Consider the following 102751-nt stretch of genomic DNA (forward strand, 5'->3'; position numbering starts at 1 on the left):
AAAAATCATATGCAGTGATATACCCCAGGTTCGTTATCATGAGGGCAATTCTGACAAAGAACACAACTTTAAAGAAAATATAGAATTATGATCAGTTTGTATTGAACATTGAAAAACAAAATGTCCAGAAATAAATTTGTAATGAGAAACAAATAAATAAAATATTAAAGGTATAAATCTAAATAAAAATAACATTTTAATTCTCTCCACAATTATCTCTATAACAACATTCACTATTATCTATATAACAATATCATTTTCTATCTGCCATCTATCTATACGAAAAAGATAAAAACAATTTAAAGCTTTCAAATCTGTCACGATAAACAAAATCTTTGTATTTTATGGATGAATCTTGTATATGTACGGATATGACCAGATTACCCTAGTTCTTGCTGAAAAATATCTTTACAACATTATATAAATATAATGAGAAAGAGTTTCTCATCACCCACCCTTGATTAACCCAGATTTCTCCCATTCCATATGAAAACAGTAGATTCCTGACTTTATTTACCCACCAATCACAGTGTTTGTTGCATGTCATTTGTAGGTCATTAATTAGCCTTGTTTTGGGACTCGATCATCAGTCATCTTTAACAATTTAAACCAGTACTTAAGAATTCTTATATATTTCACTACTTGCATTTGCATTCAACCCAATTCATTATAGATAAAATCATTTGGTGTGTTTTTAATATCAATAATTTATTTACAAAATGATGTATGTACACCTTCAATGTTAATTGCTTTGTACAAAACAAAGACATTTAGACTTCTGATCCATAATTCAAAATTGGTTTTTGTAGCCAGTTTACTAAACCATCATCAAGTCTTGTCTTCAGACTATAAAGTGACATTGCTGGTTGGGTTGCTCGTGTTGTTTTACATGTACCATGCATTTTTAGCCAAGATATCAACAATATAATAACATTAACCACAGTAATGCAGTAGTAGGTTGTTCCAAAGTTTTAATCTGATATTCTCCTTCTTCTTCTTCTTCTTCTTAAACATGTTGCAAATCATCGGCATATATCAATTAAAAAAAATCAAACATTTCTCCCACAAGCTATGCAGATCACTTAGAGTAATAGCGACTGAAACATAAAGATGACTATTTATCAGGGCAATAGGTATAATTAGTTATGAACACAGGTGTTCATACTTCAAATAATTAATGGATTAAACAGTTGCTCAAACTCACTGGGCTCAAAAGACAGCAGACAGTACGCTTTTGTTTGTGACCTTTTATGATTAAGTAATGCAAAGAAGCTTCCTGGGACTATTGCTAGTAGCACCTGCACTGTTAGTCCAAATTGCCTCTGACCCTTCCACACCATTTTGACATTTTTATGTTGGAGTTTAGGGTTAGAGTCAATCGCCTATAGAAAAGTTGGAATTCTCTATCAGCATGTGGCATAGTATAGAATAGCCATGTACAAGCTGGCTTAGCAAACTTATACGAGAGTAACATTGAGTCACACCTGTATTGAAATTGATTATTTTCTGATAAATTAAAAATATTATAATTGTTATGTATTTAATTTGCTGACAGACAAGATGCATCTAGTGTTGATGAAATTTGACCCGGTACTCACCATGAGCATAACTTGTCACATGACTACATAGATCTCACAACCGACATGTTAATGCCATCAGAAGTTGATTAGTCATGTGATATCAACAATAAACCCCTTTCCAATGCTGTTACACATAACTACCTACGATAATATTAAATTAATGTCACAAACAGTTAGTAAAAGAACAAATAGACACCTAATTCTCAATTTATTATTCTGAGAAGAACAACCAGAAACCTATCACCGTTAGAGTAACTTGGAGAAAGTCAGATTCATCAAAAATAGAGCCTGTCAACTATGGTTTTGTTGTATCACGTGACTACAACATTGATGTGCTCTCTGCATGATGAATCTGGATTTGTCAGACCCCTTTGAGTTTCATTGGCTCATAGTTAGTACAATCGATTATGAAAGGTTTAAACATTAATTAATGTTATATATAAAAATATACCTTTATGTTTTCGGGGCCCCAAGTGGCCGAGTGGTCTAAAGCGCTCACCGTTTCGGATCACTGCCATCTCACCTCTGCCTGCGTGGGTTCGAGTCCAAGGCTCAGCTAGCGTGGATACGTGGGAAAGCCTGCCAGTAGCTTCACGTGGGTCAGTGGTTCTTCCCTGGAATTTCCAGGGTTCGTCTTTCACCAGTTATACTGGCCGCCATGTATAGCCTATCTTGTGCTCAAAAATGGCGTTAAATCCTAGAACAACAACAGTAACCTTTATGTATACCATGCCTTGCTCATCATACAAAAGATGTTGAATTTGCATACTTGGAGCAGTCATTTTAATGACCATGGAAGGCAGTGTTAATCCACTGCTTGATTAAGAGACAACTGGCCACGGGCTGTGGAAGGCAGGTGACTGCTGATTACATGGCATTTATATATAGGTTCGCCATGGGAAATTAGAAAGACCTTTATGATTCGGTGACCACTGAACCCAGTTCACATTAAAACAGGTTTGACTATATATTCAGTACAGCTAAAAATGTACTTAAGTGAATTCTGATCTGATTAATCTGAATATTTTGAGTACTATAATAACAACAAATGATTAAATGAAATAAATGAGATCCTTTCCAATTAACTCTTACAAGACTGTGGCTACTACTAAAATTCATAATTCCACATAATAATTCGCTTATGTAGATTATTAAGCCATAATACAGTTAAGAGACGCATACAGTATTCATTCCAGAATGATTTGAATTGGTCATGTTGGTTACACCAGGTAATCAAGAATTAGGTCAGCCTAGTCTTTTAAAAAACATCCACGGCCTCCATTCACATCACATGATGTTTACTCAAACGTTTGTGCAACTCAGCCTTATTGCTATTAATGAATCTATGCATTTGATGCATGACTCATCTTTAAAGTGTGAACTTATAATTGATAAGAAACGTTTCAAAATATTTTTTACTGATTAACACTTACAAACTAAATGTATGAATGATAATACACATAATATAGGTATACACAACAGAAGAAAGTGCCCACACCTTGTTTAAGTTTCCATTGATTGGGTCTGTCATTGTCCACTCTTGACCATTCACTAGAAAGGCAGTTCTGCTTCCTGAAGTATTTTTAATCATTTGTGTACTTTATCTTTTACAATTTCCAATTCTTTCATGCATTTCAAGTAATGTTTCCAAAATAATGTTTACTTTTGATATATTTATAGTTATTTTAACACTTGTGTCATCAACATATTTGCCTTGTGTGACCCACGGAATGACATTTCTTCAGTGAGATTATGGGCCTAATGAAAAACATATGTATATATATATATATATATATATATATATATATATATATATATATATATATATATATATATATATATATATATATATATATATATACATACATATACGCATGCTTAGTAAATATATTCTAAATATGTACATAAGAAAAAAACGTAATCAAAATTGATTCAATATATAAATCAATATACAATAGATCAAATGAAATCGGAAAAATATCGAGTAACAAGTACGTTAAGGATTTTTAAAAAACATTTTTACGATGCACTAGAAAAATGTATGTAGAATTCATTAATCTTTATCAGTATTATTTCTTCTTCTTCTTCTTCGTATTATTATTTTTATTATTATTACTATTATTATTATTAGTAGTAGTAGTTGCAGTAGTATGCGTCCTGTATACAACCTTCGATAAAATATGGCTTTTTGATATTCTTGTCCTAAATTCGGAATTCTTACCACATTGATAGCTATCGAATACTCTCTATAATATCCATGTTAGGCTTTCCTTACCAGTGACGTATTGTAGAGATGGTCGAGTGATAACTATGTCAGGTATCCTTAGAATAGGCCTCGATTTATGGGATATTAAAACCAGTGCACACACTACTGTTGGTATGATCTGTATCTTTGCTTTGCAGACTTTATCAAGTTCTCTTTGCATACGTTATCATGTTCTCTTTGCAGACTTTATCATGTTCTTTTGCATATTTTATCATGTTCTCTTTGCAGACTTTATTATGTTGTCTTTGCAGACTTTATCATGTTCTTTTTGCAGACTTTATCATGTTCTCTTTGCAGACTTTATCATGTTCTCTTTGCAGACTTTATCATGTTCTCTTGCTTGAGCTCTGCAACTGACCGTTTTCTTCTGCTTTGATTTTGTTTCTTTATTTGGGAATTACATAGCAAGATAGTGTATTCCATTGGCAGAATATTTCCTGATAGGCGCAAAATAGCGCATTTGGTATAAAAGTGCTTGTTATTGTCTCTGTTGGGAGTTGTTTGGGTTCCCGAGAGTCATATCCTGGTATTTTTTGTACGCAGACGGTCCATGGGAAAATTGTTGCTATTATCTTTCTATAGAGTTCCATATAAGGTAGTGAGCAAACAAATGGTGAAGGAAAACATTAAGTTTAAAATTGTGAATTTAGATAAAATACAGTTTTTATGATATTTCTTAGTTCAGTTTGATATTTAAAACTCAGCCATTTCAGTTTTAAAAATTTGACTAAGCAGCTAATTTGCTAGCGTATATGTCGTTTGATGATCATGTGAAGTCAGGTCAAGTGTTGCTTGTAGACGTTGTTACAATAATAAGAACTATTCTGGTTCAATCAAAACAAAGAAATCATTGAACACTAATGATTACAAGTTTGATTGTGAAAACACCTAGTACTTCTCAGGCTATGTTAAGAATTTCTTTGTACTGAAAAGCTGATTTAGCCTATCATTTGGCCATACTCTGACCTTGCGAAGAATAGGGGAGATAAATCCTGCAAAACTGTTACTTCTACCACAACATACATACATACATACATACATACAAATTTGAAAACTGCAAACATTTGTACAGATGAATCTCAGCTGCCGTCTATATTGTCTATTCAATTTTGACCAGCTTCCATTCTATATGTATGTATGTATGTATGTATGTATGTGTGTGTGTGTGTGTGTGTGTGTGTGTGTGTGTGTGTGTGTACGTTGTGGTAGAAGTAACAATTTCGCAGGATTTGTCTCCCATTCTATTCGCAAAGTCAGATTATGGTCTGATGTAAAGCTCATATATATTCACGCATGCATATTAAATCCGTTCCAGAAATGATAATAGAATAGAAAGGGTTATCAAAATTTATTCAATACATAAATCAGTATGCGATAGATAAAATGACATCAGAAAAATAGCGAGTAGCATTTACATTGGAGATTTTTCAAAATATTTGTTTGGTGTACTTGCTTAAAAGTATGTAGAATTAATGAATCTTCATTTTGTGGGACATTAGATTTAGTGCACACACATATGATGATATGATCTGTATCTCTGCTTTGCAGACTTTATCATGCTCTCTAACAGACTTTATCGTGTTAACTTGTGCAGACTTGCTCAAGTTCTCTTGCTTTATCTGTGCAATTCGAAGGTTTTCGGTAAATTTGATTTTTTTTTGCATTCTTTATACGGGGGTCTCGTGGCAAGGAAATGTCTTCCATGTGCATTAGGTTTGTCGCCTTCATAGCTATCTCTTACTTACACGCAAACCTACCTATCTTATATTCTTAAATTTTTGAAGAATGTTATTTGGACACACCAGGGAATGGATATAAATTCCCAAACACTGCTTACATCATCGGTCCAACGACAATCATATGTAAATGTTTGATATCAGTGGCGTCACTATGGGGTGCGGGGGATGCGGACCGCACCGGGTGACACCATCAGAGGGGGTGACACCAAAATGATTGTCTATACCATTTTTGAATTTTTGTGCAGGAAGGATGTCCATGTGGTGACACCATAAGATAACGCGCGTGACTGTCTATAAAATGTTTGAATTTTTGTGCAGGAAGGAGGTCCATGGGGGTGATACCATGAGTTACCGCGCTCGGTGACACCAACCCTAGAGACGCCACTGTTTGATATCATTATCGAAAAGCTAACCAATATTACATAAACACGCGCGTCCGGACAGCAGGATAATCTTCTATTTGAAAAACGTGGGGAATACAAGTATGTACTTACGAAATAACCAGAAGACAAAACATCCTATATATGTATTCAGAAAGTAAAAACAGTGTTTGATATCTAATATAGTATCAGTACAATAGTGTATAACAGTAGTGTCTGAAGAGCTTCTTCGTATTATGAAGTTTAGAGCAAGTATTTATAGAAAATGTCATTATTATTATTGTCAAACTGCACATTATTCAATGGAATACGGTTAGCCTATGCATTTCCTCCAGAATTTGGGTCAGGTTTTCACAGCCTTATGTCTCAGCGACGCTAATTCACATCCTAACTGTCCTGCTGAGTAATGATTTTTGACATACGTGTTGATATATCACTCGAATTCGGATGGTTGTAAAACCAGTGGATTACGTTTTGTTCATTCTGAAATATTTTTCATTTTGTTTCAGATCGGTTGAAGATTTATAGCATGCGCTAGTCAATAGGTATCTTTCTTTTTCCCTATCTCTGTCTCTCTTTCTCTCTTGTTTTCACCCTATGCGGAGATCTCCTGGTCATTATTACGTTTTTACTTACGTTACATTTCGCGTTCTCTTAACCTTTATTTCCTTGTCAATGCACATATTAATTTATACATTTCAACTTCTTATTTGCACGCTCTGCTCACACTGTAAAAAAAAGTAATGGAATTCCTCTCCATTCCCCAAAGAAAATTCTGACCTGGTTTAACTTGTTGGATAACGGTATTCTTTGAATTACAAGTCACCATTAGAGGTTAATGTATTAGCATATATCTAGAGATTTTACAGAAACTATTATTATGACCAATTTGGTTTTATTGTAGCTGAATGTGACGGTGATTGTGACTGTCACTGGAATTGTGACTGTGACTATGACTAGAGCTGACTAGAGTTTACTATAGATGTCTAGAGCTATCTGAAGCTGTTTTAGATCTGTCTGGAGTTACCAGAGTATTTAAGGCTGCGTGCAGTCGATACGTATGTATGTGTGTACGTATGTCTGTGCCACGGACGTAGACGTAGCAAATTCAAAAGGGTGCTGTATGCTGTCTGTACGTGTATACGTATGACTGTACATGTGGTGGATCCATAAAGGGTGCGAGCGGCCGAGAAGAGTGTGGGCCAATCTAGGGAATCGTGCGACTGTACAAGGGGTCTAGAAGCATACGTTTGGTTCAATTATTGTTCCAACTGTACTTTTATGTTCATAAGATTATTTTGAATATTAGTTGTGTTCACAAGATTATTTTGAATCTTAGTTGTGTTCATAAGATAAATTTGAATCTTAATCGAAGTTCATAGTGGAGATTATGTGAATCGCTCTTTTAGTGTAGAATATTGTTTGAAGCGTATCTGCAGTCCATGAAGTTTCGTGGATCTGTACTTCATATTGATTTAAACATTTTTGTTTATTTTCAATGTGTGAATGTTGTGTAGAGTGATTGGGTCAATCGTATGTTGAGAGCGTGAGAGAATCATTGTATTTTACATTATCTTTTCTCTTTATTAATTCATTTCATAAATTTCCATCTTTCACACATTGTATTTGTCTTATTCATTTAATCCAAAATCCCACTCGGTTTCTATTCTGCGACAATTATTATTGTGTTCTTTTTGTTTGTGTTGATGACAGATGATGATATTGTACAGTTAAATCTTTGAATGACTATTGCTGAGGTCCTTGTTATTGGTATTGATGTTTTATTTTCGGTAAGGAAAGTTTATCCTTTAATTGCTGTCGTTTATTTCGTCTTCATCCTCCTCTTTCTCCACTGGGGTAATATTGCGACCAATTATGTCTGTAAAAATAGAAACACCAGCATAACCTGGAAAACTCTTTATATTTTGAAATCACATGACATATTTTCAGCAGTTTCTTAATCATTTTTCTTCGGTGTGTTTTACATCGCGAATGTACAGCATCAGTGCAAAATATTACTTAAAATGAAAGTAATTTTGGTCACAAGCTTTCAGGTCTGTCATTATCAATTTAATTGTTTGAATAAAGCAACCAATTGCAGTCTCAACATAATAGTACGTGCAATACAACACATACAACAATACAAAAGGTCGTCTCATGCGAACACATGCAATGGTATATTAAATGACGTGCAATACAACACATACAGCGCTATACTAAAGGACATGCCATACGAACACATACAATAGTATACTAAATGATGAGCAATACGACACATATAAAGCTATTCTAAAGGATGTGTAATACTACACATTCAACGGTATACTACAGGAAGTGTAATACAACACATACATCGGTATACTACATGAAGTGTAATACAACACATTCAGCGGTATACTACAGGAAGTGTAATACAACACATTCAGCGGTATACTACAGGAAGTGTAATACAACACATACATCGGTATACTACAGGATGTGTAATACAACACATTCAGCGGTATAATTAAGGACGTGCAATACAACACATACAAATATATACTAAAGGACATGCAACACAACACATACAAATATATACTAAAGGACATGCAACACAACACATACAAATATATACTAAAGGACATGCAATCCAACACATACAAATATATACTAAAGGACATGCAATCCAACACATACAAATATATACTAAAGGACATGCAACACAACACATACAAATATATACTAAAGGACATGCAATCCAACACATACAAATATATACTAAAGGACATGCAATACAACACATTCAATGGTATAAGTGAGGGCGTGCAATACAACACATACAACGCTATACTAAAGGAAGTATAATGCAACATTTTCAACGTAATACAATGAGAATGTGTCATACTAACACATACAATGGTATACTAATGGACGTGCAAAAGAAAACATTAAATGGTATACGAAAGGAAATGAAATACAACACATACAGTGGTATACTAAAGGACTCGCCATACAAACAAATTCATCTTGAACGCCAGATTGTATGACATTTCGCAAACTGAACTTTAAAAATGCATTTCTCTTTGTATGCTAATGTTTGCATGTTATAAATTTACCTTCTTTGCTTGTGCATTTCTGCATGTATTTTGCATTTTATTTACATGACACACACACACACACCACACACACACACACACACACACACACACACACACACACACATATATATATATATATATATATATATATATATATATATATATATATATATATATATATAAAATGTTCCCTGATATAATGTGTATCGGTCTTTATATCTTAATGCAGAATAAAACAAATCAATACCTGATGTTCAAGTATCGTGCGGTGTGTATAGTTCTTTGTTTAATGCGTATTTCGTGTTTGCTGTGTATGTTTTATGATTTTGAATATAATCGGACGTATCTATTGGTGCACTGTATCTGACGCTATGATAGATTAATATGGATAATGTCAAGCTTTCGTACGATTATCTTGTGGTATATACTCATTCAGGGAGGGTAAAGGAAGATACATTCTGTGTTTGTAAATACATTACAGGCAACAAACAGGTAAAGCAACGGCTCGAAACAATTAACAATCAAATGCGGTTCAATGTAATCTTGAGAAAACATGCCTGTTACAAAAAGGCAATTAGAAAACAGAATAACTGAAACGAATAGTTGAGTTAAAGAGAAGGAAATTAAACTGGTCCTGATTCATACATTCTTGCTCTATTACTCCATACTGCCATGTCAAATTCGCATATACTTCATTGATTTCACTTTACTGTATCTACTGTATCATGACATAATACACCAAAGGAAAAAGGACGTAAAATAATATCCTGCAAGTACTGTACTTGTGTTCTTCCTACTTTTGTCTGATCATTTTGCGATTACGTTGTTTGGCCTTTGTTTTCATTGTTATTATTAGTCATATTTCTGAATAGTGACATAGACGATTATTGTCAAACTAAACGTTGACTCATTTATCATAGGCTTGTTAATATATCAAAACACCATTTTGATGGTTGATTAATTGCTATTTTGTTCAAAACCTTATGAAATATTACTATTGTTTCATACATTGATAAATGCAATGTGATAATCCAAGCTTATTAAATAAATGATCACTGCAGCATTTGCCTAGGTGCCATGCATTGGGGATGTAGGAAATCGCACGGCTGAAACGTTGAAATCAAAATGATGTTTAAAGTGTGTTAGGACTAGTACACAAAGGTATAATGCCCCAATTAAATGTCTTATTTACAACTACAATGGTGGCTATATGCTTTATTGTCTTGTGTATACATTATAAGAATACCTCATCAGAGAACGTAAGAGAGGCAATAAATGAAGGTGATGAAATGTACTTGAGCCAGGTTATATGAAACAATATAGGACAATTTTAGACCCTTTTCAAAACTATGTATGTATGTATGTATGTATGTATGTATGTATGTATGTATGTATGTATGTTTATTTGTTTGTTGCGGTAGAAGTAACGATCTTGCTGGGTTTACCTTCCCTTCTATTCGCACAGTGAGATTATGGGCTTAATGAAAAACTTAGTAAATCTATTCCAGATATGAATATTATCCTTTATACAACCTTCGATAAAATATGGCCTTTTGATATTCTTGTGCTAAATTCGGAATTCTTACCACATTGTTAGCGATTGAATACTCTCTTTAATATCCATGTTTGGCTTTCCTTACCTGTGACGTATTTTAGAGATGGTCGGGTGCTAGCTATGTCAGTTATCCTTAGAATATACCTCGATTTATGGGATGTTAAAACCAGTTCACACACTACTGTATTTATGATCTGTACCTATGCTTTGCAGACTTTATCAAGTTCTCTTTACAGTCTTTATCAAGTTCTCTTTGCAGACTTTCTCATGTTCTCTTGCTTGAGCTCTGCAACTGACCGTTTTCTTCTGCTTTGATTTTGTTTCTTTATATGGGAATTACAGAGCAAGATAGTGTCTTCCATTGGCGGTAGGTTTGTCACCTTCGTAGCCATCACTTATTATCGCCAACCCATGTATATTATATTCTTACTCATTTAAGAATGTTATCTGTAACAAACTTAGCCACACCAGAGAATATCTATAACTTACATAACCAATGTATATATCTTCCGTCTATCTCAAATCAATCTCAAAGTTTTGTTATCAGTGTCGGAAGAGCTAATCAATATTTTAACGCAGCTTTAACAATTTTTCAGTCATATCACTACGATGTCGGCAGTGTGGCAGTTTATAGTGATGTCTAGCACTTGGGCATCACCCAGCAGACACGAGGCATCATGTCACACCCAGTCACATTATCCTGACACCAGGCAGACCAGTCCTAACACTATATTCTTAATGCTGGGCGTCAAGCGAGGGAGCTGTAATACCATTTCTATTAGTCTTTGGTATCACTCGGTCGTGGTTCGAACCCGCAAACTCCCGCATCCGTGGCGGACGTTCTAACCACTTAGACCACCTGAGCCGTGTCTCTTTTTGTAAATACACAATATACAACAACCAGGTAACGCAACAGATCCAAACAATCAATGTGATCTTGAGAAAACTTGTCTGTTACAAGTCAGTTCCAAATAGAATAACTGAAACTAATGGTCGAGTTAAAGATATGGAAATTAAACTGATCGTGACTCAAACACTCTTGCTCTATTATCTTATCTTGACATTTAGAATTTAAACAATGCATATGTTTCCTTGCTTTCATTATAATATATTTTGTCACAATACACTAAAGGATAAAGTACGTAAAAGAAAAGAATATCCTGCGATTATAGTACTTGTATTCTTGTTTTATCTGATCATTTATACGATTACATTGTTTGGCTCCTATTTTCCTCGTGATTATTACTCGTATTTCTGATATGGTATGACACCATTATTAAAGTGGGTTAATTGTTATTTTGTTAAAAAGCATTTTAATTTTTCTCGATTATGTTTTATTGTGTATATATTACATATTACTGGTGTTCCATAACTTGCTAAATAAAATACGATAATCCAAGCACATTAAACGATCTCGAGCATTTGTAATAGATACTATGAACTGGGGTTGTGAGAAATTGCAAGGTACTAACGTCGAAGTCAAAATGATGTTAACACATTAACATCGTTTTTCGTTGGCTATTAGACTCGCGCATGAGCAGAAGGGTAAAAGTTGGACTTTTTCTTTTTTTTTGTCCTAAACGGAGCCATTATTTTCGTATGGAGACCACTCTTTATTCCAAATGCCCATCTTATCCTACTTTTTGCAAAGCCTCATCTGTCTGCCTGCAGTTGATACCGGTTTGCCTTACATCTGAAACCAAAAAGTCTACAATCCGGACACAAAATGGGATTCCGACCACGGGTGAATTTTGCGTAAAAAAAAGTCGGGTCCAAAAAATGAGGTTTTTATATCTGTATTTTGTAGTGCAACTAGATATTCCAGATTATTTGATATCGTTGTAGAGCTACATCTGTCTACCTTTCTATAATACCATCCACGTTAGTGTATCATGCATGCAGGCTACTACCTCCAGCCCTATAAAGTCGTCGCTAGGGGTTAATGTGTTAATGAAGGTAATTAAAACCCGAATAGTGACTATATGTTTTATTGTCTATCGTAGTAATTTAAAGAATTTTTCATCAGATGAATTAAGAGAGGCAATAAATAATGGTGATGGAACTTGTTCTTGAGCCAGATTGTGTAAAAGAATATTTGACTACGTAGATAGCAAAACAAATACTTATGTTATATTCAGTGTACTAAAGTAAAAATAACACTTGATCATAAATATCATTTTTAAATTTTGAGATAAGAAACAAACAAATATATAAATAAAAATAAATAAAAAGATACATAGAAAAAAGTCAATGAATAAATATGTATAACTGTTAAACTTGAATTAGGGTACAATTAATGATCCTTTCTTACGTTTCATACTCTTTTTTTTCTCCTCGCTTTAACTATCTTTTTACATAAAAGTATTGACTCACTCAGTTTGTGGTTTTAAATACCAATGCTTCGTCGGACTCAGGCGGCTAATTTAAAATATTATATGTCCAAATAAAAATGACCTGGAACCAGGACCAGTTTGTCTAGCCCGTCTTACGAATGATGTTATACATTAGCAATATGTATTGAAATAGTTCTTTCCTATGAGTGTTTCATGAACTATTTGATATCCAAAATCTTCCAAAATGTATTAGCAAGCTTTGCGAAAGGTACACGGGTGTCTTAAAATAAGAGTTCATCAAGTCCGAAGCTCGTGAAGGTCACATAATTGAAAATGAATTCTTTATAACAAGTAAAATTTTGAGATAACATAAAGTTTAATTATAATAAAAATCTTGACAGTAGCAGCGGTGGTAATGGCTAATGAATACGATAAAGATGATTAAGACAATGACGACGTAGATGATTATAATTATGAAGATCGAGCCCAACCTTTGTTTTAAAAGACGAACTTTAGAATGACCTTCTCACATCTCCAGGAGCTTATAGGGTTTCCTGAAAAAGGCACTGACATTATCTTTTGCTGCGTATTAATATGACAAGGCGATCTTCTCAGTGAAAACGGCATCATTCGAATCTTTAATACAGTGGAGGAAGAAGCAGGGAAAAGTTTGGTATGAACCACCGAGACTTGAACCCACGCAGACAGAGGTGAGATGGCAGTGTTCTTTAAATGTCAGCGCTTTATGCCATTTGGCCATACTGGGTTCTGTGAAGCAGCAAATGTAGTTTTACACACATATAATAATTAACTGCCCTTCCGATCGATTTTTAACGTCCAAAAAGTTCAGTGTGAATTGTGTTTAAGTTTAAAACGTTCCAGTATGCTATAAAGATCAGTGTGGTTGGCTCTAAGATATATTCATAATGTTAATATATGTAAATACAATTCATAGATCGCTTCGAAAAACCGTTTCTGATATATCGTATGAAATCCTTGATAGCGATATTAGGAACGATGATATGAATACGCTTAAGAAGAGTTGTCTAAAAATGGGCCCTGATTCATGTTCTGAAATATAACAGGACCTTGATTAATTCTCGCATTCATAGAAACATTGCATTAAAATGCCTAGTAGCCAATCATCTCATTAATTAAATAAGTTTCGTGTTGTATTAAAATTCCATATCAATGTTTTGACAAAATACGTTATATGAAAAGGTTATTTAAATCATGGCTGATAAATTTAAAAACAAATTAGAAAAGCATGCAACCTAATTTATGACACTGAAAATATAAATATGAAGACAGTATGTTAAGGATTTTAAAAACTTAATGAGAGTTGTGGTGGCGGTTTATTTACATGATATCGATTGTTTTTGGTGTCATATTTTGTACAGTTGCTTTGCATCTCAGTTCTGATCTTTGGAATGAACGTTTGGTTCATGAATAACATGTGTTCTCTAAACAAATATGATAATTGATAATTCAGGTTAAAACGATTTTTACGCTCATTTGAGATGATATAATCCTTTATTGTCCAAGTAATTCGATTATACTGATGATCTTCAAAAAGTTGGGGTTATATAAGAATGATCGGTTTCAAGCACTTCAATTTTCTCAACCTGACAAAGATGTGCTTCATTCAGACAAAAGAACTCGTTTGTTTTGATTATAGTTGTTTGATCTGTTCCCGACTCGTTGGTTTCTCCGTTCTTGCGTATGTCTGTAGGACGAGGAAGATCGCATAGTGGGCTTATATAGTCTTCATAGTCCTCATTTTTTACATGCACATCAGTTTTTCCAGTAGGACACATTTCCATTGAAGTAGTACAGTTGTTGCATCCGTGTCCAGTACTACCTCCAGTTTCATTCAAATTTCTCTCCAAAACCTTGTCTCTTGCATAACAATAGACCGACTCGGCAGACTGAAAAGAAGACAGTGTGAATATATTTCAGTCAGTTTACCTCTGTTAACTTCTAAAGGTAATAACAGAGACCATTATATTTATATGCGCCGGGGCTGGACGAAATATTAAAAGGAAGATAAAGTACACTTTACCAAAATATTTAGAAATCGAATACTTTTGGCCACTGAGAAGTTGTTCAAGAAATTAAACCAATTAATCACCAAAGCGACCCAGAGGTATGTATTTTAATAGGTGAATTATATGCATATTGCACTTTAGACCATTTTCAAAAATAAAATGAAAATGTTTCATGATAATGTAACAAAAACTGATGCGCAGTATTATTCTTATAATGGTGAATTATCATAAGTTTTTGAGACAAATTAAACATATACCAGTGTCACGTGGTTTGGACCAGTAGCATCTAAATATTCTCACACAGTTTAAAAACTGTTCCTTTGGTTTAATATATTAAGGCAAGTAGCCCATCTCTCACCTGTCATACATTGGTTTAAATGGCAAATGAGGCAGGTGCCTTGAATAATTTCCTGCTATTTGGTATAAATTTGTTATATTTGACATTCCATTTAACTGTTTTAACTTCGTCTTTGCCAGATGGCACAGTGGTGCAATGGCTTATGTTTCAACCATGCTTAATGGGATATGAGCATAATTTGTGTTTTCCACCTTGTTCTTATGGAAGCCATAACTTTGCAATGGGAAGCCATTAGGGACCAAATTTTGATGGAGCATGCCAAACGAATTGTTTATACCATGTTTGCTTAGAATTGTCAAAACCAGTATAAAGACGTATTTGACAAAAGGTTTTCCATTTGGTTGATATGCAAGTCACACCATTCCTAGGCGAACAACTCCAGACATATTTTAATAGACCATCTCTTAAGAAACAGTCATACTCAGCTTGATCAAAATCCGAGCTCTTCCGTTTCAGAGAAAGAATCGAAAATATGTTTCCAACCATTTACTAATGAAACCACGTCGTTACTAGCCAGATACACAGGGCATAATTTCGACTGACCATCTCCTAACAAACATGCCTACCAAAGTTGATTAAATTTGTTCAGCCGTTCTGGAATAACCGAATATACTTTCACCATTTTATCTATTAATAAAGTCACTCCGTTAATAGAAAGGCGAACCTGAACATAATTTTAGTAGAATAAACAATCTAAGGAAGTTTTGAACCGAATCAGCTCAAAGATTTTTCAGATCTTGAAAAATAGCTTTGTTGACACGCTACGAACGAGTTACGGTGGACGATATACGCAAGACCGACGATTTACGAAGACATGACGTAGGATCAACAACAGTTTTATTCAACGGTGGTGGTGTACAGATGGATGAACACACCTCTTTTCTCTCTGATTGTATTTTAGTTTTCGCTAGTCTGTTAATTAGTGGCTTTTCCAAGATAAATAATCTGGACATTGATAGCATTATAAGCCAAGAATTGCACATGCCACGTTGTCAATATCTTGGTGCAGTGGTAGCATATCAACGCAAGAGAACCACATTCAAATCCCACTTAGTTTTATTATTTTTTTCTTTTCTTCCTAAAGACGTGTTTTCTTACCTAATTTAGAAAAGATGATTTACTATTTATATTTTCTATGCGAATGACGTAAAACACAACCTAACATAATTTAAACATAGGACATGATATTACCGTAATAAATCCGCTACTTCAGTGTCTGTTAAACTCTCGAGCTAGCCAACACGTTTGAGAATAAAATGGAACTATATATATATACTAAAGTGCCTGGAAAATAGAGTGAAGATAGCCAAAACGTGAATCTATACAGCATTTTGAAGCAATATTGGGCCATAAATGGTTATACCGTCTTGTTTTGGGCATATAATACGGGTGCGCTATGAAAGCCACTTTCAGCCGCACTGGCTTCTCTGTGTTCCCACGTTCCATCACAGGACACTTTAATTGTTGTAACGGTGGTCGGTCGTCTACATTATTCTTCGACGTTTTCTCAGGTTCTGTCCACATACTCAACTATTTATTACCAATCAACGGCACCAAAAAACATCCGATAAAGATCCAAACTGTCATTGCTTTAACATTTACAGCAATATAATTAAAGTTAACGGTACGAAAAGACATAAAATGTGATCAAATGGGGCCATTGACAGAGACACTTTTCCAACGATTCACATATATATTGCGAACGACCTCAGAAGCGATTGGCTTAGCGTAAAATCGATATAATATTTTAAAATAATTTCAAGTGGTTTTTAATATTTTCCTCCACCTTATAATAATACATTCGAGCATGTGTTATAGTCACAGTAGTAAAGAAACGGGTCATTTTAGTAAACAATGAAAAGTTGAACTCCAGAGAGAGAGAGAGAGAGAGAGACAACAGAGAGAGAGAGAGAGAGAGATTTGAAAATATTTTAACGTAGCTTATACAAATTTTCAATCATATCTCTACGATGTTTACAGTCTGAAAGTTTATAGTTATGTTTACCATAGGGGCATCATGCCGCAGACATGTGACATCATGTCACACCCAGTCATTTTATCCTCACACCTGGCCGACCAGCCCTAACACTAACATCTCAATGCTGAGCGGATAGCGACACAGCTGTTAGTGCCATATTCATACGTCTTTGGTATGATTCGGCGGGGTTCGAAGCCGCGATTTCCTGCATCCGAGGCGGACGTTCTACCCAATGGACCACCGGAGCGGTCCATATATATATATATATATATATATATATATATATATATATATATATATATATATATATATATATATATATATATAGAGAGAGAGAGAGAGAGAGAGAGAGAGAGAGAGAGAGAGAGAGAGAGAGAGAGTCGTTGTTTGATAGTACCTCATTAATGGTATTATACATGTCTTCCTGAAATTTCTGACCACAATTATCATGTCTTAACTTGATTAGGTCCTGCGACTGTATGCCAGTATCAGGATGATCAGCAGCAATATTGTTTTCTCTATTTCCCGTTGCACACAGCGGTACAGGTCTTCTGCCTACAAATCATATTTGCAAGATTGAAAAATATATATTGAACAGACTTAAGAAATAACCCAGTGCAAAATGGGTCCTTGCATCCAAGCAAAGTCAAGAAAAGCACACACATACATATTTGTATGCATACTTGACATGTGCAAGTTTATAAGTGATAGAACATATATGGCATCTTTTTTATCCTGAAATATCAAGAATGTCTAATGAACATAATAGTTCTTTCGAACATTTAGTTCACAGATGTAGCTTATCGAATTATAACTTAGATACGAGATAGTTCGTCTTACAAAACGTTGTTATAACCTAAACGTATCATTGGTAGTTTCGTATGTCCTCATTTTCGGATACTTTAAGCTATTCCGCATTCTTTTAAGTTTTTGGAAGGAATATTCTTTTCGGTAAGTACTCATGCGTAATTGTAAGTAGCAACATTTCTGCTACACATTTTTTCTACGCTGTGGAAATAATAGAATATGTTTGATTCAAGAGCACAATACACATCATACCGATTCCTCTGCCTGCATGTTTACGCCAACACATGAAGAATATGATGAATCCAGCAGTGAGGAGAAAGCCGGAAACAGTAACTGAAACTAACCAATATTGTTCTGGTCGGGGACCTGAAAGAGAAAATAAAGACTATATTTGTTAATAATGATGTAAAGAAGGGACGAAAGGATGGTCATTGTTAAATAGAAAGTGAATCAATAAATGGGGACTGCAAGAGAAATGTACCCAATTTAAAATAAGACAATAGTAATAGCGCATATTGTTTCAGCTTAACGTAATATGCAATCTGATAAATCAACGATATGGACTTATCTTGCTTTAGCATAACATCTGTGAACAAATATGCAATTAATTTTACGAATGGCAAAACCGAATTGTATCATTGTGTTAAATAGATTTTGTTCGACATGCATATATTCAAAACATGCATGGTTCATATTTCGTTGATTTTATTAAAAAGTTTTTTTTTAAAGTTGTTTTCTACGAAATCTACCAATGGAATCTAATCGATCTGTGCACTAGAATGAAGACAAGTTGCATGATTTATAGTGTTGAGTTAGCATTTTCAACATATCTATTGCAATTTAATTACTCTGCCTGACTTGTGTTCTATGCAGAACAGATTTTTTGTGGCGACAATAGTATTTGATATGTTCACCTTGATTTTCTCCGGGTGGGGAAGAAAATATGGTAACATCTGAAAAGAAACGAAAACAAAGAAATAATAATAACAACAATAACAAAAGGCTATAGGGCAACACACACACACACACATTAAGTTTTTATCATGAAACATCAACAAAACCGTCTTCGGAGACGGAATATTTTGAGTATGAATGAGTGAATGAGTGGATGGCTTGATGGTTGTACTGATGGCTGGATATATAGATAGGTAGATAGATAGACAGATTTGATGTTATATATGCAATGTGTGTGAATATCTTTTTTACAAAAATATCTCTGGTGAGCAATTTTGGGGTTAAATATTAATAAAACCCCGCACATTTTATATTTATACAAGGTCAACAATTTTAAGCTCGAAGTAGTTAGTACTGCCCTGTTTCAAGTTACGTGGAAAACCAATCCCACTGGAGACATAGACTTGAAGAAGGAACACTCAGTATCAGTTTGAGAAACAGGTTCATTATTGTCCAGATAATTTTTTTACTGTAGGAGAGCTAAGATGAAAGAGGTGCGACCTATAAAAGGTCTACATACAATGTTAACATAGCATGCACTTTATGATACGTATTGAATACGATCTTACCCTTTGTATACCTTTGCAAGTACTTTATTGTGAGAAATCCTAAACGCTTATAAATTTTCGTATGAAGTAAGCTTACCCTTTGTATACCTTTGCAAGTACTTTATTGTGAGAAATCATAAACGCTTATAAATTTTAGTATGAAGTAAGCATATAATTAAGACGATAATCATCTTGTGACAAAAAAAAAAAAATCGTTGAAACAGATATTTTAATAAAGAACAATTTTCATCTAGACATGTCCTTGGATTTTAATAAAATTGCATTTTTCCTTTTGTGCCTTCATACAACGAACTGACCTTGCATAACGTTATAACGTTATCTTGTTACATTTCGTGGATTAATTATAATACATATATGAGCATGAATCACTATCAAGATTTATTACCATTTACGTAGTGCAGAAAAAAGGGGTTTGATTCCACTGTCGCATCTGTTTTTCGATTTCTTACAATACAAGCGTATCCTCCAGACATTCTTGAAACAAAGCTGCTGATTTTGAGTTCTTCCTCCTCGACATTGATATAATAACTTTTCCACCGAAAAGTGCACTTCGGAAAACAGTCGGCAGAACACTTGACTGTAAATGTTTGGTTTTCCCTCAGATAAATATCGCTTTCATTAATATTCAAGGAAACGTTGATGGGTCCATCTGAATTTCAGTTTTTAAAAAGAACAAAAAGTAGAAAAGGAATGTAAATACAAATCGCAATTGCAACTTGATGCTTAGTTCAGCACCTTAAAATTTCTCCTATGTATACGATATCGTATGCAGCAATGACCCATGGGTCTCTTGTTTGATTAACGGTAGAGAAAATCTTTATACACGTTCATCAACTCACATGTTTACGTCTATTATCTGAACGTCGATTATTAAGAAAGCCCATTGTATTTCTTAATAAGATATTGAAATGTATCTGTGTGAAACAAACGCTATCGCCAGAATGTTGATACGGCATTTGGCGGAATCACTTTTGGAACTACTTTTTCCCATTTAGGAATTATATCTGCCCCTGTGTATGTTATTCCAACCAGTATTTCCATATTTGAGCCTACTGTCATTTATTATTTTAGTTTGGTTCTTCTCTTTCGCTCTTCCTCCACGCCAACCCCCATGAACATAGAACAGATCTTAAGATATATTAATTATGTACACGCTCTAGTGTAGGTTCATACAATCAATGAAGAGGCGCCATCAAGAAAGCAGCCCCCCCCATACAACAACAGGTAGTCTTCAGATATTAACTTCTTTTAATGATTACTTTTTCACAGGAATCATGCAAACTTGAAAGTGACTTAACTTAAATGACATGGTGCAGCTATTCGATATTCTTTGCCAGCTGTACAGTATCGTATAACTTTCCACACTACAAGAAACGGTACACATTTTCGAGAAAAAGGAAACGTCTTGACAACATATAGCAACAAAATTGCTCCAGTAGAGTTTCTAACACTTACAAGAACCATATTTTAACACGACTGAGAAATTGAATATAGATGAGTGTTGCTTCCAAACTAAAATTAAGTCACGATCAAATTTTGTGTTCGGTGTCTGTTATGAGACCCAATGCGTAAGCTTACCAAGGCCAAGTCATTCACATCTGAATGCAGAAATGAACACAATAAAGAATCAACATTCTTATAAGTTTACTCCAGTCATTAGAATCGCTTGCTTAAGGATGTTACGCTCCGAAGTCTATCGGATAATGTCGATATGTGATATTTGTACAGTACCAAACTCCAACTATGTTTACGGTATCAATCATAGCGAACAATGCGTTAACAAAAATGAAAATATTCTTCATTTTTGTATGAAAGGAGTAATTTTGATTAAACATGTTTTATTGTTGCAATATGATAAAGTCGAATAGGGCACATATTATAACAACTTAATTAAACCACTCCCTGCATGATAACATTATTTCAACATATTTCAACAGTGTGGCCAAAAGTAATAATGACAAATAATTGGGGGGGGGGGGAACTAGGCTTTTTACATTATTCGGCTTTAGGACATAAACAATTTTTCAAAGCACTGTAAGACATGCTGCATCTGGTATTCTATTTAAAAAATTTCCACAAGACCCTGTTAAGGGTATAAAAGATGAATTTGTAGAATTTGGCTTGAGATGGTAAACGCCTCTATCATTTGAACGTTGAATGTTATAATGTATGTGTTCGGACACACGGGGGGGGGGGATATATAAATGAGATGATCCGGAGATTACTTCTTTTTAATTTTATAGTGTTAATAATTTTTGTCTCGCAAGACTAGATTTTAGATTATCCTACATAATCTCAAAATGGAGAGCGTTCCTACTCGTGCATTTTGGCAGTCATGTAGCTACTGTCTCCGCTTCAAGCTGTAGCTTCTCTTCCGTCCTAGACTACACAGACATATTTCAAAATGGGCCTGTACAAGTTATGCATTGTTTTATTTAAAACACACAATTTGAAGCATTACATGTTTGAGCTAAATTTGTAAAATGTTGTCCTAAAATTAGTGTAAATTTCGGAATTTCTTTTTAGCGATGTAGTAATGAAGTCCTTAAACGCATTGACAGCTTCTAGAGAAATATATTTATGCAAATCGATGATTTTGCCTTAAATTATATAATTTAAGAAAAGCCTACTTTTTAAAGAAGTTATAAAGAGTATTTCACTCGCAGAGTGGAAACATTTTATATTGTCACTCTTGACTTCCCCCTTCGAGACGATACAATATTTCCACTTCAATCGTGAAATATATATTTATAAAAATAACGTAGATAACCCGTATATCTCATTAGTTTTAAAACATATCATGTGGTTTATAATACACTAATTTTGGAATGAGATATATAAGTCTAGCCAAGATATAAATGGTATATATAATGAATGTCCTTTTCCATACAAAATGATTCATACAAAAGGATTCAGCAAACACTTTTTTTAACTCAATCTTACGAAATACAGATGCGTCATCCATGCCTATATATTTATCTGGATATAAAAAGCATGCACCCTTAACCTTGTCAACAAATACTTGGTATAATTTTCAAATTTACATCCAATTCTTGCATCACTGATAATTATATATCACTTTGTAAATCTTGCCCTGCTGCAATGTCATAATTTAGATGCGTGAAAAGGAATTTATGTGGACTACCTTCGGAGACTATTCCCAAATATATCCCAAATTCAGGATTCAGGTACAAATAGCTTCATATAAGGGACAAGAGATTAACTGTTGAAACTACTTCCATTTTATTACGTGAGACCTTTGAAAGTTTTTAATTTTTGATACTTAAATCAAGATATTCTCCCTGCTCAAAAAAATACCAATATCAATTTTTTTTAGAAGTAGTATAAATTTGAATAGTTTAGTACACTGAGCTGCAGTACGTTTGCCAATTTTGTTCAAAGTTCTAATGAAACTCACGAATTGGCCATCTGTGCAAGTGTAGACATCCTATTTCTTAAGAAACTAAGAAGGGATTATTAACTTTTTTTTAAATTTACCACATGCCATGTAAGTAAATATTTAGTGTTTTTAAAGTAAGAAGGGACTAAACAATCATATATGCAGTACATGTGAATAGTAGATATTGTCAGCGAAGTATTGCTTTCATTTGCCCAACTGAAATGAAAATAATTCAGTCAACAGCAGACTTAGTATATATATATATATATATATATATATATATATATATATATATATATATATAAAGGGTATTGATCATCATATGGAATAAAATGACAACGATAGTTGTACAGTAAAAAAAGAATACTTTTTATCACTCCCATTATAATACAATTCTGAGATATAATTATTATAATAACAAGCTGATTTCATCTACAACACATATTGTAATACAGTTAGCTCTTTTGCATGCAAGGTTTGCGACAGAGTGTTATATCACTAACATATTTATTTTATGGAATATATCAATTCATCACTTATTAATATAAATATCAGTTCAACAGCTAATCATAGCCAATACAAGGAGACATAAGACCAAGTTCATTTGTAGTCTCACTGCAATATTTTATTACAAAATGGGTTGTGACAGCATGCAGTTTTATAATGCATTTTATAATACAGTCTTCTGTGTTTGAAATAGAGGTTGCGACTGCATGCAATTTAAACCCCAGCTGAAATAAAATATTTTTTTAAAAGTGTGTGTGTGTGTGATTTGGATTTTTAACGTAGCTTTAACAAGTTTTCAGTCATATCGCTACGATGTATGCAGTGTGACAGTTTATAGTGATGTCTAGCACTGGGGCATCATGCCGCAGATATGTAGCATCATGTCCCACCCAGTCACATTATCCTGACACCAGGCCGACCAGTCCTAACACTGACCTCTTAATGCTGAACGCCAAGTGAGGCAGCTGTTAGTACATTTTTGTAAGTCTTTGGTATGACTCGACCGGGGATCGAACCCACGACCTCCCGCATCCGAAGCGGACGCTCTAACCACTAGGACACCGGAGCGTTTTATTTTTAAAAAAAAGAATCAATCAAACATAACACTTATCAATATTAATGTCAGGGTCAACGACCAAACAGAGCTAACAAAACGAGGGCTAATCGATATTTAGTGCCGTTTATCAGACCGGAAACACCTATTTTGAAATGTGAATACAACTGAACGTTTCGAATGACCGTAAATGGAAGTAAATGGAAAAATAACATCTACCTAAATAACATTATTATGGTCGAATAGATATGGGTGCAATAGACAAATGAAGAAATATTCATAAAGGTACAACTGCATTCTATATGAAATTCGTAATTATAGACTTGATACAACCTTGCCAGATAATCACTATGTTTCTGGAATATGTCCATATTGCAAGTTTGTCCACAACATATATTGTTGACTACGTGCCAGATATCTGCCACACGAAATTTGGTTTTGTTGCATTTGCTGCTTAAATGAACCATCTGTGTATGTTTATTTGCATTAAAAGAGTTAATACAAGGTAATACAAACGCCATTTTTTACATGCAATATATTCTATAACTTGTCCGCTGTTTCTCATTCGTCTTATTTATCATAAATAGATTCTTAGACTTAGAATTATAGAGAACTGTTCGAAGCTAAATTATGGTGAAATCTGGCGCTCGGTTCGAATTTTTACATGGCGCTTAATCGTAAACTTACAATGCGATTGATTGAAACGTGCCAAAATACCAACATTAAAACGTTTAGCTAATGGTTGACTAATTATCTGTGATGATATTTTTATAAAAAAAAAATTATTACTTATCAAAATAAATATCAGATTTAAAGATCAAATATGGAGGTTTATTGTTGACTTTTTTATTCATGAAAATCACATCTGTTATTATCATTAAATGATATCTCATAATTTATGAATACTTTAAGCTTAAAATGTTACTTTTGCTAAAGAAGAGGGGAATATGCATTACATCCCCTGATACCGAAGAACGACAAATTCACTAAAATATAGAGCACAATACAGGAGATTTAAGGCATAATATAATAAACCGTGATCTTAAGGTAATTTATGAAATTAAAATGACTAATGTTTCACAATATAGCTCGTTTACAGATTCTATAGCCATCGATTAATTCTATTAAATTAAAGAGAACATCACAATATTTAGATCATGGAAGTTAAATTGCACAAAGGAAGCAGTGGTAGCTGAGTTGGTAGAGTGTCAGTCTCATAATCAAAGGATAACGGGTTCGATACTCGCCCTAGTCATCACGGGTCGGCTACCATGGTGTGTCATTAGCTCCTATTTCCTCTGCATTATATTACTATTAATGCGTTTAAAGTGAAGCTACAACAAACAAAAATCTAACAAAATTGGTCACAAGCCTGGAATCACAACGCATTTGTAAAAAAAAAATGTCTGCTTTATTTACATAGAGGCAGTAACCATGCTAAGCTTCATATTATATTGTGTTAGCAGCTTTCTTGCAGAAACGTTCGTCGAATAGTTTATTATTTTAAATGTTAGAATCAACATTGATTGATTTCAAATAGATATAACATTTTAATGTTTAGTTCATGGTGGCTTGATTGCCCGAAGATCTATTACGAAATGGGTAACATTGATACTGCATTAATAGCGCATGTTGTGCAAAGTATGCATGCAATTACAACTCCTACTGAAACAACTTTATTTCAATCGCCCCACTTAATAAAAATCAGGGTTAGTAACGATTCAGATCAAAACCAAACCATACCAGACCCACCCACCCCCCACAACATTCACTACTTTAGATGAATACGATAATACATAAAGTTCAGTTTATTACAATCGGAGTTACATCTTGTGTTGCATGTAACAACACATATTGTAATATATTTCTAAAGTATAATAATTGTTACAAAATTGGTTATAGTTACATGTAATGACGACGCAGTTGGTAACAAAGTTCATTTTATTAACATTAGGGTTGATACGATATAAAAAGAAAATTATGGAAATAAGAAAGCTTTGAAATTGCACTACATTACTTACAATATGGAAGAACTATGTAAAGGTCACTTTCTTTAAAACTACAGTTGCGGTCTGAAAAGTCCACATCAGTACACTTTTCTATCCCCACTTGGCACTTTAACTTGCTCGAATTATCCATCATGGTTATGTTTGCAAATGTCAATGTGGAATAATCTCCTTGGACACTGGCTGTATGATTTTGATACACATCGTTTTTTCTCCAGCGGTAGGATAGACAGTCTAATTCATAGGAGGCGTTACAGGTTATGGCTAATGGTTCATGAAGAACTGGCTTTTTATTTTCCACTATCTGTGGCTTATCTGATTTGGAATTAAAACAAATTTGTTATAATATTATATGCCCCAAGTTTTCAGTATCTTTATCTTAAGATAAAGTTTCGTATTTATTTTGCCAAAGCATTGGTTTTCTAACACCTAACAAGATATGTATATCTTCATAAGAATGAGCGACACATTTCAATTCCCGTAGCGCACTCACTCCTGTCCTTTTAAGTTACCTTACGTCCAAATGAAATTTTTTTATCTTAAAATCAACCATGGTGCAAATACAAAACAAGCAAGAACTTGACAGAGCTGTAAATTTATTATTTTCAGCTGCAATATACTAGTCTCAGAGATACTTTTATTTTGTATACCGGTTGTATGCCAAGATGTTTGATGTTGTGGTATGGGGGGGGGGGGATTCCATTTGCTTGAAGGGGCATGATCGAGATTTTAAGTACTAATTGCCAATACACATGCATATGTTACCCATGTTTTGTTCTCGAAAGTTATGTTTTCTTATTATAAACGGAGGAACTTGTGAGTGGAAGGCCATGGTATTTATTAAAATCATAAGTAGTATATGTGGACGATTCAGCCTCAATGGGACTTATCATTAAAAAACACCCTGGGACCGTTTAGCCTCAATGGGAAATTTAACATTACGGAAACCCCTAGGACGATTCAGCCTCAAGGGGAATTAGCATTACAGGACCCCCTGGGACTGTTTAGCTTCAATGAAAATTTAACATTGAAAAAAATCGTGGGACTGTTTAGCCTCAAGGGAATTTAACATGGGAATATATTTTGGGTCTGTTTAGCGTCAAGGGAAATTTAACATGGGAATAAATCGTGGGCCTGAATAGCGTCAAGGGAAAATGGAATAGGGTCGGGACCCTATTTTAATACGGTCCCGACCTGATAGGTCTATGGAAAGGGAACAGGGGAGAGGGATATAAAACACACACACACACACACACACACACACACACACACACATATAAAATAAAAAATGGGCTAGGCAATTGAAAGTCAAGGTCTTTTCGAGACCTATGAGTGACCCTCAAAAGGGCCTTTGGGTTTTATGTTAATATTAAGATATACTAACATAAAGGGCAACGCATTGGTATTCTTCTTGTCCTTAGGCTGCGCCTGACTGCAGGACCGTAAATCTTGACTCTTTTGAGGCATCCTTGATTTTCTACATAGACTCTACGCATCCACAGACTGGTGTCTGTCCTGTGGACAACTGTCCAGTTGGATCGGACATACATTAGCATGTCCGTCCTGAACATCATCGAAGAAACAAGGGTTGATGATTCGACTGTGGTCCACATCTTGAGGCGCCGAGAACAGGTGAATCAATGCAGTGAACTGCGCTTATTTATAGGTAGAGGAAGGATTGAAACGGATTGAGTTCACTGACCAATCCAAACACGCGTTACAAAATTCAGTCAGCCCGCATCCAATCCGAAGAGAACAGTCTGTGACGTCACGTGGTCTATATAGATTCGCTAGCGCCTGTGCGCAGTCAATCTAAGCAACAGTTTTTCAACATGACGGAAACTCAGAAAACGATCAACTGGGGTGCACCAGCAGTGGAGACCACCCAAGGGAACCCGGACTTACTTTCAGAAGAGGTAAATTGGGATTTTGTGGATCTTCTTACCTCGCAAGAATTTGTTCCGGAACCTTCGTCACCTTCTTCATTACCGCACGTGGAGAATTTTAGACAGAGACAGAAAGAAGAATTGGAGAAATTTATACAACAGCAAAAGGTAGCGGAACAAGCTTTTCTTCTACAGCAACAACAGCAAGAAGAAGAGGTAAGAAAAAAAAACAACAAGAAGAAGAAGCAGCAGCAAAGAAACAAGGGTGTGAAAATCAAACGGTCACGGTACTGTTAGACGTTTTAGCGGAGTTAAAAAGTCTGAAACAAATGTATCAGACTTCTTTATCACGACCGAAGAGAATACGACCTTCCCGAGCTAAACACTCCAACCCTGTGACTAAGCCTACCATACCACCCTTAGTGATTTCAACCAAATCATCATCATCAACATTACGCAGTCCAGAAGTAGGCCTCGGCCGTGGCAAAGGCTTAAGACAGTTAAAGTTGATTGCTTAAACTCACCCCTACACCAAAAAAGGTCCTTTTCAGGGCCACCCACGTCTCTCGAAAAGAGATACACTTTCAATTGCCAATAACTAAAAAAAACCCATTTTACCGCTATAGTACGTGTCTGTGTATGAGTGTGTGAGTGTATGTTCTTATTTTAAAATCAAAACCCAAAGACACTTACCTTTATATCTAATTTATTCTTTTATCAATATTTACAATCCAATTCACAATTCACAATTCTCAACAGAACACCTTAAAAAGTTCATACACTTCTTCTGTCTCATTGTTTAGTCTCTCTGTTTTTTCAATTTCTTCACAGTCTTTTCCTCCTCTTCCTCCTCACTTTCTTCCCTTCTTCTTTTCTTCTCCTGTTTCTTTTTCTTCACCTGTCTGCTTTCTTCCTCCTCTTCTTCCTCTGAAGAATTCCTCTCTTCGGACTCATGTTGTTTCTTTTTTGGGCAATCTGGAGACCAATGTCCTTTTTCTTGACAATAATAACAGGTATCTTGACTTTTGTCTTTTCTAACCCCTTTTTTTCTTTTTTAACGGTATGAACACTCTGAAGACCAATGCCCTTTCTTCTGACATATAGCAAGTACCTTGACTTTTATCTCGCAAGGAAAGAGAGTAGTCCGTCGGCTGGTCTGAAGAGAATTTTCTAATGACCCCTCGCAAAGCTCTGATGAAACGTTCGATTTGCGTAGTCTCTTCCATCGTTGTGCTCGGTTTGAGAGTGAAATGAATAGTGAAAGGACAAGACACACACCCTTTTGTATACACTGGTCTGCTAGGACTATAAATTAGTCCATGGTGTTTAAACTGTAGTCATTTGATGTTTTGCTATCAAGATGAAACGATCCAATTCATTTGAGAAGAAAGAAGAAGAAAGTAAGAGGCAGAAACGTGATCTATCGCCTCTTATCAGAGCTGAAGTTTTGGCACAAATTCATGCCAGTGATTTTGAAGAGGACATGAGTGAACCAGAATCCAAACCCTCTAAACAAAGTTCACCACCCTTAGTTAACCCTGAAAAGTACTATGACATTCGAGAGATAGAAAAGCGTTCCTCTAGAAAATTTAGAACCACGGCTTACAAATACACGGTGAAGTTTAAAGATTTCAAGTCCGAAGTACCGTTGGAGAAAGCAGAAGGGTTCATCACCGGGGTGTGGGATTCTTTACTCACCACACTCAAGCGACAATGTCAACCCAAAGAAGACGATCGCTTGAGACTTTCCATACAACACGACGGTTTGAAATCCCCTGTTTGGATCGAGTTTAGCAGCCCTGCAGAATTGACCGCTTCCAAAGTCATGGACAAGATTCAACACGTGCCACAATCCAATGACCAGTTTGACATCACCGATGGAAAAGCCACACTGGACATGACCCACGTCTCTCCTCCTCAAGGGACCGGACAAAGCAATAAGGTGTTATTGGTGAACGACCTTCGCAGCACCAAATAGAGCCTCGTCCAAATTCACAACCCTCAAGATCAGATGTGTTTAGCCAGGGCTATCGTGGTGGGACGAACCTATGCCAACAAGAACGACACGGCAGAATGGAAAAGAGCCTGGAAAACTATTCGACAATCGGACCGAGCCAAACAACGAAGTGAAGCAGAACTCCTGTTACAACAAGCCGGCCTGTCCACAGACACACCCTGCGGCATTCCTGAAATGCAAAAATTGCAAGATGTCCTAGCTCCACGCTACACCTTGAAAGTGCACCCTCAAGAAGTGCGCGGGCCTCTGTTGTTTCGAAGGAAAGACTTTAAGGATGGAAAATACATTCACCTTTATCATCACGATGACCATTTCGATACCATTACCAGTATCACTGCATTCCTGGGATACGGTTATTACTGTGAGAAATGTGACCATGGTTATAACAATCGAGAGCAACACAAGCATTGCGGATCGAAATGCTCAGGATGTTTGGCCTCTCCACCCTGTCTGAGCGAAGGGCAAGAACCAGTGCATTGTCCTGCTTGTCTGCGCACGTTTGTCAGCCCTGCCTGTTACCAACAACATCTGAAGACGCAAGGTTCACAGCAGAAATGTGCTTGTCAACTCCTGAGATTGTGCCCTACGTGTGGACAAGGCATACGTACCAACAGTGCCAAGGCACACGTATGTTCAGGAAAGAAAAAATGTCACATTCGTCACCACATCGTGGACTTGGAACACGAATGCTACGTGCAAAAATACCATCCCCAACCAGAGAAAGACGATGGTCACAAGAAGAAAGGCAATTTCATCTTTTTCGATTTCGAATGCATGCAAGAGACCGGCATTCACATTCCTAATTTCTGCGTGGCTCATCGAACGTGCGAAAAGTGCATTCAAGAACCTATCTTCAGTCATTGCCCTCACTGCAGTAAGATTCCTGGAGGGCGTGAAAAAATCTTTCGAGGGCCGAACACGCTAGCCGATTTCGCTCGATGGGTCTTAGACCCCATCGACAAGACGTGGAGCCAAGAGGACATCGAACGTTACGGAGATTGTCATCGTCATGCCACGGTGATGGCTCACAATTTCTCCGGATACGATGGACAGTTACTTCTCAGATACTATACGGAACAAGGCACTGAGCGTCCTAAAGTCACTTTGAACGGAGTCAAAATCATTTTCATGCAAGTGGGACAAGTACAGTTTAAAGATTCGATGAGCTACTTGGCCATGCCTTTGAGCCGAATGCCTAAAACGTTTGGAATGACAGAAATGGCTAAAGGATATTTTCCTCACTTTTTCAATACCGAAGTCAATCAACACGCCGTTCTACCCCATTTACCTGAGGCTCACTATTACGACCCGGCAACATGGGTACCGAACAACGACAAGCTTTCTACGCTTGGTACCAGGCTCACGCCTCCGACCCTTTCGACTTTCAGGAAGAAATGTTAAAGTATTGTCGTTCCGACGTGGACATTTTACGACGATGCTGTGGAAAATTTCGAGAACTGTTCATGGAACACGGAGGGGTCGATCCTTTGAAAGAATCTTGCACCATTGCCAAAGCGTGTTCCTTAGTGTACAAACAACGATTCATGCCTGAAAACACCGTGCCTGTCATCAGTCCTCAAACGATCAACTATGTCAAACGTCAATACTCGGTCAAAGCCCTACGCTGGTTACATTACTTGTGCGACAAGGAAGACAAATGGATTCAGCATGCCCGCAACGGAGGGGGCGAAAAGACCATCGGAACGCATTCGGTCGATGGCTGGGGCTTAGAAAACCCCAAGATCGTGTACGAGTTTAACGGTTGCTTATTTCACGGATGTCCCGTCTGTTACCCTGACCGTGGCACTAAAACTCAGTTTTTACAACGAACCATGGAAGACTTGTACCAGGCCACTTGTCAGCGACGCCTAAAGTTAGAACAGCAAGGATACCAAGTGGTGGAAATGTGGGAACACGAGTACGATCACCGTTTGAAAACCGATCCCGAATTTAAACGCCTCTTGGAAAGTTACCAGTTCATGGACCCGCTGAACCCGAAGGATAGTTTGTACGGAGGAAGGACCAATGCCAACTGTTTGCTGTACCAAGCCAACGAAGAGAAAGGAGAAGAAATCAAATACTTGGACGTGTGTTCGCTGTATCCCTACGTATGCAAATATTGTCGCTTTCCTGCAGGGCACCCACAATTGCTGACGGAACACATCGACCTGAAAAACATTCGACAATACGAAGGCTTGATCAAGTGCAAAGTTTTGCCTCCCACGAACCTATACCACCCCGTCTTACCTCACCATTGCCAAGGCAAACTGATGTTTCCTTTGTGCCTTACTTGTGCCGAAACGTGCAACCAAGATCAACCTTGCCAGCACACCCAGGAAGAACGCGCCTTGACGGGGACATGGGTCAGCGTAGAATTGTTCAAATCTGTGGACATGGGATACCAACTGTTAGAAGTGTACGAAATTTGTCACTTTCCCAAGACACAACAATACCACAAGGGTGACCCCACTCAGAAAGGCATTTTCGCAGACTACGTGGATGCCTTTTTGAAATAAAGCAAGAAGCCAGCGGCTATCCGTCCTGGTGTCACTCTCCCGAAGATCAAAAGACATTCAAAGAGAAATACTTGGAACAAGAAGGCATCACTTTAGATCACATCGAGAAAAACGAAGGCAGGCGATCGTTTGCCAAAGTGATGTTAAATTGCTTGTGGGGCAAAATGGCACAACGACCGTGTTTACCCAAGACGGAATATTTGACCGAACCTTCCCGCTATTTCCAGATGATTCACGACAAAACCAAATTCATGAAACACGTGGACGTCGTTCGGGAGACTTTGATCTTGGTCAATTACGAAGAAGATCTGGACTTTGTACAAGACGACCCCTTTGGAAATGTCATCATTGCGGCTTACGTGACAGCTCATGCTCGCTTAAAATTGTACGAAGCTTTAGAACTGTTAGGGGAACGTGTCCTGTACTTTGACACGGATAGCTGCATTTACATCCATCACCCGAGTCAACAGCACCCTGACATCGAAGGAGACCGTTTAGGAGCCTGGATAGACCAGCACCCCGACGACAAGATTCTAAGTTTCGCCAGTGGCGGTCCTAAAAATTACTGTTACGAATACCGGGACAAACAAGGAGAAGTGCACACGCAGTGCAAAGTGAAAGGATTGACTCTGAATTATCGTACCAGTCGAGAGGTGAACTTTGGGGTATTGAAAGAAGCCTTGCAGTCTAGAGAAGATGAACACTTTAAAGTGACCACCTATCAGCCCAACGTTTGCCCACTCACCACATCGTCAGTCGACCCTTGGAAAAAGTTTATAAAATCGTGTACCAGAAGCGAGTGCGACTGCCCAACCACTTTACTTTGCCTTATGGACATGTTGGTATAAAACATTGATTGTAAGAGGATAGCCACCCACCAGAAGGATGACTTCGCCACAGCAAGAATCGAGTGAGAAACCCGATGAGAACTCCAAATTCAAATACTACCATTATCCGGTTTTCTTGCCTGACTATTGTGATTGTGCCCGTCGATTGGACACGTTTCAAGCATGGCCTACGGATAGGGTTAGGGATAGGAAAGGATTACCTACTTCGCATATTTTAGCTAGAACAGGATTTGTCTATTTGGGACCTGAGTCAGGATTGGGATACGAAGTACAGTGTTTCGCTTGCGGACTGAAGTTACGAATGGATCTATGTATCTATAAAGATTCAGCTATTTTGGAACATACTCGATGGTCTCCGCACTGCCCTTACCTTTCTATGGTCTTTCCTCCCATGACATTACGGTACAATGATGACGGCACCTTAGAAACGGTACCTTCCAAAACTAAACATAAAAAAGGAACGATGTACAAGCTTGAGACTGCATTGCGTCTAGTATAAAAAGGGGCTATGGTCAAGATCGATAGTTCATTGTGACTACCAAGACCAAGCGAACAAGATGAATACTTTCAGAGAAACACAAAACAAGTTCAGACAGACACAATTCAAGTTTGGGGCTTCTGAAGTGGAATGCGATTGTGAGCCTTGCGATGGGAACGATGCTGTGCGTTGTGACCTTAGCGATGCCGTAAAGCATCATGGGAAATTCGTTCTCACTTCCCCTATCATGGAAAGTGATGCTGTGCGTGTCAAACCTGAGGGATGCGAAAGCGATGCCACTCGTCCTCTTGGACACTTTACTGGGTTTCGTTTTAAAGGTGAATGTCTACCTTCACGTCTACCTCCCTACGGATGTCATCCAGCCCTGAGCAAACTCCTGTCCATGTCACCCAACCCTCATCAAAACGAACCTGTGAAAGACGAATATTCGTTTTCTGTGCGTTTGTCGGAATACTGCGACTTTGAAAATCGTCTTCAATCGTTCAAAGGATAATGGCCTAAGTATCTGGGAGGACCGACCCCCGAAGAATTAGCCAGAGCCGGATTTTTCTACTTGGGCGAAGGGGATAAAGTCAAGTGCTTCAGTTGCGGTGTGTCACTTCACCACTGGGAACCACAAGATTCGGCCTACCTAGAACATGCTCGTTGGTCACCGAATTGTCATTACTTACCCTTAGTGGGACCGAGTAATTAAAGTAACTTACCATGTCGTTGAAGAAGAAACAAGATTGGCTAGGAGTCAAATGTTGGACATCACCGAGGCCAGTATTTAAACTTCATTTCAAAAACGATATTGAATCATTACCCAAAGAACTGCAAGAGAAGATTTACAAGGAAGTTTGGCAGGGATTTGCCAGAGTGAAATCTCAATGGGTGACTGTAGAACTTTTGTGCCGAGAAATTCACAAGAGGAAAGTTAAAAAAGTCAACCAGTGTGTTAGATTTCTCTGGGTCAAGTGTGCATTCGTCCTATTATATCATTCTAGACCGTTTACATCAAAAGAGTTCAATGAGATTCTTGGACGTTACCCTGAATGGCAGTGGTCAGAAATTACTCACTATGTGGATTACTTTTGCTCTAGGAAAAGATTCTGAATTGTACGGACTGACCTATTCATGGATACTTTACAAGAGAACATTCGTGCTTTGCCTGTGGAGTTGAGAGAACGCATTTACCGAGCGCTGGTCAAAATGCAAGTCAAACGTAAAGAACAGTTGCATCCGTTACGTCACCGGTGTTTGAACCACTGGTAACTGAATGCTATACAAGAACTGATTGAGTTGAAAGTGTTCCATTGGACAGACATTGATCAACGACCTCCTGGTTTTAAAAAGAATTGGTTTGGTATTGATAATTCTATCTACTACATTGTAAAATTACTGGATCCAATTCCAGAGGAAGAGTTAACGAACTACCAACATCTTTTACGCAATGTCGACTTAGTCAAAGAGGAAACTTCTGAACGAATTGTAATGTGTAAATTAGTGATTGAACGATTTAGATTCGACAATGAATTAAAACCATGTCTGTGCAAACAGTACATTTATTGTGTCAGACAAAAGAGGATTTAGTATGACCTATTCATGGATACTTTACAAGAGAACATTCGTGCTTTGCCTGTGGAGTTGAGAGAACGCATTTACCGAGAGCTGGTCAAAATACAAGTCAAACGTAAAGAACAATTGCATCCGTCACGTTACCAGATCTTTAACCACTGGTACCTGAATGCTATACGAGGACTGATTCGTCAGAAATTGTTTCAGTGGTCAGACCTTGTTCATCACTTTCAGTTAGTGAATGAACTAAATGCTCGTAATTTTGGTTACTTCGAGATTCACCTAGAGCAACGTATTGAGGAAGACGAGTTAAAGGATTACCAACATATTTTACGTGGAATCTGCTTAGCGGAAGATGAAACATCTAGACAAACTCTGAAGTGTAGGTTACAGTATGCAAGATTTAGATTTCGTACTGGAGAACGAAGATGTCTAGTTAGAAAGTACCTTTATTGCTTCCGAAATAAAGAGACTATAAAATCAGGAATCCATGCCACGGCTTATGTCACAAGTGATTGAACAGATTCCGTGGAAGGAACTCAATGACCATATTCAAACCGTGGATCATTACCATCTATTATTACAAGAACTGTATCCATTCAATTTGGGACGACGCATAGCGTGTGTCTGAGTGACTTGTTTTCTGGGATTTCGTTTACCAGCCGATTCCTTGTGGACTTTTTACGATCAGTACTTACCACCCCAATGGCCTTAAATGGTCACGAAAGACTCCTTTTGCTCAAAGCCTTGCGTTTTCATCTGGATACTTGTCGACCTCAACAGGAAAAAAAGATTCGTCAACTTTTAGCTACCGAAGACGTGTATGACGATGTGTGTGTAGCTTGTGACTTACACCCCCATTGGACAGATATTCGTGACTGGAAAAAGGGGGGTTTTGAGGCTTGGACCCAAGAAGTGGCCCAGTATGCACAAGAGTTGTTCAAGGAAAAAAGTTACTTTTCAACCTGTGTTAGTGACAGTGCCAGAAGAACCCGTCACCGAGAACAACCACTCGCTTCAGGACAGGACTGTCATGGACATTCCTGAAAGGTCATTCCGGGAGGACACTTGTATGACAATGCCTCATGTAGAGACTGTAAGAACATTACACACTGTCCCTAGGTCATCTTGGTTACCCAAAACATGTTGTACAGAGACTTGTTTATATTCAACTTTGATTGTTTTGATGTGTTTTTTATTCCTGTACATAACTATTTGGCTTTTATATATTTTTGTCTTTCGTGTTGTTCATATTTGAAACATTCAATAAACGTGTCCTGAAAAAAGTGTATAAACTCTCGTCTTGTCTGTTTTCGTGTCACAAGTGACATTCCTAACACTATGGCTACCTCTGCTGTCTCTGCTCCCTCTTCTTCCACTGTCAAAGTCATCGACGAACACTTAGATCGTGCCAGTTGGGAGGCTTTGTATCTTCGCCATCCCTTTAACATGCTCATTGCTGGACCTAGCGGTTCAGGCAAAACCGAATTCGTCAAACGTTTGATCGAACATAAACGTCATTTGATCGATCGTCCACCTCAACGCATCGTGTGGTGTTACAAGGAGTGGCAATCGGCGTACAGCCTCTTGCGAGAAAGTCAAGGCGATTCCATCGTGTTTGTGGAAGGCATTCCTAAAGAAGACGACGGCATCGTCTCTGACTCCCGTCAAACCCATTTGGTCATTTTCGACATGTTAGGAGAAGACGAAGAAGAAATTAAGCTGTGGTTCACGCGCAAAGGGCATCACCGTAATGTCAGTGTCGTTTACATCACTCAAAATTTGTTTCAACAAAGTAAAGCCCATCGCACCATCAGTCTCAATGCGCATTACGTGGTCTTGTTTAAAAGCCCTCGAGATAAATCGCAAGTGCAAGTCTTAGCCAAACAGTTAGGGACGCCTTGGCTGACTCAGGCGTACGACGATGCCACTCAAACTCCACACGCCTATTTACTCGTCGATTTGAAACCTACGACCCCGATGATTTGCGATTTCGTACCCACTTGTTTCACCACAGGTTCCAAGACGGAGGGCCTGTCTTGTACACGTCTCCGTCCTCGACTTAATTTCACTCAACAAAAAATCTATAAAAACCTCAGACACTTTTCGTCTGTCTCACACACAATTTGAACATGACGTCCCTTCAATCGCATCTTCCCGTCAAATTGATTCGTGCCTTGTATGGCATCAGTCGAGAAAAAAATCCACAAATACGGGCTCGTGTCTTAGAAGCTAGTCTCAAAGAAGTCTTACGATGGTTTACGGTGACAGCACGTCAGTTACTACAAGGGATCATTCAGATTCCTCATCAAACCAAACGCTTTTTTGATCGAAACAAAGTCGCTTTGACCAAACTGGCCGATCCCCGCATCGACCCTCAAACCAAAAAACAAATCATTTTGAAACCTGGAGGGAGCGGTACTCTAGGAGGGGTCATCATTCGCTTTCTCTTAAGATGGGATCCTAATGCCCCCCAAGGTTCTCCCCAAGAAAAAAGTCAAACGAAGCTCCAAGAAGAAGAAAAAGACCAGGCCCCCAAGGAGACCCGTGTCTCCAAGAACTTCTCCAGTGGAGGGACCTTCCTCTTACCGGGCACCACCCCGGAAAAAGAAAAGCCCCCAGAAAAAGAAACAGAGAAAAAATCCCCAGAAAAAAAAAAGTCCACAGAAGAAAACTAGTCGCAAGAGAGGCACTTCAGCCAGGACGCAACCTTACACTCGCAAACCACGACCTGCAACGGCGGTGACCACGTCTCCGGCAGCCTCAAGTTCATCCACTTCCCTGTTGATGACACCAAGAACTGAAGAGTACATGGAGACGTTGATCACACCAAGAACTTCTCCGTTGATGACCCCAAGAACTTCCCCAGTGGCAGGACCCTCCAATTTAGTGGCAGTTGCTGCTGCTCACAAAGTACCTGCTCCCAAAATCAAAGTTCACGAAAGATCGGGCATGTTACAAAGTTTACTGGATTTGTCCAAGCAAGAACTGGCTCGATTTAGTACGTTACGTACCCCTGCACGACGTGTCATGCTTGTCCTCAAGTTAATACGACGTAAAGACAATCAGTGGCGACGGCTTCCAGTATAAACAAGGTATGTGACCAAGTAGGGGTATCAGTGTTTTTTGGTGTTGAAGACTCAAAGATGTCACCCTCCAGAAAACATCCCTCTTCTAAACAACCCCAAGGAAAGAAAAGGAAAGGACTGCCTCCTCATTTAGTCAAACATGGGGACATGTTATCTGTCTTGTCCAAAGCTTCTCAACCCCTACGAAAAAAACTCATTCAATGAGCTTCCAAAGAGGTCATCGATACCGTGTGCGAATGTTGTTTGAACGTCTTGAAAGGCATGATCCCTTTGTCCAAACACCAGAAACAATGCTTAGGCAAACATCGTCACGTTCTTCGCCAAATGGTTCAAAAGAAAATTCCCATTCGTCAAAAAAAGATGTTGGTCCAACGTGGAGGCATTTTACCCCTCTTGTTAGGCCCATTGCTGAAAGGAGTCTTGGGAACCATGTTGGGATGACTGGTGTGAGCAAGATAAAAAGGCCCTCTGAAGTCCCAAGATCTCAGAATCGACCCTTGACAACCCCATGGAAGGATAAAAACTAGCTTTAGTGTCTTACAAACGATGGATGGAATACCATCGTTGGCAAGAACAACGCACCCCGCATTTACCTCCCAATCCCAATTTGAGCGAGATGTCCCAGTTACAACACGAATTGCAGTCCTTGATGGATCGCCAAGATTTGTCCGAAACAGAAAAATCGCAAAAGTACGGTCAACTCTTGCAACGATTGCAACTCTTTCACCAGAAAGCCTCAGACGAAACAGCTCTTTCCACTCTGAAAGATTTTAAGACCTTGATGAAAAGTCCAGCACCATCACCAGTACCACCACTACCAGTGACGAAGACAGAAAAAGGAGGAGAAGAAGAAGAAGAAGAAGGGTTTCAAACTCCACTAGAAAAAGTACGCAAGTTAACAACACCACCTACCTCCAGAATTGGATGGACTAAAAAGATGATGACCACCCCTTCTTCATCACAAGAGAAAAAGAAAGTGAAGACAGAAGTGAAGACAGAAGTGAAACAAGAACCGATATCCCCTGTTCAGACATCCTCCTCCTCTTCGACACCTATTGTCGATCGCACACGCAAAGCATTGCAATCCAAGAAAGTACCCCAACAGAAAAAGAGTAGCATCTTCCATGAGTGGGTGCCTTATTAACACACAAACCAACAAATGGAAAAAGTCTTAGCCAGCATTTACTACGATCCCTACCATCCTGCAGGTTACGCAGGAGTTCAAAAATTGTGCTGCCAAAACTCGACTGAAAAGTCTCCGTTTACCTCAAGTGCAACGATGGTTACAAGAACAAGCTACCTACACTTTACACAAACCCATTCGACGCAAGTTTGCCAGAAGTCGCACCCGAGTGGAAGGCATCGATCATCAATGATAAGCCGATTTAGCCGATGTCTCTCATTTGACCAGCTACAATCGTGGCTACAAATATTTGTTTTGTGTCATCGACGTCTTTTCCAAATTTGCCTGGGTCGTACCCTTGACTTCCAAATCGAGCAGCGAGTTAGTGCGAGCCCTGCAACGAGTGTTGAAACAAAGCGGTCGTCACCCTCTTCGATGGCAAACGGACAAAGGCACCGAATTTCTAAACCAAGCTTTCCAAAAAGAATTAAAGAAACGTGACATTCATTTTTTTACCACCGAGAATCCCGAAACCAAAGCCAGCATCGTGGAACGTTTTCAACGCACTTTGAAAGAACGCATGTGGAAATATTTTACGCATCACCACACTCTGAAGTACATCGACATCTTACCGCACCTGGTGCAAGCGTACAACCAATCTTACCATCGAAGCATCGGACGTGCCCCGCAAGAAGTGACTCCCGAGAACGAAGTGTTTGTGTTTGAGCGCCTGTTTGGTACGTCGCCGACGAGGGCTGTCCCCAAGAAATGTGGAGTGTTGGCCATAGGAAATTGGGTGCGCATTGGCAAAACCAAATGCACTTTCGACAAAGGTTACTTACCTAACTGGACTACCGAATTGTTTCTTGTCACTGGACGAGTGCATGGCCGTCATCCTGCCGTCTATAAATTGGAAGACATGAACGGAGAAGTGCTCAAAGGAACGTTTTACTTACCCGAGTTACAACGTGTCACCAAAAAAAAGAAGACATGTACGACATCGAAAGCATTCTCGAACGCAGAACCCGTAAAGTGGGCAAACGATGTGTCAAAGAAGTCAAAGTACGTTGGAAAGGATATCCGCCCAGTTTTGATTCTTGGATCGACGCTTCGCAAGTCATCGACTATAAAAAGAAGTGACCATCATGCCCTTTCACACAGACGCAGCTACGTCGACCACTCCTTCACCTAGTTCTTCTCTGCAAGATTTACAAAAACAACCTTTGTGGGTGTGGTGTGGAGAACGTGTGCCTAAAAAGCAAATCGTCTTTTTCTGCCAAATCTTCGTGGTGTGTTGTGTCATCGGGGCAGCCATCGTCAATTTAAGTTTGCAACAAGGAGACAAACAACTGTGGACCATTCTTTTTAGCAGCTGCATCGGTTACCTGCTTCCCAATCCCTCCCTGAAATTCTCCTCGAACGGGAACAACGGGAACCTTGTGTCCAGTGCCAGTGTCAGTCACCACTCCAATAACAACAACAACAACCCTATTTTGGGCGGAGACACGCCTCTGACGTCCAGTAACCCCACGGACAGCCACAGAACTCTGGAATTATGAGTCACCAAAACCAATTTTACTTAACCTTACCCAGTGACAGTTCCATGGAGGTGTTTCCCAAGAACACGTTGTGCTGTTACATGGCCAAATTACCTCAGACCATTATATGAAATCAAGAAGCCCATTGGGAAGTGGCTTTAGTAGAAATCATTCACCCGACCCAAGTCCTCAATGTCCTTCCCAATCAAAACTTTTTTGATGTGGAAGTTCATGACGAGCAAATGCGACTGTACTTGGATACCCATGGCAAATATAACATAAAAACCCTTGGCACACAAAATCAAAAGTACACCACCTATCACTTGTTCGTTCCCCCAGGCTATTATTTTAGTGGTCAACATTTGGTGAGCACCATTACCTCCAGATTTAATGTCGTGTTTCTGAAAGCTTTGGAAAGTGTCAAAAAAGTGTCACCCTGGAGTGCCACAAAGCAGCTCGTCGCTTCTTGATGAAATTTGACGGGAGTAAAATCGTGTCCATTTTATTTTGTCCTGAATTGTTTGACATGTTGGGCGGAGACATGGACATGAGAATGGCCATGCTCAAGAAAAAAGAATTGCCAGTCATTTACGACAACGAGTCTTTTAGCAAGTTATTTCGTGCCCCGGTAGAACTGAACCAATGACTGAATTTGATGTTTGTGTACTCCGATGTGGTGGAGTATAACGTGGTGGGACACACCTCTGTGCCGTTACTGCGTGTCATTCCTTTCAAAGTGGATTCTGCCACGAACACTGACGAGGAAGGTGGAAACACTTACCACGTTCACCGCGAATTTGTACATCCTCACTATTTACCTGTCAGCAAGTCGTATTTGGACACGGTCAACATTGCTATAAAAGGAGATCTGGGACAAAATATTTCATTCACCAAAGGAAAAGTCACGGTGAAACTCCATTTTCGAAAACGGTTCTCTCACGACTCGTAAGTCATGTATCCAGTGTACCGAGGGGTTGCTCGACAGCGAGGACACGGTTTAGGAGATATCTTAAAATCGGCCTTTCGTTCAGTGGCCCCGGTGTTGAAACCGATGGTGACACGCGGATTGCACGCCTTGAAAGATGCGGCACTGACGCAAGGCAAAGAATTTCTCCAAAATGTCATCATCGACAAACAAAACCCAAAAGAAGCCTTCATGAGGGCAGGCAAAAATATCTTGCTGCAAACGGGCAAAGACCTTTTGGGCCGACGAGAAACACCTATAAATGCCCTGCACGCTACCGAGTCAGGCATTCAGCAAGGACAAGGTAGAAAGAGACGACGAAGAAAACACCCTTTCACCAGACTTCACACTTCTAAAGCTAGAAAGGCCAAGAAAAGAAGAACCGTTCGAGACTTAGACGTTTTCGATTATTGAGAAAGAGAAAAATGATGCACCGAGAGTCTTGCGCCTGTTCCAAGTCGGAACTGGATCTGTTTGCCATGCCCCCCACGATGATGACGACGCAAGAATCCCAATGGGTGTAATTTCACCCCGTCTCCTCTCTGACGGATTCCGCTCCCATCGAGTTTGAAATCAAAGGACAGCCCGAAGGTTACATCGATCTGAATAACAGTTACCTGTACTTGAAAGTGAAAGTGATCAAAACGGACAACACGAATCCAGGAGGCGATGCTAGAGTAGCTGCTGTCAACAATGTCATGCATTCCTTGTTCAGCGAAGTGGACTTGTACTTGAATAACAAATTGGTCAGCAGCAGCATGGATACTTACCCATATCGTGCCTACCTGGAAAATCTCTTGACGTACGGAAAAGAAGCCAAGAATACTCATCTGGATGCTTGCGTGGTATGGAAACCGACACGGCAGGTGTAGCCACGTTTAGCGACACAGTCCTGACAGAAGATGACAATCCTCACAATGTGGGGTTTAACGACCGTCGTAAGAAAATTCTGCAAGGGCGAAGTTTAGAACTGATGGATCGTTTGCATTTGGACATGTGGTTACAAGAAAAGTATTTGCTGAACGGGGTGGATATCCGTCTGAGACTGAATCGTAGCAGTGCCGCTTTCCATTTGATGGCCCATGCCAATGAATACAAAACTATCATTCAAGAAGCCCGACTTTACGTACGTCGTGTGGAAGTGTTACCTAAAGTGGGAAACGACGTCAGTCAGTCGTTGAGCAGAACGACCGCCAAGTATCCGATACGACGCGTAGAAGTGAAAACGTTCACTATTCACACTGGACAGCGATCTATGATCGAAGATCATCTGTTCCAAGGACAGTTACCCAAACGTTTGATTGTTGGTTTCGTCAGGAATTCAGCCTTCAACGGAACCCACGATCAAAATCCTTTTGAGTTTCAACATTACAATGTGTCCAAGATCGAAGTCAGTCGCGACGGCAAGACCTTGTGTACCCGACCCTTTCAGCCTAAAGTTGGTGTTGCGAAGAATTATTTGAGATCGTACTTGTCCCTGTACGAAGCCACGGGACAGTTAGGAACCAACACCAGTCACGGTATTTCGTACGACGATTATGCAGGAGTCTATGCTTTGTGGGGTTTTGATTTCACTCCAGACCAAGGCAGCGAAGAGGGACATTTCCACCCTATAAAATCGGGTCAGATTCGTGTGGAACTTCAGTTTGCAAATCCACCTCCAGATCACACAGCGAACGTCCTTCTGTACGCAGAATTTGACAATGCGATATAAATCAACAGTTTGAGAGAAGTCATTCTAGATTATTAGAAGCTATGGAAGACTGTTATCCATCTTTACCTAGTGGAGAAACTTTGAAGATGGAATGTGAGGAGACCGTGGAAGAAGAAGAAGAATCCCAAGACGAAGAAGTTATCATGATGAAGTCAAGATGGCCAGAACAAGAAGCCCATTTAGTCTCCTGTTTTGCTACAGTCCTGGCAGATATAATGAAAGAATTGATCAAGGAAGAGTGCTATGGATGTCACAACGATCATCCCAGTCAAATTCAACACGACAAATGTCTGATGTTAAGTCAAGAAGAAAAATTGGACGAATATCTGGACAAAGCTTGGGATCACATCGAAATAGAATTCGTGTTGAACGAGTGGTATAAAGGCTTGGATAAACATTCTTCTCCTCCATTAACGTCTCTGGAGTGCCGTCGCATCGAATCTCTCTTTGACCAGAGTAAGAAGTCGGATCTAAACGCCTTTTACTTGTCAGACATTTTCAAGCAAAAAGTCAGGATCGAATTGATGACTTATTATTACCTGTGAAGAAGAAGAAAAAAACCACACAAAACATGGATACCTGGGAACTTTATTACCTTTTGAACCACAGTTCGTACACTGATTATTGGAATCCTGTCGTTTGTGCGAAAGATGAACTCCCTCATCGCAAACCTCAAGACCATCAAGCTTATGTGATCAACACGGACGACAGTCATCTCCCAGGAACCCACTGTGTAGCCGTCTACTTTTCTCAAGAAGGATGTGTGGAATATTTCGATTCGTATGGATTGCCTCCTTTGGAAGACGATATCATTGACTTTATGAGAAGAAATGCTCAGACCACCCGATTCAATAATGTGAAATTACAAGGCACAGATTCCTTGGTGTGTAGACAATATTGTGTGTATTTTCTGCATCATCGCAGCCTGGGTTATTCCTTAGAACATTTAGTGACTCATTTCGATCCTCGTTCTTCTTATAGAAACGATGTGAAAGTAGATCAATGGTTTTGTGACCATTATGCTTATCTTTTGTCTCAAGCTAGGAAACGTAGTATACATCAATGGCTTAATGACTTCCAACAGTGGAAATCACAATTTCATTCACAACGTTGTCAGCCTTGTCCAAAATAATGTGTTAGTTGGAAAAAAATGTTTGTGTTTTGAGAAAAAAAAAATGTTTGATGTTACATTGTTAAAAATGTTATAGTTGTTTGTTAGTGTTAAGTGATTTTGAATAAAAAAAATGTTGTATTTTGAAGAAAAAAAAATGCTTTTGTGGTTTGTTTGGCTATAGGAATCTTGAGTCATGCTCTTTGACTTCTTACTATCCCTCTCATGACACTCATTGAACGGTCCGACTCGAAAACCGTGTGGGGATGTTTTCCTTCACGTCCGCGCTTTGACTTTAAAAACCGGGGTAGTTTCCAGTCTAAGCATCCACTGCCGACTCATCCTCCTACGAAGATGTGCTCCAAACTATCTAAGCTAAACGAAGCCTACGCGAATTTGCATAGGGTCAGACACAGTCTGATACCGAAGCCTGAAGAGACAGAGAATGTGAGAATCTTAAAAGTCACTGAAGACCTGATAGAAGAGCTCTTCAGAGAAGAAGTGAACAGGGAGAAAGAAGAATGGACGGAGAAGTACAGACTTCAAAAACAGCAGAGACAGCAGCAACAGCAGCAGCAGCAACCTGAACCTGACAGAGGCTTTGTCGATTGTCGTATCGACACCAATGAGTTCTTCTTCTCTTTCCGAAGAAGCAGACCTATCGTCAGAAAGTCTATCGTCAGAGGACCTCGCATTCTTAGAAACTAAAACATTGCCATAGCAAACAAAAAAAACCCCAGCCCTTTTCAGGGCTACCCAATACTCTAGAAAAGAAATAACAATCGATTTGCCAATGTGTGTATGTAGTGTGAATATAAACACTGACTCTTTTTTATAGTGTGAGTGTATGTGTTTGTGTATAGGATTGTGTGTTTGTAGGTGCTCACGTACGTTTGTGTGGATAGTAGATTATGATCATGTTTTGTTTTTTTGCTGTTTGACGTGTGGGGAGAGTAGATTTGGGGTTTGTTTTGATTGTTTTGCGTATGTTGATAGCATATTTTGAACATATATATATAAATGAACATTTTTAGAATAGTAATAGGTAGTATGAAAAAGTCAGTGAGTGTTTCTTTTAGGTCCGCGCGTTGTTTGGTCATGATCTAGGTAAGATAAATTTTGTTTTAGGGGATTTTTTCCTTCACGTCAGCGCTTTAACTATAAATTGAAAATCGCTTGGCAGTCTAGCTACCCTGTTCATTCGTTAACAAGACAATGAATACCAGAATAAGCAACTTCTTGAACTCCAGATACATCTGGAATATGTCAGGCGCCTGTTAAATGAACTGGCAGCGGAGGCCATAGTAGAAGAGGGAAGAATAAAGAAGGAAGAGGAGGAGAAAAGACAGAGGGAAGAGGAGGAAAATAAAATAGGAGAGAGGATGGCTTACAAGATACCAGAGACAGAGGATTGGGGTGCTGAAGCCAATCATCCTCCCTCTGCGCTCTCAAGAAAAAAAGTAAAAGGAGACTGTGGAAGAAGATGTGTGTGTGGTGCCAGGCCTGGAAGGTGCCATCATTAACCAGGTGTCACTGGAGTTCAAAAACAAACAGCCCTTTTCAGGGCTACCCAAACCTTTAGAAAAGAAATAACAATCGATTTGCCAATGTGTGTATGTAGAGTAGTGTGAATATAAAGACTTACTCTTTTTTCCGTGTGTGTGTGTGTGTGTGTGTGTGTGTGTGTGTGTGTTTTATATCCCTCTCCCCTGTTCCCTTTCCATAGACCTATCAGGTCGGGACCGTATTAAAATAGGGTCCCGACCCTATTCCATTTTCCCTTGACGCTATTCAGGCCCACGATTTATTCCCATGTTAAATTTCCCTTGACGCTATACAGACCCAAAATCTATTCCCATGTAAAATTCCCTTGAGGCTAAACAGTCCCACGATTTTTTCCCATGTTAAATTTTCATTGAGGCTAAACAGTCCCAGGGGGCCTGTAATGCTAATTCCCCTTGAGGCTGAATCGTCCCAGGGGTTTCCGTAATGTTAAATTTCCCATTGAGGCTAAACGGTCCCAGGGTGTTTTTTAATGATAAGTCCCATTGAGGCTGAATCGTCCCCATATACTACTAGCATAATACTAGTAGGCTGTATACGTCGCAGGTCTACAATCCGTGCACTTTGTTTCTCGTAAAGTTAATAGCCAGGATAATGCCTTATTTCGGCATTCCTTAATTTATAAGGCAATGTCATTTTCCCCGAAGAAAGATTTAAAGACTTACAAGGATATTCTGATTATGTTATCAAAGCCTACTTGACAAATCAAAGCGATACTTGAAGCTTTTTACAGTAAAGACAAGTTGTTTACTGCTTATTTTATCTTTAAATACTGAGACAAGGGTTAACAAAAAACCACAAAAAAATTACAACACTCACATGCATACACACACACGCACAGAAACGCAATTACTTTTTATGAACTTTGGAGAAAATGGAATAAATGTTCTCAAGGTAATATAATCCATTCACCATGTATTGCTCTTTTCTGTATTTAAATATTTGATTAGTGTATTTGTTGATATAACAAAAACTGCTCACTTTCTACGTACCTATCACAAACAACTGCTTTTGAACAGAGCTTTTGATTAATCCTTTTCGAATCGACGCTGTAAAGTTGCCGCTGTGTTCCTTTGTTACGTTGTTAATAATCACAGAAATGACAAATTTCCCATCACGCTCTGATACAATACATTTCATAGATACTGGATCGTGACAAGAACACCTATTTTCTTTATGTGAGATAATTACAGATCCATTATTATCTTTGATAGAAACGGTTGTTGTTAGTACTTCAAATTCTGATAAATTTCCTAGATTCCATTCCAAAACCGCATTGCATCCATTGAAAGCAACGGTTTCTTCTTCTGCAAAAACGTAACAAAGATACGCAACCGTTAATGATGTTTTCATTGTCTTAAATGTATAAAGTAAAAGTTTGGAAATAATAATAATAATAATAATAATATTGACAATGTTGTTAAACACTAAAAGTAATAATAATAATAATAATAATAATAATTCTTATTATTATTATTATTATTATTATTATTATACAGTGGTTAAACACTGTTGATTAAGATTTTCATGACACGATTCAATAGTGTATGTATGTATGTATACTTACTACTTGATAAAGCGATAACGCTTAAGCTAGAGAAACATATACATATTATTACATAGCAAATGCAACTCATCTTCTAAGAGACAGATGCTAGTTTACTGCTCAGTTAGATAACTATATCTGCCTGTATGACATTGTTTAAAAGATGATTCATCATACTGGTTAATTTCCCATGCGGATTTCTGTTTCCGCATGCGCTGTGCGATGAATGTATAATATTGCTATTAATGTTTTGATCCTCATCACGTCGATTCGTTGTTTGCATTAACAACATGTACAGTGGAGAGAATGTGGGCATCCCTTTATGCTACTTTTATGTACTGTGACTGACATGTCTTTACATGTGGTGACTACTGAAACAAGTCACTAAAATGAGCCAAAGACTGGTCAAAAAGTACTCTAATTTCAGCAGTTATTAGAGTAGGGAAAATGAATTTTGCCAGATTAGATAATACAAGCTTCTGAAAGCGCCATGAATGCATGATAAACATAAAAAGTGGAAGAAAAACAGCCCCCAACCCCCGTTATCGGCTTTTTCCCCAATTTACCTTTGAAATCTATGAAGAGAAAATGATCAAGCGGAGCTAAATATTTTTAATACGTGAAATTCTGAATGATATTGAAGTTGTAAAACTCAAAATGTATTCATCAAATCGCACAAGAAAATAAAGGAAAATGAGATGTTATTTAAAAATTTAAAGTTATACAATGTCTTTATTTAATATCTAGGATAACCAGTGAGGAAAACTTGGGATTTTTCTTTTTCTTTAAAAACTAAACCCTATGCACAAAAGTATAGAGTGCAGACTGTGAGACCTGCGGAATGTTGGGTTCCATGAGCACCCACTGACTTAACATAGTTGCTAAAAAACCACGTACAATTGTTCGAAAATAGCATTTTGGGAATTCTTTTGACGCCACCATCTTTGATATTTTTTTTTCACCAACAGGCAGTCATGTTGGATTTAACTCTCTGATGCCTTTGGAAAATCCTCTGATTTTAGTATGGTAATTTTTTTTTTTTTTTTTAAAGTATTAAAAAAAAACAACGGATTTTATTGGCAAGTCTTTTAAAGAATTGGTATATCCTTGAATTTTATGGCTAAATCATGTAATAAATTTCGGATAACATCGGTTTTTAACATTAAAGCTTAACATTAAAGCAGAACATTTTTGGATAATCCTGGATTGTATCGTTAAATTAGAGAGTACATTTTGCATAGCCTCAAATTGTATGGTTATATAATAAAATATACTGGATAATCGCGGATTATCGTCAAATCATAGGATTGGTATAGTTTGGATTTTGTGGTTAGATTACATTATAAATTTGGATAACATTGGATTTTATCGGTAAATCTGACAATACGTTCTTAAATACCTCTTTATGGATCGTGCAATTATAGAAATTAGAGTAGACTATCGGAAATACATTAGCCGACAGACCCGTCGGGGAGAAGATATGGCTGATCACGTGTATTTTTAACAGGCTCCAAAGTTTGATCTTTTCGGAAGAAAGCCATTTTTATAATGTATCTTACTGAGATATATAAACAGTTGAAATATAAAACAGAAACAACCTTTCTTCGTCTTCCTCCCTCCCGTGACCTCCCTTCCCTCCTTTCTGGTTCCCCAATTATGGATGTAAATTTGATTAAATTATTATAAACTTACTTTATAATTTAGTAAACATATATAAAACACTATGAAATTACTTAAAAGTTATTTATAGTTAATAAACATAACTTAAAAATATTAAAATAAATATTCTATAAAACTAATTAAAATACTTAAAATTATTAAAATTTAGTATGCTGTAACGGTTTTGACATTATTATACTTTATTTCTCTGACACTTTTAATACTACAACCCAAGACACGACTGATATTTTATTTGTTAAAGACACATTATGCATTAAACGGGATCAAAGTATGACAGAGTCAGATCTTTGTATGCATACAATGCGCATTTATTCAAGATCCAAATAAAATATACAGCAGTAAATCAAATAACCATCAATCACCTAGATTCACGGGAATACTTCGCAGGGGTAGAGATGTAAACCATGATTTGGGATCAGACATTCCAGTATTATTATTGCAATCACTATGTGCACGAACAAAATAAAAACAACTTTCTGTATCTGTTGGACTTGAGTCCTACTCAGTTTATTATTCCTTAATGAATGTGTGGATGACGGATACTTTTTTGGAGGATTCCCTTTATTCGTCTAATATACACTATTGGGCAGTCTTGGGCATAAAACGACTTTATCACTTGAAATTATTGCAGATCAATGTTCACTGTAGTAGGACTGCACTTATCAAGGGCGTTAGCCTATCAATGATTCGTGCCAATACAGAAAGGTGTTGTGTCCCTTGAATGGCGACCAAAACGACTAACACTTTATTTTGGTGTGTTATCTGGAGGAAAATTCTGTCTGCCCAACGAAAGCACATAGGTTTACTCTGACTGAGAAATTCAGTCTAACAAATCGTGTTATTTTAAGAGATACAGATGCGTTAAATGATCACACATACATTTGTAGAATGGAATAGGTGTGATATAGGGAGAGTTTTCAGTGCATGACCACACAATTTATATTAGCAAAAACGTGTTGTGTGAAGAGAATATAAACTCATTCAATGATCAAACACAAATTAAAAAGAAAGGGGAGATATGTTGTGAGAAAATGTCACCACTAATCACCCAGATCAAGTTGTATAACGACAATGTATCCCTCCGTCATGGGGAACTCCTTTACATTTATACAACTGGAAGTTGCAAACAAATCTTCTCAGACGACAGTAACTAAATGCTGAATATACAAATATTTCGAACTCATGGAAACGGATCCTAGATGAAATATTGAAGTAGGGAAATTACTAATGTTAGAATAACACAAGAAGTTAAAGTTTTACTTTTAAGTACTGAACATACTGTATTAGCTATATGTATCATAAAATTCGTTAACCAGTGAAATTGTTCATGTGATATAAAGAACCCAAAATACATACTAAATAAATTACAGAAGCAAGTGACATCTAAAATTAAAGGAGACACCCATGTCCTGCTGTAATGACTACCTGGCTGTTACATGTTGCTGTACATACCCAAGGAATTTGGGTTTCAGACGCTCTATAGTCTCGTTGGGTATACGTCTTGCTGGCTACCGATTCGAAATTTACCGGGCCTTAAATACCGTATAGTTGGTTTTTATGTAGAAAACCTTTGAAAGCTGTTCGATACTAGAGAACTTGGAAAATTATTGGAAAACCTTAACTCGTCATGAGGTTAGAAACTGATGCAAAATGATAATTACTTACAGTATTTCGGATATAGTTCATACAATTATCATCCTGGGAAAATACTTGATTGGAAATCTGTCCAATATCAGCTGCTCCACCGCATTTGGGTAACTCATATCACCCTCCATACGGGTATACTCTGACGGACCTATCTTGTACATTACTCAGTGAGCCACAAATCAGTGTCGTAACTCATGATGTCACCCCCATGGACCTCCTTCCTGCACAAAAATTCTAAATTTTTATAGGCAGTCATGTACAGTAACTCATGGTGTCACCCCCATGGAACACTTCCTGCACAAAAGTTGAAAATTTTATAGACAGTCATTTGGGTGTCACCCGGTGCGGTCCGCACCTCCCGCCCCCCCCCCCCAGTGACGCCACTGCCATAAATAGCAATGACTGCGACCTGGAGTCAGATCACAATCAGTAATTCCAGTGCAGTACACGGGAATGTAATCATAGTTTATTTCTAGAGCATTTTTTCCTCTCTCATTTTGGCGGTAATACAAGAGTTAGATTGAGGCGTTCTTGTTATGGTTTGTAAAGGTAATTGTTTATTCTTTAGAATATGAGCTTATGGTTTGTTTGTCTGTGTGTTTTTCGGCGACAGTGCACAGTGAGTAATAAGGCCGTGGTGTTGATATGGATGTAAAATCTGTGTTTTACTGCACCTTGCTTTATTTCCAGTCCATCCTATCAAGGAAATGCCGGTGAACCTATGCCAAGAACTTCACCGTTTTTAGACTAACATGATTTGTACTGATTCGGACACATCATAGGAAAATTAATTGTGAACTGAATCATTCATATGAAGGTTACACAAAGTCATTGATCAAATGAAGTCGAGTATTTCCTATAAGAAGCGGTAACAACTATTAAATACGAAATCAGGTAACAGAATACTATATGCGCAGTCACCTCCAAACTTTAAAACTTCTCTTTGTGATGTCAAACTTGCCGATGCATCCTTCAAAATCGTTAGTAGTCGAATGTACATGTACACATCAGGTGATAGTTCCAGCGAGTGTGACTAAAATAGACAGTGCAAAAATATAACATACGCAATGAAAATCAAACTGTTATATAATAACACTTTTCGTCCCTATTTGAACCTAATATGATTTCTGGTGATAAATTGACATCAAAACATAAAAATGAATACTGACTTTAAATAACAGTGCAAATTTGCTGAAAACATTTTCTACTTAAATGTGACCGGCTTTCTGCGGAAAGGAAATCATTATACAAAGTGGATGTTTCCGAAGCTAGCACATTTCATTTAGTGGTCTTTATCTCAAAATATGGATATAGGTTTTATTGGCTATTTTTATATTATTAATTGAGTCGAACACCTGCGATTTAGTAATGCAAAATAATGTAAAATAATTCAGATCAATGTTACAGGACTGCCACAGAACAGAAATCTGTATGCGTTATTGGATTTTCAAACTTAGTAATTATTTATCCATAAACCTTCTTCTGAAATATTAATTCTGAATATTTATAATTTTATATCTTTCAACTTGCAAACTCGTCTTAAATAAAACCGGCAAACGCAAATGGAACTATCTTATCTTTTGAACTAGCTCCGAAATGTATTAAGAAGTTAATCTTTAAGTTACGAAGTATAGCTTGAATATATTTATGTTGTGGAGGTAATTCCCCCAACTGATTTGAACCATGTTTGATGAGTGATTTATGTGTTTAACCAGTACTCGCGTCTGTTTGGGCCTGAGAAGGTTGCAGAAGCATGTCTCATTGGGAATCGATCCCTGCGACCTTTAGATTTTGAGTACAGCGCTCGTCCACGACTACAGATATTCCTTTGAGTAAATTACGAGAAATATAAATTAAAATAGAACAAAGACCTGATTTATCTCCCACTTTGTAATAAAAATAAACAATCTGTAAAGGGAACGATATCTTCAATAGATGTTTAACTATGTTAATAATATTTATTTATTTACTGCCATGCTCGTTAAGTTCAATATCAAAGCCATTCTTTCCTTTTACTTTGGTGTCTATTGACGGCAGGTGATTCGCAAGAGCAACCCCTACTTTCAAGTAGCTTCATCAGCGACATACGAAGAATAGACCTAGACTCGAAAGGACTAAAACAATTTAGCCGTATATGTATATCTTCCTAGTCAGTACTAACAGTTGTTCATTACATATAGTAATCAACTGAGCACATTTCAAATTATTAGGTACAGCATAAAAATATTCTTTCCAGAAACAAGTTTGTTCTTGAGTGAGAAAAAAAAAATCACAAACAATGGAAACTATCACCATTATATAGTTAAGCGTCGATAATCTGAACATGGATAATCCCGACTATTAACTCCTATAGGCTACAGCCGTGTGCCCTGAAATTGTAACGTTTTAAATGTAAATTTGTGAATCACGATGTCACCTTCGCACAATTTTTGCTTGGAACAAAGTAGACATTATCTAAAGTATTACGTACATTTCAATAGCTATTAGCCGGGTGAGCATTGTGCATTTCAATCGCTGCCTTTTTGTGAAAGAGTCCAAATTATGGAATAAATGGAAAATAAATCTGCATAATGATTGTCTTCTTGCCTTCCTTGTATATCACAGCAACACAGCTTATATAGCTAATATAAATACAGTATGTATGCGTGATTTGGATTTTTAACATAGCTTTAACAATTATTCAGTAAAATCGCTACGTTGTCTTCAGTGGGGTAGCTTATACTGATGTCTAGGTCTGGGGCATTTGCCGCAGGCGTGTAGTATGATGTTCCACCCAGTTAAATTATCCTGACACCAGGCTGACCAGTCCTAACACTAACCTATTAATTCTGAGTGCCTAGCGAGGCAGCTATCAGTACATCTGTATTAGTCTTTGGTATGACTTGACCGGGAATTTTACAGTAATACTCATGAATACGAATGTATTATGATTTGCACATATTTGAATAATGATAACAAAAACAAAACAAATTCGGTTTAGGTGATTTGTACACAAATATTTACATTTTTCCAATTATACTCCAACGCTGTATTATTGCGGGCACTGTATTATCACGGCAAACGGGATTTCCCCAAGAAATTTTGAGCACGCGACCCCTTGCGGTTGTTTACCGATATAAAACTGCAGCCAATCTGTCGGAGCACAATTTCCTCTAAAATTGTAAACATACTGGGTATGTCTAAACTGAAAACCCTTAACCTCACTTTGTGTAAACTGCATGAAATTTCATTTATCACCATATACAAAACTTCTATCAAACTTATTATTTGTACATCGGTCCTAATTACGAAGTATACTTAGTGCATCGTATGTAGTTTGATGCTTATAGGTAATATACCGTTGTGACGTACACGACCTAACAAGGCTCCGCATGAAATTTTCATTATATGGTAGCCAATAAGACCACAATTGACAAAAGGAAGCTTATGATCTTACTAATTTGAAAGCAATAATAGGTATACCTTTTCAGTCAGCGCGTGTGCGTGCCAATTATGATTACGAACCTCAATTTATTATGTCTTTTATTAGAATCAACATCTGAAGAAAGCAAGGCGATGTTACAGTTTTACCAATTTTCCGAGTGCAGTTAATGCAGTTCTTGCAGGCGTGTATTAGTATTATGCAGATAGTCAGTTTAGTGTGAGGGAGTCCACCCTTACAGACAGGACCAAAGGAACTGTATCCCTAGATGCAAACCCAGGTCCAGTGAGAATTTTCAGTGATAATGAAGAGCGTCAACTGGTAAATCAGCTCAAGTATATAGTGAGATCGGATACGGATACACTAAAGCAAATATGCAGTACCTTGCAGCAAACTATGCAGTTTCTTGTGGAACGACATATTATAGCAACTTATTATTGAGCTATTGCTGGTTTTATGGGTTTATGTGTAGGTGGCCACTTTTAAACCTTGCCAAGCCAAAGAAACTCTCTATGTTGTCAGCAGAATGTACTTCAAGGGAAGTACTAAACTTCTATTTTAAGGAGCAATCGATCATCCTTGCAGTCAGTAATTTAAAAGATAGGACAAAACGAATATTTAATTTTTATGAAATTGGAATCAACAGTGAGCATTCTCCTCCATGAATGCTATGTGGCATTAATGCTCAGACACAAGCAGTTGCATCATCACGATCACAATACGTAACCATCATCAGGTGGGGGCAGTGCGATTTGAAACCACATCAAAATAAAAATAATGCATTCTTTTTGTCGTGCCACTCGTGCCACCTCAGGCAAGCCAGCCTCTGGACATTGGTAGTTTTGGACCCTTCAAATCAATGTAGAGAATGTCAGCTGTTCTTGTAGAAGAACCCTGACCAACAAGTAATTAGATCTGATATTGCACAGCTTACCTGTAAACTTTACTTGAAGGCAATGTTTTCTGGAAAATGAATTCCTGATTTTAAACAAAAATGAATTCCTGAATTTGAACAATCTAGAATGTCTCCGTTCTCAAACAAGACAATTTGGGCAAGAACAAGAAAGTATTCCAGAAACCTCTCAACCAACACAAGAATACCCTAAAATGTTCTTCTCAAAGACAAAACACCAAAGAAAGATGAAGATCTATGTGATTTCTTTACGAAGAGAACCATAACAATAGTTGTCGAAAAGCACGTAAAGAAATTTGTTCCACCTTTGTTTGCTAGCAGTCTAGTAAAGAAGAAAAATGTCATCATCATGCAACAATCATCAACTTAAGAATATGATATAAATGCACCATATTTAACAGATAAATCTGCAAGTTTGAGTTCTAAGAAGGTCAGAAAATCAACTTCCTCGTCTGTGAAATATAAAAGTGCAGAATTGATGAGTGTCGGAGAAACATCTACTTTTGAAATAAATATTGTATTACAGCCTCTGAAAGTTGGAAAACATCACCTATGATTAGAATCCTTTCTTCTATACAAACAGGCCCCTCTGCACACTATGTAGATGATTCTGATGAGACCAATTTTGAATGTCTCCAGTCCAACATACCTATCCGACCTCACCCATGTGTACTCACCAGCACAATACTTACGCTCCTCTTCTGACAATCGTATACTCATTATTCCCACTATGAAAATGAAGTCATATGGTCAACGTTCATTTGCATACCCGGGCCAAGCAACGTGGAACGAATTGCCCACTGAACTTAGACACAAAAACACAGAGATCTCATTGAAAGAGTGCTACTAAAACTCACCTATTTCGACTGCAAGAACAAACTTAAAGATAAAAATGATGTTTCCTACCTTAAAAATGTTCAGTATGTTTTATGTTTTCTAATTTCATTGTTTTTTGTAATCATATCATTATACATGCTTTTATGTTTTAGGTGTTGTCTAATGTTGTAAAGCGCTCAGAGTTTCTAAAGATTAGGTGCTATACAAAGTCCTTAATATTGAATATTATTATTTTTTTATTTTTTGATTATTATTATTATTATTATATGCACCTAGGGTTTGTGTTAATCTTGTGATTTTTAAATGGGCATGATGTGACAAATTGCCAACAGTGGACACACCTTTCGAGTTGTTGCGATACAGGCGACATAGCTCGTTACCTTGCCCACAATAAATTTAAAATTCATTCAACGTTAAGTAATATTTGTTTACAATTTGTACTCTTGTTATTCAAAGATTTCAACTTAAATGGTATACTCCTTATTCATTTTACTGAACAACATCAAAAGTATTCTATGCTTTTCTGGCATACGTCATAAAAAGGTGCCAAATTACAGGTTAATCAAAATGTCAGATAAATTCCTCTTTTACAAACAATAGAATGCCATGTGTATATTTACTGATCTTTTGTCTTTTTCTCTTTTTGCTGATCGACAGAAAAGATTGTCTGAAACCAATCATTCTTCCACTATAAATCATAACAAGTAAGTCAAACAACTTCGATGGCTCGAAACATCAATACACAAAATGTTTTAAAAGAAATTATCAAATTATGAAACACTAAAATTGCAGTCAGCTTTGAACGTGCCCTTCCCACCATCAGATATAGATCCAAGAGTTATAACCCATATTCCGTTAAATATGCCTTAGGCATTCCTGCTATGAAGACATAAATTAACCTCGTTCAAAAACGAGAACAGTAAAGAAATTCTCAGTGACATGTATTGCTATATAATTATTTTAGATGATTAGTTCTTTGATCACTCTCCCCTTCCCCTCCCCCCGCCACCGAACACAGCCATGCCAAACCCTTTGCCAGGGATCGAATAATTAAAGAAGTATGCGATTGGTTAGGAACAGGAAAAGAACATTACACAATTTGTTGAATTTCCATCCACGGCCGATAGTGGGATGCGCTGGGGTGAAGAGTATTAATGAATAACAATATCACTATCGCAAATAATTACATATTTTTACATGGCATTCGACATAAGTAAAGATGATCCCCCCACCTTTGACGTAGAGGAAAAGGAAGAGAAGACTGGTAGAGAAAGGCTACGAGAAACCGGTATGTTTCTTTCAAACTGCATTTGGTTACTAAAGACACATAAAGGTTTCATTGACTAAAACAGTTCACAGTGCTGCGGGACTTTGGTATTGCAATGTAAACACATGCCCTAACATGGTCCATCAAGAATCTAATTTTGTCTTACAATTACCTCCAGTCCAGACTGACAGCTCATGTACCAACCAAAACCAAGGAGTCGTTGTAATTGTTGATCCCATTAGCTCATTCTTTGGTATCAGTATGGAACTTTACATGTCATGCAGTGCTTTATGTACACACGAACATTTGAAAAGTTTATGAGCTATAAAATAAAAATTAAGCAGTGTATCCTAAAATGCATTAGATATATTTACATGTATTTATAATATTCTTTGATTTGCTGTCAGTTTGCGAATGTATGTATGTATGTATGTATGTGTATATATATATATATATATATATATATATATATATATATATATATATATATATAATGAGCAAGCTTTCTCATTCATCATATCACATTATTCAATATTCAGCCAAAAATAAAAACTTTGATCGAAAACAAAAATTTCTAAACTTGATCAAAATGTTCCACCTGTTTCACACTAGCATCAAATTTTACTTACGTCGAAAAGGAAGGATTTTGTGTATTTCAGCCTAACAAATAAAATCGAAAACTTATATTTCTAAACTTAATCAAATGTTTTGCCTCTTTCATATTAACCTCGAGTGTTGAGCCAAATGCAAATAACTTTTTTGTGCTTCTCCGTGAACTACCAATTTCTTTCCTTTTTCTTCATTTACTCAAATTCCTTCTTGTTTTGTGTTTCTTTCACGTAGTCTAAGTATGTCCATGTACGTAATTATTTTCTTAAATGTAAAGAATATCAATGGAAAGATACAAATGTATTAACCATTAAGAAATCAATATAACTATTCCTCTTCATTAAGAAGACAAAAACTGTTATTTCTTGTCAAAGCAGCAGCAACAGCACCACCATCATAAATAACAAAATCAAGTGATACTGTCTCTTCAATTACTGCTATTATCTTGTTCTTCTTTTGCTGTTTTTGATGTTGGGTAACCATTGTAGCCAAATGTTCTATTCCCGGCTATAGTGTTGACCGTCCTAATTAGACGATTGTCCTACAGTTATCTAGTTTCCTCCAAAACAAAGACCATAACTAGTCAACATTTGAGACAGGGAGCGCGTATATACTGGATGGCAGAACCTGCTGTGCAACTCGATGTTAAAAGATAATATTTAAAATAATCAAGTTACTATTTAATTTTTTTACACTACAAACGATTTTGGCTCTGTTTGTAACCAGTGTTGATTTTTATCTGTGCATAGTAGAATTGGCAATGTGCCTCATTCAGGAGTATTGTTGCCCTTGATTCTACATCACTATATATTGCCTGTAGATTGACATTGTACGGGTATGTTTTGCACATAATTATACATTTTATCATTCTTTCAAGGCCGCTTGGTGGATACTCGTTCTGATAAAGATATATTTAGTGTTGTTCTCTGTCTCGTCAGTGTCGTCTTTGCCCATCCGTTCCTCAATTCGAGATAAAGGAACTTCAGGTTGCTCTTGGTCTAGGTACAACTTTACGATTATCTTATGCTTGAAGGTCTATTTCTTGGTTGAGCATTGGCAATAAATGAACCTTCAATTCATGTCTATTGTTACGATTGTTCATTTCAATCTTCCCCAGTATCTTGTCTGTCCTAGTATACAGTTAAAAAAATTAATCGTTGGCATACTTATCAAGAGGCATGTACACAAGGAGAGGTGTTTTCTTTTCGAGCCTAATTTTGCAATTTCAGCACGTCGTCTGCTCTCACTGGCATTATACGTTTGCCTATAAATAAGGCCTGCAGCCTATAAATAAGACCTGCATAAATCTCGGTATGAGATCCTGTCCCATCTCGAGTCTGGCATATTATACGGACTGAACATGGGAACATTATTGTTTTAGTAAGTCATGTGTCTCCTTAATTTTGCAACTTTGTTGAAAGTCACCATTTTCAGAGAAAGTCGGGACCAGATATTACCTTTTGTATATGAATCCGCCACGACGCAAATTCTTCCATGAACAAACTGTGCCCTTCGCAAGGTTGTTGGTGTAAGTGGCATAGTGTTGCTGTCGGTAGATATCCTTCATCTCATATGCCTTTTGAACTATCTCCTGCTGATGTATTTCCAGCACTTTGAGCATTTTCTCTTTGTTGCAGAGCTTCCAGACTTACGCATGTAATCAGCACATGACCTTCTAAACAATAAAGATAATAATAATAACAATAATAGTAATAATAATAATAATAATAATAATTGTTGATGATGATGATGATATTTATGTTTTATGGTTGGTGTCTATCGCAAACTCAAAAGTTAGAAGATTGATGAAATGTGAATTTATAATCGAAAATAAGATACGGTGATAGTAACAATATTGTAGTATCTGCAAAGAGGGATTGCTTCTTTTTTGTGAATGTTTACAGTGAGATGTACATGATGACCAGATAGAACGGCATGATGAACAACAGTCCCTCAATGCGAGTGACGCTCTACTTGGCACAAGAGTTCACAGGAATTCAAGAAAAGAACATTTCTTTCTGTTAACTGTTATGTATGAAACTATATCTGATATTCTTTAGGAATCAAATTATTTTCAAATTAGCCACTGTGGTGCACATATTTGATGTCAGCTTGGCACTAATTTCATTTAGGACAAATAGTCATCATTAGAAGTCTTTGGCTAAACATCCCATCTCATAATAATGATCCATTCAGGTGGAATAGTGACAAAAATTTTAAGACAGTGGTTGTGACAGCTATATTGGATTTCAGAATGACAACCGTTTCTTTTACGACCAAGTACTTCTCCAAAGTCCATGTTGATACAGCCTTCTATTTGGAAGAAGTAACAAATACCGATATTTTCAAGATGTGACTTAGCATTCAGGAGTATCAATCACAAGATTTTAAAGATTGTTGCAATTGCAGCCATAATGGATCAGCACCATATTGAATTCATTTAAGACAAACCAAAAACCATAACACGTCTTTCAGTAAAAACGTCACGCTCATGCCATCATTTATTCAGGAATTTTCAATTTGGTTGTAGAAAGAATCCTTTTTGTGGAATCCCCCCTTTACTATGGTTTTCTTTTGAGAAATGCAATGCCAGATTATATACAAACGTTTGAGTGGTAGCGAAGCCAATGAATATGGATTGGAGTTATTTCAAACTGTTTTGATTCTAAACGATTAATTCTTTTTTTCCCTTGAAAATACATGTGCTCATGGGAGATTCTTAACCAAAGACAGTTCTTATAAAAAATGTGTTTAGATATCCAAAACCTGAGTGATAATTCTTGTTTCTACAAGGAACTACAGACTTCAATACCACAGGTTACAGCATACGTCATCGTCATACATCTTAGATTCTTCGTCGGGATTCGAGCTTGAAATCAGTAGAACATTTTGTTATTAGGACTACTAAAATTTTATTCTTGGATTAATTTGGATTTGATTTTATAAAACCGTAAGTTCTTATTTTTTATATTTTTACATAATTTTTCTAGAGAAATATGTTGCATTTTTTTCAACGCTGGCTGTTTTCACTCTTTCTTGTGTTACTGTTTATTCGAGCCTAAACATGTGACATGAGAATTTGGGCGTTCGTCCTAAGGAAAATTTTGAATTTTCGATAGAATATTTAAGAAAACTTTGTGTTTTGAAAATTGAATTCCCAGGTTTTTGAAATCTTAGTGAATCGGCAAGCTTATTCTAAGATATCATTAAAAGTGGAAATCTTTCTTTCAAATCCTACCCAGGAACAATTAGATCTTTTCAAAAGAGATGAATTGATTCAATTTGCCAGAAAATACGATCGTTTTGAAGTTAACGAAACAGGAAATAAAAAATATTTTGGTACAGTATTTGGTAGAAAAGAATGTTTTGGATACAAGTGTTTTGGTTTCGATCTGTAAATCTGTATCATACTTTGACATAAACGTGAAGGAATAAGAATTAAAATACAAGATGCAATTGGAGTTTAGGAAGCTGGATCTTCAGAAAGAAGAGAGAGAAAAACAAATGCATTTACAAACGGAAGAAATAGAGAAAGAAAGACAAATGCAATTACAAGAAAACAAATGCAGTTACAATATGCGAAAGAGGAGAGAGAGAGACAGGAAATAGAGAAAGAATAACAGAAGCAAATGCAGTTAGATAAGGTAGAAAGAGAGAAAGAACAAATACAGTTACAGAATGAGCGTATGCATTTACAGTTGGAGAAAGAGAAGCAAGAGAGGACAAATCAATGTAGAATCAAAGAAATGGAACTGTCAAGTGAAAAGCACATTCATATTTCAAATCCAAATTTAAGTTTTGATCTTGCAAAGAATATTCGATTAGTGCCCCTTTCAGAGTAAAAGAAGTAGACAAATATTTTCCTTATTTTGAAAAAGTTGCTGAAATGTTGAAATGGCCAAGGGAGCATTGGGCTCAGTTATTACAATGTGTATATACTGGTAAAGCTAGTGATATCTACAGTTCACTGTCAGTTCAACAAAGTGGTGACTATGATACGGTCAAAGATGCGTCTTAAGGGGTTATCATTTAGTCCCTGAAGCTTATCGGCAAAAATTCAGAAACTACAGAAAAGAAGCAGGACAAATTCATGTCAAATCTGCTAGAGAAAAAGAGCAATTATTTGATAGATGGTGCTTGGCCATGCAAGTCTTAAACAACTTATATTACTTGAGGAGTTCAAAAACTGTGTACATAGTAACATTAAGTCTTATCTTGATGAGCATCAGATTGAAACCTTAGAAAATGCTACTCGTGCTGATGATGAGTATTCTTTAATTCATAAAGTTCCTTTTGTAAATAAGACTTTTACGCAACAGTCTTCTGGTAGAAAAGTATTTCAGCCTAATACAAGCCCTTTAAAACTCAAATTGGCATAACTTCTAAAAATCAAACTTCAAAGAAGCTTGATTCAAGGTCGTTGTTTCTTCCCATGTGTACCTATTACAAGAAAATGGACTCGTTATTTCTGATTGCTACAAATTAAAAAATAGAGATCAGAATCAAGACAGACCTATTCCAAATGCTCTTATTTCTAAGAGGTTAAGGTCACAGTCACGTATTGCAAGCAACACATTTGTTGGGTCAAATAAATCCCATTCTGATTTGATTTTGGAGAATTATGAACCATTCATATCGAAGGGTTCTATATCAATCTTGGGTGATTCGGACAATCATATCCCTATTAAAATTTTAAGGGACACAGGAGCTCCTGGGAGTCTTTTATTGTCAGGTACTTTGCCTTTTTCTGAGCAGTCTTCTTCTAATGAGAGTGTTCTTATTCGGGGAGTAGGGTGGGGTTTTGTTAATGTTCCTCTCCATTGTGGTAATTTGTCAGCAGACTTAGTCTCAGGACCCGTGACAGTCGGAAAATTCTGTTTTACGGGTTGAGGGCATTCCTTTTTTACTATGCAACGACCTAGCTGGAGACAAGGTTATGATTAATCGACTTGCAACTGACAAGCCTTGCTTGGATCAGAAAGTCAATCCAATTGAAAAAGAATTCCCTGGTTTATTTCCAACTTACCAGAGATATGGCAAAGAAAGCTCTTAAGAATGATGTTGATAAGAGAAGTATTCCTTTAGCTGACACATGTATTGGTCAGGTTTTTGATGAGGACACGTTCACTCCTTGTGTGGATCAATTAGAAGGTACTAATCACAGCAATCCTATTTTAACGACTCTTTCTCTTTATTCTAATCAGGGTGATAAACGACAATCATTGGTTGTCGAACAGGAACAAGATCCCGAGATCTCCTGTTTGTTTCAAAAGGCCATTAATGAAACTGAAGCTACTGAAGTTCCTGTCTGTTATTTCATTAAACATGGAACTTTTATGAGAACATGGAGACCTTCTGAGGTACCTGCTGATAACGATTGGTCTTTATATTATCGAATTGTAGTTCCGAAACCTTACAGACAGGAAATATTTAGTCTTGTCCCTTAAACTCCATTGGCTGGTCATTTAGGGATCAATGAAACTTATTACAAGATCTTAACTCACTTCTAGTGGCCGAAACTCAAAAGTGATGTTGGTAAATACTGTAGATCTCGTCACACCTGTCAAATGGTAGGAAAACCATATCGGAAAATTCACAACGCTCATCCACAACCTATTTGTGCCTTTGACTAACCATTTAGTTGAATTATGGAAGATTGTGTTGGTCCCTTACCTAACACCAAGTCAACAAGGTTTCCAGAGGCAATTCCCTTGAGGAATATAAAATCTAAAATAATAGTACAAGCTTTGATAAGACTTTTACTCAATTTGGCCTTCCCAACTCTGTTCAATCGGGTCAAGGGTCAAATTTTAGGTCTGGGAATTTCCAGCCTATTATGCTTGAATCTGGCATCCAGCAATTCAAGTCAAAAGTGAAATTATAGTTTGACAGAACTACAGTGGAGAGAACTTTTGAGTTTTGTAATAATGGAGTTATGTCTCTCTTGCTTATTCTTCAAAGTTGTCTTCAGTTTAGATATTACGGCCTTTACAAAGTTAAGAAGAAAATGAACGAGTTAAAAAATATTTGTGCTCGTGGGATTGAAATAAATTATAGGAGTACCAGTATGCTGAAAGAGGTAGCCAGATTAAACATGCAATTAATTTAGTTGAACCTGTCCCATTCAGTGAAGGTTTAAGCGAAGGAATATCATCGGATGATGATGATGATTTAGTGACAAATCTTCGGAATTCAGAAATTATAAAAGATCTAGGCCAGAAACGTTCATATTTGCAAGAGCAAGAAAGAAATGAACTTAAACAGTTACTTTTTGAATATGAGTACTTATTTCCTGATGGTTTTTCAAGAACCAAGAAAATGTTCCTTGACGTTTAAATTGTAAATTCTAAACCTGTCAAACAGCACCCGTAAAGGATGAACCCTCTCAAACAGGAAAACTTGAAAAACGAAATTCAATGTTTGCTGGAGAATGATTTTATAGAGCCCAGTAAATGTGACTAAGTTCACCATGCATACTTGTTCCAAAACCAGATAAAACTTTCCGTAAGTGTACTGATTATAGAAAGGTGAAAATTGTAACAACAGATTCATTCCATTACCAAGAATCAATGACTGTGTTGATAAGATCGGGAATGCCAAGTACGTCAACAAATTGGACCTTCTGAATGGATTCTGGCATATTCCACTAACGGAAAGAGCAAAGGAAATGTCGGCATTCGTGACTGCAGATGAACTTAACCAGTATACAGTAATGCCGTTTGGGATGAAAGGGTCGCCAAGTACATTTCAACGTCTCATGAATATGATTACTTCTGGTCTAGACAATTGTGATGCTTGCATCGATGATGTCATCATCTACAACGACACCAGGAAAGAACATTTAGCAACAATTCGAAAATTCTTTGACAGACTCACTGATGCATGTTTGAAAATTTATCTAAAAGTGAGTTCTGCCGTGCTAGTGTAACTTTTCTAGGACACATCGTGGGACATGGACAACCTGTATATACCAAGGTCGAGGCTATCTCTGAAATTCCCGTGGCTGTTAATAAAAAGCAACTGATGCGATTTTTAGGTATGGCTGGATACTATCGAAATTTGTTTTCCAATTTTTCTATAATTGCTGAACCCTTTATTAAGTAAGAAAAGAATGTTCCTTTGGACTGACAAATGTCAGAAGGCTTTTGACAAGTTGAAAGCCATACTTTAAATTCATTATTTCTTGGAAAGTGTTAGAAGTGAAGTCTAATATTCACGTGGTTCGAAAGATAGATATGACTATTATTAAGTCTTCAGTATATTTTAAATGTATGGACCTTTGAAAGTAGACAATATTTTGAGAGATATTTTTGTCTTAAAACTAAGAAATCAATGTATCTGTCAAATGGAAATTTAGATTGCGAGTGTAGTCACATAGCAAAAAGTTTTCAGTCTAGTGCTGTGTATGAATTAACTGAGGATACATATAAATGTATATATAATTGTTACGGCTTCAAGGAGTACACAACAACCAACGAACTAACTATTGGGCAGAGTCACTTTGTAACCCTATTTATCTCACTCTGTTACAAAGAGGAGATATAGCAATACCACACATTACGCATTATTAAATGTATGACTTTTTCTGATGAGATAAAGATAGCTATTCCTTGCACTGGCGTAATATAAAGTTTTGTTTACAGTTTGGGTAGAATTACCCCGCTTCAATCTAATTCCTCAACTGAAATGATGTTCTCCTCTCAGCTGATCAAACTGAATCAGTGCATTGGGCTGATTAGAATATCTATCATGGCAATAGGAACACGTAGAAGCTTTTTCTTGTGTTCAGATTGGTTCTGGGAGAGGACAGATTCAGCCGTGTCCTGGTTCTCTGTCTGTCTGTCTGTCTGTCTCTCTCTCTCTCTCTCTATATATATATATATATATACATAGAGAGAGAGAGAGAGAGAGAGAAAGAGAGATAGAGAGGGGGAAGATATATATCTATGTATTATACTATGTGCCCAAATTCCGTGCTCGTGGCTATTTAGAAAACATTTGCTAGACCGAAACCGGACAACCACTATTAAATTTTACACCTTATTTCTATTTTTTTAAAAATATAAATAAGCAAAGTAGATAACAAAATATAATGCAAATTAATATATATGAACCGGTTATACTTAACACATGATATAGCATGATTAAAACAATGTTGGCTCGACTTCACTAGCGAAGATTTAGGAAAGGAATGTCCACGCCTATTGTACGTGCGCTGGTGGCGGACGAGTCCTATAAGTGAAAAATACATCCGTCCACAAAGGCTGCAAGGGAATGTCTGGGTTTTGGTGGATGCTGATGATGGTTCCCGGATTTTGTCTTCGCCATCTTTTTCCACCCAAGCTGTTCAGAAATGGTGTTGGCCCGGTGAACTGTACGTCGCCAGCTTTCACGGTCAGCAGCTTGTGATGCCCATTGGCAGTGGTCGATGCCACATGTGGTGAGGATCTCTTCAAGGAGTCTTTATATCTCTTTCGATGTGCCCTCTATCACGCTGGTCAGTGGACAGCTGACCATACAGTGCGAAAATTGGCAGAAGATGATCCTCAATCCTGGAGACGTGTCCATAGCTGTATCTTCATGAGCGTGGCCTCAATGCTGGTGTTCCCTGCCTTTTTTAGGATGTCACTGCTGGTGACGAAGTCACTCCAGTGGATGTTGAGGATGGTGTGGAGGCAGAGCTGATGGAATCGTTCGAGGAGGCGGAGGCGGCGGCGGTGGCTGTAGGTGATCCATGATTTGGAGCCATATAGAAGGGTGGTCAGTACATCTCTGTAGACACTGATCTTTTGTATCTCTCTTGAGAATGGCGTTGTAACACGCTCGGTTATAGAGAGTGCCGAAGGCGCTGTTAGATTTGGCCAGTCCGTTGTCTATTTCTTTGTCGATCAGAGATCACACGCCCAGGTAGGTGAACTGGTGGACTACTTTCAGATCTTTCTGGTCGATGAAGATGCTTGGTGGCGGGAAAACTTCCGTGGTTGCAGGCTGATGAAGTACCTCAGTTTTCATTAGGCTGCCCGTAAGACGAAGGAGATGGCAAGCTTCTGAAAAGCAGGATGTTATGCTCTGTAAGGTGGCTTCCGTGTGGGTTTGGTGCGCTGATCTCTTTTTGGCAAGCAGGTCTTGGATTTCTTGGTTGTTTTCATCAAACCAGTCTTTGTTTTTCTTAGTGGTGAATCCAAAGATTTCTTTTAGCCTTGATGTGGTTCCACGTCTCTTTCAGAGATAGATCTGGCAGAGAATTAGGTACTTTAAGTCTAGACAGTAGGCTCTCTTGAAAATCTCCCTTGACAACTGAAGAAAACAGGCTTTTCACCTGGAGCTTTTTTCTCAGGGTGCCTCCTTGTTGTCTGGGCCTGGGCATGAACTGGAAATCGAGCTTGCATCGGACAAGATAATGGTTTGTGTGGCACTCTGCACTGGGCATCACTCTAATATGAATGATATATTTTAAGTCCCTCTGGCGTACTATGACGTAATCGGTTAGGTGCCAATGTTCTGAGCTAGGAAGCATCCTAGTTGTTTTCAGGCTGTCTTTCTGCTGAAATATGGTGTCTGTGATGGTGATCTGTAGTTCTGCGCAAAATTCAAGAAGTAGGCGCTCATTATCGTTGCAGCTACCCAAGCCATGCTTTCCAAAAATGAATTTAAAACATGTATTAATTTTTTTTTCTACATTCAGTAATTAGAGAAAATGGCAATTGATTGAACATTAGGATTGACATCACTCGGACTTACTCGAGAATATGAGCACAGTCTGGGTGAATCAAGCATGCAACATGTGCATTAATATGCACTGTTTCAATTTCACCGAATATCTTCCTAAATACTGAGCAGTAAATTAAAATTTGAGACTATAATTAACGACACTTCGGGAAGATGGCGAAAAGTTAAGTCGTATTTATACAAACACAAGTTGACGTTTCAAGTAGCAGTCCAGTTCATAAGTTGGCTATCAGCCCTATTAAAATTGCGTATCTAATGTTTAAAAGGTTATGAATCTGCTACATGGTGTGCCAATTGTAGTCTAAAGTTGATATAAATTTGCAGGGTAACATTTTCGCTCCTTGAGAATGAGTCACCAAGTACCGTTACTTCTTCCGTCATGCTGGTATTGCATATTCCGGTTTTGATTACATGTCTGACCCACTTAAATCAAAACCTAATTTCACTCAAAGCGCATTAGTTAAAATTTTCAAACAAATCTTAAAAAGTAGTAAATTGTTTGCTCTTTCTAGACATGTATGTGTAGAGAGAATATTTGGCCAAATAAGAGGATAAAATGCAATCTAAATACTTCGATGTGTCCCTGCTCACCTTAAAATGTGAGTAGTGAATAGGGATACCTTAGCCTCAATGGGAATTAACATCACAGGACCCCTTGGGATCGTTTAGCCTCAATGGAAATTTAACATGGGGAAAAATCGTGGGATCGTTTAGCCTCAAAGGAAATTTAACATGGAGAAAACTCATGGGACACTATAGCCTCAAGGGGAAATTAACATGGGTGGGACTGTATAGCCTCAAGGGGAAATTAACATGGGTGGGACTATACAGCCTCAAGGGGAAGTGAATATGGGAAATGGAATAGGGTCGGGACCCTATTTTAATAGGGTCCCGACCTGATAGGTCTATGGAAAGGGAACAGGGGAGAGGGATATAAAACACACACACACACACACACACACACACACACACACACACACACACACATACATATATAAAATAAAAATTTGCGCTAGGCAATTGAAAGTCAATCTCTTTTCGAGAATTGGAGTGGCCCTGAAAAGGGCCTTTGGGTTTATGTTAATATTAACATAGAGGGCATATGTCACATCTTCTTCTTCTTCTTCTTAAACTCCTTATGACTGCAGGTCCATACACAAGTCCCCTCTTGAGGCATCCTTGTCTTTCTATATAAACTCTTCTCATCCATCGACTAGTATCTGTCCTATGGACAACAGTCCATTTGGATCGGACATACATGGGCATGTCCGTCCGGAACATCATCGATGAAATGAGAGTGGAAGACTCTACGGTAGTCCACATGTTGTGGGTTGCCGAGAACAGGTGAATCAATGCAGTGAACTGCACTTATTTATAGGGACAGAAAGGATTGAAACGGATTGAGTTCGTTGACCAATCCAAACACGCGTTACAAAATTCAGTCAGCCCACGTCCAATCGGAAGAGAGCAGTCTGTGACGTCACGTGGTCCATATAGATTCGCTAGCGCCTGTGCGTAGTCAATTTATGCGACAGCTTTTCAACATGACGGAAACTCAGAAAACGATCCATTGGGGTGCACAAGCAGTGCAGACCGCCCAAGGGAATCCGGACTTACTTTCAGAAGAGGTGAATTGGGATTTTGTGGATTTTCTTACCTCGCAAGAATCTGTTCCGTAACCTTCGTCACCTTCATTACCGCACGTGGAGAATTTTAGACAGAGACAGAAAGAAGAATTGGAGAAATTTATACAACAGCAAAAGGAAGCGGAACAAGCTTTTCTCCTACAGCAACAGCAGCAAGAAGAAGAGGTAAGAAAAAAACAAGAAGAAGAAGAAGCAGCAGCAAAGAAACAAGGGTGTGAAAATCAAACGGTCACGGTACCGTTAGACATTTTAGCGGAGTTAAGAAGTCTGAAACAAATGTATCAGACTTCTTTATTACGACCGAAGAGAATACGACCTTCCCCAGCTAAATACGCCAACCCTGTGACTAAGCCTACCGTACCACCCTTAGTGATTTCAACCAAATCATCACCATCAGAAGTAGGCCTCGGCCGTGGCAAAGGCTTAAGTCAGTTAAAGTGGATTGCTTAAACTCATCCCTACACCAAAAAAGGCTCTTTTCAGGGCCACCCACGTCTCTCGAAAAGAGATAAACTTTCAATTGCCAATAACTCAAAAAAAAAAAAACAACAACAAAAAAAACAAAAACAAAAAAAAAAAACAACCCATTTTACCCCTATAGTACCTGTCTATGACTGTGAGTGTACGTTCTTATTTTAAAATCAAAACCCAAAGACACTTACCTTATATAATTAATTTATTCTTTTATCAATATTTACAATCCAATTCACAATTCACAACATAACACTTTAAAAAGTTCACTGACTTCTTCTGTCTCATTATTTACTCTCTCTGTTTTTTAAATTTCTTCACAGTCACAGTCTTTTTCTCTACTTCCTCCTCACTTTCTTCCCTTCTTCTTTTCTTCTCCTGTTTCTTTTTCTTCACCTGTCTGCTTTCTTCCTCTTCTTCTTCCTTTTCTTCTTTCTCTGAATAATCCCTCTCTTCTTCTGAGTCCTCTTGTTTCATTTTTGGGCAATCTGGAGACCAATGTCCTTTTTCTTGACAATAATAACAGGTATCTTGACTTTTGTCTTTTCTAACCCCTTTTTTTCTTTTTTGACGGTCTGGACACTCTGAAGACTAATGCCCTTTCTTCTGACAGATATAGCAAGTATCTTCACTTTTATCTCGAAAGGAAGGAGACTATTCCGTCGACTGGTCTGAAGAAAATTTTCTAATGATCCCTCGCAAAGCTCTGATGAAACGTTCGATTTGTATAGTCTCTTCCATCGTTGTGCTCGGTTAGAGAGTGAAATGAATAGTGAAAGGACAAGACACATACCCTTTTATATACGCTGGTCTACCATGACTATAAAGTAGCCCATGGTGTTTAAACTTTAGTCATTTGACTTTTTGCTTTCAAGATGAAACGATCCAATTCATTTGAGAAGAAAGAAGAAGAAAGTAAGAGGCAGAAACGTGATCTATCGCCTCGTACCAGGGCTGAAGTCTTGGCACAAATTCATGCCAGTGATTTTGAAGAGGACATGAGTGAACCAGAATCCAAACCCTCTAAACAAAGTTCACCACCCTTAGTTAACCCTGAAAAAATACTATTCCATTCGAGAGACGGAAAAGCGCTCCTCTAGAAAATTTAGAACCACGGCTTACAAATACACGGTGAACTTTAAAGATTTCAAGTCCGAAGTACCGTTGGAGAAAGCAGAAGGGTTCATCACCGGGGTGTGGGATTCTTTGCTCACCACACTCAAGCGACAATGTCAACCCAAAGAAGACGATCGCTTGAGACTTTCCATACAACACGACGGTTTGAAATCCCCTGTTTGGATCGAGTTTAGCGCCCCTGCAGAATTGACTGCTTCCAAAGTCATGGACAAGATTCAACACGTACAACAATCCAATGACCAGTTTGACATGACCGATGTAAAAGCCACACTGGACATGACCCACGTCTCTCCTCCTCAAGGGACTGGACGCAAAAAGATGTTATTGGTGGACGACCTTCGCAGCACCAAAAAGAGTCTCGTCCGAATTAACAACCCTCAAGACCAGATGTGTTTAGCCCGAGCCATCGTGGTGGGACGAACTTATATCAACAAGAACGACACGGTAGAATGGAAAAGAGCCTGGAAAACTATTCGACAATCGGACCGAGCCAAACAACGAAACGAAGCAGAACTCTTGTTACAACAAGCCGGCCTGTCCAAAGACACACCCTGCGGTATTCCTGAGATGCAAAAATTGCAAGATGTCCTAGCTCCACGCTACACCTTGAAAGTGCACCCTCAAGAAGTGCGCGGACCTCTGTTGTTTCGAGGCCAAGTCTTTAAGGCTGGAAAATACATTCACCTTTATCATCACGATGACCATTTCGATACCACTACCAGTATCACCGCATTCCTGGGATACGGTTATTACTGTGAGAAATGTGACTATGGCTATAACAACCGAGAGCAGCACAAATATTGCGGATCGAAATGTTCAGGATGTTTGGCCTCTCCACCCTGTCTGAACGAAAGGCAAGAACCAGTGCATTGTCCTGCTTGTCTGCGCACGTTTGTCAGCCCTGCCTGTTACCAACAACATCTGAAGACGCAAGGTTCACAGCAGAAATGTCCTTGTCAACTCCTGAGATTGTGCCCTACCTGTGGACAAGGCATATGTACCAATACTGTCAAGGCACACGTATGTCGAGGAAAGAAAAAAATGTCACATTTGTCATCACATCGTGGACTTGGAACACCAATGCTACGTGCAAAAATACCATCCCCAACCAGAGAAAGAGGATGGTCACAAGAAGAAGAAAGGCAATTTCATCTTTCTCGATTTCGAATGCATGCAAGAGACCGGCATTCACATTCCTAATTTCTGCGTGGCTCATCGAGGTTGCGAAAAGTGCATTCAAGAACCTATCTTCAGTCATTGCCCTCACTGCAGCAAGATTCCTGGAGGGCGTGAAAAAATCTTTCGGGGACCGAACACGCTAGCCGATTTCGCCCAATGGGTCTTAGACCCCATCGACAAGACGTGGAGCCAAGAGGACATCGGACGTTACGGAGATTGTCATCGTCATGCTACGGTGATGGCTCACAATTTCTCCGGATACGATGGACAGTTTCTTTTGAGATACTATACGGAACAAGGCACCGAACGTCCGAAAGTCACTTTGAACGGAGCAGAAATCATTTTCATGCAAGTGGGACAAGTACAGTTTAAAGATTCGATGAGTTACTTGGCCGTGCCTTTGAGTCGAATGCCTAAAACGTTTGGAATGACAGAAATGGCTAAAGGGTACTTTCCACACTTGTTCAATACGGAAGCCAATCAACATGCCGTTCTACCCCATTTACCTGAGGCTCACTGTTACGACCCCGACAACATGCGTACCGAACAACGACAAGCTTTCTACGTTTGGTACCAGGTCCATGCCTCCGACCCTTTCGACTTTCATAAAGAAATGCTAAAGTATTGTCGTTCCGACGTGGACATTTTACGGCGTTGCTGTGGAAAATTTCGAGAACTGTTCATGGAACACGGAGGGGTCGATCCTTTGAAGGAAGATTGTACCATTGCCAAAGCGTGTTCCTTAGTGTACCGGCAACGATTCATGCCTGAAAACACCGTGCCTGTCATCAGTCCTCAAACGACCAACTATGTCAAACGTCAATACTCGGTCAAAGCCCTACGCTGCTTACATTACTTGTGCGACAAGGAAGACAAATGGATTCAGTATGCCCGCAACGGAGGAGGCGAAAAGACCATCGGAACGCATTCGGTCGATGGCTGGGACTTGGAAAACCCCAAGATCGTGTACGAATTTAACGGTTGCTTATTTCTCGGATGTCCCGTCTGTTACCCTGACCGCGGCACTAAAAATCAGTTTTTACAACGAACCATGGAAGACTTGTACCAGGCGTCTAAAGTTAGAACAGGAAGGATACCAAGTGGTGGAACTGTGGGAACACGAATACGATCACCGTTTGAAAACCGATCCCGAGTTTAAACGTCTCGTGTAAAGTTACCAGTTCATGGACCCGCTGCACCCGAGGGATAGTTTGTACGGAGGAAGGACCAATGCCACCTGTTTGATGTACCAAGCCGACAAAGAGAAAGGAGAAGAAATTAAATACTTGGACGTGTGTTCGCTGTATCCCTACGTGTGCAAATATTGTCGCTTTCCTGCAGGGCACCCACAATTGTTGACGGAACACATCGACCTGAAAAGCATTCGACAATACGAAGGTCTGATCAAGTGCAAAGTTTTGCCTCCCACGGACTTGTACCATCCCGTCTTACCTCACCATTGCCAAGGCAAACTGATGTTTCCTTTGTGCCGTACTTGTGCCGAAACGTGCAACCAAGATCAGCCTTGTCAGCACACCCAGGAAGAACGGGCCTTGACGGGGACTTGGGTCAGCGTAGAATTGTTCAAAGCTCTGGACATGGGATACCAACTATTAGAAGTGTACGAAATTTGCCACTTTCCCAAGACACAACAATACCACAAGGGTGACCCCACGCAGAAAGGCATTTTCGCAGACTACGTGGATGCCTTTTTGAAACTGAAACAAGAAGCCAGCGGCTATCCTTCCTGGTGTCACACTCCCGAAGACCAAAAGACATTCAAAGAGAAATACTATGCACAAGAAGGCATCACTTTAGACCACATCGAGAAAAACGAAGGCAGGCGATCGTTTGCTAAAGTGATGTTAAATTGTTTGTGCGGTAAGATGGCACAACGACCGTGTTTACCCAAGACGGAGTATTTGACAGAACCTTCCCGCGACTTTCAGATGATTCACGACAAAACCAAATTCATGAAACACGTGGACGTCGTTCGCGAGAATTTGATCTTGGTCAATTACGAAGAAGATCTGGACTTTGTACAAGACGACCACTTTGGAAATGTCATCATTGCGGCTTACGTGACAGCTCATGCTCGCTTAAAATTGTACGAAGCTTTAGAATTGTTAGGGGAACGCGTCCTGTACTTTGACACGGATAGTTGCATTTGCATCCATCACCCGAGTCAACAGCACCCTGACATCGAAGGAGACCGTTTAGGAGCCTGGACAGACGAGCGCCCCGACGACAAGATTCTAAGTTTCGCCAGTGGCGGTCCTAAAAATTACGGCTACGAATACCGGGACAAACAAGGAGAAGTGCACAAGAAGTGTAAAGTGAAAGGACTGACACTGAATTATCGTACCAGTCGAGTGGTGAATTTTGGCATATTGAAAGAAGCCTTACAGTCTGGAAAAGATCAACACTTTAAAGTGACCACCTATGAACCCAACAAGATTGTACGTTTACCCACTCATCACATCGTCAGTCGACCCTTGGAAAAAGTCTATCAAATCGTGTAGCAGAAGCGAGTGCGACTTCCCAATCAATTTACTTTACCGTATGGACACGTTGGTATAAAACATTGGTTGTAAGTGGATAGTCACCCACCAGAAGGATGACTTCGCCACAGCAAGAATCGAGTGAGAACCCCGATGAGAACTCCAAGTTCAAACCCTACCCTTTTCCAGTCTTCTTACCTGACTATTGTGATTGTGCCCGTCGATTGGACACGTTTCAGAAATGGCCTACGGATAGGGAAGGATTACCTTCTTCACATGTTTTAGCTAGAACAGGATTTGTCTACTTGGGACCTGAGTCAGGATTGGGATACGAAGTACAGGTTTCGCTTGCGGACTAAAGTTATGAATGGATCTATGTATCTACAAAGATTCCGCTATTCTGGAACATACTCGATGGTCTCCGCACTGTCCTTACCTTTCTATGGCCTTTCCACCCATGACACTACGGCACAATGATGACGGCACCTTAGAGACGGTACCTTCCAAAACAAGACATAAAAAACGTAAAAAAGGAACGATGTACAAGCTTGAGAGTGCATTGCGACTAGTATAAAAGGGGCTATGGTCAAGATCGATAGTTCATGTGACTACCAAGACCAAGCGAACAAGATGAATACTTTCAGAGAAACACAAAGCAAGTTTAGACAGGCACAATTCAAGTGTGGGGCTTCTGAAGTAGAATGCGATTGTGAGCCTTGTGATGGGAACGATGCTGTACGCTGTGACCTTAGCGATGCCGTAAAGCATCATGGGAACTTTGTTTTCACTGCCCCTATCATGGAAAGTGATGCTGTGCGTGCCAAACCTGAGGGATGCGAAAGTGATGCCGCTCGTCCTCTTGGACACTTTACTGGGTTTCGTTTTAAATGTGGATGTTCACCCTCACGTTTACCCCTCTACGGATGTCATCCAGCCCTGAGCAAACTCCTGTCCATGTCACCCAACCCTCATCGAAACGAACCTGTGAAGGACCAATATTCGTTCCCTGTGCGTTTGTCAGAATACTGCGACTTTGAAAATCGTCTTCAATCGTTCAAAGGATAATGGCCTAAGTATCTGGGAGGACCGACCCCCGAAGAATTAGCCAGAGCCGGATTGTTCTACTTGGGTGAAGGGGATAAAGTCAAGTGCTTCAGTTGCGGTGTGTCACTTTACCACTGGGAACCACAAGATTCGGCCTACGTAGAACATGCCCGATGGTCACCGAATTGTCATTACTTACCCTTAGTGGGACCGAGACGTTGAAGTAACTTACCATGTCGTTGAAGAAGAAACAAGATTGGCTAGGAATCAAATGTTGGACATCACCAAGACCAGTATTTAAACTTCATTTCAAAAACGATATTGAATCATTACCTAAAGAACTGCAAGAGAAGATTTACAAGGAAGTTTGGCAGGGACTTGCCAGAGTGAAATCTCAATGGGTAACTGTAGAACTTTTGTGCCGAGAAATTCACAAGAGGAAAGTGAAAAAAATTAATCAAAGTGTTAGATTTCTCTGGGTCAAGTGTGCATTCGTCCTATTATATCACTCTAGACCGTTTACATCAAAAGAGTTCAGTGACATTCTTGGACGTTACCCCGAATGGCAGTGGTCAGAAATTACTGACTATATGAATTACTTTTCCTCAAGGAGAAGATTGTGAATTATACGGACTAACCTGTTTATGGATACTTTACAAGAGAACATTCGTGCTTTGCCTGTGGAGTTGAGAGAAAGGATTTACCGAGAGCTGGTCAAAATACAAGTCAAACGTAAAGAACAGCTGCATCCATTACGTCAGCAGATCTTTAACCACTGGTACCTGAATGGTATAAGAGAACTGATTCGTCAGAATCTGTTTCAGTGGTCAGACCTTGTTCAATACTTCCAGGGCCCCGATGATCCACGTGTTGATCATTTTGGTTACTTCGAGATTCACCTAGAGCAGCGCATTGAGGAAGACAAGTTAAAGGATTACCAACATATTTTACGTGGAATCTACTTAGTGGAAGACGAAACTTCTAAACGAACTTTGACGTTTCGGTTACAGTATGCAAGATTTGAAGAACGAAGATGTCTGGCTAGAAAGTACGTGTATTGTTACCGAAACAAAGAGACTATAAAAACAGGCTGCCATGCCACGACTTTTATCACATGTAATTGAACAGATTCCGTGGAAGTAACTCAATGACCATATTCAAACCGTGGATCATTACCATCGATTATTACAAGAACTGTATCCATTCAATTTGGGTCGACAAGTGGTGTGTGTCTTAGTGACTTGTTTTCTAGGATTTCGTTTAACAGCCGATTCCTTGTGGACTCTACGATCAGTACTTACCACCCAATGGCCTTAAATGGTCACGAAAGACTCCTTTTGCTCAAAGCCTTGCGGTTTCATCTGGATACTTCTCGACCTCTACTGGAAAAAAAGATTCGTCAACTTTTAGCTACCCGAGACGTGCATGACGATGTGTGTGTAGCTTGTAACTTACAGCCCCACTGGACAGATGTCCGTGCCTGGAAAGAATGGGATTGTGAGGCTTGGACCCAAGAAGTGGCCCAGTATACACGAGAGTTGTTCAAGGAAAAAAGTCACTTTTCAACCTGTGTTAGGGACAGTGTCAGAAGAAGAACTCGTCACCCAGGACAGGACTGTCGTGAACATGCCTAAAAGACCTTTTCGGAAGGACACTTGTGTGACCTTACCCCCTATAGAACTGGGCAGAACTTTACCCAAAACATGTTGTACAGACACTTGTTTCTATTCCGCGTTGATCATTTCCATGTGCCTTTTATCGCTGTACTTAAGCCTTTGGCTTTTATGTATTTTTGTCTTTCGTATTCATGTTTAAAACATTCAATAAACGTGTCCTGAAAAAAGTATATAAACTCTTGTCTTGTCTGTTTTCGTGTCACAAGTGACATTCCTGACACTATGGCTACTTCTGCTCCCTCTTCCTCTACTATCAAAGTCATCGACGAACACTTAGATCGTGCCAGTTGGGAGGCTTTATATCTTCGTCATCCCTTTAACATGCTCACTGCTGGACCTAGCGGTTCAGGCAAAACCGAATTCGTCAAACGTTTGATCGAATATAAACATCATTTGATCAATTGTCCACCCCAACGCATCGTGTGGTGTTACAAAGAGTGGCAATCGGCGTAAAGCCTCTTGCGAGAAAGTCAAGGCGATTCCATCGTGTTTGTGGAAGGCATTCCTAAAGAAGACGATGGCATCGTCTCTGACTCCCGTCAAACCCATTTGGTCATTTTCGACATGTTAGGAGAAGACGAAGAAGAAATTAAACTGTGGTTCACGCGCAAAGGGCATCATCGTAATGCCAGTGTCGTTTACATCACTCAAAATTTGTTTCAACAAAGTAAAGCCCATCGCACCATCAGTCTCAATGCGCATTACGTGGTCTTGTTTAAAAGCCCTCGAGATAAATCGCAAGTGCAAGTCTTAGCCAAACAGTTAGGGACGCCTTGGCTGACTCAGGCGTACGACGATACCACTCACACTCACACGCCTATTTACTCGTCGATTTGAAACCTACACCCCACGAGGATTTGCGATTTCGTACCCACTTGTTTCACCACTGGTGCCAAGACGGAGGGCCTGTCCTGTACACGTCTCCGTCCTCGACTTAATTTCACTCCAAAAAAATCTATAAAAACCTCAGGCACTTTTCGTCTGTCTCACACAGTGTGTGAACATGACGTCCCTTCAATCACATCTTCCCGTCAAATTGATTCGTGCCTTGTATGGCATCAGTCGAGAAAAAAAATCCACAAATACGGGCTCGTGTCTTAGAAGCTAGTCTCAAAGAAGTCTTACGATGGTCGACGGTGACAGCACGTCAATTACTCCAAGGGATCATTCAGATTCCTCATCAAACCAAACGCTTTATCGATCGAAACAAAGTCGCTTTGATCCAACTGGCCGATCTCCGCATCGACACTCAAACCAAAAAACAAATCATTTTGAAACCTGGAGGGAGCGGTACTCTAGGAGGGGTCATCATTCGCTCTCTCTTAAGATGGGATCCTAATGCTCCCAAAGTTCTCCCCAAGAAAAAGAAAGAAGTCAAACGAAGCTCCAAGAAGAAAAAGAAAAAGACCAGGTCCCCAAAGAGACCCGTGTCTCCAAGAACTTCTCCAGTTGCGGGACCCTCCTCTTACCAGACACCACCCCGGAAAAAGAAAAGCCCCCAGAAAAAGAAACAGAGAAAAAGTCCCCAGAAAAAAGAAAAGTCCACAGAAGAAAACCAGTCGCAAGAGAGGCACTTCGGCCAGGACGCAAACTTACACTCGCAAACCACGACCTGCCACGGCGGTGACCGCGTCTCCGGTAGCCGCAGGTTCAATCACTTCTCCGTTGATGTCACCAAGAACCGAACAGTACTTGGAGACGTTGATCACACCAAGAACTTCTCCGTTGATGACCCCAAGAACTTCCCCAGTGGCAGGACCTTCCCATTTATCGACAGTGGCCGCGGCTCACAAAGTACCTGCTCCAAAAATCAAAGTCCAAGAGAGATCGGGCATGTTACAAAGTTTACTAGATTTGTCCAAGCAAGAACTGGCTCGATTTAGTCCGTTGCGTACCCCTACACGACGTGTCATGCCTGTCCTCAAGTTGATACGCCGTAAAGACAATCTGTGGCGACGCGTTCTAGTATAAAAAGGGTCTGTGACTAAGTAGGGGTATCAGTGTTTTTGGTGCTAAAGACTCAAAGATGTCACCCTCCAGAAAATATCCCTCTTCTAAAACCCAAGGAAAAAAAAAGGAAAGGACTGCCTCCTCATTTAGTCAAACATGGGGACATGTTATCTGTCCTGTCCAAAGCTTCTCCACCCCTACGAAAAAAAACTCATTCAATCAGCGTCCAAAAAGGTCATCGATACCGTGTGCGAATGTCGTTTGAACGTGTTGAAAGGCACGATCCCTTTGTCCAAACACCAGAAACAATGCTTAGGCAAACATCGTCACGTTCTGCGCCAAATGGTTCAAAAGAAAATTCCCATTCGTCAAAAGAAGAAGATGTTGGTCCAACGTGGAGTAATTTTACCCCTCTTGCTAGGCCCCTTAGTGAAAGGAGTCTTGGGAACCATGTTGGGAGGACTGATGGGAGCAAGATAAAAAGGCCCTCTGGAGTCCCAAGATCTTAGAATCGACCCCTGACATCCCATGGAAGGACGAAAACTAGCTTTAGTGCCTTACAAACGATGGATGGAATACCATCGTTCGCAAGAAGAACGCACCCCACATTTACCTCCCAATCCCAATTTGAGTGAGATGTCCCAGTTACAACACGAATTGCAGTCCTTGATGGATCGCCAAGATTTGTCCGAAACAGAAAAATCGCAAAAGTACGGTCAACTCTTGCAACGACTGCAACTCTTTCACCAGAAAGCTTTAGACGAAACAGCTCTACCCACTCTGAAAGATTTTAAGACCTTGATGAAAAGTCCAGCACCATCATCACTACCACCACCACGACCACTATTACCATCACCAGGGGTCACCAGAGATACTACCCCCACGAAGGCCTGAGGAAGAAGAGATACGAGAAGTGTTTCAAACACCGTCAGCAGCTCCCCTTTCAAGTAAGATTGCAGCATCGTTGTTGACCCCGTCCCCCACACCCAAACGAGAAGAAATGAAAGCTTGGGTTAAAAAGATGATGTCCACTCCTCCTTCGACAGAAGTGAAAAAGAAAGAAGGGAAACCAGAAGTGAAAAAAGAAAAGAAGACCAAAGCCATTCCATTGCCACCTCTACCACCACCACTACCTTCGACTTCTACTCCCGTAGCCCATCGGACATGTAAATCCGTTTCCAAACAACCACCCTTTCGTCCCACCCAAAGTAGCATCCTCGAAGAGTGGGTGCCTTATTAACAAACAAAAAAACATGGAAAAAGTGTTAGCCAGCATTTACTACGATCCCTACCATCCTGCAGGTTACGCAGGAGTTCAAAAATTGTATCGTGCTGCCAAAATGCGACTGAAAAGTCTCCGTTTACCTCACGTGCAACGATGGTTACAAGAACAAGCGACTTACACTTTACACAAACCCATTCGATGCAAGTTTTCCAGAAGTCGCACCCGAGTGGAAGGCATCGATCATCAATGGCAAGCCGATTTAGCCAATGTCTCTCATTTGGCCAGCTACAGTCGTGGCTACAAATATTTGTTTTGTGTCATCGACGTCTTTTCCAAATTTGCCTGGGTCGTGCCCTTGACTTCCAAATCGAGCAGCGAGTTAGTGCGAGCCCTGCAACTGGTGTTGAAACAAAGCGGTCGTCACCCTCTTCGATGGCAAACGGACAAAGGTACCGAATTTCTGAACCAAGCTTTCCAAAAAGAATTAAAGAAACGTGAGATTCATTTTTTTTTACCACCGAGAATCCTGAAACCAAAGCCAGCATCGTGGAACGTTTTCAACGCACTTTGAAAGAACGCATGTGGACATATTTTACGCATCACCACACTCTGAAGTACATCGACATCTTACCGCACCTGGTGCAAGCGTACAACCAATCTTACCATCGATGCATCGGACGTGTCCAGCAAGAAGTGACTCCCGAGAACGAAGTGTTGGTGTTTGAGCGCCTGTTTGGTACGTCCCCGACGAGGGCTGTCCCCAAGAAAAGTGTAGTGTTGGCCACTGGAGATTGGGTGCGCACTGGCAAAACCAAACGCAATTTCGACAAAGGTTACTTACCTAACTGGACCACCGAATTGTTTCGTGTCACTGGACGAGTGCATGGCCGTCATCCTGCCGTCTATAAATTGGAAGACATGAACGGAGAAGTACTCAAAGGAACGTTTTATTTGCCCGAGTTACAACGTGTCACCAAAAAAGAAGACGACGAGTACGACATCGAAAGCATTCTCGAACGCAGCACCCGTAAAGTGGGCAAACGATGTGTCAAAGAAATCAAAGTACGCTGGAAAGGATATCCACCCAGTTTCGATTCTTGGATCGACGCTTCGCAAGTCATCGACTATAAAAAGAAGTGACCATCATGCCCTTTCACACAGACGCAGCTACGTCAACCACTCCTTCACCCAGTTCTTCTCTGCAAGATTTACAAAAACAACCCTTGTGGGTATGGTGTGGAGAACGTGTGCCTAAAACGCAAATCGTCTTTTTCTGTCAAATCTTCGTGGTGTATTGTGTCATCGGAGCAGCCATTGCCAATTTGAGTTTTCAACAAGGAGACAAACAATTGTGGACCATTTTATTGAGGAGTTGCATCGGTTACCTGCTTCCCATTCCCTCCCTGAAGTTCTCCTCGAACGGGAACAACGGGAACCTTGTGTCCAGTGCCAGTGTCAGTCACCACTCCAATAACAACCACAATCAGAACCCCATTTTGGGCGGAGACACGCCTCTGACGTCCAGTAACCCCTCGGACAGCCACAGAACTCTAGAATTATGAGTCACACTAACCAATTTTACTGAACCTTACCCAGTGACAGTTCCATGGAGGTGTTTCCCAACAACACCTTGTGCTGTTACACGGCCAAATTACCTCAGGCCATCCCATTAGATCACGAAGTCCATTGGGAAGTGGCTTTGGTGGAAATGATTCACCCAACACAAATCAAAAACATCACTGAAACTCAAAACACTTTTGAGGTCGAAATCCTGAACCAACAATTGCAAGAAACCATGAATGAAATCGGGTTTTCAGGCGACGTAAAACCAGCCAACAATCCACTCTTCAGTATCTACACCTTGAAAATTCCGTCAGGGTTTTATTTTATTGGCCAACATTTGGTGGATACCATTGCTTCCAGGTTCGAATTAGCCTTTGGCAAAGCCCTGAACAGAATAAAAAAAAGTGTCACCCTGGAGTACCATAAAGTGGCTCGTCGCTTACTGATGAAATTTCAGGATACCCAAACGTTGTCTATCAGTTTTAATCGTGACTTGTTTGATATTTTAGGTGGAGACACAAAAATGGCTCCAAATTTTAAACCGAAGATCAACAGCAATATGGAATTTTATAAGTTTTTTCGATTCCCTGTAGAACTGATCCAAGGACTGAATTTGATGTTTGTGTATTCCGATGTGGTGGAGTATAACGTGGTGGGACACACCTCCGTGCCGTTACTGCGTGTCATTCCTTTCAAAGTGGATAGTGCCACAACCAATGACCAGGAAGGTGGAAACACCTATCACGTTCACCGCGAATTTGTACATCCTCACTATTTACCTGTCAGTAAGTCGTATTTGGACAGTGTCAACATTGCTATAAAAGGAGATTTGGGACAAAATATTCCATTCACCAAAGGGAAAGTCACGGTGAAACTCCATTTTCGAAAACGGTTCTCTCACGATTCGTAAGTCATGTATCCAGTGTACCGAGGGGTTGCTCGACAGCGAGGACACGGTTTAAGAGATATGTTAAAATCGGCCTTTCGTTCGGTGGCCCCAGTCTTGAAACCGATGGTGACACGAGGATTGCACGCCTTGAAAGATGCCGCACTGATGCAAGGCAAAGAATTTCTCCAAAATGTCATCATCGACAAACAAAACCCTAAAGAAGCCTTCATGAGGGCAGGCAAAAATGTCTTGCTGCAAACGGGTAAAGACATTTTAGGCCGACGAGAAACACCTATAAATGCCCTGCAGGCTACCGAGTCAGGCATTCAGCAAGGACAAGGCAGAAAGAGACCACGAAGAAAACACCCTTTCACCAGACTTCACACGTCTAAAGCTAGAAAGACAAAGAAAAGAAGAACCGTTCGAGACCTAGACGTTTTCGATTATTGAGACAGAGAAAAATGATGCATCGAGAGTCTTGCGTCTATTCCAAGTCGGAACTGGATCTGTTTGCCATACCACCCACCATGATGACCATGCAAGAATCCCAATGGGTGGAATTTCATCCCGTCTCCTCACTGACCGATTCCGCTCCCATCGAGTTTGAAATTAAAGGACAGCCCGAAGATTACATCGATCTGAATAGCAGTTACTTGTACCTGAAAGTCAAAGTTCTAGATAAGACAGGAGGTGATATAGACACTGAAGCAGTAGCTTCCATCTACAGTTTCATGCATTCCTTGTTTAGTGGAGTGGACTTGTACTTGAATAACAAACTAGTCAGTAGCAGAATGGATACTTACCTTTATCCTGCCTACCTGGACAATCTCTTGACGTACGGAATAGACGCCAAGAACACTCATCTCAGTGCCTGTGTGGTATAGGAAGCTGACGATGCAAACCAGTTTGAATTATTCTAAACTGATACAACTGATAAAAAGAAAGAATACAATAAGGGATTTATAGAACGAAGAAACAAAATCAAAGATGGACAGAGTTTAGAACTGATGGATCGTTTGCATTTGGACATGTGGTTGCAAGAAAAGTATTTGCTGAACGGGGTGAATGTCCGCCTGAGACTGAATCGTAACAGTACCGCTTTCCATTTAATGGCTGTTAGTGATGATTACAAAACCAAAATCAAAGAAGCCAGACTCTACGTACGCCGTGTGGAAGAGTTACCCAAAGTGGGAAACGACATCAGTCAAATGTTGAGCAGAACGACCGCCAAGTATACGATACGACGCGTGGAAGTGAAAACCTTCACCATTCCCAAGGGACAGCGATCCATGATCGAAGATCATCTGTTCCAAGGACAGTTACCCAAACGTTTGATCGTTGGTATCGTCGAGAATACAGCCTTCAACAGAGCTGCTGATAAAAATCCTTTCTACTTTCGACACTTTGGCATGTCCAAGATCGAAGTCAGTCGCGATGGCAAAACCTTGTGTACCCGACCTATCGAACCCGACTTTGACAAGAAGAATTACTTGAGGTCGTACTTGTCCTTGTACGAAGCTAACGGACAGTTAGGAACCAACACCAGTCATGGCATATCGTACGAAGATTATGCAGAAGGCTATGCTTTGTGGGCTTTCGATTTCACTCCTGACCAAGGCAGCGACGAGGGACATTTCCACCCTATAAAATCCGGCCAGTTCGTGTGGAAAATCAGTTTACAAAACGAGAGCCTGATGAAACGGTGAACGTCATCCTATATGCAGAATTTGATAATACGATAGAAATCAACAGTTTAAGAGATGTCATTCTAGATTATTAGAAGCCATGGAAGACTGTTATCCCTCTTTACCTAGTGAAGAAACTTTGAAGATGGAATGTGACGAGACCATGGAAGAAGAACAAGAAGAAGAATCCCAAGACGAAGAAGTTATCATGATGAAGTCAAGATGGCCAGAACAAGAAGCCCATTTAGTCTCCTGTTTTGCTACATTCCTGACAGACGTAATGAAAGAATTGATCAAGGAAGAGTGCTATGGATGTCACAACGATCATCCCAGTCAAATTCAACACGACAAATGTATGATGTTGAGCCAAGAAGAAAAATTGAACAAATATCTGGACAAAGCTTGGGGTGTCATTGAGATAGAATTCGTGTTGAACGAGTGGTATAAAGGCTTGGATAAACATTCTTCTCCTCCATTAACGTCTCTGGAGCGCCGTCGTATCGAATCTCTCTTTGACCAGAATAAGAAGTCAGAGGAAACGCCTTTTACTTGTCAGACATTTTCAAGCAAAAAGTCAGGATCGAATTGATGACTTATCATTACCTGTGAAGAAAAAACCACACAAATCAATGGATACCTGGGAACTTTATTACCTTTTGAACCACAGTTCGTACACTGCTTCTTGGAATCATGTCGTCTGTGCTAAAGATGAACTTCCTCATCGCAAACCTCAAGACCATCTAGCTTATGTGATCAACACGGACAACAGTCATCTCCCAGGAACCCACTGGGTAGCCGTCTACTTTCATCAAGAAGGATGTGTGGAATATTTCGATCCTTATGGATTGCCTCCTCTGGAAGATGATATCATTGACTTTATGAGAAGAAATGCTCAGACCACCCGATTCAATAATGTGAAATTACAAGGCACAGATTCCTTGGTGTGTGGACAATATTGCATGTATTTTCTGCATCATCGCAGCCTGGGCTATTCCTTAGAACATTTAGTGACTCATTTTGATCCTTGTTCTTCTTCTAGAAACGATGTGAAAGTAGATCGATGGTTCTGTGACGAGTATGCTTATCTTTTGTCTCTAGCTAGGAAACGTAGTGTCTATCAATCGCCTAATGACTTCCAACAGTGGAAATCACAATTTCATTCACAACATTGTCAACCCTGTCCAAAATAATGTGTAAACTGAAAGACAAAAATGTTTGATGTTATATTGTTGGATTATTGTTACAAATATTAGAGTTGTTTGTTAGTGCTAAGTAATTTTGAATAAAAATGTTGTGTTTTTGAAAAAAATGCCTTTGTCTTTTGTTTGGCTATAAGAATTTTGATTCATGCGCTTTGACTTCTCTCTATCTCTCTCATGACACTCATTAAATGTTCCGGGTCGAAAACCGTGTAGGGATGTTTTCCTTCACGTCCGCGCTTTGACTTTAAGAACCGGGGTAGTTTCCAGTCAAACCATCCATTGTCGACTCATCCTCCTATGAAGATGTGCTCCAAACTAGCTAAGCTCAACGAAGCCTACGTGAATTTGCATAGGGTCAGACACAGTCTGATACCGAAGCCAGAAGAAATCGAAAATGTGAGAATGTTAAAAGTCACTGAAGACCTGATAGAAGAGCTCTTCAGAGAAGAAGTGAACAGGGAGAAAGAAGAATGGACAGAGAAGTACAGACTTCAGAGACAGCAGAGAGAGCAGCAACAGCAACAACAGCAGCAGCAACAGCAGCAGCAGCAACCTGAACCTGACAGAGGCTTTGTTGATTGTCGTATCGACACCAAAAGAGTTCTTCTTCTCTTTCCGAAGAAGCAGACCTATCGTCAGAAAGTCTATCCTCAGAGGACGTCGCATTCTTAGAAACTAAAAGATGGCCCTAGCTTCAACTTGATGCAAGCAAAAAAACAGCCCTTTTCAGGGCTACCCCAATCTCCAGAAAAGAAATAACAATCGATTTGCCAATGTGTGTATGTAAAGTAGTGTGAATATAAACACTCACTCATTTCTGGTGTGATTGTATAGGTTTATATGTGTGAGTGATTGTAAGGGCTAAAGTAAGTTTGTGTGAATAGTAGATTATGATGATGTTTTTTGCTGTTTGACGTGCGTGGATAGTAGATATTTGGGGTTTGATTTGACTGCTTTGCTTTGCGTTTGTGGATAGTATATTATTGACTTCATGAAATTTTTTAGAATAGTGATGGGTAGTATAAAAAAGTCAGTGATCTGTTTCTTTTAAATCCGCGCGTTGTTTGGTCATGATCTAGGTAATATCAATTTTGTTTTAGGGGGATGTTTTCCTTCACGTCCGCGCTTTTAGCATAAATTAAAAATCGCTTGGCAGTCTAGCTATTGATCAATACCACCAGAATGAACACCAGACTAGCTAAACTGCTTGAACTTCATGCGCACCTGGAATATGCCAAGCGTATAGTGAATGAGCTGGCTGCAGAGGCCATCGTCGAAGAGGGAAGGATGAAAGAGGAGGAGAGAAGAAACAAAGAAGAGGAGGAGAGAAGAAACAAAGAGAAGAAACATAAAAGAGGAGGAGAGAAGAAACAAAGAAGAGGAGGAGAGAAGAAACAAAGAAGAGGAAGAAAAGGAGAGAGGAAATTTCTGAATCCCAGAGACAGAAGACTGGGGTTCTGAAGCCACTTATCCTGCCTCTGCTCTCCCCGCAAAAAGAGTGAAAGGAGACTGGGGAAGAAGATGTGTGTGTGATGCCAGGCCTGGAAGGTGCCATCATTAACCAGGTGCCATGGAGTTAAAAAAAACCAGCCCTTTTCAGGGCCACCCAAACCTTTAGAAAAGAAATACTAATCGATTTGCCAATGTGTGTATGTAGAGTAGTGTGAATAGAAACACTGACTCTTTTTAAATTGTGTGTGTGTGTGTGTGTGTGTGTGTGTGTGTGTGTGTGTTTGTAAGCGCTCACGTACGTTTGTGTGGATAGTAGATTATTGGGTTATGTAAGAGCTTAAGTTGGTTTGTGTGGATAGTAGATTAAGGTTTCATTTTAATGCTTTGCGTGTGTGCATATTAGATTTGGGGTTTGTTTATTGCTGCTTCACGTATGTGGATAGTAGATAATATGAAATGAGAAAAGTAGGGGATGTTTTCCTTCACGTCCGCGTGTTTTAAGTAATGATCTAGGTAATATACATTTTGTGTCTTTGGGGGATGTTTTCCTTCACGTCCGCACTTTAACTATAAGAACACACAAAGTTCATCATTCACAGCATTCTGCAAAGAATAAAAAAGAAGATGGCTTCGAACCACCTTGATAAAATGAAAAAATTGCAAGACGTCCTGGACAATTTGGGCATGATGGAGCAAATGTTAGTTAGGCTAAATGAGGATCACTATTCTTATAGTCCCCATCGAGTGAAGATGGAGATTAACAACTTACGAAAACTAAAGGAAATCATCAGTGATCTGTTGAAAGAAATAAAGGAGGAGAAGGAGGATGAAGAGGAAAGGATAAGGATGAGAGCATGGAATGAAAAAATTGAAAAAGAAGAAGAAAATGAGAAGAGGAAGAAAGAAGAGGAGGAGAAGCAGAAAGAAGAGAAAAAGAAGAAAAAGGAGGAAGGAAAGAAAGTAAAGAATAGAAAAAGTGTTGGACAGAAAATAAGAAGCTGGTGGAGAAATAGAAGAAATCAGAAGAAGACCAAAGACCCTTTTCAGGGCCACTCCAATTTCTCGAAAAGAGATTGACTTTCAATTGTCTAGCCCAAATTTTTATTTTATATATATGTGTGTGTGTGTGTGTGTGCGTGTTTTATATCCCTCTCCCCTGTTCCCTTTCCATAGACCTATCAGGTCGGGACCCTATTAAAATAGGGTCCCGACCCTATTCCATTTCCCATATTCAATTCCCCTTGAGGCTATACTGTCCCACCCATGTTAATTTCCCCTAGAGGCTATACAGTCCCACCCATGTTAATTTCCCCTTGAGGCTATAGTGTCCCATGAGTTTTCCCCATGTTAAATTTCCCTTAAGGCTAAATGATCCCACGATTTTTCCCCATGTTAAATTTCCATTGAGGCTAAACGATCCCAAGGGGTCCTGTAATGCTAATTCCCACTGAGGCTAAAACTATCCCTATTCACTACTAATGTGTGCTAAAAAAATTGCCAGAAAAGGACGATTTGGGGATTTTACTTGACATAAAACTAATATTTTCATGCAAGATGTTTTCAATTTAACTCAAGTAACGGTACAAAAGGATACCTGTTCTGATCTGCGGGACTAACGTTAATTTACAAGAACATGTTAGAGTTATCCTAAGCTATTAGGTCTCATTGGACTAATTATCTGGTGAATTTTCATCCAACAATGACCATTTACATAAAAATGAGAATAATTTTACACTGAAGATACAAATAAAAACAAACTAATTATTTTTGTAGAAAGCGTACATGTGAAATTGTAACTGCAGTAATCACTGGTTAATTCCTGATGCAACTGGTGGTTTTTATACTGAACCAACACTGCCACCAACCCCTAAATTTTACATTCATTTTTGACAGAAATAGCTATTTTGAATATTTTTTCTGTGACAAGGCAGCTAAAAGAATCAGTATGTGCCTTATGCATGAATAAAGTTCACTAGTACTATAGCAAATTAGCATACTTTTCATCACCTCTCAACCATCTAGATTTTTAGATATTTACCTCTGTAGCAGACACATGTAAATACGTAAGCCAAGTCGGCAGCTCATTTGCAGCCCAAGTTATGCATTTGATATCCAATGCTCATCTAACTGTGACAGGCAGTCACCATTAAGCCAACCATATTTCCATGCCTATCTCAAAGTAAATCTAAACCACATTATAGATTTAACTTATGTGTGAATTTATAAATGCTAGGCTTGTGATAATTAGGTTCATGCCTTCTACCTTACAATTTAAGGGGGTGGGGGAGAGTCAAAATACGAAACTATCCAATGAGACCTTATTAAGAATTCAAATAGCAGTCTGATTAAGGGAAAATCTTCTTATTTTCAAAAGTTTGGCCAGTTCTAAATAAAACGCAACCTTAAGAAGTTTAAAATTCAAAATAGTTTGTTTCCTATGATTTATTGAATTTATCGATGACCAAAAGCTATCAGAGCAACAGCTATGAGGCAGCTTCATACATTATGTATTACTTTCCCCTCTGAAACATACAATTTCCTTAAAATATGTCAGTTTCATCATTTTTCATAGCTAATACACCCTGGTGATATCAGAGATATCTGTGAGCACAAATAACTCTTCATGCAATCTGAAATAGTAGTGAATAAAAGATGTAAAGAAGCCAAGCTGAATTTCTTGTAAAATAACTGCAGAATGTACATGCTAAGTACTTGAAAGAACAATAATGATGCACTGCATATATAAACTGACCAGAACTCTCTCACTGATTTCATGAAGAAGGTCAAATCTATTCTAGAATAGAGAAATCCAAGGTAGACTAAAGGGAGAAAACTCATCAGGTAACATCAAATGAATGGACCAATCTTTGTAAACTAAACCACATCAGTTGGGAAACTTAAACAATGAAATTCTATACCCAGATTTATCCCATCTGTTGATAAAACAATATGCATGGATAATGTATTTTAAGAACACTAAGAAGGTCACCTTTAAATCATTTTCATACTGGCCGGCAAATAATGTTGTTGAAGTTGCTGGTATTTAGAAGTTTGTTTTGCTAGTGATTGTCATCTGCATAGAATCAAATCTAAAGCAAATAGAAAATCATGCAAAGTAAAAAAAGGGGAGAAGAAAAAAAAAAACACAATGTAAAAAGGGACATCCATTTAACATAACTCACCAAAAACTTCAGTGAAACTGGTGCAGATATATTTGTTCCTGTGAAAGCTCCTCAACAATTGGTGTGTCGGACCCCAAATAAGGTTTTGATGCTGTCCTGCTGTCAGCAATATCACTTCAGCAGCTGTGCTCCCATACACCTTGAGGCCTACAAGAAAATAAAACCCCAAACTTCTTATATATAGGTCATTATAACTTAAATTTCTGTAAATAAAATGAAATATGTGTATTGAAACATTACATCATGAGTAGATATGTATGTAAGAGCATTAAATTAAGGCAATCGTCATAAAATTTTAAAAATGTACTAGGTTTGTACTGAAAATGTTGATAAACTGAATAAGTATGTGAAATATGTGAAATACTTCAATTAAACCACCTTGCATGAAACTTATAAGGCTTTTGTTGTTCATTAGGAGAATGGATCAGGAGCAATATCTGGTAACATTAAAACTGTTGAGTTAAGTCCCTTCTTCTACTATGATTAAGTGCTATCTAATCTATAATGAAGTGTATGTTTGGAATACCTAACTATGTCAGATTCAAGATATGGAGGTACTAAGGAAAGATTTATGGCACAATGAATCACATTTGACAAGACTGAAAAAATGACACTGGTTCTTAAGGTCTCACTGGACAGTTTATCTGGTGAATTTTCATCCGACAATGACCATTTGCAGAACAATGAGAATAATTTTACACTGAAGATACAAATAAAAAAACTAAAAAAACTAATGATTTTTGAAGAAAGCATACATGTGAGACTTTGACTACAGTAATCAGGTTAATTCCTGGTGCAACCGGTAGTTTTCATACTGAACCAACATTGCCACCAAACCCTAAATGTTACATTCATTTTTGACAAGAAATAGCTATTTTGAATATTTTCCTGTGACAAAACAGCTAAAAGAATCAGTATGTGCCTTATGCATGAATACATTTGCATATTTTTCATTAGCTACGATGTCGTAGCCTCAACTTGATTTGTTGTGGTTGAGGCTACGAACTGATCCCATATCATGTAATGGAGCAAAACAAATCATCACTAAAGTCAGAAAAACAAATAGTGTAGAAATCAACTACATACGTATAATCATGCTGTGAAAGAAGTTTGGCTTATTTTGAATTTATTAAGCCATTACACGGTAAAATAAATTGGCATGGTTACATGACACATGTTTACGAGGTAGGAGTAAGGGTACTAATATTAGTACTAACTTTTCATCACCCCTCGACCATATATAGAATTTTAGATATTTACCTCTGTAGCAGACTCACGTAAATACGTAAGCCAAGTTGGCAGCTCATTTGCAGCCAAAGTTACGCATTTGATATCCAATGCTAACAGGCAGTCACCAACAAGCAAACCTATTTCCAAGCCTAACTCAATGTAAATGTAAACCACATTGTAGATTAGCTTATATGTGAATTTATAAATGCTAGGCTTGTGACAATTAGGTTTATACCTTCTGTCTTGGGGGATGGGGCAAAATACGAAACTATCCAGTGAGACCTTGGTCGGAATCCACTTTCACTATCAAAGCCGAGGCGTATGCATGACACTCGTAAATAAATACCCAGTTGGTGGCATGCGAGTATATTCTAAATAAATAAGGTGACATGCTTAGCTGGCTAACACTGTATGAAGAGTAAAAATAACATATATGGCAAAAACAACTCAGATTGTTTTTGACCTTATTATAAAATCGTAATTCATTAAGTTTAGGTCTCCATTTTAGGGTAACATGCACAGGCACTTGATTCTGGGGTAAACTAATGTGTACACTCACTACTACTATACAGTGAGAGTACACATTAGTTTACCCCAGAATCAAGTGTTATATAGTGAGTGTACACATTAGTTTACCCCAGAATCAAGTGTTATATAGTGAGTGTACACATTAGTTTACCCCAGAATCAAGTGCCTGTGGTAACATGGTCATATTCCGACTAGTAGGGTAATTCCGAACGTGGATGTGCGTCCTGCTGTTTACAACAAAGATATGCAAATTACTTGCTGTGTTCTTTGTTTTTATTTCTGCACATGCGTATGCAAATTAGTAAAGATGTTTCCAGGCTCTCTTCAGTATTTTATCTTCTGCGTGAGTTCAGAAGCAGCATTCATAAAAAAGAAAAATGTATTCAGGATCCTAGTCGGGACTCAATCATCCAAGGTTTGTATAGCTCTCAATAACATAATAATTATGTTATCATAAAGCTTTGTCTTGCTAAAAAAAAAAGTAAAAATTGCACCAGTTTTATGACAAATAAAAATCATATGCAGTGATATACCCCAGGTTCGTTATCATGAGGGCAATTCTGACAAAGAACACAACTTTAAAGAAAATATAGAATTATGATCAGTTTGTATTGAACATTGAAAAACAAAATGTCCAGAAATAAATATGTAATGAGAAACAAATAAATAAAATATTAAAGGTATAAATCTAAATAAAAATAACATTTTAATTCTCTCCACAATTATCTCTATAACAACATTCACTATTATCTATATAACAATATCATTTTCTATCTGCCATCTATCTATACGAAAAAGATAAAAACAATTTAAAGCTTTTAAATCTGTCACGATAAACAAAATCTTTGTATTTTATGGATGAATCTTGTATATGTACGGTCCATATATGATGGTTGGAATTACATGTATCGGGGCCCTGAGTGGCCGAGTGGTCTAAAGCGCTCTCCGCTTTTCGGATCACTGCCATCTCACCTCTGTCTGCATAGGTTCAAGTCTCTGATTCGGCTAATGTGGGTATGTGAGAAAGCTTGCCAGTTGCTTCTCGAGGGTCGGTGGTACTATCCAGTGTTTTCCCGGGTTCTTCCTCCACCATTAATACTGGCTGCCATGTATAGCCTATCGTGTGCTGAAAAATGGCATTAAACCCTACAACAACAACAACAACAACATTACATGTATCAGAGGTTGGAATAAGCCACAACATGGTCGGATTTACCCCCTGCATATATAGTTGTAAGAAAATCACTTTCCTGTACTGCTGAGTAAGAAGAACTCAAATTATTTGCTTTCTAATAATGAAACCTGTTCCAAGAAGCCCAATTGACTGCTTCCCTTATCATAATTAGCTTCACATTAGTCGGCTTCAATGATGAAGTTGTCGATATCATATCAGTGACCTCATTGGTTGGAATATGACCAGATTACCCTAGTTCTTGCTGAAAAATATCTTTACAACATTATATAAATATAATGAGAAAGAGTTTCTCATCACCCACCCTTGATTAACCCAGATTTCTCCCATTCCATATGAAAACAGTAGATTCCTGACTTTATTTACCCACCAATCACAGTGTTTGTTGCATGTCATTTGTAGGTCATTAATTAGCCTTGTTTTGGGACTCGATCATCAGTCATCTTTAACAATTTAAACCAGTACTTAAGAATTCTTATATATTTCACTGCTTGCATTTGTATTCAACCCAATTCATTATAGATAAAATCATTTGGTGTGTTTTTAATATCAATAATTTATTTACAAAATGATGTATGTACACCTTCAATGTTAATTGCTTTGTACAAAACAAAGACATTTAGACTTCTGATCCATAATTCAAAATTGGTTTTTGTAGCCAGTTTACTAAACCATCATCAAGTCTTGTCTTCAGACTATAAAGTGACATTGCTGGTTGGGTTGCTCGTGTTGTTTTACATGTACCATGCATTTTTAGCCAAGATATCAACAATATAATAACATTAACCACAGTAATGCAGTAGTAGGTTGTTCCAAAGTTTTAATCTGATATTCTCCTTCTTCTTCTTCTTCTTCTTAAACATGTTGCAAATCATCGGCATATATCAATTAAAAAAAATCAAACATTTCTCCCACAAGCTATGCAGATCACTTAGAGTAATAGCGACTGAAACATAAAGATGACTATTTATCAGGGCAATAGGTATAATTAGTTATGAACACAGGTGTTCATACTTCAAATAATTAATGGATTAAACAGTTGCTCAAACTCACTGGGCTCAAAAGACAGCAGACAGTACGCTTTTGTTTGTGACCTTTTATGATTAAGTAATGCAAAGAAGCTTCCTGGGACTATTGCTAGTAGCACCTGCACTGTTAGTCCAAATTGCCTCTGACCCTTCCACACCATTTTGACATTTTTATGTTGGAGTTTAGGGTTAGAGTCAATCGCCTATAGAAAAGTTGGAATTCTCTATCAGCATGTGGCATAGTATAGAATAGCCATGTACAAGCTGGCTTAGCAAACTTATACGAGAGTAACATTGAGTCACACCTGTATTGAAATTGATTATTTTCTGATAAATTAAAAATATTATAATTGTTATGTATTTAATTTGCTGACAGACAAGATGCATCTAGTGTTGATGAAATTTGACCCGGTACTCACCATGAGCATAACTTGTCACATGACTACATAGATCTCACAACCGACATGTTAATGCCATCAGAAGTTGATTAGTCATGTGATATCAACAATAAACCCCTTTCCAATGCTGTTACACATAACTACCTACGATAATATTAAATTAATGTCACAAACAGTTAGTAAAAGAACAAATAGACACCTAATTCTCAATTTATTATTCTGAGAAGAACAACCAGAAACCTATCACCGTTAGAGTAACTTGGAGAAAGTCAGATTCATCAAAAATAGAGCCTGTCAACTATGGTTTTGTTGTATCACGTGACTACAACATTGATGTGCTCTCTGCATGATGAATCTGGATTTGTCAGACCCCTTTGAGTTTCATTGGCTCATAGTTAGTACAATCGATTATGAAAGGTTTAAACATTAATTAATGTTATATATAAAAATATACCTTTATGTTTTCGGGGCCCCAAGTGGCCGAGTGGTCTAAAGCGCTCACCGTTTCGGATCACTGCCATCTCACCTCTGCCTGCGTGGGTTCGAGTCCAAGGCTCAGCTAGCGTGGATACGTGGGAAAGCCTGCCAGTAGCTTCACGTGGGTCAGTGGTTCTTCCCTGGAATTTCCAGGGTTCGTCTTTCACCAGTTATACTGGCCGCCATGTATAGCCTATCTTGTGCTCAAAAATGGCGTTAAATCCTAGAACAACAACAGTAACCTTTATGTATACCATGCCTTGCTCATCATACAAAAGATGTTGAATTTGCATACTTGGAGCAGTCATTTTAATGACCATGGAAGGCAGTGTTAATCCACTGCTTGATTAAGAGACAACTGGCCACGCGCTGTGGAAGGCAGGTGACTGCTGATTACATGGCATTTATATATAGGTTCGCCATGGGAAATTAGAAAGACCTTTATGATTCGGTGACCACTGAACCCAGTTCACATTAAAACAGGTTTGACTATATATTCAGTACAGCTAAAAATGTACTTAAGTGAATTCTGATCTGATTAATCTGAATATTTTGAGTACTATAATAACAACAAATGATTAAATGAAATAAATGAGATCCTTTCCAATTAACTCTTACAAGACTGTGGCTACTACTAAAATTCATAATTCCACATAATAATTCGCTTATGTAGATTATTAAGCCATAATACAGTTAAGAGACGCATACAGTATTCATTCCAGAATGATTTGAATTGGTCATGTTGGTTACACCAGGTAATCAAGAATTAGGTCAGCCTAGTCTTTTAAAAAACATCCACGGCCTCCATTCACATCACATGATGTTTACTCAAACGTTTGTGCAACTCAACCTTATTGCTATTAATGAATCTATGCATTTGATGCATGACTCATCTTTAAAGTGTGAACTTATAATTGATAAGAAACGTTTCAAAATATTTTTTACTGATTAACACTTACAAACTAAATGTATGAATGATAATACACATAATATAGGTATACACAACAGAAGAAAGTGCCCACACCTTGTTTAAGTTTCCATTGATTGGGTCTGTCATTGTCCACTCTTGACCATTCACTAGAAAGGCAGTTCTGCTTCCTGAAGTATTTTTAATCATTTGTGTACTTTATCTTTTACAATTTCCAATTCTTTCATGCATTTCAAGTAATGTTTCCAAAATAATGTTTACTTTTGATATATTTATAGTTATTTTAACACTTGTGTCATCAACATATTTGCCTTGTGTGACCCACGGAATGACATTTCTTCAGTGAGATTATGGGCCTAATGAAAAACATATATATATATATATATATATATATATATATATATATATATATATATATATATATATATATATATATATATATATATATACATACATATACGCATGCTTAGTAAATATATTCTAAATATGTACATAAGAAAAAAGGTAATCAAAATTGATTCAATATATAAATCAATATACAATAGATCAAATGAAATCGGAAAAATATCGAGTAACAAGTACGTTAAGGATTTTTAAAAAACATTTTTACGATGCACTAGAAAAATGTATGTAGAATTCATTAATCTTTATCAATATTATTTCTTCTTCTTCTTCTTCGTATTATTATTTTTATTATTATTACTATTATTATTATTAGTAGTAGTAGTTGCAGTAGTATGCGTCCTGTATACAACCTTCGATAAAATATGGCTTTTTGATATTCTTGTCCTAAATTCGGAATTCTTACCACATTGATAGCTATCGAATACTCTCTATAATATCCATGTTAGGCTTTCCTTACCAGTGACGTATTGTAGAGATGGTCGAGTGATAACTATGTCAGGTATCCTTAGAATAGGCCTCGATTTATGGGATATTAAAACCAGTGCACACACTACTGTTGGTATGATCTGTATCTTTGCTTTGCAGACTTTATCAAGTTCTCTTTGCATACGTTATCATGTTCTCTTTGCAGACTTTATCATGTTCTTTTGCATATTTTATCATGTTCTCTTTGCAGACTTTATTATGTTGTCTTTGCAGACTTTATCATGTTCTTTTTGCAGACTTTATCATGTTCTCTTTGCAGACTTTATCATGTTCTCTTTGCAGACTTTATCATGTTCTCTTGCTTGAGCTCTGCAACTGACCGTTTTCTTCTGCTTTGATTTTGTTTCTTTATTTGGGAATTACATAGCAAGATAGTGTATTCCATTGGCAGAATATTTCCTGATAGGCGCAAAATAGCGCATTTGGTATAAAAGTGCTTGTTATTGTCTCTGTTGGGAGTTGTTTGGGTTCCCGAGAGTCATATCCTGGTATTTTTTGTACGCAGACGGTCCATGGGAAAATTGTTGCTATTATCTTTCTATAGAGTTCCATATAAGGTAGTGAGCAAACAAATGGTGAAGGAAAACATTAAGTTTAAAATTGTGAATTTAGATAAAATACAGTTTTTATGATATTTCTTAGTTCAGTTTGATATTTAAAACTCAGCCATTTCAGTTTTAAAAATTTGACTAAGCAGCTAATTTGCTAGCGTATATGTCGTTTGATGATCATGTGAAGTCAGGTCAAGTGTTGCTTGTAGACGTTGTTACAATAATAAGAACTATTCTGGTTCAATCAAAACAAAGAAATCATGGAACACTAATGATTACAAGTTTGATTGTGAAAACACCTAGTACTTCTCAGGCTATGTTAAGAATTTCTTTGTACTGAAAAGCTGATTTAGCCTATCATTTGGCCATACTCTGACCTTGCGAAGAATAGGGGAGATAAATCCTGCAAAACTGTTACTTCTACCACAACATACATACATACATACATACATACATACATACATACATACATACAAATTTGAAAACTGCAAACATTTGTACAGATGAATCTCAGCTGCCGTCTATATTGTCTATTCAATTTTGACCAGCTTCCATTCTATATGTATGTATGTATGTATGTATGTATGTATGTGTGTGTGTGTGTGTGTGTGTGTGTGTGTGTGTGTGTGTGTGTACGTTGTGGTAGAAGTAACAATTTCGCAGGATTTGTCTCCCATTCTCTTCGCAAAGTCAGATTATGGTCTGATGTAAAGCTCATATACATTCACGCATGCATATTAAATCCGTTCCAGAAATGATAATAGAATAGAAAGGGTTATCAAAATTTATTCAATACATAAATCAGTATGCGATAGATAAAATGACATCAGAAAAATAGCGAGTAGCATTTACATTGGAGATTTTTTAAAATATTTGTTTGGTGTACTTGCTAAAAAGTATGTAGAATTAATGAATCTTCATTTTGTGGGACATTAGATTTAGTGCACACACATATGATGATATGATCTGTATCTCTGCTTTGCAGACTTTATCATGCTCTCTAACAGACTTTATCGTGTTAACTTGTGCAGACTTGCTCAAGTTCTCTTGCTTTATCTGTGCAATTCGAAGGTTTTCGGTAAATTTGATTTTTTTTTGCATTCTTTACACGGGGGTCTCGTGGCAAGGAAATGTCTTCCATGTGCATTAGGTTTGTCGCCTTCATAGCTATCTCTTACTTACACGCAAACCTACCTATCTTATATTCTTAAATTTTTGAAGAATGTTATTTGGACACACCAGGGAATGGATATAAATTCCCAAACACTGCTTACATCATCGGTCCAACGACAATCATATGTAAATGTTTGATATCAGTGGCGTCACTATGGGGTGCGGGGGATGCGGACCGCACCGGGTGACACCATCAGAGGGGGTGACACCAAAATGACTGTCTATACCATTTTTGAATTTTTGTGCAGGAAGGATGTCCATGTGGTGACACCATAAGATAACGCGCGTGACTGTCTATAAAATGTTTGAATTTTTGTGCAGGAAGGAGGTCCATGGGGGTGATACCATGAGTTACCGCGCTCGGTGACACCAACCCTAGAGACGCCACTGTTTGATATCATTATCGAAAAGCTAACCAATATTACATAAACACGCGCGTCCGGACAGCAGGATAATCTTCTATTTGAAAAACGTGGGGAATACAAGTATGTACTTACGAAATAACCAGAAGACAAAACATCCTATATATGTATTCAGAAAGTAAAAACAGTGTTTGATATCTAATATAGTATCAGTACAATAGTGTATAACAGTAGTGTCTGAAGAGCTTCTTTGTATTATGAAGTTTAGAGCAAGTATTTATAGAAAATGTCATTATTATTATTGTCAAACTGCACATTATTCAATGGAATACGGTTAGCCTATGCATTTCCTCCAGAATTTGGGTCAGGTTTTCACAGCCTTATGTCTCAGCGACGCTAATTCACATCCTAACTGTCCTGCTGAGTAATGATTTTTGACATACGTGTTGATATATCACTCGAATTCGGATGGTTGTAAAACCAGTGGATTACGTTTTGTTCATTCTGAAATATTTTTCATTTTGTTTCAGATCGGTTGAAGATTTATAGCATGCGCTAGTCAATAGGTATCTTTCTTTTTCCCTATCTCTGTCTCTCTTTCTCTCTTGTTTTCACCCTATGCGGAGATCTCCTGGTCATTATTACGTTTTTACTTACGTTACATTTCGCGTTATCTTAACCTTTATTTCCTTGTCAATGCACATATTAATTTATACATTTCAACTTCTTATTTGCACGCTCTGCTCACACTGTAAAAAAAAGTAATGGAATTCCTCTCCATTCCCCAAAGAAAATTCTGACCTGGTTTAACTTGTTGGATAACGGTATTCTTTGAATTACAAGTCACCATTAGAGGTTAATGTATTAGCATATATCTAGAGATTTTACAGAAACTATTATTATGACCAATTTGGTTTTATTGTAGCTGAATGTGACGGTGATTGTGACTGTCACTGGAATTGTGACTGTGACTATGACTAGAGCTGACTAGAGTTTACTATAGATGTCTAGAGCTATCTGAAGCTGTTTTAGATCTGTCTGGAGTTACCAGAGTATTTAAGGCTGCGTGCAGTCGATACGTATGTATGTGTGTACGTATGTCTGTGCCACGGACGTAGACGTAGCAAATTCAAAAGGGTGCTGTATGCTGTCTGTACGTGTATACGTATGACTGTACATGTGGTGGATCCATAAAGGGTGCGAGCGGCCGAGAAGAGTGTGGGCCAATCTAGGGAATCGTGCGACTGTACAGGGGGTCTAGAAGCATACGTTTGGTTCAATTATTGTTCCAACTGCACTTTTATGTTCATAAGATTATTTTGAATATTAGTTGTGTTCACAAGATTATTTTGAATCTTAGTTGTGTTCATAAGATAAATTTGAATCTTAATCGAAGTTCATAGTGGAGATTATGTGAATCGCTCTTTTAGTGTAGAATATTGTTTGAAGCGTATCTGCAGTCCATGAAGTTTCGTGGATCTGTACTTCATATTGATTTAAACATTTTTGTTTATTTTCAATGTGTGAATGTTGTGTAGAGTGATTGGGTCAATCGTATGTTGAGAGCGTGAGAGAATCATTGTATTTTACATTATCTTTTCTCTTTATTAATTCATTTCATAAATTTCCATCTTTCACACATTGTATTTGTCTTATTCATTTAATCCAAAATCCCACTCGGTTTCTATTCTGCGACAATTATTATTGTGTTCTTTTTGTTTGTGTTGATGACAGATGATGATATTGTACAGTTAAATCTTTGAATGACTATTGCTGAGGTCCTTGTTATTGGTATTGATGTTTTATTTTCGGTAAGGAAAGTTTATCCTTTAATTGCTGTCGTTTATTTCGTCTTCATCCTCCTCTTTCTCCACTGGGGTAATATTGCGACCAATTATGTCTGTAAAAATAGAAACACCAGCATAACCTGGAAAACTCTTTATATTTTGAAATCACATGACATATTTTCAGCAGTTTCTTAATCATTTTTCTTCGGTGTGTTTTACATCGCGAATGTACAGCATCAGTGCAAAATATTACTTAAAATGAAAGTAATTTTGGTCACAAGCTTTCAGGTCTGTCATTATCAATTTAATTGTTTGAATAAAGCAACCAATTGCAGTCTCAACAGAATAGTACGTGCAATACAACACATACAACAATACAAAAGGTCGTCTCATGCGAACACATGCAATGGTATATTAAATGACGTGCAATACAACACATACAGCGCTATACTAAAGGACATGCCATACGAACACATACAATAGTATACTAAATGATGAGCAATACGACACATATAAAGCTATTCTAAAGGATGTGTAATACTACACATTCAACGGTATACTACAGGAAGTGTAATACAACACATACATCGGTATACTACATGAAGTGTAATACAACACATTCAGCGGTATACTACAGGAAGTGTAATACAACACATTCAGCGGTATACTACAGGAAGTGTAATACAACACATACATCGGTATACTACAGGATGTGTAATACAACACATTCAGCGGTATAATTAAGGACGTGCAATACAACACATACAAATATATACTAAAGGACATGCAACACAACACATACAAATATATACTAAAGGACATGCAACACAACACATACAAATATATACTAAAGGACATGCAATCCAACACATACAAATATATACTAAAGGACATGCAATCCAACACATACAAATATATACTAAAGGACATGCAACACAACACATACAAATATATACTAAAGGACATGCAATCCAACACATACAAATATATACTAAAGGACATGCAATACAACACATTCAATGGTATAAGTGAGGGCGTGCAATACAACACATACAACGCTATACTAAAGGAAGTATAATGCAACATTTTCAACGTAATACAATGAGAATGTGTCATACTAACACATACAATGGTATACTAATGGACGTGCAAAACAAAACATTAAATGGTATACGAAAGGAAATGAAATACAACACATACAGTGGTATACTAAAGGACTC

General features: G+C 38.3%; 1 protein-coding gene and 1 long non-coding RNA gene across 2 annotated transcripts; both read right to left on the minus strand.

The window, feature by feature from the left end:
* Positions 1-14498: 14498 nt before the first annotated feature.
* LOC149793570 (uncharacterized) lies at positions 14499-47949 on the minus strand. The gene is made up of 6 exons (XM_089969019.1): positions 47528-47949; positions 20030-20293; positions 19036-19074; positions 18374-18487; positions 17712-17869; positions 14499-14858 (listed from the first exon to the last, which is right to left on the minus strand). Exons 1-6 carry the CDS (start codon positions 47886-47888, stop codon positions 14499-14501), a joined length of 1296 nt encoding a protein of 431 aa, XP_089825145.1. The 5' UTR covers positions 47889-47949.
* Positions 47950-59918: 11969 nt separating this feature from the next.
* LOC149793571 (uncharacterized) lies at positions 59919-93213 on the minus strand. The gene is made up of 3 exons (XR_016422576.1): positions 92896-93213; positions 90987-91133; positions 59919-60130 (listed from the first exon to the last, which is right to left on the minus strand). It is a non-coding gene; the product is annotated as an uncharacterized LOC149793571 (long non-coding RNA).
* Between the last annotated feature and the right edge of the window lie 9538 nt (positions 93214-102751).

Source organism: Sinohyriopsis cumingii, chromosome 8 (assembly GCF_028554795.1).
Source record: "Sinohyriopsis cumingii isolate HCF-2022 chromosome 8, ASM2855479v2, whole genome shotgun sequence".
Classification (NCBI taxonomy): Eukaryota; Metazoa; Mollusca; class Bivalvia; order Unionida; family Unionidae; genus Sinohyriopsis; species Sinohyriopsis cumingii.

Bases quoted from the DNA above. Each gene is read 5' to 3' on its own strand.
- LOC149793570 (XM_089969019.1), bottom strand. From the start codon at position 47,888: ATGAAAACATCATTAACGGTTGCGTATCTTTGTTACGTTTTTGCAGAA. The intron at 17,870-18,373 runs GTATGATGTGTA...TATGATTTGTAG, and splicing joins ACATGCAGGCAGAGGAATCG to GCAGAAGACCTGTACCGCTG. The intron at 14,859-17,711 runs GTACTATCAAAC...TCTTCTTTTCAG, and splicing joins TGTATAATACCATTAATGAG to TCTGCCGAGTCGGTCTATTG.